Here is a 127,101-nt window from a genome sequence, read left to right as displayed (position 1 = left end):
AATGAGTAATGACATGTCTGTGCCTGAGGTGGCAGCAGTGAGTCCGTTTATTTCGTGGTTATTATTGAATTAGTATGCAAATGATTCAAGAGCATGAATTAAAAAAAAAAAAAAGAAGTACTTTGTACTTTAACTTCCAGCTATCCATACATCACACTAGACATTTTTGAGGTGGTTTGCTAAATAATTTGGGTATAAAACTGTATGTTAAATAGACTTCAAGGCTGTGTTGTCCTGTTGAGGTGAAGGAGCTCCGAGGGAAGCGGGCGGCGGCGGTTTCACGTCATGGTCGGCTTGTTTTGTGTTGACACGGAAAATACTTGCAGCTGATGGAGCTGCTGCAGTTCTGCTCTCACCCATCGTATTCACTTGGAGCTCTTTGCACGATATCTGCTGTGTACAACGCGAGCCGCGTTGCCATGACGCTGGCTGCTTTTACTCCACATGATCTGACCAATCACAGCAGCAGAAACCTGAAGTCTGAACGGCCCGAGACAAACGGAAACAACCAACCTGGGCTGGAGAAACTGCTGCCTGCTGCATCATGTGGTCACATACGCAACAGGAACCTGATTGGGAGTCTCATCTTGGACTCAATCATAAAATCTCTATTCTGTTTACATTTAAATAAATTAAGTTTATGGCCATCTGAAAGAAAATGTTTTGCTTTTGTAGGTTCTTATATCATTATGATTTTTTTTTCACCAGTATTTTCAGGGACTTTAATGGACTCTTGAATCTCTTCAGATTAAAAAAAAATAAGTATTTAATGTCCTGATTGCAGTTATTTGAACTGTAGAATTCAGACTTGCAACCAAGAGAAAACCCCAAAATCTAACAACCGTGTTTGATTCCCCGAGTTTTATACAGTTTCCTTCGATTTACTCGCTTTTATACTGAGTAAAGCTGCTGGAACCCGACAATAATACAATTGCATTTATCATGAAAGACCTTGTCCTGCTTGGAGAAAATGAATACTTGGAATTTTTACGCCAAATCTGGAGGAAGAACAAAACAGAAACATTTCTCAAGAGGGAAATCCAAACACACAAATGATCTGTTTTTTTTGCGAGTACTAAAATATTGGGACACAATTTCATTAAGATTCAGATTTTGAGGGGAAAATCATTCAAAAATTCACATCTTTATGAATAAATATAACATTGGTGCTTTATGTCCACCACAGTTTCAGAGATTTGACGAGGTTCAGCTTGAATTAATTACCATTTTTATCAAGTCAAAATGAGCAACTATTTCATCCTTTAAAGACATTGAGACATGAATAATCCCTCCAAAATAATAAAGTAATAAATTCAAGCAGCCGTCATGAAATATTCAAAACTATAAAAACACATATTCACAACACAGAAAGCTAGTGCGTTGGGGCTGCTCAATATATTGTTGGTTTACCATTCCGACGATAAACATGTGCAATACGCAAAAGACGATAAAATATATCTTCATGTATGTTGAAAACAAAATCTGCACATTTAAAATGAGACAATTTTACAATTCATATTGGAAGATTTTCTTCCACACCGCCCCCTTCAGGTTTCTTTGCAAATCGCAGCCTGTTTGTTCTTTTCTAACTAAAGTTACAAAACCCACCGTTTCTGGGCTCAAATATATAAAACAGAAGGTAAATCCATGTTTGGGAATGTTTTAAGGCAATCATTAAAAAGCAAAAAAAAAACATTTATCCATTATGCAATTTGTGTTTCTCTGGTTAGAAATTCATCATTTGATTGAGTCAAATGACGAATTTCTAAATTGTCAAATTTTAATATCAATGAAAACATTTATCTGCAAGAAAACAAGCTGGATAATTACCAACAGAGTAGATCATCAAATAAATGAGACAAACCGTCTCTGTTGTGCTTTTTCCTCGAGAGAAGCAAATTCATGTTGCTGTGGGACGAGATTATTCAGAACCAAGAAGTTCTCAGTTCAGTGCCGAGTGGGCCGGACGGGTAAAATATTGCCATAATAACCTTTAAATTTAAACTTTAAAGGTTTTCTTTGTTGTGGTTACCATGATGAAAATGTCTATATTTTCACAAAACCAAACATTTACTACGAAAAATAAACTTTTATTCCAAACTTCTGGTGCAAGATCCAGTGAAATGTCCAGGGAACTTCTCCTATTGGAGTTTCCATGTTTTAATAAACTCACCCTGACAGAATAGATTTGGTTTGTTGGTTTGACGGTAACGAGGTCTCCAGCTTTCCCTCTGAAATCTCAGCTCGGGTCTCACTGTTGTGTTTTGTCCGTTACTCTTAAGAAATGTATTAAAAATTTAAAAAAAATTAAAAATATGCAGCCTTCTTATGTCTTTGATGTCACGTTCAGAATATTTCTGTATATTTTTCACTGTATAAAAAAAAAAAAAAAAAGTCCTGTTCCATTTCTATTATTGACGCAGGCTGTGCCCTCCCTTATGGAAATCTGTGGATGCACCCCCGCTCATCACGGTAAGGTTCAGAAAGGAAAAAAACGTTTTCTTTTTTAACTGTGGAACCTCATTTCAAGACGATGCAAACATTTAATCAAAATTAATCTGACAATCCCAGCATGTTGTGCAATACCACACAGCCTGCAATCTTGTGCCATAGAGCAACAATAGCTTCTTTTACCTCTCCATAACAGGTCACATCGGCCTGTAATTATTGTTTACGGCACCTCGGCTCCATTTAAGGGCCAACCGAGCGGCGAGTCTGTAATTTCCAGGATTTGCAAGCTGCTCACAGAAATTACAGTCATGGATGAGAGGATTATTTAATTCCCGAGTCCTAGTAAGGTCAGGATTTCACACACCGCTGCGTGGCCTTGGATTTAAACAGGAGCTTGATGGTGAATGATACAGTCAGTGAAGAGGAGCAGTGCTGAGCCCAGACACTCGCTCCCTCCGAGGAACACCAAGAAGAAGATTGCCGCACATAAGGTATTGAATCTATTGCACATTAGGCCTTTATTTAAATCCTGTGTTTCTCACACAGTCACCTACACACTGACACACACTAATGGCTGCTGTACAAGGTTTCTCCACCTTCACTGGAGCAATTAGAGCTTCAGTGTTTTGTAGAAGGACACGTCTACATGTTGACATGGAGAAACCTCCAACCTTGGTTAGAAGATGGAGTAAATAAATATTGTCACGATCATAACTGTGATCGAGAGTTTTTATTAGAGCTGGGCGATGTGGCATTAAAACAAATATATGATTCTTTTAAAGAAAAATTCTAGTTTCGATTCAATTTTCTTTTTGTTTCCTCGGTGTACTTTAAAATGACTGCAGACATCAGATATGTTGTCAAAAGGGCAAATTTATTGCTGTGGTCGTCCTCAGAGGTAAAGTGCATATAAACAATCTAAAAATAGAAATTAAATGAGGCTCAGTCGTTTAGTAAATTCTAGCGTTAACTCAGGCTGAAGCAAAAGTGCAACAGCAGCTACAAGGAAGGAACGGTAGAACGGAACGACAAAAATACCCCAAAATCAAAATCTTTTTTAACTACAAATTCAATGAAATCGTTTTGTTTTTTTTGCCCGGCCCTAGTTTATACATCTGTAGAACGTTCAAACTACAGCCGAGAAATGGATTTACAAGTCACTTTAAGGAATTCCTCAGTCTGACCGTCCGACCACAGACAAGATCCAGCAGCATATTTGTAAAGTGAGTTTCAACAGGAAGTTTAGAAAAGTTGAAGTAATCCTGAAAAAAAGGACAGAGACTCATTGCACCACTCTAGAAGTTCACGTTAGTTCTTATTTGAAGTCGTCCCCTGATGGCGGCGCTGTAAACCTTCCTCTGCGGTGAACCACCCGGATCGGTGACGGGACGGAGATCAAGGCGTTTTCTGAACGGCAACAAGTCTCATGTTATCTTTAGCCTCGTCCACTAACTGCTGTGTTTGCCCTGTGGGACCAGGCGGAGATGGGAAGATGATTGCTTCATGGAGACACTCCCCTCTTGTTTCAGTCCCCCTCCTCTTCATCTCCCGTCGCCCTTCCTCCTCTGTCTCCTCCCCTCGCGGCTCCTCCTCCCCCCCCCCAGCGCTCGCAGGATAAAATAGCGGCTGCTTCTTGTTTGGATAAGTTAATGCTGAGATGTCAGCCTGGACTCTGATGTACACCACCTGCCTTGGCCTCGGGCTGACCTCGGACTCCAGCTCCCACTGCAGAGACATTCCAGTGCTTTTCTGGTGGTGTGTTTACACTGCTGCAGCCCCCCCCCCCCACCACCACCACCATAATCTGCCTCATCACAGAGGACAGTGGTGGGCCTCAGACTCATCCCAAAACAAGCTGGAACGACGAGGGATCTGAAATCCTTCAGAGGAAACGTTTTCTTCAAAGTGTTGAATTAAATAGAAAAGGGAAAAGTCAGCGGACAACTTTGGTTTTACGCCTGCGAGTCGTGAATTCAGCTCCTCACATAGAGATAGATAGATAGATAGATAGATAGATAGATAGATAGATAGATGGATAGATGGATAGATGGATAGATGGATAGATGGATAGATGGATAGATGGATAGATGGATAGATGGATAGATAGATAGATAGATAGATAGATAGATAGATAGATAGATAGATAGATGGATAGATGGATAGATGGATAGATAGATAGATAGATAGATAGATAGATAGAATTAAGATGTTAAGTACACTAAACATGTATTATACATAAGCAGATTCAAATTAAAAGGTAAAATCTTTCTTAAAATTTTTCTGAAACATTAAAAGTTAAACTTTTTAAATGAACATTCATTTCAGTGAAATTTCTTATTGATTTTATTTAATTTTCTTACCTTTAGTTTAATCAATTTGCTATAATTTAATTAAATGTAATTTGCTGACATTTAATATAAACTTTTTTTTTTTACATTCCTGTTTAAATTAATTTATATCTTGTTTTTTTATGATCAGTTTTACTTTTCTCTGGTCATCTATACATTTTATTTACTGATTCTTTATAACCTGCTCTTTACACTCAGTTTCACTCTTATGAAATGCTTTTCATTATTAAATGTTTATTTACGTCTTCATTTTTCTCCGTTGTTTCCCCTCGTCCATGCCGAGCCAGTCGTCTGTGACTCTGAACTCTACCAGCCTGAGTGGAAGGTTCCACGTGCATAAAGTGTGATTGTTCAGCCTGCAGCGCCTCCCCTCAGCTCCGTGAACACTTTATGAACACCGTCATCTCTCTACTGTCTGCCCTTAGAATGAGCTAAAGCTGCTGATTTAGATTAAATCAGACCTGAAGAGAAAAAGAGAAGACATTTATATTTCAGGAAGCTGACACACGTCCTAAATATCTTAACATTTTCGAGGCCAGCGTCACTTAAAAGGTGCAGTGTGTTTAAAATGAGTAATTGCATGCCTGTGCCTGAGGTGGCAGCAGTGAGTCGTGTAGGACGTGCTAATTCTTCTCAGAATTTTAGCCGTTTGTTTTATAGTTATTGATTCCCAAAAAACTCTAGCTTCGGCTTTGATTTACTACTTAATAATATTTTTCTTTTTTTAAACTGGACAGAGAGCAGAGTAGATGCTGGACTGACATTACAAGACACGTTGTGTTCAGCAAATCATTTACAAGACATTTTTTTTTCGTAAACGGGGGAAAGCACAACTTTTTTGAAACACTGCTACTGCACATGTGCACCACGGCTGAAGTAAATAGTTCTTCTGCACATGCTCAGGAGGTGGAAAATAACAAAAACAATTCCCTCCGCCGTGCCATGACTCCTAGTCTGTTTTCTCCTGAGACTTGGTTGTTTTATAAGTTGACAGTCACTGGAACAACAACCCAACTTGGTCGTCTGTTCGTAAGAATGTCCATGTCGTCCCATTGTTATTATTTATAGCAGATTGCTCGCTGCACACATTGGTTTCATTACAACGTCAACAAATAGCTCAATACATTTGTAAAAAACGTAAGAAACGTGTACAGATACATTCTGATTTAAAAGTCATTTAAACGAAAAAAAGAGAAGAAAAAAAAAAAAAAAAAAAAAAGTCATTTAAACAAAAATGGTATACTTTGTTTTATATAAAATGTGACCTACATTTAGCCTTTATTTCCTTGAAAACATACATACAAAAGAAAACACACACACACACACACACACACACACACACACACACACACACACACACACACACACACACACACACACACACACACACACACACACACACACACACACACACACACACACAGATAAAAGAGTCCATGTAGTTTTACCTTCAGTTAAATCTCTCCAGCTCCTCGGATGAGCAGAACGTGATGGAGACCTCACAGCAGGAGGTCCACGCTGCCTGGATGAATTTTCCCACGCGTCGTCAGGAAAGCCCGGTGTTTCGGATCGACTGGTTTCCCTGTTGACTGGTGACCGACCTTCTTTATCTTCCGTCGTTGCTGTTAGTAACAGTAGTTTTAAAACGGGACTCGCAAAAGGTACGGCACTTAATTGTACACTTTATTGTAAATGCGATTACACGGCGTCCGCTAGCGCAGCGACAGGTTTCTGTCGGGGATTTAAACATCTGACGTTACTCGAAGCAACAAGTGACGCTGCAGGAAGTTCGTCACCAGTTACCAAGGAAACCAGTTAATCCAAAACACCGGCAACAGCCAGCTGTTTGCTTCGCCACCGGCTCGTGAGTTCGCGAACTGACAGGTAACAGTTTCAAAGGTCGCTCGAAAGCAGTGTCAAAGCCAGGCGGAGTCCAGAACCGAGCAGTCAACACCCGAGCCAAGGTCCAAAATATAGAACCAGAGCAGATAATAATCCAAAATAGATGTTTAAAACACAGACGCGCAGGCAAACGTCAGTCCACCGGAACCGGAAGTTATTAAATATCAGATCAACGTGCAGCTGTGATGAACGGGAATAAGATATGATTTGTTTTAATATCGATATAAAAATCAATATATACTTATGTCAATATATTGATATCAGTCCAAGTGCATGTTGATATTATTCTGTTTCTGGGTGAAATAATAAAGAAAATTCAAGTTTCCATATTTTGACCAGTTTGTGTTTGATCAGGTCCAGAAAATGTGATCATGTTCAAGGTGACTGTGGATTTTCGGACTTTCTGAATAATGACATTAAAAAACATATTACTCAATTGCATTTGAACCTTTGTTTGCTTTGCTTTCATAAATCTATTCCGAAGTGATCTTTCTCACAGCTGATAATATCTACAATCAGTTAATTTAACAAAACTGTCTTTTATTCCTGTTTTTTTTATTTGTATTCTTTATTTATTCAATCCTCACTCAAATATCTTGGAGCTGTTTTTCTACCTTTCTGGTGAAGACCGTTTCCACAGCTCAGGAGCGTCCAAGATAACTTCCTGTTCACTTGTCTTCACAAATCTGCCTTGAAATGCTGCAAATCTCTTGATCTGACCTTCAAAGAGCCTGAAGCCGCTCTGATCCGGATCTCTTCACACCAGCTCAAACTCAAGACCAACAATTCAAGTCGACTTAGAGCAGCGATGTCAAACATAAGGCCTGTGGGCCAAAACCAATCCGTCCCGTAAAGCAGGAAGCAAATTGCAAAAAATTTCATAGAAAATAATGATTTTTATTCTTTTTTTTTTTTTTTTTAAATGTCTTGAGCGTAGCGGACATACGTCATTAAATATAACAAACTAGTGTTAGTCTCAGCCGTGCCGTCAGAGTGACTTTGTAAAAACATGTAAAATGCAACAGCTTTATGAGTTTTATAAACATTTTTCTGTATTTTGTACGAGAAAGTTACATTAAAACTTCATGTTGGGATTGTAGTCATGTTTGGCAGAAATTGTTAGGTTTTTTTATTGTGAAAATATAAACATTTTAATGTGTGTCACAACAAATAAAAGTTTAATTTAAAGGTCGTTATGGTTCTATTTGTCCAGTCCCGCCGTCTCTAAATGAACCTGGGCTGTGTGTCGGTCCTGAACTGAAATGAGTTTGACGCCTCTGTCTTAGACTTCCTCAGATATACTGGAACATTTTCTCATTTCTGGGCCTTTGAATCCTTCACATCAGAGTCTGGACCCCCAGAAAACTATACAACCGTTAAAAAAAGCTAGAATTTAAGTAAAGCAAATAATTTTATTAAAAGTAAAAACCACTGATAAGGGATGAAGTCTTCACAGTCTCCATCATGATCTATTGTTTGTTATGAGAAATGTTTTTGACAGGCTGCTGAACTTATGACAATTAAAATGAGGTTCAAAAATCATATTTTAATATTTTTGTGTCCTGGGTTCTTTAGTTGTACCATACAAATACAATCTATAGAGTTTTGTCTGAAGATTATACTGTCTGATTGTTCTATTTGTTCTTTCTTCCTGGCTACAGGCTTCGTTCTGTAATGGAGGAGTAAAATGCAATAAAAAGAAGATAGACAGTCAACTAAAAACACATACAATTACCCACAAAACTATATCATCTATATTAAGTACATTTAAAAAAGAAAAGAAAGAACAAATATTGCAGTGGGAGTTATGATTGGATAAGACGTTTTGCTGTTGTAAAAAAGTTAAATCCATAAAAAGAAAAGCCCAACATGAATCATACAATAATACTGTTGTTTGTTGTTGAATTTTTGAATCTGTCTGTGCTCTCTAAAATAAAACAAACTACTGAATCTGATGCTTGAAATGGCACAAACCCTGTGTAAATGGATTTGAGGACTAAAGAGGCCCATTTTAGTCCACTTCACCTTTTTCCCATGCAGCCATGTGCTCCAACAGCTGCTTCCAGTCCGGTCCTGACCACCTACATCGTGTCCCCGCCGCCCATTGCTGATAACACGTCGATTAAAGAGACGCTCAGTGTCTGTCACAGCCGCCACCTGCTCTCTGACCCAGACAAAGACCTTCAAATCACCACATCCTCAATGTTTAAACCTGCTACTTTTACATGGGAATCCAAATGTGGTAATCACTGTGTGTATTTTAATCATTTATAAGTACGCTCTGTGAATTAAACCATCACAGGTAATGATGGATATTATCAGGAGCGTGACAGTTTTTTGTACGTAACCAAACATTTCCAGTAACCAACAGGTCATGAGGAAGTTTGACCTCAATACAGCTAAAGAGTGAACATTGCCGCCATCTAGTGGTGAGAAAATAGAACAGCAGCAAACGTCCCTTTATAAAATCCAAGATTACAGAAATATGGTATATTTAGGCCACACAGTTTGAACTCGGGATGGTTGTTTGTTGCACGAGGGATAATTCTAAGTCAGGGCTATCAAACATAAAGGCCCGTGGACCAAAAGTAAATGATTATGTAGCCATAGTAACAATCATATGAATAAATTAAACCAAAAACTCCACCACACTCGACAAGAACGTCTCAGTATTACTCAGCTTGTTTTCTAGATTTGTAGCTGATGCTGATCTGTATGAGAAATTCAGTGAATGGACTCTTCCATCCTCGAAAGAAGTAATAATTACAGATTAATCTGAGTCACATCGAAATAGATTGCTCACATTGACACGTAAAACTCTTCAGAGATCCAGGATGAAGACTTGAATCACTTAAATCAGGGATGTCACACATATTCTAGTTCAGGGGCCACAAAAGGTGCAATGTCATCTGGAGTGGGCTGGACCGGTAACATAGTGCAGTAATAACCTTTAAATGTAAAGACTGGTGTGGTGCAGGGTACACGTGATGAAGATGTCGATATTCTCATGAAACCAAACAACTACAAGAGAAAATGACATGAAGCTGTGTGAGAAGCTCATAGTTCCTGATTGTACGTGTAAAATTGTGGAAATAAATAAATGAAATTAAGCCAATTTTAATGAAACTTTCAGGTGAAAAATACAGTGAAATGTGGAGAAATAAAAAAACTTCTATTACTGTTGGATTATCTGTGTTTTTATAAACTCACCTTGTCAGCGTGGCTTTGAGGCCAGTAGATAGTTTAGCTCTCACCTCCGGTCTGTGTTGTGTCTGACACCTTTTAAAAATTTAGTTTTCAAAGACAAACCTTTTTTCTTATAAATTTACACAATCTGCTTGGTTTGTCGTCGGCTCGGCGCCTGACGACGAGGAGCCGGTTTTGGCCCACGGGCCTGAAGCTCGACAACCACCGGCTTAAGATGGAAAAGTTCTGTCCTCACTGTGTCTGAATAAACACACCGACAAGCTCATCTTTGTTTCAGAAAGTTTTAATGTAAAAGGACACAACGATACAGGGTTTGGTGACAAAATGGAGGAAAACCAAAAAAAAAAAGAGAAGACAATCTTTGTTTACTTGTCTTTCTCCTTCTGCTCTTTCTCCTTCTTGTCCTTCTCGGCCTTGGCCTCCTCGGCCTCGTGTCGTTTGATGAGCTCCTCCACCTCCTTCTGTTTCAGCACTTTGATTTTGGTTTTGCCTTCTTCTCGTGTCAGGGTGGCGATTTCCACTGGAAGCAGGACGCAGCTGTGTGTTAGTTTGACGTACGAGACCTTCTGCACAGTCCCAGTCGTTACTCGACTGTGTGCGAATATTAACACGACAACTTTTTGTTTTGTTGCGACTGAATAAAGTTAAAATAATCCTCCCGAGCCTCACCTTTCTCCGCGGACAGCTTGCTGACGTCCATCGTCTTGTTGAGGACTTTGACGGCCAGAGCCAGAGCAGAGGACAGACTCATCTCTCCCTCTTTGAAGTCCTGCTTCAGCATGGAAACTGCAGCCTGAGGAAAAGACCAATAGAAATGCATTAAATTTGACATTTCATTTTTAAATGTTTCCCACTCTGCCTGATGTGTCTATCGGCAGCATTTCACCGCCGCTCCCGGGAGACTCACCGCGCTGTTGTTTCCGATGCAGGTTGCCTTCCAGCCTCCGTAGTTGCCGCTGGGGTCGCTCTGGTACAGCTGGAAGCCGTAGTGTTTGTCCCAGCCCATGTAGAGCAGAGACACTCCAAACGGCCTCTTTCCTGAAGAGACAAAGCACACGGCTGTCAGGCCCGGCCTGAAAACCACACTGGAGGCGTCTGCTCATATTACACGGCCGCTGCGGGGGAATATTTTAATTTCACCTCCAAACTGTGTGTAGGCCTGCTTGATGTCACACAGAGCGGTGACCAGCTGCTCGCAGGGGATCGGCTCCTGGTACTGCAATAAATACCTGGAGAGGAAATTCAACCGATCCGTCAGCAGAGTGAGTGTGAAACGTCTCCTGAAACTCAAGACTCCAATGTAGAAGTTACTCTCTATACCGGGGACGGCAAACAAATGAAATGTACCAGCTGTGAGAAAATTGACATTAATTGCTGCATTTATTTATTTGACCACCAGGGGCGCACTTTACTCTGTCTTATGAGGGGAGTCAATTCTACTGATTGGGATTACTACACAGGTGTAGAAACGTTTCCACATTAAAGATCAAGTCTAGAACATGACAAGTTATTCTGACCGTAATATGAACCAGCAGACTATATTTTTGAGTTCCAGGTACATGTTTTAATGCGTTTGAAGATGTAAATACGACAATAAAAATCCACTAATCTGTAAACCGTAAAGGACATGGTGAACGGAGGCAGAATATTGTTGAAATTGCACTTCTTTTATTCAGGATTGTCATGTGTTGTAAAGGTATAGTTCATTAAATGTGAACTTCTTCATTACACATTAAGACTTTGTTGCACTAAAACAAAGAAAGAGATTTAGAGTTCCAGTTATTTATAGATGATAATGATGTTATTTACAGGTTCTCCCCATCTGAGATCAAATTGCGCTGTAAGTAAAATACTGTCATGAGTTTAACACCGCTTCTCTATAATCTAATCTACAAGTTCAAAATCACAACCCGATAAATGTTTGATCCAAGCTGCTTTTACGCGTCTAAATTACGCAATCATCCAAATAGAAAGACAGAAAGAGAAAAGTCAGATAGTGGACAAAGCAGGGATGATGATGAATGAAAAGATAAAGAAACAGCATGGATAGAAATAGAAAGGTAGACAGAGACAGAATAAAGGAATAGAGATGAGAAAGGAATCTGGACAGAGAGACAGAACAAAGTTTAAAGACAGACAGGCTTCAGTAGTTTCGACACATTTAACATGTTAAACTCATAATCAAACACATTAATGCAGGTTCCTGTGTAAAACTGACCTCTGTGCGATTAGCCGCAGCTCGTTAGTCAGGACATTAGCATCTGATGTGATCCCAGCAACGCTGCAGGCCATGTCTCTGGAAACATCACAGCAGGCAGGTTAAGGAAACTCTCAGACCGTCTTCATGGAAAACTCGGGTGCTGTGATTTAAAATCCCTCACTCGTTGAGTTTGTAGATCTTCTCGGAGAAGAAAACCTCGTCCAGCAGCTTGTGGATGTTGCGTCTCTCTGCGGCTAACAGCACTCCATTGTTGGCTAAAATCCCCAGGCAGGTTCCAGCGTGGCCGATGGCCTCCATGGCGTACTCCACCTGATACAGCCGTCCTGTTAGAGATCGACAAGCATTATTCAGAGCGTTCACTCCTAAAGCTCAATTCAAATACATGTAAAGACTAAAGTAACTTTTACTTCTATTACTGTGACCACTACGTCGAATTTACACGTAGGAGTGAATCTTATGTGGCCCCTAAAGAACTTCAAACTCATGATGGTCCTTTACTTTGAAAGTCCAGAAGTAACCGTAAACGCCATTTATTGAAATACGTGACTCATCACAGTGACACTATCCTGCTTTGACATCGCAGTGTTTCCATATTGATGTTTAACTTCAGTTTTGGTTCATGCAGAGGGAAGAAAGTTAAACGGGAGACAATATTAAAACTGAAAACACATCTGAGTGAGGAGTGCTTGAAAAACATCACGTTCTCCCACAATATCAGGCGTCACATCTTCTGCCGTTTCTCTCATAGATATGTGGTTCTGAATCAAGACATTTAAGATTTTCATATTTTAATACCAGAGAAATGTATTTTACCCAAACAATTAGTTATTCTATGTCACTTAACCTCAAATTTACTATTATAGCCCTTGATAAAAATGACACCATGTGGTGTTTCTAAAAATGCCAAATTACATTAACATTGGTAACTTATATATATATATAACCTATATATTTCAACATAATGCTAGAATATGACCATGTTAACAGGCACGTTGCATCGTACAGCTGCTGTTTGATATTTAATTGTTAAAGAGGAATAAGACTTGCCTTCAGGTGAAAATATGGTTGTTCTGGAGTCATATCTTCGAGACTAAAAGAGAAAGAAAGGCGCAGTAAGAGTTAGTTAATCAGCTTTATGAATCAGAAAAAAAAAATATTGCACATTTAATCAACAGTATTATACCAACCATGATGTCAAGTCACTGAAAATATCCTGAAAAACAAACAGAAGTTTGTCATCCAACAGAAACTAGAACCCAAGCAACTTAATATATGCACAAGGAACACTACCTTCCAACTATGTCTAACGGTGGGATAGCCACTGACCAAAAACACAGTTAAAGGTGTAATCTGTAACTTCTGAAGCACATTAACTATGAAGTTATAATCCTCTGACAGCTCGCAGGCTAACTGATGCTATACAATGAATCTGCAATATCTCCACATGCTAGGTGGCTAACTGTTAGCGACACGCTTCATATCAAGCTACATCTTCCAGCTGGCCTACAACAAACACTCATAGTACCATCGAAACGTGTCAATAAACCAAACTTAGTTTAGTTCTGGAGTGTGGTTTGATCGTTACCTGAGGAGAATGATTCAGAGTTGGAGCACTTTAGCTCACAGCTTCACTACTTTCGGTTTAAGGTTTCCTCGCTGGACCCGGCGTCCGGCAAGAGTGAAGCCTCCAAGGACCACCGCCACCTGGCGGCCGGAGGACGAATGTAAATTTTAAAAGCTGAAATACAATTCAATCAAAATAAAGATATGAATGTATGATCATGTTCATTTTGTCATGATTTTTAAAAGCCACTCAATTAAAAACAAACGGCTTATAATATATGATTGAGTTAAAAATCCCAGTTTTCAGGTATTTTAATGACTACACTGTACTTGGGCTTAGGAGGTCGGTAGCGAGTCAGCTCAACTTTTGCGAGCCTGAAATAAAAGACGACAAAGAAGAAACTCTGCGCTCTGATTGGTTGTTGAGGCAGCATGGCGTTTGAATGGAAGCCGGAAGAGCTTTAGCATTTAGCGGACTAGCTGGAGAGATGCTAACGTCATGTTTATTAACCTTATAGACACTAACATACTTTAATTTTATTCTAAATGAGCTGTTCACGCTCGGTTTAATACTCGAATTCCGCACAGAAGACATGACACTGTAATAAACAGTGTATAAAGGTGAGATGTTTATTTATTTGATACTAAACCGTTTATTACCTCTTCGCCAGATGAGCTAACAGACGCTAACGACACGTCCAATAACTTTAGAAAACATTTAGTTGTGTGATCGTTTCTCTTCGTCTCTCAGGTTTAGTTCGTGTTTATGGTTAAAACACGGCCTCTATCGCAGGTTTCAGCTGGGGACACGGTGTCCTTTGACTCCGGGGTCAGACTCGGATGTGTGTTTTACAACATGTGTAACAGCATGCTAACAACAGCTTCACCAAAGCTACTTGTTTATCTGAGGCATCGTGGTTATTTTACAGATCGAGTTTACAGGATAACAAGTGAACTGTCATCTTTATAGACAAGTGAGGACGAGTGAAATAATATTACTGAGGGAGGGGCGAGAGTTCACCGGTTTGTTTTCATTCTTAAGGTCAAACATGAAAGAGGTTAAAAATTAATTTTGTTAACTTAAGTACATCACTTCATAAGTTCTTCAGGTGTTTCAAGTAAACACAGCATCAATGCTTCTGTTTACAAGATGATCAGAAGTCATATGAGTGAGAGATCATTACCTTTAGTTTACTCTATTTGCAACCTTCACGCAATGTCCCTAACTCATTGAAATCTTTAAAATGATATAGGAGTGCCTACCCGTTTTGTTAGAAGCATAGAATTGGAAAAGCCGAGCTTCACTGATCTGTCTTAAGATCTTTGTGTTAAATAACACGGGTCTTGTGGAGTCCATACCTCGCCAGGTCATATCAGGCAGGCGGTCATAATGTAGTGGCCACTTTGCTGACTGTTGTGTTTGTGCTTGGTAGGCAGGAGTCAGTCTGATGAAGGGGGCCCTACAGCTGACAGGATGCAGCAGAAAAGGAACATCCAGATCATCGAGTGGGAGGACCTCGACAAGAGGAAGTTCTATTCCTTCGGGGTGTTCATGACAATGACTATCCGGGCCACCGTCTACCCGGCCACGCTGATCCGTACCCGGCTGCAGGTGCAGAGGGGGAAATCCCTCTACAGCGGCACCTTCGATGCCTTCTTCAAGATCCTGCGGGCGGAGGGCGTCCGGGGCCTGTACCGTGGCTTCATGGTCAACACCTTCACCCTCATCTCAGGCCAGGCGTACATCACCACCTACGAGCTGGTGAGGAAGTATGTCTCCCAGTATTCTGAGGACAATACTGTCAAGTCACTGGTGGCCGGCGGTTCAGCCTCCCTGGTGGCTCAGAGCATCACCGTCCCCATAGACGTGGTGTCTCAGCAGCTGATGATGCAGGGCCAGGGGCAGCACCTCACCCGCTTTCGCCTCAACACCAGCACAGAGACCGGAAAACCAAAGAAGGTGTTCGGCCAAACCAGGAACATTATGGCTCAGATTTTTGCTGCTGACGGCTTCCGCGGCTTCTACAGGGGATATGTGGCTTCCTTACTCACATACATCCCAAACAGTGCCGTCTGGTGGCCTTTTTATCACTTTTATGCAGGTAAGAAGCTCAAACTTACAGCTTGGATCACAAAAGACACTTGGTGTAATAACTTCCAGGGCATGAAGATTGTTTTTTTTGCTCTCAGTGCTGAGAAATATTATTGTTAAGATGAATTACTCTTCTGCAGGTTTTCTACAACCTCAAACATACTTCACCCTTCAATGAGAAGAACAGCATATAAACTATCATTCCATCTGTCTTATTAGGGAAGTACCTGGAAACGTAAACATTTGAATAAACAATGGTCATCTCATAAGAGAAAGAATACTCAGCAAACAGTCTGAATGTATTCAGGCTCAATATGTTCCATTCATTTCCTTCAGACCTTCAACAAAGTTAAAAATTAACTCTCAGGCCAGCTGAGGTGCAGGGACATCCGGTCGTTCAGCCGAGTAATCGCGCCGATCCCCATCACCTCAAAAGCAAAGTTAATGAGAAAATGATCAATGTGAAGAACTAAAGTTAAACCTCAATAACTGGTTTAACTTGTGCAGCAAAGGAAAATGTTCTACTTTCATATTAATTAGCCATGTTAGTGTACAGGCCCGTTTGAGTCCACAGATATACGCGTCAATATAATTAAAGGTATCAATAGAGAAGCAGGCAAAGATGAGCAACGCTCTTAGAATATAATGTGCAGCCGTGAAATATAAAATTAAATGATCATTAACTGACTGGAGGCTGGTATCATTAATCAGATGCAGTGGAAGGAGCCTGGAAGCTTTGTAATTTAGTCACCTTATCACTATTGAAACAAAAACTTTTTATCCACATTAACATTAAAGCAGTTTATTTACATGTAAATCCATTAGAATTACATACAATCATTTTGTTGCACAGCAGAACATCTTATAGTTGAAGGAACAATATTTTGTGTAACCTGCCCAGAGAGCTCATCACAGATAACTTGAAACAACAAGAATTAAAATAACGTATTTAGTTCAATGTGGAAGGACTCACACGGTTAGAATTGTTGTAATTTGTGGACAGAAGTGATGAAGCTGTCACAGCCCTGGGCTGGTCGTCACCCCGTGGTTAATGAGTGATCCATTGGTGTCATGTTCCACAGAACAACTCTCCAAACTGGCTCCCAGTGACTGTCCTCATCTGCTCCTACAAGCCATGGCTGGACCTCTGGCTGCTGCCACTGCCTCCACCGTCACCAACCCAATGGATGTGGTCCGAGCAAGAGTGCAGGTAAATGATATAGTCGCCCTTTTTCCACGGGTACAACAAGTAGTGAGGAATCCATACACGTACCTCGTTGGCCCCGAGCCAATTTACAGCAATTAATGAATAATTATTCAGTTTATTTGACGGTACCAAGCTGTTGATTAAATTAAGAGACACAGAATAAGTTCTTTTCATTGAATTAGTGAACATAATCCCTTAAGTTTTTGTTTATGTTCTCAACCGTAGTTTATTTATGCTGATTTTAAAACCTTGTTCACATTATGTGTGAATGTGTTCCACATGGCTGAAGGCAATTGTAATCTTTATAATTCTAAGGATAATAGTACTAACGTCGTTTATATATCACTTTTCAAAAAGGTTGGAAACCACTTTCAAATAAATTCCCGAGACAATAAAATCTAATTCTTCCCACTATGGTTAGAGGCTATTTATTTACAATTGGTAGGTCAATACATAGTCTGCAACTGTTGATGTTGATGTACAAACGATGGAAAACCTAAGCTGGTGTGTGTGTGTGTGTGTGTGTGTGTGTGTGTGTGTGTGTGTGTGTGTGTGTGTGTGTGTGTGTGTGTGTGTGTGTGTGTGTGTGTGTGTTGCAGGTTGAAGGGAGGAGCTCCGTCATTGAGACCTTCAGACAGCTCATCAAGGAGGAAAGCTTCTGGGGTTTGACCAAAGGACTCTCTGCTCGCATCATTTCCTCCACGCCCACCGCCATCGTCATGGTGGTCGGCTACGAGACTCTGAAGAAGCTCAGCCTGCGCCCGGAGCTGGTGGACTCCAGACACTGGTAGAGGATCTGTGGACCACGTGCCATTTTGAACCCCCCCCACACACACACACACACACACACACACACACACACACACACACACACACACACACACACACACACACACACACACACACACACACACACACACACACACACACACACACACACACACACACACACACACACACACACACACACACACACACACACACACACACAGAGGCACTCTCAGAAACAAAATAACTCCATGGTTGATTTTTATCACAGTGGATGAACAGAAGAGAAATCAGTGTGCGGTGGGGTTACCCTCTGACCATAAGTCAAACTCCGGCCTCGTTTCACACGACAACGTTTCAAGTGAAAACGCGTCGTTCCACAAAAAGTTCTGAGCAGAAAAGCTGCAAACGATGTAGTTTCCATGTCGGGCCACCAGTTGTGGCTGTTAGTTGTTTTTGTAATGAAACCACACACACACACACACACACACACACACACACACACACACACACACACACACACACACACACACACACACACACACACACACACACACACACACACACACACACACACACACACAGGCAGAGAACAAAACGCTGGAGAGATTAACGATGGCAAGAACACGGACACTCTTAGTGGACAGACGACCACGTTGGGTTGTTATCACAGTGACTGTCAAAATAAAAGTACCAAGCCGAGGAGAATATTGACTGGGAGTCATGAGGCGACGGAGGAAAACGTTATTGTCTCGCACATAATTAACTATTTATTCACTACAGCCGTGTAAACGTGGCCTTCCAGGTTTTGCGGGACCTGCTGCAGGGACCGTCAAAACAAAACATGGCGACTTTAAATCTTCAGCCGTCGTGAGATGAAGCAGGTAGAAGACGGAGCTTTTATCTGAAGCAGTTCAGGTAGAGCCTGAAATGTTGGCACAGTCCTGTTTAAGTTTAATTAAACTCTTTTAGTTCGACGTCAATAACCTGCTTTCTTCTTAGTTTATAGCTCAACGTTGAAAGATGCCGATTGGCTCGTCACACCTTCGTCTCTTCTTCTTCACTGCCAGCGTCCTGTGCTGTGGACGCCGACCGTTATTTTGTGTGCTCGTCCAGCCTCGTGGTTACCGTAGCGACCGGCGTCGGTGTTTGACTCGAGGTTCACGGGGAAGCCGTAAACCTCCCGGTGACGCGTCACAAGTAAACAAACGTTTCCAGAATCAACAAACCAGCTTTCACCTCCTCTGCAGTTCTTCTATTCTGCCTTTCTCTCCTTTCGTTTCTCTTCTTCGAAGCGCCGCCGTCGTCGTGTCAAAATAAAGTCCGTCTGCTTTTAATCGCTAAATGTGCTCGAGAAGAACCGTAGACGTTAGAAGACTTTTGGGTTTTGAATTGTTCTGAACTTTACAAATTCCATTGCAGGATTTTATTCCATTTCATTTGAGTGCAGTTTTAGAAGAGTATTACAGTCACGAGTAACTGGGAAGTGGGAAAACTTCTGAGTAGGAGTGGAGTACATTCTACACGTTTTCAAACATGGTATTTTAGTACATATTACAAATATCAGGCAGGTAATTAATGGTGGGTTGATGAATAACTGGGAAGTGGGAAAACGTCTAGGAACAATCAGTTAAACTGCTTTCGAACTCGGAATTTCCTACTTGTAAAATGGGAACTTTTTCTACCTGTATGCAGTGTCTGATGTTATAGAACATATTGAAATATATGTTTATTAATTCAGAAGTCAAAATGTCCTACTTTCAAAGTGATCAATTTAAGAAGGATTTGTGCATTTACATCTTCTTCTTAACGATGTGCCCAGTTACTTTATCTCTAGCCCCCCCTGGTGGCGTGTCGGGTTAAGTTGATATGAGCTTCGGGGGGGTGGACCCGGGTTCGAATCCCTGTGTTTGCACAAAGTGTTTGTAGTGTTAAATATATTCAGGTTTATGCAACGTGTTGCCGTGGTGACGAGATGAGGCGCTTTCTGCCATAAATAAAGTATGAAATGAAAATAATGGAACTTCACGAGCGCGTTTGGAACTCCAGCAGCGCTGCCGCGTGTCTGAAAGATAACACTGACTTTATATGCAGGATTTAATGTGGGTGGAGATGAACTGCACCGCAGATCTGATTGAAACTGACTTGTAATCTCGTTGTGACCGCTCCTCACTGGGAATATAGGACATTCCCAATTGGTAACTTTCCCAGTTCCCGGCTGCATGACGCCACCAGAGTGGAGAGATTTAGTCTGTTCTGGGTGTTTTGAAGGAAAGCAGAGGTGACGGGTGTTTTCATTCTGTTAGAAGCAGCGAAGTCACACGGACTGAGTGCAATAATGCAACCGATTCCTTCTTTTCTGCACAAAATGTGACTGTACAGTTTTCTGTAAATTCTGTGAATAACATGTCTTAAAGAAAGAAAACCTCATGATATCTAATATATTTGTTTTCATTTTGAGGGTTTTATTTCAAGGTTCTTTTGGGGGATTATGAAGACAAAAATGAACACAAGTAGTTTTTAAATGTTCAGAAAATGATTTTTCTTGTGACATTTGTTTTATGGAATGATGAGAATTATTTGAGTTAAGTCACAGAGACACTCCGTAAAGAAGCTGAACTCGTGTAGGTGTGATTAGATCTGGTGGATTGAACTTGAGCAAAACGTGATTCATTTGTAGTTTGTTTGACTTCTGATCAATGAGTTCCCCTCCACTGCTTCTAGTGACGCTGGACGGGGGATTATTTTGTCTGTGTGCTCTCTTCTGTTGTAAATCACATCTGGACTCAAATCGTCGTCTGTCTCCGGGTTTTTGCTCAATAAAGAAAATAACTGCCGAATAGAATCTGGAGTTCTTATTGAAAACTGAATGTTTATAGTGATTCCCAATAAAACAACAGGGTCAAACGTGAAGGTGAAAAGTGAAAAGAGGCTCCAATCAGTCCAAACCAGCGAGGAAAATGTAAAAATATCAAAGAAAACAAAGATTTAAAAAACAAGAACCTTCTTAAGAATAGCAGACCCAACAGACCCGAGCTGAGATGTTGGTGACGCTGCCATGAAAGGTAGAAAAGTGACGTTGAGCCTCAAAGCCACGCTGGGAGGGGGAGTTTGTAAAAACACCCAGAATGCAACAGTTTTTATTTTGACTGTAGAACCTCATCCTTCATCACTTTAAGAACCTCAACAAGGACTCGTGGGAATTATGTTCACGAATTCAATGAAAATAAGTTTAATTTAATCAACAGATACCTTCAAATAAACTGAACACAGTTTCAATATTTCTGGTAATTTGACTCCTGGCCTACGAGGTACGAGTATGGATTCCTCATATCGGCTGCAGGTGATCATATCTGCACGACAGAATGATAAAAAAGTGCTCAGGCGATGGTGCAATTGTGACACAGATGCAAATAAAAGGTATGTAAATGCCAATAAGAAGCAGAAGAACGGACACAATCAACCTGTGATGATTTGTGCTTCTCTGCTTGGGATTTCTGTGCCGTCGATCCTTCGTTTAACCACGTCAGAACTTCTTGTACCGGTAGAACTGAACGGGGTGAACACATCCTTTACCTGCACCCGTTGGTGACGGTGGAGGACGTTGCAGCAGCCAGAGGTGTAGCCAGGGCTTGTAGGTGAGCAGGTGCTGCAGAAGACGAACGGATGGAGCTTTTAGGACAACACGTCTCCTTGTGGAGCGACATAATCCACCAATTCAACATCGGGACGTAAACGGACGTTATTCACTTCAGCTCTGGGTGGTCATAATGTTGTGGCTCATTCCACTCATCAGCAATCTCTTTAGGTACATTTGAACAATATCAGTAAGAACCAATGTCAATATTTAGGATGAGAATACTTAAATCACATGCATGTTGACTTTATGGAGGCTAAATTATGATATGATAGGAATCTTTACATTTATTTACTAAACGTATCACTAAGATGTAAGGTTTCTATTTGTTATCGTTCCTCTGAGGAATGTGCTCTGAAGGTTAAGAGTCATTATTTGTCGTGTTCTAATGAAAAATCTGCACTGAAATGTTGTTAAAAATACCTTAAGAAGATTTACTGCCATCGGGAATACCTTTACAGTAATTTTTACTCCTTCACAGAACGTTGCAATAATTCAAGCTTTCAGTTCTCGATCCACCTCTGGTTCTATCTTTGTTTTTGTGTCTCAGTTTGTATTGCATGTGAGCTTTACTTGTAATTAAGTACAATTTAAAGGCACATTTTGTCAGCGTGGTGCAACTCCCTGTCATACCGACAGAGGGCAGTATACTACTAGAGCGCTGTATAAGGTCTTTTTAATGGTGTGACTTTACACACACAGCTGTGTAAGTTGCAGAATAAAGTCATCAACCCACTTTGCAGTTATAATCTTGGATGTGAAGCGTGTGATCCTCCTGCTGATGAAGAAATAGTGCAACTTTTAACAAGAAGGATTGACCAGAGTCCTTTTGCCAATAACTAATGTGGGAAAAATAGAAAAAAATGTCAGGAAATTAGGGGAAAAAAATGCTAAAATGACTCGAGTTTCTAAAAGAAAATAAAAGCTTGAAAATGAAAAAAATGAGCAAAACTGCGTAGAAAAGAGATAAAATAAGTTAAAATGGCTAAAATGTCCTTCCATCCTTCCTGAGGCCATAAATCTCTATAACTCCTTCCTGTGTTTGATGTGTTTTCGTTAATTTTATTATTTCTGTGCTTATATTAGTCACTATTAAGCCTTGTACATATTCATATTTACCTATATATTTCTTTATCCCACCTTATTTCATATTCAACTTTCTATTTATTCTGTGTGGAGCGATGCTTAAAGGAACTCCCCTCTGGATTAGTGAAGTATGTTGGTACTATTCTATTCTAAAATGTCAAAATTGTTGGAAAAATGCTGGAAAAGAAGAATCAAGCTGCTAAAAATATTAACAAACAAAAAGCTGAAAATGTAATAAAATGTTGTAATTATATTTGAACCTTCAGAAATGCGACGTGAGACAGTTTTTGAATGTACTTTAACACGAGGGTTTACAGTACATGGAGCTTTAGAAGCCGTCTTAGCTTCATTTTAAAAGGTTAAACGTGGTAAATTTTCTTTGGTGGAAAATCACAAAAATGTCTCCTTTGGTCTTAAAAGTTTAGATTCACTCCTTTGCTTTCGATCTGCCTCTAGTGTCCAGAAGTGGTATTACAAGCCCTCTGTTCTACTCATCCTATCAATAACCTTATAACAGCAGTACAGATCATATTTATTCATATTTCATTTATTATTGAAGGTCGTTTGACAATTATTAATTATAAATATTTTGCATATTTTACCTTGAGGCAATGTAACAATGAATGTTTTTTTTTTATTTTAACAAAACTAGTCACAATTCAGTGATTTACATGCGCTTCGACTGTTTGTTTTGGAAATTTGCTCTGAAAGTGAATGTTTGGTACTGAATTAGCAATGGAATTAAACTTTATTAAGATAAAGCAAAGAATGCTTTTCGAAACAGGAGTATTTACAGTTGAAGCAATGTAACGGTGAGACTTTTAGTAAACAGTAATCTCAAACCTTTCAGCAATGTGGATGTTTGTTTTTTATTTTTTTTTATTTGAATTGTCTTCTGGGAGCGCGCCGGGCTTTTAAGAAGGCCTTCCAGGGTAAACTGTGGTTCTGCCGCCGGAGGCGTTAATGTGTTTCCTTGATGTTCTCACAACCGTGGGGCGTCCATACATCTCATCACAAGGTGACACCGTGACACCAAAGGTCATATCTCATTATGTTAGTTACATAATGAGATGAAAACATCCACTGGGAAGAGGTGCACTGGGTTTGAATTCACCCCCATTCATTTTACTGATAGTTTGCCCATAATGTCTTTTATATTGAGCTTTTTCACAGCCCGAAGTATGTTGGTTTGGTTACAGAACTCTAAATGTTTTTGAGGGAATCACAGAACAGCAATTATTGTCATGGCGATGAAATTAAATAATGAAATAATAATGAGCTCCTTCAGTGTGTAAAGAGACTCCACAGTGTCTCTGCGCCACTTTTTCAGGTGCAAAACCAAAATGATTACGGCCTTTACGCAACGTTTTAAGAGAAAATCTTATCGTTTTTGCATTTCAGTTTCAGAAAAGTTTCACGTTTACACTGCAACTTTTTAAAAAACGATGTCCGTTTCCATGGAAACGCTATAAAACATGTACTGCAGTCAGTGTGCCAGGCCATGGGTCGGCACCACACACACATGCCTGCAGGAGAACAATACACTATTGGAGGTTTTGCACCCACGTGACTAAGTGACGTCATAAATCACAAGATAAACCGAAAAATTAATAAAATATTAACAATCGTGAGAACATAGACATTCATATGGAGAAGAGACGAGTTGGATTGTTATTACGGGTGAAAGTTTACTCTGAAATCGACCGTACAATGTCGTTCTGATTTATGCATCTTTCCTATAAAAGGTTTTACTTGTTTAATATTTATTTTTTTCCACATACTGTGTCTATCATGTGCAGAAGAACTATTTACTAGAGTAGCAGTGTTTCAGAAAAGTCGCGTTTTCCCCAATTTCCACAGGGACGGGGTGTTTTCAAAAGTTCTACCTTTTCACTTAAAAAAAAAAAAAAAGTCTCATATTGCACTTTAGAACTGCACTGAACATTAAATATTAAAAAAAAAACTATATAGTAGAGGAGAAACCAGGTTATTTCATTTTTGTAAACTGAATTTTCTTGGAGAACTCCTGGGAGAAAAAAGATTGTTTTTGCAAGTGTGGACATGGCCGAAGAGTGAAATTGTATTACTTCTGTTATGTTTTTTTTTTTCTTGTATCACTGGTGTCCTGGGTAACTTCATGGGCTTTAAGGGATCGGCAGAAATAAGCCTGGGCTTCAGCAGAGACCCATTCCAGCTACAGATACTATAAACAAACAAACAACCCATGTGTGCGTGAGCCTTTAAACACTATAAACTGAGTGATGCACAAAATTCAACTTTTGCACTGTAACTGTAACCGAAATAAACCTTTTATTCATTAATTCATTTAAAATGGAAACGAATGGCGTCCGGCCGCTTCAACACACACTCCGGGAAACACACATGTATCCGAGATATAAAGTAATGTGATCAGATATGGATCGAAACCCTCATTACTCCTCATTAGACACTATAAACTAATGAACTCATGTGTTCACTTGACTGATCTGTTTTTTCCCCAATCCAAGACCTGAACCCCCCCCCCCCCCCCCCGCCTGCAGAACCCCCTCCTAAAGCCCACAGTTCTTCCTCTTTGAGCTCGTCACACGTCGTCACGCTGAACAGCAACGCTCCGCTCTCCCTTTCAGATAACAAAAAGCCCCCGCGGAGCAGCAGAGCAACGCCGAGGGCTGAAACAAACGGGGAGGCCCTCTGGGGAGCAGAGGAGGTCTTCTTTGAGCCGACGCTTCCCGGTGGGATGACAGAGTGCTCCCTGTTCTGCCTCCACACATTCATTATCGGGCCGTGGCTGGAAGGCACTTTGTCAGAAGGATTGATGGGGACCCGTCAGTCGCGGGAACAAATCGGACTTGGCCGGGGTTGGAGGCAAGGGCCCCCCATTCTCAGGGGAGGCGGACGAACGGAGGGAGCGGCGCAAGAGTGTCAAAGGAGGGAAGGGATCAACACGAGGACCGACGCCGTTAGGAAATCTTCAGGGATGAGAAAAAGCCGCAGAGGAGGCAGGAGTTTCTTTATTTATGTGCTTGGTGACAATCCTGAACATGTACTAAGGCTGGTGGAACTCTCTTAGGATGTCTGGGTCTGTTCACGCTTTATGGCTGGAGAAGTGTTCAAACTAAATTTACTGAAAGTAACTGCAGTAATCCTAATGGAATGTGTACTTATCCTCCAGATTTCTCCTCACAGAAAACAAACTAAATGATTAAACATTACATTTAATGTATTAGTTCTTCCCAGTGTTGTGCGCCGTTGCAGTCACTAGTTACCCTTCAAACCATTTTATAACCAGGATCCTGGATTTATCCTGACGTGTTGGAGTGACGCTTATGAGGAGTGAAAGGGTGAAGGCAACTCTCACCAAAAGAGGATGAAATTGAAAAAATGAAGGGTACTAATTATTTTATTTAAACAGACATTTGTTGACCTCAATAGAATTTTTAAGTGTGACAGGATGAATTAGACAATAAAATAAGCCTGAGTGTAAAATCATAAATGTGACAGTGGTGGGCTCCTATATATATATATATATATATATATATATATATATATATATAGACACCAAATACAATTTACCTTTAGGTTTAACGATAATATGTTAAAATGTGAAAAACGTTCATTCAGACTACTTGTTAGCTTTTCTTTGTTTTCTCAGTACTTTCTGTTCTCTTTGCTTGTTTTTGTGGCAGAGTTTATGTTTCCTGATGTAAAGGAATTATCGTGTCGCTGAAAAGGACTTGGACCTCCAGAGTTGCTCCTCATCGTCACACCGAGGAGGCTGCGTCTCAAAGTGCTTCACGTAAATTGGGAGTGATTTTTATGTGATATTTGATCTTTAACAAGGACAATAGGACAAGGTGAGGAATTGAACCACCAACACTGGGATGACGAGGGTTTAGTGACTGAGCCCACGGGCCGTCGCCTAAACTAAATAATCCCACAGTTTGGGGAAGAAATATCTGTATCACCTGTAAAACTGAGTCTGTAAAAACACCCATAATGCAACAGTTCTTTTGGGACATTTCACTGTATTTTTACACCAGAAGGTTTAATTAAAATTGGATTTATGTTGAGATTGTTTTGGTTTTTGTGTTCTGACTCTATGTGGCTGTTGAACTGAAATCTGTTTGAAAGAAACTTAGTTTTGTTTGAAAGAAAAGTTTTATTCCTCTTCTCCCTCCGAGTGAGATGATGGAGATTTTGATTTACGAGAGGTCCATCGTTCAGTCATGACTCAGTCTGGCAACTTTCTTTCCCCATTAATGCTACTGACAGTTGTTTTTAATTTGGATTGGCGACAGAATGTGGCTTCACGCAGGCTCAGTTTCTGGAAACGTTCACAGACGAAGCTTCTCCGACCTCTGACGAACTGCGACCAGGTCAAGACTGTGTGTGCACGACTACATGCAGCCCAAGATTAAGACAAGCAAAACTAAAGCAAAGAAAAAGAGTTGGTTTATTTTTTTTTTGTCTTCTAACTTTCAGGTCACCCAAATCAAACACTTGCTAAGGTCAATACGTTCCACGATCCGTGTCTGGTTTTCCGGTAGTGTCCTCAGCTGTGAGACATTTAGTGGAAAACGTCATGTTGGATTTATTTCTATGACGGATGAGACGAGACAGAAGGACTTTCCTACTGAGCCGTCATTAAAAGAATTCAGAATACAGTAATCAGAAGAGCTCATCAAAGACGTGTGTGTGTGTGTGTGTGTGTGTGTGTGTGTGTGTGTGTGTGTGTGTGTGTGATATAGACGTGTGACTGTGTGTGTCTTTGTCTTTTCTGTCAGTTTGTGTCCAACAGTCCGTAAATGTGTGTATTTGTCTGTCTTCGGAGATCTGTGTGTGTGTGTGTGTGTGTGTGTGTGTGTGTGTGTGTGTGTGTGTTGGGAGGGGAGAGGAGGCAGAGGTCGAGGGGGTTCGCTCTGCTTCGTGGGATCATTACACACAGGGAGGAGAGAAGGAGGAGCGGAGGAGGACAGACAGACAGACGGAGGGAGAGAGGGAGAGAGAGAGAGAGAGAGAGACCCTGCAGGAAGGCGGCGGAGGAGAAAGACGACGGAAGGCTGACACACAATCAAAACCCATCAACAACAACAACAACAACAAGAAGCAAAATGCCAAACTTCGCAGGCACCTGGAAAATGAAAAGCAGCGAGAACTTTGACGAGTTGCTCAAAGCTCTAGGTGAGAATCTTCTTCTCCTTTATTGAAGCTGGACGGCAGGTTGTCTCATATATACAAGCTTATTGATTTCATGCAGTTAAATGGTTTTTCCATCAAGCATTTTGTGTCTTTTTAAATTTAGATTTGATGAAAAATGTCTGTAAAAACACGTAAATGTGAAGTTTGGACCCAAATACAATTTGCCTCGATCATATTTTCTAAAATAGTTCAGCGAGTAAACAAAATATGAGAACAAACAGATTTAAATTGTCTATTTTATGCACATATGTTATATATTTAATCAAGGTTTATTTATGCACGATGTGTTGAGTGGTTTTATGCAAAAGTCAACAAAATGCAAAGTCGAAGAAAATGTCATTAAATGTTTAATCTTAATCATTTTAATGTTTGTATTAACGTTTTAGAGTTGTGGCTGCAGATTTATAGAGTTTATTCGATGTGGTTGTGATTTAAATATGAGAAATAAAAACGCGCTGTCACATATATAAAGGTCCGGTGAAGCAGAACTGGGTTCAGCTCCGATAAGAGAAACTTCTTCGTTAAAGACTTTAAAAAGCAGGAGGCAGTAAAAAGACACGTCAAGCTGTTTTCCTAAAGTCCTCCATGTGTTTCCAATCTTCTATTCTGTGTTTCAGTTGAATATCTAATTCATTACGCTGAAGCGCTTCGAGCTGCTCTTTGTAAACTAATCCAAATAAAGATGGTGGGTATTCTAATTATCTAGAAACCGACGGCGGCGCTCTCTCACCAGGGTCGGGGTCTGACTGAGTGCCGGAGAAGGCTCTTGGTTTTCCACTGATCTGGACGTCTGATTCCGTCAGGATTTTTTATTCAACAAAAGCCACCAGCGTCCACATTCCTCCCTCTCATCACCCTGTCACCACCGACTCCGTACTCACAACATCTGCCGAGAACCATCTCAGCTGCAGCTGCTGCTGCTTTTCTTTACGCAGTGACTTCGTCTCCCTGATGATCAGGGGGAAGCGTCTCCACTCCTGAGATACTTCAGACGTAATCCAGCCAAGCCGTTAATTCTCCTCTGCGCCCCTGGTGGTGCCAAAAGCAGAGAGGGAAGCATGTCAGGAGACACGAGTCGAGGTCGGAGAATAACGGGTGGAGAACAGGAGGGAGGGAGGTGGGGAAGAAAACTGGGAGATTCCCACTGGGAAAGTGGGAGATTTCAGGAGATGAGTCCTATAGAATCAGTGAGTTCTAGAAACACACATCTATAGACTTGTTTGTTTTAGTGTTTTATTCAAATTTAGGCCCCTTTAATTTAAAATGTTCTCTCTTTTTATCTGCCTTGGTCTTCGGTGTGTCGTCATCTCTGATTAGTTTAGTCGATCAAGTTGTCTCCTCGTGTCTGGTCTGACTTTTCTTTAACTAAAGTTATTATCGTCGTTACTATTATGAACGAATCTTCATTTCGAAGATACAATAGAAAAAAACAACAACATTTAAATCAAAAAAACAAAAACAAAAACAAAAAAACCTCATTCTTCTTCTTCTCATCATCATCATCATCATCATCATTAAAGAAGGCACCAAGGTGGAACTTTTCAAAAACGCTCAGTCTCCCTGGAAAATTGCAACTTTTCAAAGTTGGGAGAAGTTTTCAAAAAGTTGTGTTTTCGGTGCCTCAGGACCCATCGAGCGTTTTCACAGTCAATCTAAACCCTGCGGGCTCACGGGGAGGGAGCACATCGGTTGATTTTAAGCGACAGACTAGTAGGAAAAGAAGGTTTTCACCTTGCAGACCACGTCTGCAGTCCAATCCGTCACTTAAAAGAAACAAAATTCAAGTAACAAACAACAAAATGAACACATGGAAGGTGCCTCTGTGTCGCTGGCAGGTGTCAACGCCATGCTGAGGAAGGTCGCCGTGGCGGCGGCGTCCAAGCCAAACGTGGAAATCCGACAGAACGGCGAGCACTTCTACATCAAGACCTCGACCACGGTCCGCACCACGGAGGTCAAGTTCTGCGTGGGCGAGGAGTTCAACGAGGAGACGGTGGATGGCAGAAAGTGTAAGGTAACTGAATTATGGCGAGAAGCAGGTTTGACGTATCGATTCCAGATCCAAGAACCAGAACAGGTTGGGAATATACGTCTGTCCTGGAACGCTCCACTCAGAATTACAGTTCTGTGACGTTTCATCGGCGTCTCAGAGGCCAGAAGACACATTTTCAATATTTGGTCTTGTGTATTGATCCATACTGGTAACTTGCTGAGAGAAGTCGATCGTTTTCAGCCGCAACTCAATAATATCAGAAATACATCAAAAAAGAAAAATGGGTAAACTCACCAAGCGCACCTAAATCTTCGGTTTGTAGTGAACGATAATTAGAAAGTCGCAGACGTCCATTAAGAAGGAGTGAAAGGAGACGGAGAGATAAACAAACGGCTCTCCGTCACAGTGCTTTACTGCCGGCCGCCAGGAGAACCTGAGAGGGCCAACGTTCAAAACCTCATTAAAGTTCTGCCTTTCCACAGAGTTTGGCCACTTGGGAGACGGAAAACAAGATTTACTGCAAACAGACTCTAGTGAGCGGGAACGGCCCGAAGACCTTCTGGAGCCGGGAACTCAGAGGGGACGAACTCGTACTGGTGAGACAATTAATTCTTATCTTAAAACCGCAATTAACAGAGAAGAAAAGTTAACAAAAGCACGTCGAGCTTTAGTTACTTATTTAAGAACTTGTTTGCTTGAGTTTGAAAGTACAGGTTTTTCTAATATACTCAAGTAGAATTATTCTATAATAAAACTAATATTATAGTTTTTTGTCTCCAAGTATAGATAAAGTGATAATAACTGGACTTCATACTAAACACTGTTACTCCCCTTTCGAGCATTAACATCAATTCATTTTGGAGTTGTATTATATTGTGCTTGAAGTAAAAATAAATGAGGACAAGTTGAAAGTTGTAAAATAGACGACTACGTGAAGCTAGAATGCAGAATAATAATAATTCTACGCTCACCCACCAGACGTGGCTCATGTGAAACAGGTCCTCGACTTTATTGGGAAGGTTGAGACTTCCTGTATTAGTTTCAAAGTTAAACCTTCCAAAATAAACATTTTAACTTGTATTCATATTGTTGTATATAAAGTCCATACTCAACACTGTTAGTGGAAAAAGTTATTATAATATATAATTATTTCTACTTTTGTACTTGAACACGTGTCAGAACCTGAACTGTGTTTTATTGCCAAAGTACCTCAAAAAACTGTGAGGCAGTACAAAGTACAAAGGAAGTTTATTCATGTGGCTGCTGGTGTTTTTCCTCCGTTTCACAAACTCTACAAACTTTTGTACTTATCTCCTCCTGTCTGTTGTTGATTTTCCTGTTGTTGAGTTAAAAGTTAAAACAACATACTTTGTGTGCAAATCTTTGTGCTCAAGTTGACGGAATAACTGCAAAACACTGTCAGAAAAAGAAATAGTTGGGTAAGAAGTTGATTGATTAATTTTTTCCCATCTATCTAAAGTGCAGTAATGGAATATCTGTAATTTGTCGATTTAAAGTAACACGAGCCAGAGTTAGACAAAGCGTATAAAGGCAGATTTGTGAGGAATGTCTCTTCGGGATCGTCTGTTTTGTTAAAAGTTCTCCATGTTTTCTTTAAACAAACGCTGGAGCTCCCAAATGGTCTCATCCCATCAGCCTGGGACTGTGAACACAATGACTTCAATATCTCTCTGCAGATGTTTGGATGTGCTGAAGATGAGGTGTCACATTTGGAGTTCATTGTCTTAAAAATTTTTGGAAATATTTTATTTATTAAATTTCTTTAAATTATTATTGCTTTTCCGTCAGTGAGAAAACAATGAATTGGCAAAAGAGACCATCCTCACTTGGAGCCAAGAACCTGGTGGTGCTGTGAGGCTGTGAGGCTGTGAGGCTTTGATGCTGTGATGCTGTGAGGCTTTGATGTCGTGGAAAATGCAGTTCAGACTTTCTTGGATAAAATATAAAGAATTCATATTTTTTCATGCATCTGTTGATGAATATGAAACTAAAGACTGAACTTCAGTAAGAAAGTATCAATGGATCATGATGTTGGACGTCACTAAAATCAAAGTGTTTCTTTTCATGAGCTGACTGACCCTGCACTGTGGTGTAGTGGGTTGCACTCTTGTACTCACAGCAGATTGGTCCTTGGTCCGATTCTGGGCTTGGGATGCCCTCATGTGTGGAGGTTTGCAGATTCTTGTGGGACGCTCTCCAGGAGCTTGGCGTCCTGGAGCCTCCCATGTGACCCGTCTTGAAGTTGTTCGAGGTGGGTGTCGGATCCCACCAAGGTCGTCTTCTTGTCCGTTTGTGGTTTTCATAGACAGGATGGCATAACGCCGCCGTGGTTCAGAAAGGCCTCGTAGAGGAAGGCCAGAAGGTGGCGTCTCTGCTTTTCGCAGATGATTTTGTCATTTTGGAATCATCACCTCCAATCCTGAGTCCGTTGGTCTCTCATAGGAAATGAAGGTACGCCCTCTTCCGGTGAGGGAGGAGGAACCCTGATCGGAGGAGGCGGCGTCACTCTTCACGATAAACCGAAGGCTACATTTTACAGGAGACGTCGAGAGGAGAGCTCCTCCTCCTCCACATAGAGACCAGTCAGTTGAGGCTGTCCAGGCATCCTGATTAGGATGTCCTGCGGTTGCCTCTCATCAGAGGTCTAGGAAACACGTCCAACTAGGAGGAGACGGAGGTAGGGCCAGGGTCTACGGGACTCTCTTTTGGTTGGTGGGAATGTGGCCGAGGGTCGCTCAAGAAGAACTAGAGGAAGTTGTGGGGGAAGAAGAAAGTCTGGGGTTCTTTGCTCTCCATACTGCCAGAAAGAAGATGGATAGAAGCTGGTCTCCAACACATTCCTAATCCAGGAACTTTAAATTAAAGGGGTAGTCTAAGTGTGTGTGGTTTCTTTTGCTCTGTGATGGACGAGTGACCAGTCCAGGGTCATACCTGCCTTTTCATCCAATCAGCTGTGATTGGATGAATTATCCAAGCAACCTTCATATGAACCCAGGCGCAACAATAGCATCAACCTTAAACTCCCAGCAAATCTATTTCACCACTATTATCAAGAGAGTTCATGACGGTGATGACATCAGAGGTTAATTTGCTGGAATATCTGGTCATTATCTTCATTATGAACTCCCGTCGCTACTTGAAAGCAACATTCAGTTTGGTCTCTCAATTGCCAAAGGAGGGCGCGAGCCGGCATGTCTGCATTTGCAATACTTTGCATTCTGATCCAAGGTTAGTTCGCAAAAATCAAAAAAAAAATAAAAAAGCCCACCTGGAAACAAGTCTCAACAAAAGCGATTTGCAGAGACGTTTAACTTCTCTTGATTATTTGATGATTTCCCTCCTGGCTGCATGATGCACATAAATCTAAAGGGAACAAAGATATAAAAGGAGAAAAAGCAAAGTGAATTATTTGTTGCAGTTCAAAGGGGGAAAAAAAAAAGCCCCATTTGGAAGCTCCAAAGGGAAACTGATGCTATCTTACAAAAGAATAAATCATCATTTCACCGCCACGTCTTTTTGCCCTCAAGTTCTTCCAGTCATCAGAAACACTTCGGCTTGTACGTTCTGACCACTTCAGAATCCCTGAAACCAAGCCCAGTCTCCCGTAAACATCTGGCTCTGCTTACGTCAGCCAGATGGACAACAAAGGAGCGTCCAGTCCAGCTTTGATGGAGATCTCGTCTTCGCCGGCTGTGACTCGCCTCCGCCGAGACGCAATCGAGGGGAAAAGTGGAGAGGGGCTGTAATTTGGAGTGAACGCAGGGTTTCAAGGCCTTGGACGGGACAGATCTGTTTCTATTCAGGACGAGGGTGTGCACGTCCGTCCATGCTGGAGTGATGAAGTGTAATCTGAGAGGCATGTGGGAATGAATCACTAGACAAAAACGTGACTTTTCAAAGAAACGATGGCGGGTTTTATTGTGACACCAGTGAGCAGGGCGAGGCCCTGCTGTCCTGTGATTTCAACATACCTCCCACATATTACACCTCACACTGATGGATTGTTTAGACTTTAAGAATTGCTACGGGATTGGAAGAGAGATTATTTGATCAGACTGGAAGATAATATTTGAGATATAATCCACAGATGAAGCTCAGTAGCTGCACGCGGGGAGCTGGAAGTGATCGGACCCGACTATAGGAGGACTTCCACTCACAATCACACTTGTAGGCGATTTGGGGCTGCAGATTAAGCTCCAGTGCAGGTTTTATTGGACTGTGGGAGGAAACCAGAGTACCCAGAGGAAACCCACACACATAGTGCAGAACACGCAAACTCCACACAGAAAGGCTGGACAAGTCACACGATCCGAACAGAGACGAAGCTCGACAAGTGTTCATCCACCTTCTCCACCGTTTATGACTACGAGTGAATGCAGGGTGGCGTTTCTACACACTCACATTTACACTTTATTTTAGATCGAGACCGTCAAGCTCATTTTTAGTTCTGGGGCCACATGCAGCACGAGTTCATCTTCAGTGGGCCGGGATCAAAATAATAACCGTAAATTTAGTTTTTTCCACTTGAGCTTTTTATTCAAGTTTTTTTCAAGACAAACAGAACAGAACTGATTATCCTGAGCAAATGTACCTGAAGTTAACATAAGACATAAGTTATAGGCCTTTTGTTTGCAGCTATTAGTAATATTTTAACCAGATATCAATCCCCTTCATGTACTGTATGTCGTTTTCCGTTAGGTTACCCAAATAAAGTACAATACAGCCCTTAGTAATGTCATATCTTAGTATATGTTTCAGTGTAGTATCTTCTGGCAATTCCAAAATATGTGTATATGGTCTGTATGGACTATTCCACATTCTCTCCAACATGGCTGATTTAAGTATTTACTTAAATTTGAACTTTTTCTTTATTGTGACAAAGTTTACAAGATGAAATTCTTTATATTTTAACAAAACTAAACGATTACCATCAGAAATTATTACAATCTCAACATAAAACCAAGAATAATGAAACCATCTGGTGCAAAATGCAGTGAAATGTCCCAGAAATTTGTACTACAGCTGTTGCATTATGGGTGTTTTGTCAAACTCACTTCGACAGCATGGCCTTTAGGCTAATGCAAGTATATTTTGAGTCACCTATGAACCTGAAGTGAATGGGGGTTTTATTGGCTGTGGGAGGAAAAGAGATTACCTTAAAAAAAGAAGAACATCCAGTCCAGGTCGAGACTCAAACCAGGGGTCTTCTCGCAGTGAAGCCAGACTTCTATCCACTATACCGCTGCGTGGCCTAGGAGGAATTCTAAAGCTATATATGAAGGCGCAGAAGCTTTTGCTGCAGACTCTCCAGAAAGACTTTCCAGATATTTCAAATTACTTGAGAGTAGAGATTTTTATTGCCTTGTAGATCCCAACAGTCGTTACCATTAAGATCTTATAATGTGAAACAAGAGGAAGTCAGACGAGGTTAATCCTTTCACACATTGAAAACCCTGCACTAACTCTAAGGACGAGGGATTTTGCTTGTAGGGAATCTTCCAAAACGAGAAGATAATTATCACATAAACTAGTCCTAAAAACGGGCCCATCCACGAACCCCTGGTATTAAATGTGTAATTGTGAAGCGAGCCGTCTAATCAGATAGAACATTAGAAGGAGAAGTGCCAGCTGCTTGGCGTCTCTTCACTCACTCCATAAAGTGCGGCGCACTAAAAGCAAACCACCGTCCACCAACACGCTGTGTTCACAGCGCAGCCATCCATCCTTCACTGTAAACAGAGAAAAACGCACATAAACTTGAAGGGAAGCCGGCAGATGAGGAAATTAGCCTCTCGGGGAGAGATGGATGGAAGTGGATCTTAATGAAGACAACATGTGGAGCCCGACTGCGCTCGCTGGCGGGACTGTAATGGAGCCTGCAGAGTGAACACTGGAGCAATAAAAGACGCACTCGTTCTGATTCATGCAAAGGAAATCCTCTTCCGTCACATTTCAAGCCAGTGGATATCGATTCGTGGAGGATTAATGCTGCACTGAATTAGCAACGTTATGATGGGGCGGGAGTCAGCTGGAGGGGGGGGGGGAGTCGTGCGACTGCGACGGTGTCGTGGGTCCGGCGCGGTGCCTGTCCTCCACTGCGCTCCTAATTGGCCTCATCGATCACGCCGTTGAGAAATGCCAGTGGACCCTGACGTCACCTCCATTTAATGCGTCCCTCGACATCGCCCCACGTGCCAGATGGACTCGTCTCGGCTCAATTCCTCACGGCTACGCCACATTGCATCGCCGGAGATAATGATAATGTGTGGAGCTGCGGTCGGCCGAAATGCGGCGCCCCTGGGACTCCCATAAATCTTTGAGCTTGGTCACTCCCACTTCTAACCCGGGGCATCCAGCGATGTAAACTATTGTTTACATTGTCCATCTACTCGCACATGTGCAGAAGAATTATTTACAACGCCCGCGGTGCGCATGTGCAGTAGCAGGATTTCAGAGTTTTGTTTTCAGTGGTTCTAAGCACCGTTGTCGTGCAAACAGACTCCAAAAACACAAGATTTTTCCATTTTCACTTGAAAAGGCGGTCATGTAGGTCCTGAGCCTTGGTTTATTAGCTGCTACAACACAATTCGACTTGACATCTACACTTCAATGTGCAAAAAAAACCCCAACATCCTCAATTATATAATCTCTGCGGATCCCTACGGTTAAATGAAGTTAGCCAAGAATATAGAGGGTCAAGATGCATTTTTCTACAAGGAAAATAACAATGAAGATAGAGAATCCTTAGGAATCTAAACTATTTTTCTATTGCTGCAGTGTTGTTAGTTTAATCATCACTGATTGTGTGGTGAACATGACAATTCTAAAATCACTTGAAAATAATCTCGGTGGTCACACACAGTGTGTGACTCAAGACCAGAAACTTTGAAATACAATTGAAGATATTGCCACTGTTGCTTGTCCTTAATCCGAGACTTCAAATCGCTGGGTTAAAATCTCAGTTTATAAACAAACTTCACCCTCATGGTGCAGCTTTGGTGCTCATTTTCTCCCAATAAGATAAAGATTTTCCTGCTGTGTGACTGATCTCTGGTTTTGATCTATTCTGCCATCTAGTGTTCAGTTCTGGTTGTCATCTTCATTTTCTATACTTTTACTGACAGTGCGACCCCCGATGGACAAACTAGGAACAGCAGTTGTGGCACAATTTTAGATTGAGGATTGTATGGTTGATTCCTCTGAATTAAACCCCGCACCCCCCAAAAAAATGAGACATTAATAATATTTTTTTTTTTTTTTTAAATCTCATTTCAGATCTTTGGGGCTGACGAGGTGGTCTGCACACGGATCTACGTACGAGGATAGCAAAGATCCGCGGCTATCCACATTCAAACATCCTTCAATAAATATTCTGTCAGTTTAAAATAATAATCATGTAACATCTTTAATAATCTGATTAAGTTCCTGCCTCTTTATGTGTAATTCACAACTTCTGCTGCATTTGAATGCTTCCTTCCACTTTTTGTATAAATGTTTTTTCTCTGCTAAGTTAAGTCGTTACTGATTGACTTTTATCTTTACAGCATCTTTACTAAATGAGAAGTTCATTTGTGTTTTACATGACTTGTCTTTACTTGTCACACTGAGTCATTCACTCACATTAGAACAACATTGGCATCATATTTTTATTTTGGCGGCACATGAGCACCTCGGCATGAGCAAATAGTTTTTCTGCACGTGCACGCTTTACCTTCTCATCTTATAGAGATGCAGGTTTGATATTTTCCAGCAGAAATTGGCCTCTAACCGCTCTGTCGAAAGTTTTAAATACCCGGATTAAGGACTGACTGGATCTAAACCCGATATAGAATCTAGTGGGTGTTGTGAAGAGGAAGATTCGACCCAACAGACCAGAACAACACAGGGAAGCTGAAAGCCTGAAATCAAATCAAGGTACAAAGCTTCAGTAATTCAAAAGTTCAAATACTTTCTTATTCAGAACAAATTCATTTTTTTCAGATGATGAATTTGTGGGATTTGTTGGCTAAAAGTTAAAATAACCAAAATTAAAATAAATAAATCAGTCTGTGTGTCATGAATCAGTGTAAAAGTGTGAAACACATTTTAGTTCAGGGGCCACACACACATCCTGATTTCATCCTGAATGAGCCGGCCCGGGAAAAATGATGCTTCAGTAACCTTCAAATTTAAACGTTAAAGTTTCTCTTTGTTGTGGCCGGAGTATACGTGATAAAAATGTCTATATTGTCACAAAACCTGGTTTGGCCCGACTGGAGCTTCCTGCCACCAGTTGTAGATTTGACACCCTTGGTGTAAAAGGTTTTACACTTTTTTAATAGAAATAAATCAAGCGAACAAGAAAGGTACTCACCAAAAGGTCTTGCTCAAGGACACATCAACAGGGTGAGAGGAGGGATTGAACCACTGACCTTCAGATCTCAGGATGACCCGGTGCACCCGCTGACCCACAGCTTCTCACAAAGCAGGAACCACTTGTTGAAACAATTATCTAATACATTTTATTCCTTGTATGAACTAGTGAGCACTTAAAAAACAGTCAAAAACCAACCAGACAAAGGAAGCGACGACGGGCGAGTTTTCTGTCTACTCAAAGGATTTAATGCCAAACGTCATACTAACACGCATGTACAACATCATAAAAGTCAATTGCAGAGAAACAATAAACGAGGTACAAACTTCGTCTTTATGTACAATCCGTCCGGACGTCCTGCTGTCTCCCATATTAAACACAGTAAATATAAAAATAAAAACCCACGTAATAAACTGCTCCAGGATTGTCTGCAGCCGGTTACGTTACTGACCACTGCTTTGAATATTGAAGGATGGCGTTTAGTCAGGCGGCCATGTTTCTGTCTGAGGAGTGTCGTCAATCTGTGTGTGTGTGTGTGTGTGTGTGTGTGTGTGTGTGTGTGTGTGTGTGTGTGAGCTTCGGTCCTGCTCCTTTATTCCTGAAAATCGTCAATAATTCCCACACTGAATGTTTTGTGTTGCTCAGCGTGTTGATATCTCACTCCAAACACTTTCCAGCATTTATATTTTCCACCTCAGGTTTCCTACAATATCTACACGGCCGATTCCAATTTAATTAAACTGAAAAAAGGAAAAAAAATCCTTAGTTTCAATCCCTCGTTTGAGGGGATACAACATTCACGTTTGTATTTTAGCAGGAAATATCATATAAACTGTAAGACAGAGAATTATTGCTCGTTTTGTTTACGTTTGAATTGTACACGGGTTTCACGGCCGACATTCACGTGGTCCGTCAGGGTTTCGTCGTGGTGAAAACTCACAACACTCGTGTGGAGATCGCTCTCGATCAATGGTTTCTATTCTCTCTCTTTGAACAGTCGAGAGCGCCCAAGACTTCAGTCTGGAGTAAAAACGGACATGCGGCGCACTGTACTTTCAAAAAGGAGAAACTCCTGCTCGGCTACATTCAATCACCTTGAAACCATGAGCGACGCCGACGTCTGAAGAGTTGAAGGTAGAAATGTGCAGAAAAGGGACCCAATCAGTGAGATGAAACAAAAACAAAAAGGTTCAGTGACGACACGATCAACAGACCACAGACAAAACCAAAAGTCTCCGAATGACATCCTTTGGTAAAAAACTGTTAAAAGTTTTCATGTACTGAATAAAAATTCTCTGCAACTTCTAACCAAAGACTGAAACTACGTTTTAACGAACGCTACACATCAACGACATCTGAATTACAAAAAAAAAAAAAAAGATCTAGATATCAACACAATATTTACATCAAGTGTTTGGGCAAACATAAATTATTGTCGCTGGATACAAACTCATTGCTCCAGCAGCCTCGGGAGATGTTGAATATATATACTGCGCACTATCGCACTCGCGAGAAACGCAAACATTCACAAGTTGTACAAGTTTACAGCCGGAAGCCGCGGCGCTCCGAGTCCGATCACGCTCGTCTGGACAGAGGGAGCCGGGACGCTTCACCGAACCACGGGAGCCGAGGCCGCTCTGTGTTTCCATCATCGCCACGAAAAAGAACCAAGCGCTTCTCAGGGAATTTCAGTTTTGAACGTTTTCCACTGTGGATCGTATCGGCTTAATCTAGTAACACAAAGACTTCTGCCTGTGTGTGTGTGCGGTGGTTGTTAAGATAGTTGTGATCAAATCTGTCGAGTGTGCAAATAGAGTTGCATGTTTAACACAACATTGGTGCTGTAATTTGGTTGTCGTCTGCAGACAATGATGTGTAAATCTGTCTTAACCTTCCCATCATGCAGCTCTCTCTGAACAAGTGGATTCTTCTCTTCTGCCTCAGCAGATATTTGCCCCCCTGTATACATTTGGCAGACTTACCATACCAGGCTTCTTCTGAGGTGAACTGTAGTGGAGCTCAGTCGTTACAAACATCACATTACAGGATCTGGATGGAAACTGGCTTCACAAATATGAGCTTGCCAGACCAGACTGAGGGCAAAGAAAACTCAGGAAAAAAAAAATCCACTTTTCCACAAAGAGCCGCCAGGTTCGCAGAAGGTGGAGGTTACTAAGACATTTACAGGTCCTTGAATAGTAAACACGCTTTATCTAATTACACTCCGTGTCTTGATTTGTGTGAGCATCAACAGATTTGTCAGACGACTATTCACATGCACTCATTTTGCTAACATGTCAGCACCATAGAATGCGCCCAATAGAATTTGCATTCACGGATAATACAAACGCTTCCATTAATTTAAAAATCTGTGTTTATATTACTAGATTACTCAGGCAGGAGTGTTTTTGTTCCGAATATAGCGACGGCAAGATCTAAACATTTGCAGCTTGAGCGAGAAAATTCCTGAATCGTGTGGAAATCCTTAACACAATAACACCCCCCCCCCCCCCTGAAAATATTGGCAACTGAGTCGGGTGATGGCAGGTTGGCAGTTTGATTCTCCAGCGCTGTGTACTACAGTGTTCGGTACTTCACCCGGTACTTGTTCACGTTGAGATAGTGGAGGACCTCGGGGCAGCGGGTGGTGGTGCAGGGCAACAGGCCTTCCTGTTCGCCTCCCATCAGCCACCTCTGGCTGTCGGCGGCCATGTCGCTGGTCACGTGCTCTTTGGCCCACGTGTCCAACCAGGCGTGGAAGCGTCTGTGCAGGCGCCTGTTCACCTGCTGGTGAGACTGAAAGACGAGGAAACGACAGGGAACCCGTCAGAGCTTTTGTCACGCCGAAGGTGGATTAACGATTCAAATTAGTGACGGAAAATAAAGACGAACAAATAATTTGTGGTTGCAAATATGACTGAAGGGGAACTAGTTAAGACCACTTTTCTTCTCAAGACTTCTGAATATAAGGGCAAAGCGTTGCAGCTGGAGTTATATGAAATGTACTAATGTAAAAAAATAAAATTAAATCTAAACAAAATCCATTAATGGAAAATGTTATATTCTTCAAAATCATTATATATTATAAGAAATAGTTCCAACTTGTTAAATACATTAATTGGCAGGTTTCACTTCACTGCTTTTTACAGAACTTTTGCTTAAAAAAAAAGAGATAAAAACATTTATCTACAAATCCCCCAGCACTAATTAAGGACCAAATGACCCATCGGTAGCAGCCACACAGAGTAGCGCTCAGGGACCAACATGGTTTTGGGAGGAAACCAGACAATACACACAGTTTATTCCATAAGGTCCCGGCTGGATTTGAACCAGGGCATTCTCACTGTGAGGCAAGAGCACTAACCACTGCACCACCATGTAGCTTTGAAGATGATTGGGCTCCGGCTCTGTGAAGATGGTGGAAATTCTCCTATTTCGCATGCACACCATAACCATAGTGACCAGTTCTTGTGCACATGCTCAGTAGACAATGTTGGCCTCCAGAGAGTCATGACTCCCAGTTTCTCAGTTTTCTCCTGGGACTTGTAGTTTTATAGACGAGTCTCCTACAATAGCAATCCAACTTGGCCGTCTGTCCAAACAAATGTTTGCGTCGCGTATTGTTCTCTGCGCGCACGTGTGGTTTAAGTATAGATACAATCAACAGCACCCACTAGCGGTCCAACATGGAAACTACACTGTTTTGATGCAACTAGAATTCAAACGGTGGTTCCTTAAACTCAAAGCATCGACTTTGACGCGTTGGATCCGACCCGCCGACATGTGTTAACGGCTTCTGCACTCACCTGATGAGCCCGCGTGAGAGCGGTGTGCCTGTACATGTAGTCCTCGGACTTGCAGACATAGACCATCTTGTAGGAGTTCAGCTTGAACCTGCACTCCATCTTCAGCTCGCCGCTGCCGTCCTGCGACTTGTCCGAGGAGCCCTTGGCCAGCCTCTCCTGCTGCAGCTGCTCCCAACTCCGCTGGCATTTCCTGATCTGTCTCAAATTCCTGAAAGCCAGAAGAAAGTGACAGCCATGAATAACAGTGACTGACAGAGGGGAGAAAAAAATAATAATTTATTATTCCACACACCAAAAAAGTCAAACACATTTATGGGAATTTTATTTTATTTTTTTTAAATAATTTCACTTAAGCAATCTGTATGCCACAATTATGCGTTTTGACAGTGTACACACTGAAACGTTCAAAGCTTAGAGGATGCGGTCAGTCACAATACACATGACAGTAAGCAAATCTGAGAACATTATAGTGAAATTTGAGAGGACTGTCCCTTTAAGAGTTTTTTTTTTTTTTTTAAACCCATGCATTGCAACTCACCGAGAAACAGGGTTAATTAGGGAGGAGTCAAATCATTCGTGGGAAATGTGGATCTATAAGAGCAGCAGAGGCAGCAGTCGTAATATTTCTGTACAGTGCATTTCCGTTGCACAGCCACATCGATGAAATCTTATGATGCTCGGCCTATAATCGGAGATTGATCCCAATTTTGTGCAGGTAAATTTAAAAAAAAAAAAATGCAATGATTCACCCCACCTGAAGAAAAGGTTTAAATGTGTACTTACCACTGTGGGTACAGGTGAGCGAGGACTGAAACCATGAAGCATTTTTTTTTTTTTTTTTTTTTTTTTTTGCATTCAGGGCTCCACTTAAAAGACATGACAGTGAGGCCAATTTCAAGTAGAAACTGTTAGAAACAGACACTAGAAAGGTGCTCCCTGACCAGATGCTAATGAGTCCGATGTGCACATACTTCCACCAACGATGTACAAAAAAAAACTCATGACCATGAGATGAAGACCCAACACAAGTGGAAACTGCAGAAATTTCACTGCCATTGAGGACGGGCCAATTGTTTTTGGCCTCTCGTTGCTGCTGATCTCTCATAGATTGAATGAAAAGCAAAACAAGGACACGATGTGGGTGATCCCACTGATAAATCAGAGACAGGCACCAGATTTATGCAATGGGTTAAAGAGGAGGAAAAATAAAGTTCTTTTGGTGTGTTTTCAAAGGTCTTTTTTTTGTTGTTGAAATGTTTATGGTAATGGACAGCCATCTCAAAAGGAACAAAAACTTCAACGGAAAAAAAAAAAAAAAGAAGAAGAAGAAGCACCGTAAATAACAACAACACTCATTCAGCGTCTTTAAGACTCAGGAATGTCTCGACAAGCAGCTGTGAGCAGAAAGAAATACACCAACATGTGGACGTACAAGTTAGACAATCCTTTTATTTACAAACCCTACTCGTCTGTACAAGAGTTGCGGACAATGTGCTTGACCAGTGTAATTTAAAACAAAAAAAAAAAAAAAAAAAACTATTAGCACTAATCTGTTAAACCAGTGGAAAAAAAAATCTCACCAGAAACAAAAAGCTGCAACGGGAGTGCACCGTTTCCACTGAAAATCATTACAAACATAACACTAAGTAGAACACACTTCAACAAATGAACATTGACACATTTACATTTGCAGACAGTGATCAAACCACATACAGGACCTTTCTTTTTTTTTTTTTTTTTTTTTAAATTTCAATACAATCACAAACAAAGGGCATGATAAGGTAAAAAGGAAATCACGACTTCTGTCGTCTCCTTACAAAGTCTCTCGCAGAGGAGCTTCAAGTCTCTTCAACTAATATCCAAGACATAGAAAAATAAAAACAAACCGACAGAAAAGCTAGAACCCATTTGTTTTGACTTTTTTTTCTTTTCTTTTTTTTTTTTTTTACATTACACAATGAAAACCCTTTCTTTTAAGTCAATACAATATAAATATTGAAACTGCTGATTCTTTTTAGTCTCCTGCTATGCTAAATAGGCAAAATCAAGCCAAAAACCTTCCTAGCAATAAATAAAACTCCCATTAAAAAAAAAAAGAAAAAAGAAAAAAAAGAACTAAATCGATGAATAAATAAACTCCACTTTTAAAAAGATGACTATATAAAGTGCAATCTTCCATGTGAGGCAGAAGTCAAAAACTGAGGGAGTTGCATTGATGGCCAATCAGATTCAGGCTCTGTCAGTTTAACTCTTGAACCTCTCTAAACTGTCGACGCTTTTCTAAACAAAGACACAGTTCGTATGCCCACACTGATGTGATTAAGAGAAAGCTTCCTAAAGTCGGGGTTGTTGTGCACTACCTTGGAAATGAGTTGTATTTGGCAGCTGGTTTGGCTCGGCTTGTGACTAGAAGATCATCGGGATAGAAGCCTACACTGTGAGGACAAGAGGAGGAGGAGGAGGAGGAGGAGGAGGAGGGATGTGGCTGGAGCCTCACCTGGGGAGGAACACGGGCTTCTGAGCCAGGTGCTCACGCAGCTCGGGGGATGCAGAGTCTGAGTTCAGGTACCTGCCCACGTAGTCTGACCATCTCTGTAGAAAGGGGGTTAAAAAAAAAAGAAGAAAGAAGACGTTTATGTTGAGGCAGTTTCCGTGTTTGTTTAATCCAGAGAGAAAACATTGACTCATTGACAAGTTGCTGTTCAGTTCTATTAATCTGCTCTAAAGGACATGGTTATTGTTAGTAATCATCACCAGTTCCAAATATGAAACTTTAGTTTGATTCCAATGACGTCATATACCTTTTGGGACTTTTTAATGTTTTTCACATGATGAGATATTATTGTAAACAGCTGTTGGGATCCACACGCAGTAGAAAGCAAGGAGAAGAGTTCATTTCTAAACAGCTTATATGTTCATGTATCGTCTTTAACTGTTTACTCCAGATCTTCTGCAATTTACATTCTGTTTTTCACATAATTAATCACTACACTCTTCATTTATTACAAGAAATTATGATTTCTTCAGAAATGCTTAAAAAATCTCGATATAAATTTAACTTTAGAATTACTCAAGGGGTTAGACAACAGATTGTGTTCTTGCCTCACTGCAAGCTCAGAAGCTAAAAAGCTCCAAATAAAAGAGTTTGAAAGAAAGCAGAAAGAATCTGCTTCTGCTCAAAGTGTTAATTCTAGTCATGCAAATCATACTCAACATACTACAGCAGATTAGATAATCACAGATCTGCCTAATAAATGGAAATATTGACGTGTCTTTTGAATCAGCCTTACTTCTGCCTCCGCTGGCTCATCAGAGTTCTCCTCTTCTGTGTCCAACAGCTCCATCGCCAGGCTGACGGTTCCTCGACTCTTCACAAACATCAACTGCAAAATACAAGTCGCGACACGAAAACGTCAACAAACACAGTTTGCACTGCTGTGAAGTATAATAGATTCCTTGGTTGTTGGTACCTTGAAGCAGTTCTCATCTGACATGAGCTGCTCTGCTTTGCGCTGATAGGCTCCCTCCGCTGCAGCCCGGGACGTCTGCGTGGACAGGGCGCCTCCTGTGGCTTTATTGGCACTTTCACTGAGGTACACGTCCGTCACACGCACGCACACGTCATCGGTGACGAGGTGCTGGAGCTGTGGATGCAGCAGGTTCAGTGTGAAACAGAGGAATCAGCATGAGCACGCCCAACAGGAGGCTTACAGATTCAATGGGCACTAGCACCCCTGGTGGCAACATGGAGAACTGCAACTTATCTTTCAAAACATAAATATGTTTTTCCCAAAAAGAAATAAGAGTATCTGACTGGTAGAGTGCATTTTAGATTTAATATTTCAGTTTTGAAAGCATGACACGTAAATGAAATGAAAGAAACCTCAGTGAAACATGTCTCAAGTGACAATGGCCTCCAAGAACCAGTGCATGAGATAAAAACAGATTTATTAATTTCATATGGCATCATTTACAGGCTGTGGTGAATTTGAAATTTTGGACCTTTTTCATAAATGACATTACTGTAGTATAATCCGGACGGTCTCGTGTTTGGATCAATAATGGACTCACCTGCCGGACAATACTTTGGATGAGTTTGTCCATCGTGAAGGCAACGTAGGCATGGATCGTAAACATCTCCCTGAGGGAGTCCTCATACTGAGCCGGCTCCATGTTCCCATCCAAAAGATTACGCACCATTTCCAGAAAGACCGAGTAGTAGTCGTCGACGTCGACATCCACTGGGGAGAGACAACAGCCACCATGTCAGATTATAGAAAGGGCAGAAAGATAACTGTGAAATAGACCACAAAAAAATGTATAAATAAAAAATCTAGTTTTATCTTACTTGGTTCTTTCATCTTCAACTGAATTGCAGGATTTTCGTTTTTCTCCCTTTTGAGCCCCAACACCTCTCTCTCCCACTCTCGCTCACGAGCGTCCTCCTCGATCTGCTTCTCAGCCTGCCCGTAAATACGCAGCAGACGAGAGCAGAGGATGTGGTGGAGACGGAGGAAGATGTACCAGTAGTTGTTGACGAAGAACATGTTGTACGCCTCGTCGGTGCCTCGCAGCTTCTGGGCCGCCGTGTTGCTGAACATCAGCTTGGACTTAGTCGGGCTGCCGCCTGGCAGACCATTGTGCTTCTTGGGGCCGTCTTGATCCGTCTCCATGTCTTCCTCCTCCTCGTCATCCTCCTCCTCCAGGTCCGAGAGCTCACCTCGCCGCGAGAACAGCAGGTCCGGGATGAAGTGGTGGATGATCTGTTTGATTTTGCTCTTGTCCTCCTTCTGGATGCCCACCTGCCTCTTTACATGGTGGATGATGAGGGCGGCGGCGTCTTCCAGGATCTGGCTGTCTTCGTAGGTCAGCGTCATGTGGGGGCCGCTCGCCGGTGGTGTGGCGGTTTCTTCTGATGCCCGCTCCTGGCGCTACGGGGAAAAGACAGACGAGGTACTGCCGTTACTGGACAACTAGGATTAATGTGAGCAAAGTTAAACAGTAAGGCGAGCATGTGGGCGGATTCTGAAGGCTTCGTCTGCAAGTGGGAATAAAGTGGTTGTTAATCAGTCTACAAAATAGTACATCTTGATCTGATATAAAAAGTTTGATACTTATGTGTATTGCTGTTTACATCGGGGTGTCAAACATAAGGCCCGTGGCTCCAATCTGACAATCAAACCACCAAGCACTCATAGTGTTTAAATATCTCTATTTAATCACGACGAGTTCACATAACTACAGTATCATACAGCAATAAAATCAAAATCGTGTTTCCTTACGTCATCGTACAACATCTCGATTTCATTGAGCAGGGTCTTCGAACGCAGAACTTTGGTGTCGTTCTGCTTGAAGTTGATGCCTTGATGGTCGAGTGACTTCAGGTAATACTTTTCATTCTGCTCCCTCCAGATTTTGTTGAAGCCTCTCTGCGCCTCTCTCCACTCCTCCTCTTTCATTTTTAATCTGAAATGGTGACAAACACGACGGCATCCAACTGAATCAAGCTCCAAAACAGTAAATTTTTTTTACTGGGATCCGATAAAGATGCTGAATTCAGGGGTTTACCTTTTCAGCACGATGGGGACAGACACGGCAGGGTTCCTCTTCAGCCCGTCGATGATGTCCGCGGCTTTGTCGCCGTATATCCTCTGGATTGCTTTGCGGTGGATGACTTCTGAGGAGCCTCCCATTGTGTTGTCCAGCTTGAAGCGAAGCTGCTCCTCGGCTGACATGCGAGAGATCCTCCGCTGCACCGCCTCCAGGGCTCGTATCGTGGCCAGGTTGGTTTCTAACACAACATCCAGCTGGGCGAAAAAAATGAAACAGCAGCCAACGATGAAAAGCTAAAACTACCCGAAATATAGTTTGTCAAGTTTTCCTTAAATGGTACAAGATATGAGATTTAGACACCGTTTACACAGCAACGTTTTGAAAACAAAGTCAGTTTACACTGACACAGCAGAAATGTTGAAAGCGATGTAATTAGCATGTCAGGCCACGAGTTGGCGCTGTTGGTTGTTTTTGTAATGACGCCACACACACGGGCACAGAGAACAAAACAAACATTACCAATGCCGAGTACACAGACATTCGAATGTCCACATGATCGAGGTGGATCGTTATTACGGGAACTATTTACTGCGGCCGTGGTGCGCCTGTGCAGTAGCAGCGTTTCAGAAACAGTGCGTTTTCCTCTGTTCCCACGGAGGCAAAACCTTTCCAAAAAGTTGTGTTTTCAGTGGCTCCATGTAAAGGGACACCCAAAATGCCACGGACGTTTTCCATTCTCACTTGAAAACGTTGTTGTATAAACAGAGACTTAAGTAAATCTACATTGCTGGTTAACTTGCGGCTACTTTCTCCATTATTCTCTGTAATATTTAGATGATTGTGGGTTATTTTACATACAGTACCTTTAAGTAACTCAGCTCAGTTTAAAAAAAAAAAAAAGTGTTTTATATATATATATAGATATATTTCTTACCTCAAAGCGTTCATCCTCACATCGGTAAATATGCTCCTCATACTGAGTCTTCTTGGAGCTGACAAATGTGGAATCTTCGGACCACGATGGAAACGACACCCAGGTGTCATTTAAAACCTGCAAGAAGACATGAAGCACAGCTCAAGGTCACATTGAAACATTTGGTTGAAGACGTTCCATAAGATTTCCATATCTTACGGAAATAAGAAAAACTAGACTAATAACCAGTTAAGAACAATTAATCACTGTGATCTCAGTGTACCCTGATTTAGTTAGACAGCTGCTTTGTTTCTGTGTTCAAACATTTGGGGTTGGATAGAACTGAAACGTTTTCACATTGATGTTATAAATTATAGTTGCTGTTAACTAACAGGTTTACTCCAGATACTCCAGTTTCCCCTGTCAGTCCATGCATTTGTGCGTTTGCTCTGTTATGAATTAGAGACTGGTCTGAGGCGTAACCTGCCTTCAGCCAGTCAGTGAGGACTGGCTCGAGCCTCTTGAGTTGGATAAAGCAAACAAAATACAGACTCATTTCTGATGATAAAGTAAACATTAAATTACTTTTGTACAATGCAATCTTCCGTGATAGTATAGGCATCAAGTATTATATATGACAAAATCAAATCTTTATAGGATAGTAATAAAAACCCACAGCTCTTATCCAAGCATGAACTTGGTGACTGCATTTCCCCTATTTCACAGTCTAATGAAATAGGAAGACTTCTCAATCTTTTCATATTACTATATGAATAGCTCAACAACTTTAATGACAAATGATTAGAGCACTGGTGTCAAGCACAAGACCTGTGAGCCAAAACCAGTCCGCAAGAGGCTTCACTCCAGTCCATCAAACCACCGAGCAAATCGTACAAATTTCAAAGAAAATATAGATTTTTTTTTCCTTGTGGTGCAAAGATTTTTACGACACTGTTTTACCAGTCCAGCTCACTCAAGATGAAGTTAGGTTGTATGTGGCCCCTGAACTAAAATATATTTGTTACCCCTGAATTGGACGAATTATATAAAAATAAATCACTGAAACATCAATAAACTCATCTTTTTTTAATGTCAGGAAATTTGACAACAATAAATTATAATACAAAGTTAAATCGGTGGATCCCTACTTTTGTTTAGACGCCAAACAGACAACATTGACTCGTACTGCTGCTGTACATTGAGGCTCCATACCGTCTGTCCCGGTGAGTGGGATTAAACACATGATATAAATACCTTTAATAAGCAGACTTCCGTCAGTGACTCACCTCTCTGCACAGCGGCGTCCTTCCAGTGCACTTGGGCTGCTGGTAGCTCTTGGGCAGCGCTCTGTAGCTGGACCCCAACCTCTTACAGGAAGCGTAGTCGATCTCCATGGCGATGCCCTCGGTTGCGCGCTCTTTGGGCAAACTCTCTGCGTGGCTCGACTCACCGTGACTCGACTCTCGGTAGCCCAGGAAGTTTTTAAACCAGGTAAAAAGCTCCGGGAATTTCCTGTCAAGTCAGCCACAAAATACCAGAAATATATTATTAGAGAGGTAATGGGTTTAGCATGAAAAATCCTCTGTGTCTGATCATTAACTGATGAATGTCAAATTATATTTTTGCATTAAAACAGTTCTCTTTATAGTAGAAAAGAAAAATGGTCTATTAGAAAAACTGCCATTTTTGAAATTGTGTTCAAATGATCATTTGGTATAAAAAAAAATCATTGAAAATAATTCCCACAATGATGCATTTCCTTGACTACATCTTGATGTAGATGCCAGAGAGAAACATGCAGGTTTGAGATCGTTGAGATTTGCATCAGATGTCAGTTAGCAGAGTATCGTCTGTTTATAGTAAGCTACTTAAAAGGATGTGAAAATAGAGCGCATGTGATTACCCCCTCATTGCGTCAATAAACATGATCGATTACAACACTTGTGCTTCCTGGAAGAGAGAATTAATTAACCAACACATTACACAGGCAGACGCCTCACGCAGTAGTTTGAGAGTACCTTGCGCTGCAGCTGTCACCGTTGCTGTGTTTAACTAATTGAGTAACAACAGCATCATGGTGGCTTGCAGGTTTTTTTGTTCAGATCAAACTGTTACTATATAATGACGCTTAGAAATGATTGACCTTGACAAGAGGTTCTTAAATTGTGAGAGATGGAGACTAAGGGATGACTAAGTGTCGTGTTAGAGGCATTTAATTCAGGCCCCTTTTACACAGCATTTCAAATTAAAACGTTTTTGCATTTATGATTATGAAAAATTTTGCTTTTACACGGTAACGTTTTGACAACCATGTCGGTTTTCGGCAGAAATGCTGAAAACGATGTCGTTAGCATATCAGGCCACAAGTCGACGCTTGTTGTTTTTGTAATGAAACCACACACATGCGTGCAGAGAACAATATACTCAAACATTAACAATGTGAGAACACAGACATTCTAGTGGACAGACGACCAAGTTGGATTGTTATTACAGGGACTGTCAACAATAAAACTACCACGTCCCAGGAGAATGTGGACTGGGAGCCGTGACACTCTGGAGGAAAACACTGTTGTTATTCTTCTACTTTAAACTTTCAACAAGTTGGAACGTACAAAATGTGGGTTGAGATAAAATAATTCACCCTGTTAGCTCGAAGGATGATACTACTAAATTGGAAGCAGAAAAACCCACCAGCACATCCAGCATTGCTTAGGGAAGTGATGAGTCTGTTACAACTAGAAAAGATCAAATTCTCACTCAGAGGTAACATGCACAAATTTCAGGAGATATGGCAACCCTTTATCGACTATTTTGAAAAGTCCTAATTGTAATTGACAGTGACTCAGATTTTTCCTCTTTCTTCAGGTGGCACTCCACAGGGTTTTTTTTATTTTTATTTTGTTTTCTCGTTGGTTTTTCCGTTGGGGGGAGGGGGGGATATACTTTGTACTTTTATTTTATTTTATTATTCTACCAATGTAAAAAGGGACAAAAAAAACCCCCAAAAAAACACATGCAGATTTGTGTAAGAGATGTTGATGTGATGTAAATTTCAATAAACAGATGTTTAAAAAATAATAATAAATAAAATTCCAATTTTTTTTTCTTCTTCTTCATTAATATATCCTCCCCTCTTCAATCTGAAACGCCATGAGAGTGGCGGGCAGAAAGCGCAGGGACATTTATTATTGCATCTTTTGAGAAAAACCTGGGATATCTCACATCAGAGGGCCCAGGCTGTCAAAGATGCTGAAAATTCAAAACTTTTAACACCTTTTCTTTTTGTCCTTTTTTCTAAAAATCAACAAATTAATAATAATAATAATAAAACTGATCACCACAGTGTTTAGATGAACTCTCAGGAGCTAAATGTGTTTTAAAACAAACTCTGGACTGCATATGCAACGAGTAACCTCAGTCCTCTGGTCGAACTCACCCGAGAAATGGTATAACTAACTGGACCAGCTCAGTGCGTGAAATAACTTCCTGGTTGAAGATGTGCAAACACCTCAAGAAGTTGTCGTAGGCCTCTGAGCTTCGGAGGGCCTTCTTCACCTGTCGGATAGTTTGCAAAGACAAAAAAAAAAAAGAAGATTAGAATTAAAACGTTTGCGTTACATATGTGAGATGTCTGTGATGTTCATGTTGTTATTGTAGAACTCCGTTAGGCACTGACCTTCTCGAAGAACATGGTCTCGGTGCTGGTGCTGTGTTTGCCGGCCTCAGCCATGCCGTGGTCCTTCCCCATTATTTTGGGCTTCTTCTGAAAGATTAACAAGACAAAAACATAATAACATTTAGAAAATCACCTATTCTGCTGAAGCCAGAACTGTAAGAATAAAACACAATAAAGCTTTGAGAGATTTTGATAGACCCATCCTATAAATATACATTCTATTTTTACAATTTTTTGGGGATAGAGATACGGTACACTTGTCTTCCATAGTTACACTGCAGGTAGTGTGGCTTACATGCTGCTAAACTGTACTTTATACATTTTCATCACGTATACTCTATAATGTGAACTACAATAGAAAATTTCTACCTTGCCTGAGGTAAAACATAAACAGTGAGAGGAGAGCCGAGTGGCCGGATGTGGCTCCAGTTTCTGCGACGGTGGGGCCTCAAGCCTCACTTTGAAAACCTCTGCTGGAGACAGATGCGCGTACCTTGACAGGTGGTGTTGCTCCCACTCCAGGTCTCCTGATAGGAAGGCCGTTCTGGCTCAGCCTCTGCTTGTTGTTCAATAAAGGCCTCTTCACCGTGCCGCCGTGATCGTTACGCACTGAATCTGCCCGGTCTGGCGTCGCCTTGCACAGCAGCTGAAAGAAAGAAGGCAGCACGCGCAATACTATCAATTCCATTCAGATATATTTGCATAATAGCCAATTCACAAGACGAAGGCACCGTACATAGTTTGTGCTCCCTGTCTAAAAGAGGAAGCTAAATTTAAAATAAATGTTAATATCAAATTCACTTTAAGCCCAGTATAAGAAATGTAGCCTGTTCTGGAAAAACAGAGTGAAGTTACTTGATATAGGAGACAAGCAGTTTGCCGTCACCTCAAATATGTGTATCACAGTGGCGGCTGGTTATACATTTCTTCATTACTATTCCCCCGCAATGAAACATTATAAATCTTTTAAACATCTAGTGACTGGAGAGCACTGATTAAGACTCTTTTATTAAGATACTTCTAAACAAATACAAGCAAATGCTTCATTAATCCCTTTGAGAAAATAAAGGTGCTTTGGGGCTGGTTTACTTGAAATGACAGTCTCAGTATAGTGAAATCAGGTATATTCTCAAACAACACATCAATTCATCTTTCAAAGCATTTTAGAATGTTTTGAAAGAAACCTCAAAAAATAACTATACTGGAGAAAGTTGAACCTGACCTGCAGCTTTTCAGCCAAATTCCTTCCTCCAAACTGGTAAATTAGAAGAGAAGTGACAGTTAATAATTTCCACCAGTGTCACATTGCTTTTTGAAGAGGAGTTGCCTGTTATCTAATCTTCCTTAAGATTGCTATTATATGCAGTGACAGGTGCACAATGCTCTTATTTTTTTCCGACTTTGCTTTATAAAAATATGTTTTTCAAGTCCTTAATTTATCACATAACAATTATACATAGTATACTGAGCAGTGAAATGTTTTAAGTACATGTTCCGCACTGAAACAACAGTTTTTACGGGATGGAAGAATAAAATAAAAATAAAAACACACAATAATAAAAATAGCACACTATATGATATTAATAATATTTGAGAAAATTAAGGCACACGAAAGATAAATAAATAGATAGAAATAGATTTGTTTACAAAACTACCTAAACAGTTACTGTGATTCTACAGTGAAGAACAATAACAGCATTAGTTTAATGAGCTAAATGACAGAGACTCACCATCGAGCTGTTTGCGTCAGGAAGGAACTGTCCGAACTCCGACAGCAGGTCCTCCTGGTTCTTGAAAAGCCGCGCCACTTGAGTGTAGACCTCCTGCTCCGTCAGGGCGGGGGTGTAGTTACCTCCGGCCTCTTTAGCGTTCCTTTGTTCCTTCTGAAAAATTCAAAATAAAAGAAAAATAATACACAAAAAGATCAACAAGTTTTGTCACTCACGTACGAAATGTGAAAATATACTTTACATGTCTTAGGCCCCGTTTTCAAGTGAGAACAGAAGACCTATATTGCTATTTGAGGATCAATTTACATAAAAATAAGCTTGGACAATGAAAGCAGCTCCCAAGATGGAACTTTTTGAAACGCTCCGACTGTTTCAGTGGAAAAGGGGAAAACGGGGCCTTAGAATTACTTCAGGTTCTTTTCTCACCTGGTACGTGTGAAGGATTTCCAGAAAGGCTTTGTAGATGTCCGGTTGACCCTGGAAGCGGTTCTTGATCTTGTTGACATAATTAATGGCGTGATTGAACTCCACTGGTTGATTGTTCTGAAGGGGAGGCCCGCTGGATGGCGTGCTGCTGACGGGAGTGTGGGACTGGACCGACGGGGAGCGTGGCGAGGCATACGACGGGATGGATGGATTGGGCTGGCTGGTGGGCGTGTGGGCCGGAGACTGGACTGGCTGTTGGTAACAAGGGAACAGATATTTTACTGCAACTACCACAATCATTTACAATCAGTAGAAAATGCAGAAGCAGTACTTTACCTTGCTGGTTTTACTCGGAGCGGGAGGGGTGGGGATGGTCGGGGTGGTAGTGGCGGTCGTGGTGGTGCTGTTGGTGGAGCTGTGCGAGGCCGGCTGTGGCTGACTCTGGTGCTGGTGATGGCTTGCAGGTTGGCTGGGCGGACCAGTGGCAGGAATATTCTGAACTGAAATACCGTGTGGGGTGATGTAGTGGATCTGACCCGGCGTGGTCACATTGACCAGGTCGTTGGTCTGAACCTCAATCTTGTATCCGGGTGGCAGGAAAGTGTTGAAACCCATGATGAGGTCTGGGTGGCCCTTGAACAGCTGAGACACGCGGTTGATGACTCCGGGAGTGTCTATGCTGTAGTAACAGAACGAGCGACTACACTTGAGTGTCTGGTTTTTTAACCCACGGGGTCCACAGATAGTTTCTATAGGTTATAAGATTATATATATAAATTACAACTTACCTCTGGGATTTGAACTCCTTCATAATATCAAGGAAATCATTATAAACTTGTGGCTGATTCCCAAACTGCAGTTTCACCTGATCCAGATAGGACAAAGCATCTTCAACCTATAAAAGAAAGAAAGATTATTAACATTAGAGATCTAATACAGTGGGGATGTCCCGCCCATTACTGAATGGGAGAAAGCAGCAATTAACTTGCCATGGTGAAGTAATACCAAACTACCTCGTGTATATGCCTTAAGCTGGGATGCACTCATACCATCTCTTGAAAAGGTGAGTGCAAATACTAACCTTGAGCTATATGCCGATATTGCATACCGATATGAGTACTTTTAGTAAATGCCATGAGGCCTAACTCATACTCTCAATGCAACTGATGTGCAATGGCTAAGTACTATCAGGCTAACTCTGCTGGTCCAAATGTTTCTTGTGATTAAGTTGCTGGTGTACAAATCAGCGTTCGTCTCCACTTGATAATTTGATAGAACAGAATTTACACTCTGTTGCCAACATCGCTCGTCCTCTCTTGTCTACCTGCTGCTGACGGATGCCGTCACACAATACTCGCTAGTTTGTATCAGGAATCTTTAACAAGTACGCTGTGCAGTATTGAAGCCATTACCACATACTGGTATCGAAATCGGCAAATTTCTAATATGCACCTTGCTGAAATAAATGCTCGTTGATAAAATATGTAAGATCTTGCTGTATTCTGAAGAATATCCTTTGTCTACAATTCAATCTTGGAGGAAACCTACACCAATAAATGTGTTACTGCACAGATACCTTCAGTCGCTGAAACTGCTGCTGCCCCTGGGTGGAAGTCATGGGTGTCGGTGGATGAACGTGTCCTTGGACCACCGCAGGGCTCTGGGACTGAACTGTGAGGTTGTGTGGGTGAGGACCAACATGAGGGGCAGTACTGTTGTGTCCGTGCCCACTTGTGCTCTGAGGCATGGTCGACACCTAAAAGGCAGAATTAAATAATAAATTCTCAAGACTAAGAAAGAAAGATGGAGATAAACATGTTTTTGACTGGTTATACATGGTACCTGGTAACCCTGGGGTAAAGAATACTGGATGCCGGTTGAGGGCTGCATGTTGTCTGCAGCTGTCTCCACCACAGTTGGAGCCGGGGCGAGGGCCCGGTGCTGGAAGCTTTCTGCAATACCTTGAACTGGGGGACGACGTGGCTGCTGCTGCTGAGGCGTGACTATCGGTTCTTGGTCCTCCGCACGCCTCTTCATTGTATACACATAATCAAAGAAGCTGGAGGAAACACACAAATGGACAATTAACAGTCAGTCGGCAATAAAGGATTTTTGAGAGGAAAAACCAAGGCAGCATTTATATATGTTTTTTTTTTTTTTTTTTTTTAAACAAATAATCTTACCATTCTAACAATCTTTATTTAAAAAGGAACTCATTTTAACCTTCATAAGATTGCATGTCACCCAACTTACATGCTTGAAATAACACAAAAACATCAGCATAAAATGATGATTCTTTCTTTCCAATATGCATAATAGATTACATCAATCTTTATTGTCACTACAGTGAAATGTTGATTTGCAGGTGCAAAGAAGGAGTAAACTACAGCTGTTATGGAGTATTAATAATTCACCATTCAAATGATACCTCAACACACACTACTGAGCGAAAAACTGAAACCATCAATAAGAACCAGTACGGAGACAAGATGACAAATGTATTTTAAACGGATTATCAAGCATGCATAAAATCAGATGATCTGATCTGGATGGGGAAGCTCTTCCTGTTTTGGGGCTGCAATTAAACTTTTTACTGAATTTAACCAACATCAAAAAAGAAATCTTAGAATACAAGGAAAAAATTAATTAACATGCTGGATACAAAAGAAGATTCGAAGCAAAGTGTTTGACTAAATGATTTTTCATGAAGTCCTTAAATAGATTTTCACCCAGCAGAGTGGCTGTGGCAGCTGGTTAGGGACCGTCTCCAAATAGTAGCAATACGACAACCGTTAGTTCTTTCCAGCAGGCGTTTTGGGTGATCCGATCACAAGTGGCGAGCCCTAAAGACAAGTGTGAACAGCCACCAGAACCATACAATCTGCCCAACTTTCCAAAGAAACTAGGGGAAAGGACATGGAGAGACACGGTGCCTTATAGCAGCCAGAGCAGAGGATCCGTCCAGCGTACGCTGATGACTTATAACTGCGCGCCGGGCAATTTAGCGAAAGTGATCTAGAAGTAGTAACACGATACGATCTCACGTGGTTTGTCCAAAAGGCACATTGTGTGTCTGAGCTCGCATCACCCGATACGCATGTTAACGGCAGGTCTGAATGGACCCACCGTACAACAGAAACAATATCAGCGTCATATACATGTGAGCTGTGTTGAAGCCGTGCTTCCTTTAATGTTTGTGCAAATGCTTTTGGCATGTTTGTATTTACAATCAGAAATACTCTCTACTGTATTGAGGAGTTTAACAGGATTTTGATGACTTCATACACACTGCCATCTATAGGTGCTCAAAGAAGCTGGCAACAGGCTTTTATGCAGTTTATATAAATGATTTTTAGGAGAAACATCAGGTTATTTTTGAAAACGTCGGGGTGGGGGAATTAGCCGGGTATTTACAAAAACTGACATGTGCAAACGTGGCCTGAAGCTTGTCATTTCAAAAACCCCGCGGTCCCCTGCACAGTGCACGTGCGTGTGGAGAGCAGTAATTTGCAGACGCTCCCTGGACGCACGCGGACGTCATTGCCTTCGGTCAGCGGACGGCAGACATTGTTCCTCACTGTCCTGCACCACCAAGCTGGGAACACACGGCGGCCGGGCGCTCGGTCTTCGGTCGCCCGCATCGTGTCTGTCCGCACATCCAGCGTCAAAAACCCGCGGCCAACAGTGAAAAGGCGCCGATGTCTGTCGAGTAGCGCAGAAAGCTGGCTGACATTTAGCAGCCAGACGGCGTTTTTACAGGCATGTAGGCGCTGCCTCTCTCTCTGTCGCTCGCTGTAGCCCTGCCTCATCCCCTCCCCCCTCTCTCTCTCTCTGCCAAACACCGAGCTTACCGCGACCCGTCGTCTGTGGAGCTGACCGCTTTCACTCGTCTGACGGCTGACTCGCTTCACTCTCGGCGGGTTTGAGATCGGCTCCACGCCGGCTGAATGTCAGCAGTGGGGCGGATTCTGGAGGGGGGGTGACGGGGTCTCGGCAGAGAGCAATCGGGACTCTTGCTGGCTGAAACATCAGCTGAGCCCAACGTGCCTGACGTTACCCTCGAAGGAAAGAGAGCGGCCATGCTTAATCGCAGCTGACAACACAGTCGGGTATCGGAGCTTCTCGTAGGATACCCGGCACGATTGTGTCGTTGGGAGTCAGTTTGTTTGGCCGCCGATGAAATTTAGAACATGCGATGCAGTTAGCCGCTAGCCTGCTAGCAGGTCACACGGCTAGCAGCAACGACGTCAAGTTCAGCGAGAAGTTCGACAATAAAGAATTCACATTTCGTCACACAAATCGCTTGTCTGCCAGTAACGCAGGTCTCCCAATCACACCCGACTCATGCGGTGAATTCTGATGCATTAAAAGCAAACCTGTCCGCAGAAAAATACACAACGTTAGCCTCAAAGCTAATTCGTGGTCGCCACTTCCGAAGCCGAAGTTGGCTTCCGATTCGACGTTAAGGGAACGTTTTGCATTACTGCGACCAACGACAGATTTAATGTTTCTAAACGCTCCAGAAGCAGCCCAGCGTTGGTGATGAACAAGGTTATTAAAGCTATCTGCACATTTCCAACAATCGCTCCATTTATGGAACTACAACTTCAAGATGTACAGTTCACGAGTAAGAGCAAATGTTATCAACTCCACGAGTCGATTCTTGGCAGGATAACGCGTGAAATTTCAGCAAAACCTAATTCAAAACACAAAATCACGAAAACATCGTACTTTATATTAGTTAAATATGAGCTACAAGTGACACATAAGCACAGAATACCTACTCCATCAGGAGAATTGGGTCTAACGGATGTGAAAATGTGCTCTGGAAAGTTTAAAGCGCTTATTCAAGTGGCTTAACGCAAGTTTACAAAAGTTACTTGGAGAAATAGTGTGTCGCTTGATACTGTAAAGTACTTTACGTCCACAGTCTGGAGCGGAAGCTACGAAGCGGAGGCTAACTTCAGCGTGGTTCGCCCCTCTGAGGTTGCTAGCCTCGCCGACGACCTCACTTGCCGAGCTAGCATAGCCGCCGCTGACTTGTCGTGTTATTCTGTTCGGAGGGCGAAAACCCGCCGACGCGCTGCATTCAGCCCGAAATCAGCAGACGGTGCTCGTTCGCCGGGCGTTCTGTCAGGAGGGGTTAAGCGGCGGCTAGAATGCTAAGGTTAGCACAACAAGCAATCTCCTACAGCGGCTAGCTGGCTAGCACTAGTTTTAACTTACCTCCGGCGACCGCCACCAGCAACAACGGGACGCACCGGCGCAATGGGTCCTGGCCGCGGGCTTGCTACTCGTTCATTCAACCGGCGGCGAGGGAAAGTGAAGTTGAGGGAAAAAAAGTGGTCGCGGGCGCAAATATAAAAAGAAAAAGAAGCTGACCGTAGAGGCTACGTCGCTAACAACAGTGTATGTATGAAGCGGTGTTCCTTGAACACGGAGGCGTGGCTTCGCCGGGGGAGGGGCGGGGCCGTCTCCTCCCAGCTCGCTCCGGATTGGTCAAACGCGCAGAATGAAAACAAATACAGTGCAGGAAGCGAGTGTGAGTGTGGCGAAAGGAGTGTGTTTGGTGTGTGTGTTCATGACAAGCCCGGGGTGATCTGCTGGTTCTGCACGGTTACTGTAACACGTCACAATATATACAGTCGCTAATATCCTTTATGAAGGATATTTAAGTGTAATTTACATGATGCTTCAGCTAAAACTTTCTCACATGGGAAATACAGTCAACACAGTAGCATGTTGCATCATCATCAATTTTCTTTATTGCATTTCACAATTTTGGACCCTGAAGCTTTTTTTTTTTTTTTTTGTAATATGGTCGTCTTTCAATCAGAAGGTTGCAGGTTCGATTCTCCAGCTCCTATCGCAACAACACAGCAGTAGGGTCAAAGTAACGTCTCTCACGAGGGTCTAAAACCAACTCGAGGGTGAACAATCCAACACTTGGTGAAAACTGCTTCACAATGACAGGAAGTGGTCTGCACATCCTATCGTCATTTTCAATTGCTCTCGGTCTGATCCCACGTGTATTTTGTCTCCTGATGGCTTAATCACACATTTAATGAAAGTATTTCGTAAAAGTTTTTTGTAAAGCTTTAATGTGTTTCCTTGTGTTTAATGTATTCATTTAGAAATTGCCCTGTGTCTGAATGGTGCTCTACAAATACATTTGCCTTGCCTTGCATTGCCTACAATTATTGTAGCGTCGCCATCGCTCAATCAGAAGGTTGCAGGTTCGATTCCCCACCTTCCATACTATGAAAGCTCCAGGGAGCCATTACACTGGAGCTGAAGAGCCTCATGTGGCTCCAGAGCCGCAGGTTGCAGACCTCAGAGTGACTCAACACTGCAACATAATGTACAACAGTGAAATTATAATTGAGATTTAAAATTTCCTTTTAAAACCGTGCAAAAACCGACTGAATCCGCACAGTTTCTGGAATATGTCAAACTCGTGGACGTAAAGTGTATTTACTGTGTACTTACAAACCTTTCATCTTTATCAGTCTGGTTATTTCATCAATCAGTTTTCCAAACTTCCCCCTCACAATGAACACAGAGAACCTGTTCTGTGGAAAGTGTTTATTAGTAGAGATAAATACATCTATCTCTAGATGTTAAGGCACAAGTACATTTCAGCAAAATTAACATTTACATGTGTAAAATAACAGCGCGCAGTGAGGAAATGAGGGAAAAGATAAAAAAAAAAATAACATGCAACAGTTTTTAGGCTGTTAGATTTAATGAGCAAATAAAAATCAATGCTTTATTTTAGGGAGAATATTTCATTTCATAGCTGCTTCTCAGAGCCACGTCTTTTCACATTCTACCTCTGCGGGTCAACATGAATGCTGTAGTCAAAGGTATTGCATTTAAAGCAGCCAATATCTCAGTATTTTCTCTTCTTTTTCAGGTACGGAGATGCATCAAATCTTCATTTTCATATCTTAATATCTTAAAAAAAAAATGAGTGGAATTGTGTCACATCCAATGACTGCATTTCACAAACATATAAATGCTATCCTTCATGTTCTGGATCATCGTTTTCCAGTTGAACGTTCAGTAAATCCGATGGAGAAATACGCCGATAACCGTCACAATGAACCCCGTCGTCATGGATGACGTCTGTTTAGTAGCTGCAGGAGAAGAGTCGATTACAGGTTTTTAAAAAAAAAACATTTATAGTTCACTCAAGGCAAATATCATCAAGAGAGGGTAATCTGCATAGCCACAGAGCAGTATTTTAAAATAATTTTCATGGGGATAATAAAAGATGACAATAAAATTCACAGTAAATTGGCTCATTTTAGAGGCTCGGTGCAGCTGCAGGGCCCAAAGCAGTTCAGTGTTTCAGTGCCAGTAGACTTTAATGCAGTTGGTGATTAATATCAAACAGACTATTATGAGCTCAGCGGTTTCCTCCAAAAACAGGAAAATCTAAAGGCCCCAGAAAGTTTAATTTGCCTGGTAGTGAACGGTTTAATTATCCAAACAGCTGCTGTTTTGTGTGCTGGCACTGAAACATTCATCACATGTATTCTGCCTATTGTCTTCTCCACGAAATACCAGTTTTAAAAAGACAAGCATAATGTGTAAAATAAAGTGATAATGGGCAGCACGTTGTTTTAGTGGGGTGGTGCTCTTTTGTCTTTTCCAAACATGCATTATTTCTTGCCATTTTTAGTGGCGTTTGTGGAGTTTTGAAGCCATCTTTGTTTTCTAAAATACCTTCGAATAAATTGTAAATGCAGTGAAGACAAATCCCATTCTGTTATGCCACTTTATCTAATTCTGGACTCGCATTCACACATTTTTGTCTCAGAAAAGTTTTGCATTTATGCGGCAATATTATAAAAATTACATGACAGAATTTCAGTCTACTTGCAGTTTAGTTGATGGTTTAATAGATGGAAGCAAATGATGAACATACCAGGGTTTTCGTCTTGGTTGTCCATCTGCTAAATTGTCTGCCAATCTGGTGACAGTGGTGAGAACTGTCCCCTCCTCCTCCCTGTGCCCTCTACAGATCCAACCAGATACCAAGTGTCCATATAACCCAACTAAAGAACCTTCCAACGATCATCATAAATGCATCACATAGTCTCCATTTGGGGAGTGACTCAGCCTTTCGTATATTTTTTCTGTATGGCTTCCAGTATGTTGAATAGGTTTTTATAGTTTGTAAGAATTGCTGTCTTTTTAGTAGCTTTTCCTAACCTGCATCTATCTGTTGTGATGACGTGGAAAACAAACTATTGCAACCACTCCTACCCAATGATCGGCGATTCTGGGGAGCTTTGGCCGACACACAAGCATGGAACCATATTTAATCTTTTGTTGTCAACAACTGCATTGGATAGATTCAGTATGTCTGCGGAAAGGTTTACAATGTAAGGTCTTACCATGAGAGCCTTGGGTCCCGGGTCTGGCCGTGGTCGTCGTTGTGGTTGTAGTAGGTGGAGCTGTACTGGTGCGCACGAGGCTAACGGGCCCCGACCTGACGGTGTAGCTGGCTGTGAACACACTGTTAACCACGGGGGTCTGAGCCGTGGCGCCTTGACACAGATCTGGGCACTCGTCTGAAGGCATGGTGGGGATGCACAGGTTGACGACACACTGCACGTACATCTGTGGACATGAAATCCCATAGGGGAGTTGGAGCGTTTCACCGCGGTGACATTTAAAAACTTTAATCACTAAAGGACACATACAAAAGTGATTATCAAAATCTTACAAGGTTAACAAGTTAAACAGTTAGCTGCATGCTGATTTGTTTTGTAATACCACTTTGTACCACCAGATGGTGCATTGCCTACATTCAGGCCCTGTTTACGCAACAACATTTTCTTTTCTTTTCTTTTTATTTAATTTTAGTTATTGAAATTTCACATGGGAAATTGTACAGTTGTGATGGTCTCTGGTCATTTCTTCATCTTTTTTTTAAGATAAGAGAACAAAAACAACAACAACAAACAAACGAAAATAAAGAAAACAAGCATGACCAGACATGATTAGTTACAAAAAGAAGTGAAAAGACTGAGTAATTAAGTAAGAAATAGAAAAACGACAACATTTTCAAGTGAAAATGCTAAACTTTCATTGCATTGTGGGTGCTTGGAATCACTGAAAACGCAGCTTTTGGAAACCGTCTTCAAGGTGGAACTTTAAAAAAATGCCAAAATGAAAGTTTTTCATTTTAACCTGAGAACGTTGTCGTGCGAACGGAGCCTTCAGAATAGAGAAGCACGAAACGTATGTTGCAGGGCTTTCAAAAATACACGTGTGAAACAAACCGTTGTTCCGTTGACTGATATCTTGTTCAAATCAAGCCGGTAGATTTTGATTTTGCCTTGTGGAACACTAATTTCCAAGAAGTCTTTGGACACCAGACACCTGAGCGAGAAGGAGAGAAAAAAACTGAATTCACGTGTCACAAGAATATCTCATACATAATGTCAGTCAACCAAAATGATCACATTCACACCTTCAGAAGGTGAAATGCAACTCACCCTTTGTTGAGAAAGCGCTGGCTTGTCTGAAAATCTGCCGTCTCAGACTCAAGACAACTGCTCACTAACAGTTCGACTCGCTCCGCCTTGCAGTCGGACATCACGTGGAGGTCCAGGACGTCGAACCGGACCCTGTTGACCCGGACCATGCTGTTTGAGTCGGAGTTGTTGGGCGTGTGGAGGACGATAGCGAGCTCCCTTTCTGACTCCGCCTCTCGTCGGGATCGACGTTCAACGAAGGGGTTTGCACGGAAGTTGGGTGTCCTGGTGAACTGTGCCACGGGCCCCTCGCCTGGGAGGTGAAATTCCATCCAAAACCTGAAATCGCCGAAGGTTTCCCTCTCAGTGGGCAAGTCGACGGCATAGTGGGGTCCCTGGGCCTGGACTGCTGGGATCCGGCAGGCCAGGGGGAAGACGAGGGACGGCACGCGGTTGACCACGGTGTAAGGACGCACACTTTGTAATGTGTTGGTGTATACCACATCTGTCCCAGCATGCTGGGGAAAAAAGAAGAAACACATAAAGATAGGTTTATGCATGAACTCTTAAAATCTACATCAGTTTGGAGAAAAACGTCTGAAATCAAGCAAATGCTGTCAAAAGTTACTACATACAGCTAATTTTAGTCCCACAAAATGCAGTGAAATGTCAAATAAACTTCTCCTGTAGCTGTTGCATCGTGCATGTTTTTACAAACTCACCCTGACAGCGTGGATTTGAGGCTAATGCTAGTTTGCTATCTTTCATGGCAGCCACAGTGAAATCTCAGCTCGGGTCTCAGTGTCGTGTTGTCTGCTGAGCGCGAGGAATTTCTTTCTCTTTCTTTCAAAAAAATAAAAAATCAATGTTTTCTTTGAATGTTTTACAATTTGCTTGTTGGTTTGGCGAGCTGGATTGGAGTCTCTTGCGCCCGGGGTTTTGGCCCACGGGCCTTATGTTTGACACCCCTGTGTGAGAGGAACCAGTCACGGCAGAGGACCAGGCCCGACGCCGCCTCAACATGGATCTACTCTAACCTATTAGAAGACAACGTAGTTTATTCTTTTGTAAATCTGCATGTTGTAGGTTTAAGCAGTAAAACAATGAAGTTACAGACAATAATTTATCTGAACTTTAATCATTTGTCTGAACTTTATGTGTGATGAAACCAGAAAGATAGAAAAGCAGCAAAAACAGCCTTAACATCACATGAATAAATATTTTCGAAACAAAACATTTCCAACTTCATCTTAGGGAGAATTTATGGTGCCGTGTGAGTTTCAAGTCAATTGGATGAGTTTCACTCTCAATATGTGGGCGGTGACAGCTCAGCTTGATTCAATGTCTGATTATTATGATTTGATGTGTTGTCTAGTTTTTTATAGTCTGCGGGTACAGCAGCTCCAATCAGATTAATTTGATCCCACCCGGTGGTAATAATTTGGCTGAAAGAGGGAGACAAATATCACTCAGTGGCTGGAAGAACATGATTGTTAATCAGTGATACGTCACATTAAGGCCTTGTCAGCAGAAACACGCACAACTCCAGCCTGATAAACCTCCTGGCGTCCATGTTTCACCTTAATTGCACTCATAATTTTGGGGATTTCATTTTTTCTGTAGACGAAGCCACACACTGCACTCAGCCTCCTTAAAAGTATCGCTGCAAGACGAAGCTCGACCACCTGAGGTCAGTAGAGACGAGACATTAAACTGCTTCTAAGCGTAATCCTTCTCTTTCTCATAAGTGCAGCAGCGAATACTCGGCAAAGGAATGAGTGGAGCAGTAAAAGTCACAGTCATTCGACAGCGACGTTAGTGGAGGCTAATATTACTGTAATATTGGAGGTGATGGATGGTAAACAGAGGGGGCGCACTGGGCCCCGGAGAAGATTCTCATTTACTGCTCCGAAAATGTGACAATTAGCTGTTCAATTAGGACACTTGTGGCCTCAGAGGAATTCTTGCTCAGGATTTTAAGTGTTTGTGAACTAAAGTTGAGCTGCAGAGTGGAGTAGCGGTTTGCACTGATAGGAAGCAGGTCCTCAGTTTAAGACCGGGTCAGAACCAAACAGGTAAACGCAAACTCTTTCGTTGCATTTGGGGCATCCGTTTTCAGGGCAACAGTGCTCAGAGCCTCTGAGAACGCAACCTTTTGAAAACGGCTCCCAAGGTGGGTAATAATAATCTAACTTGGTCGTCTGTCCACCAGGATGTCCGTGTTCTCTCATTGTTAATGTTTAAATATCTTATTACACTATTGGCACCTAACAATGTTGTGTTTATTGCACTGACAAAGGCCCAAATTCTTACATTATTGGTTGTTATATGCACATATTGGGGGCGGCTGTGGCTCAGCTGGTACAGTGAGGGTGCAGGTTGGATTCCCAATTTCATGTCTGTGTCCTTGAGCAAGACACCCCAACCCCAAATTCTTACCATAGACCGAGCATCTTGCGTAGCAGCTAACTCCATTGGCGTGTGAATGTGTGTGTGAATGTAAGGCGCTTTAGGGGGGTTAAATCAGCTGAAAAGTGCAATACAAGTGAAATCTATTTACAACATGAACTCAAAGTTCTTCAACATTATGCTGAACAGTCAGTATATCACAAAATAAGTTTATGGGTCTTGTGCTACTTCCGAGAACAAATGGAAAAGTCTGAAGCAATAATCTAAAAGCAGTAATAACAGCGTGTGGGCCAGACAGCGGCGGGCTGTACTTTACCACAGTCTTTGTGCCGCAGCCGTTCAGAGAGATGCGTGCCATCAGGTGAGTGTTGTTGTAGACGACGGGGCAGGAGGGGCTGTTGAGCTGCAGCTCCGTCAGGTTAACGTTGCTGAGCGAGGCCAGCGGGAGCAGCACACTCATTTCTGTGTTGTTGCACTTCAGCTCTGCAGACAGCAGCAGGTGATTCATGCTCACAGATGTTCTGATGCGATTGGATCACAGAAACATCTGTCACAAAACGTTTGAATATTATAAAGAGTGACTTCCTGACCTGTTCCTGCAGGCAGTCCACTCAATTCCCCTGGAAAAGAAGCAGAACTTTAAAGAACGGACTCTTTACCTTGATGCTTTACAGGTATTGTTGTGTTGTTTCCAGGAAGCAGAATGACTCACTTTGATATAACCACACACATCGGGGCTCTGACTGCAAACTGGGAAAACAAGAAGTGCAGCTCAGTCGGCTTTGTGTGTTATTAAAGGGCGCTCGGCTCATTAGAGGCAAATCTGACTGACATAAAGTCAATATTTATATCAACTGAGTAAATCTTTTCACCTTGATCAGTTTCCAGAAATGCAATCTTTTACTCCATATATAAGGTAAACTGATAAAAGTCAAGGTTGTAGTTTTTTAGTTTTCTAGTTGGAAATGATCCCAATCTTTGTCACATTCTACTAATTTAAAACGCACTATGCAGTTTTTCAGTTTACATATCAGAAATATGTTTGTTTAACATGAGCACATTGAGTTTCTTGTCGTTAAATGGTTCATTCTAATACATGTTGTTCAGATAATATGAATAAATGGGAGTCAATCGACTTAATATGACTACATGGAAATGTGTGACATGATTAAATTACATTAACTCAACAAATAATCTTTGTGTTTGTGGAAATGACTGAGAATACTTTTTTTCAGTGTAGGACTGAAGGGCAACATCGAGTAGGGGTTGCCCTACTCGATGGGGTATCACTCGATACCTGATGCACCGAGACCAGCATCAGGTATCGAGTCGAGACTTGTACTCGTGAAAACTCCCCGGGGGGTGAAAAAAGCTGGTAAATAAACTATTCTCATTCCAGTTACATGTTAATTTGAAATTATCTGTGTTTATAAATCTTATAATCTGCTTCTTATAAACCTTCTAATCTGCTTCTTCTAATCTGTTTATGCCGAAAGATTTTTGAAGCATATTTTATGATTTGGATTCATCTCCAGTATATATGCAGAAAAAAACTAAATATTAAAAATATATGTTGAACTGATATTATTCACAGTTTATCATTTCAGTTATTCAACTTTATCTGGATTTTTCTTTCTTCTTCTCAGGAATTAAGGGAATAAAATCCAGCTGGGAAAATGTGTGTCATTGAGATTACAGGTTTAAAACGGGGTGGAAATAAAGAACGTAAACAGATAGTATTACAATAGGCTACTGAGTTTATCTACTTCGAGGTACTGCAGTACTTTGAGGTGTGATGCGGGCCAGACTGACCTCGGGGTGTTTGCCACGAAGCAGATGGGCAGCAGCTGGGTCAGCGTGGCGTTTTCAGAGCGGACCCAGGCGACGGTCAGCTTGGTGAAGGGGCCGACTGATGTGAAGCCGAACCTGTAGAGCTCAGGAGGGCCGATCACTGCCACCTCGGAAACACTGAATATGTGGAGGGGAAAACTTTATTTCACAATGAAGTTTGAAACAGATCTTTCTTGGCTCTATTTGGATTTCTGTGATCTGTTTTATCGGATAACGACACCCGATTATGAGAATTGAGATAAACACAGTGAGATTTTTCTTCAGTTTGAGCTTATCTGGTGTATTTAAGGGTTTGCACACCTCTCCAGCTGAGACGTATAGATGACGGAGAATCTGACCTCCTGGTACGGCAGGACGAACAGCACAGACTTGTCTTTGAGGGTCTCCTCTGATGCCAGCGGCTCTTCACTGCAGCTGGTGTCTGATTCTTCCACTGGACGGGACAACAGAGACATTTCAGTCATTTCAAACTGAATTTGTTATGTATTTTATTTAGGTGAAAAATGCCTCTCCTCTGACAGAAAAGACTCGCCGGTGAGAGAGAGGTGCAGCGGGACAGAGCTCAGCGGGGGGTTGTCCACCACATATCTTGTCTTGGGGTAGGGAATAAAGTCCTCCACCATCAGGTAGATGAAATACTGTCCTGCAGGCGCTTCTCCAGTGAACCTGAACATGCAGTTTTCCTGAAACAAGAGGGAAATGAAACATCATGTATGTTGAAATGTCTGTTATTGTCATAGCAGGTAGCAGAGAAACACTTGTGGAACAAACTTCCTGAAGGCCTGACGACTGCTGACTTCTTCTAAATCAGGCTTGGAAACATTATTCATTTCTCAGGGTTTCCCATAAACTTGTTTTATAACCTTTAGGCCTTGTTAGAGCCTGATATAGAACAAGAACCCAAACTGTAACAACGACTGGAAATGTGGTCAAATATAATGTAATAAAACCCGAAATGTAATAACTGGTCAATAATGTGAAAAGATTTAAGAAATATTTAAATGTGATCTTAATAAGTTTAATGCTTATACATTTTTTTTGTACTCATGAATGGAGAAATAGATTACAGATTATAGAGAACAGAAGACTATTAATGACTTGAGCAACAGCAATTATACATAAATATCATTGTTCAAGTTCAAACCATAAATCAGTGACTCACTTTATGATAAAATAAAATAAAAATAAAAATAAAATAAAATAAAATAAAATAAAATAAAATAAAATAAAATAAAATAAAATAAAATACAATTAAATCAAATTAAATAAAAAATAGAACTTATTATTACGATAAGGAGAAACATATTTTGCCTGCCCCCTACTGTAATATTAAAAAAGTTTTTACTTCTTAAATCTTGTTAAATCATTGACCAGTTATTTCATTTTAGATTTTATTAAATTTTTTTAATTACATTTCGAACTCAGCAATTTTGTTACATTATCAACCAGTTATTAAATTTCGGGGGTTTATTACATCATATTTTACAACAATTCGGGTTGTTGTTACATATCCGGCTCTAACACGCCTCGTTTACACAACAACGTTTTCAAGTGAAAACACAAAACTTTTGTTGCGTTTTAGAGAATCCGTTTCCACGACAACATTGCTCGGAACTTTTTGAAAATGGCTGCCGAGGTGGAACTGACTCAGTCTCTGTGGAATTGCAGCCTTTTTGAAATACTGTGAATGTAACTAGATCTTCTGCACATGCTCATTAGATGGACAATAACAACAATGTCTGCCCCCAGAGTGTCGTGTCTCCCGGTCCATGCTCTCGCTAGTGGCCTCACATGAAAACTAAATTGTTCTTGTGTAAATGCGACACTTTTCTGAAACGAACCCCCCCCCCCCCTAAAAATGATGCGTTTTCACTCGTGTAAACGGCGCCTTAGTTCCCGAGTCCCTGAGGTTGGACTCACCTCGTCTACGTCTATAAAGGAGTGTTGTCTGCAGTCGCGACACTCCCCCCGGTCGGGACGGGCGAAGCGACATCGAACCTTGTCCCCATCCGGGTCTTTTACCGTCAGCTCAAAGTGGTGAGGGCAGTTCACCCGGGCCCTGATCCCAAAACACAGCAAGAATCAGAGCACAGAGGAAACACAGCAGGTAACGAGGATCGAATGAGAAGTTCAGTCAACGCAAACACAGTGGTAAATCCAAGTTCGATGAAAAAGTCTGACATGTGACTTTTAATGTTAAAAACTAGACATCTGTGGCATGTTTGTTAGATTCAGCTGACATCTGTTGTACTATACTGTTTTTTATTAATGTTTAAAAAAAAAAAAAGATTGATCACGTGTTTATTTTAAGGATAAAAAAGTCAAACAATCAAAATAAATCTGACTTGGACGTGGATGTTAAGTAATGTAAAATCCATTTCTTTTAATACGCCAAACTTCCCACTTCGCCAGTGGGAACTTTCCAGTTTTACCGCTCTCAGATTTATTTGTTTGTTTGTGTGTGTGTGTGTGTGTGTGTGTGTGTGTGTGTGTGTGTGTGTGTGTGTGTGTGTGTGTGTGTGTGTGTGTGTGTGTGTGTGTGTGTTTAGGTGTATAAATACCTTAAGGGAGGAGGAAGAGCGACGAAAGCCGGGCGGTTGAGTTTGCCGTTGTATCCTCGGATGTTGGGTTCTGCATTCATCGACACATAAAGTTCTGTGTTGATCCTGAAAGAGTGAGGAAAAGGTTGTATGTTAGAGGACATTTAATAAGTTGTGGTGACTTCTATTGCTCTCATCCCTCATACATCAGCGACCTCTCACTTTCCAACATGTGCTGTCAATCTGATGTACTCGTACGTCCTCACCATGAGGCTCAGATATTTGAATCTCCATCCAGCCCGCCCTCCTGTTCGCTCTTCTTCACTTCCTGTCTTTCACACCTTCCACTTCGGACGGTTTGCCTCAAGTGTCTCGGGCCCCGTTTACACGACAGTGTGTTCTAGTGACTGTGTCTGTTTACACGACGACGGCACCGAGTCACTGATAACACAACTTTTTTTAAAACTGTGTCTCTGTGTAAAACAAAGAAAGATCAGCTGTTCTGCTGCTACTGCACATGTTTACCACGGCCACAGGAAATCGTTGTTCTGCTCGTGCTCAGTAGATGAACAACAACAACGTTTTCTAACAGAGTGTCATGACTCCCAGTCCAGATTCCACTGGACGTGGTACTTTTATTTTGACAGTCACCATAATAACAATCCAACTTGGTCGTCTGTCCAAATGAATGTTTGTTCTCCCAGTGTTAATGTTTATAGTGTTTTATTCTCTGTTCACACGTGTGGTTTAATTACAGAAATAACCATCAGCACCCACTAGTAACCCAACTACATTGTGCTGCTGTTTCTGTGGAAATTGACAAAATGATGCCGCATAAATGCAAAAACATTTCTGAAACAAATATGCAAAAACGATGCATTTTCACTTGAAACGGGACTCAAGTCCTCGTTTACGGGACAACGAGTGAAAACTGTCATATTCCAATGCGTTTGGTCGTTTACATGTAAACAAAGACGCAAGCCACTGAAAACAGTTTAATCTGAAAACCCCGGCTCAAGGGGAGATTTGAAAAGACAGTTTAACGTCACAGTATGCGACAGAAGTGTCATCAGCATCATATGTATGACTTCATATGTTCACCGTCACTCTTCTTTTTTTTTTTTTCTTTCACCGTCACTCTTCTAAAAACTGTCCAATGTGTCCCTACACTGCGACTGACATGATTCCCAGTCAACATTTTCATGTATTTGACTTGTTTTGTATTCTAACGCCACATTTAGGAGGAGCAGAAGGAACAGGAAGTGATTTGTGTCATTCGTTTTCTATCCAGCTCTGTGTAAAACGTGGCCTTGAGACTCGTCTCATTAATATCGTCCTCCTTCCTCCTCATCTACGAACCTCCAGGTTCTCCTCCACCTGGTTCCTACGCTCACTACAAACCACTGTGTCATCTGCAAACATCATAATCCATCAGCACAAGTTAAGAAAACAACCTTCAACACTTGAAGTTACAGCAGCGTACCTGTGGCGTGAGTAAAAAAGCAGCAGTGACCTGAACAAGAAGATTAGTTTACCCGAGAGAGAAGAGCTCCACTGAAATAGAAACAGCTCCATTAAATGCTACTCACATGTATTTACTGAACCCAAGGATTTCAGAGAGTTATTCTCAAAGGTGTCCTACCCTAACATCAGCAGGTGCTTGTAATCACTGGGTACAGTTTTCTGCCACTGGCGGACGCACCAGCCCGGGGAGGGCAGCGAGCCGGTGAAAGGCACCGAGTAACTTTGAGCCAGGCAGTCCTCTCCCGCTGAACACACTCCGGAAACATCCAGACACGGACCGGGAAAGACGGCGGTGAAGTGAGCTCGGACCTGCAGGAGGAGAGAGGAGGTCGAACCTGGCAGCTTCATACTGGAGCTCAGTAGAGACACCGACACTCAGGTAGTTCTACAGTTATTACATTTCAATCTCAGGGTTTCGCCCACGTTCCAACTTCAACTTGTGATGATTATGACTTTTTGTTAATGAATTAAGAAGGAAACATCAGATACCCTGTATTATTCACCACTTATAGTTAATAAGTTAATCCATGTTGGACATAGTGAACTGGAACATGAACAACAACAAAACATTTATTCTAATTTAACCGTTTCATCAGGATTGATTGATTACTTATAGGTAATTAATTATTATAGATTTTAAATATGTTTTTCCTTTTGCATTGCAATGAAGTATGAAGTAATTTTACGCTGCACTGTGTCTTTAAATTATGTGTTGCAAGTAATTTGTAGTTATTTTTCTGTATGTTGGTTTTTGGTTGTTTCCACTTTAATCTGCCTCATTACTGAAATGTGCCATGAATACCGAGGCAAGAATTTCAACCGCTTCTTTCAATAGAAACTAGAGATACGGTCTTAGATAATTGTTTTCGAGCAAGTGCAGAGTTTGGAGAAAGGTTTGTGAATGAAAACATCAAGAGGGAAATCTCTGCCCACCGTTTTCCCTCCGGTACTTTCCAGAGGCTCCGTGTGAACCGTCATCCCCAGGGAGGAGGCTTCACATCCTGGGTCCAGCAGGACCAGAGAGAGTCCCTGGAACAGGACGATCAGACCGGATCGGTTCAACATCTCAGCTCCACGGTCCCAATGAAGAGTCAGAACCAAATGTCTGCAAGAATAGAGTTTATATTCAGACGGGACTTTATATTTGTGGCAGTCAAACTGTATTCACGGAGCAGTTTTCAAAGATTTCAAAGAGCTTAATAGGAAGTTATACATTCAGTTTCTCTACATACTGCATTTAGTTTCAACTCATTTATATGGGATTAGATTAAGCTCTTTGTGTTTGTTAATATTTGTGTCGATCAGATTACAATTTACCGGTATGCCCAATTGATTCAGAAAACTAGGGAATATTAAAGGTTTAACGTCCTTTTCTTTGCCTTTCCATCATCAGATATCATCTGTGTAATCGCTCATGTAACCTACTCATCATTACTGTTATTGTGACTCATCAATAAAAACCATAATTACATATAATAACAGCTTGTTAAGATAAAATATAGTGACCCGAATGACTCATTTTGAAGGACATTTGAACTAAAATCATCTGCAAAGGAAATAAAATCTAATAAAAACTCAGTTTGTTCGTTCCTTGCTGATTATAATTCATTCATTCATTAGATGTTGATATCAATTCTATGTGATGTAAATACACTGTTTATATATGGAGTAATATGCACATATATGTAAGTTATATGTGTGTATAACATACATATGATACAAAATTGCAACCTATTACATATATGCAATATAGTTTTTATTATATATATATATGTAGATATATTGCACTGTTTATATGTAATATTTGTTTAGTAATTAGCTGAGCATTTGTTTTTTTAATGTTCATAAAGATTGTGAATTTCTAGGAATTCCCCAATTTCGTTGGTGTAATTTGTCAACAATAAATACATAAAAAAAAAAAAAAAATCAAATATGCAAATAAATGAATATGAAAAAGAAAGATATATTGATAAATAATTAAGCAAATAAATAAATGAATAAATATGAAAATAAATAATCAATTAAACACGTTTGTAAATAAATATTATAACTATGAAGAAACTCTCTTTACCCAAATAAAGATTTGCACGCACGCACACACACAGCAGTCAAAAGAAAAAACCCAACAGGTTGAAATGTATTAACATAGTTAAATCTGATCTATCAAACATATTTCAATACTTTATATTTCACACTTTGACCCCCGAGTTTGTCGAACAGGACGTGTTTTTATCTCATCAGGGAATGCGTAATAACTTTACAAAGATTAATGTCTGACGTCATGTTATTCTCACAGTCGCAGACCGACGGATAGATCAGGATGTTCAAAGTGAAACAATTTAAAACTAAAACAATATGAACTCTGGCGTTTTCACCCACTTCATTGTAAATATTAACAAAAGCAAAGTATTCAATACAGGTTTAACTTCTAAAGCAAGACAGGATGTTTGAACTGACCAAACTCCAAGTCTTTGCTTATATTCCGATTTCTTTCTGTAATTTTGTTGAAGTTACAAACTCAACACGTGAGTGTTCAAATCGTTGCCTTTACCCTATACTCATTCACAATATAAAGAGAAATATAACTGAGTTAAACTCTTTTTACCTGCGTCTTCTCTTTACCCAAAGCTGCTAGTTCAAATTGAAGTCCTCGGATCTGGAGTACCAACAGAATGAAGTGAAACTGGCTCGACCAGAGGAATTACCACAGAGGCATGACAGGAGGAAGGCCTTGATACATTCTTCTGTGCCAGGACTGATTTTAATCTATTAGTGATGTGCCACACAGTACGCTATATTTCTACTAATACCTCAGAAAAACTCTTATGTCATGTTCAGTAACTTTCATTTGCGTCACACCAAGAAACTGAAGGTCGTTACAGAATAAATGCCTCCATAGGAATAAATAGATAAATGAATAAATACACAAAGACGTAAATAAATAACTCGGTAAATAAAATATGGAGCAATAGTTTTGATTTCCACAACTTGTAAAATTATGACAATGGAAACTGTTTTTTTTGCTCTTTTCTTTAAAAAAAAAAGTCTTTGAGACATTCAGTCAGTATAATGAAGACATTTCTAACCTTTCAATTTCTCCTGAAAGTGATTAATCACCTGCAATCTAATAAAACAAAAACAATTATAGGAAGAAATTTCCAACAAATCTGCAGTTTTCTCCATAAAGGATAAACTCCTCTGCATTTCGCTCCAGGTTTCATTAACTTAGCTTCATGTTGGGATTGGAGTTATTTCTGGTAATAATCATTTGGTTTTATGAAAACAAACATTTTCATCACTATGCACCACAAAAACCCCAAACTTTAAATTCAAAAGGTTATTAGGGTTAGGGTTAGTCCGGTCCGGCCCACTCAAGATGAAATCGTGCTGGATGTGGCGCCCGAACTAAAATGTGCTCGACTCCCTTGATTTAGGTCGACCTGGTTGAGTTTTAGTGCCGGTGTGAGAGAAGAACTAAACTCTGGGTCGTACTAAAGCAGAACTGAAGCGGTGGTTCTGAGCGACTGCAGTGACGTGTACTGTAGGTGCCTGTCGGGATCTGTAAATGTGTTTTCAGTGAGAGTTGTGTGTCCCTCAGTCTGGACTTGCAGGCTGTTTTCGTCAACCCCGGTTCTGTAATGTCATGACTGAGCTCGGCACAAATCATGAATACAAGACAAGACACACACGTGTGAGGTAAACAAACCCCACACGCAAACTACCTTTTTAATAATAAAAGTACTGTTTAATAGATATATTTTATGTTGCAGTGAGAAACCCCCCCAATAAAAAAAAAAACCAAACAAACTCTTAAGACTGATGAACTCATTTATTGAAGGAGCAAGATGAAATTTTCAAAGAAATGACAAAAGGGGAAAAGAATAAAATCTGTGGTCCCGTTTTTGGTCCTTTATAGTATCAAACTATTCTCTTCACAAGTTGTTTTTTCAGCCCTGATCAAATTTCTTTTAAATATTACACTCTTATAAAACAACCCACACCCGCTGAAGCACAAATCATTAAGTTTGGTCAGATGAAGCGCCGGTCCTGAGACGGGAGGTGAAGCTCCTCGTTTGGTCAGATGAGGAGGGAAAAAGGCCTCCAGTCGTTTGACCGCCGCTCCTCTTTGAGCCAAAGTGGAAATCAAGCCCAGCGTCTGAACGCTTCTCCCTCAGACAGGCTGGAGACGCCTCCCGGTCGAGCTACTGGCCGTTTTTCGCATTGAGCATCTTTTCCTGCAACAAAGAAAAACGGTGACAACTTGGATTAGTTTCTCATCATGAAGACAAATGGCTCAAAGTGACTTTTAGAGAAGCTACAAACCAACGGACGCCCCTAGTGGCCAGAGAGGGGAAAATAAATAAAAAACCAAACTCTTTTGGTCCAAGATGAGTTTTACATGTATATAATTCATGCGTTTGTTATAAAAACACCAACATCTAATGTGGTCCGTATTATTTGATCTGACAGTGTCCATCACAGTAAATAAGACGGGATGGAGGCGACATTGGTGAAAAGAATACAACACGAGGGAACAATATATCAAGTCATTACTTCAAGTTAATTACTTGAGGGAACGAGTTACCGTCTCGTGGCCACAAATTAAATGAGCTCGTTCCCACGCATTAGTTAGTTATTTTCCTCTACGGCCACTCAGGGGCTCTGTACAAACCTCCTTATTTTATTTTAAGCATTTAAAACATACCAAGTACGTCATTTTCAAAACGTAAACTCAAAACTTTTCTGAAAGGAAAACACAAAAATGATGTGAAGCGTTTTTACGCTGACGAGCAAACGGAGCCTAACAAAAGTCTTCAGCATCACTTTAAACTAACATCTTTATATTGGTAGACCGACGGCTGCCACGTCACCAGGACTGGCGCCTCTTCTGCAGTTACTTTAATTCTCTGGTGCAGATTGCGACTATAAACGAGTGGTAAGGCGGAGGTCTGCTGGCTTTACTTTGATCATGGTCTCCAGCTTGATGGCGTCGGCGGCGAACTTGCGGATGCCGTCCGACAGTTTCTCCACGGCCATGCGGTCCTCGTTGTGCTCCCAGCGGAAAGACTTCTCGTTCAGGTGGACCTTCTCCAGATCACAGGACTTTGCTGGACGAGCAGACGATGGAGTGAGTGTGGAAACAGAGTGAGAGTTTCAAAGACACAGAAATAATGTTTTAATGTCATATTGATCTATTTTTTTATGCTCATGTTGAATATCTGGCTCCAGCCTGAACAAACTAAAGATTTGAAGGTTTACTTTAATAAAAGCCTGGGGCAGCTTACCCCGGCTGTGTGTGTGTGTGTGTGTATATATATATATATATATTCACTCGTACATGTGACCAGGAGGCAAACATTCTCCTTTCAATGTCGCCGTCCATCATCTGAAGCTCTTGATGTTTGAAAGCCGACGTGAATAATTGTAGTTTAGGAAATACTTTCTACCTCTAGACTTAGTTTACTTTGTGTTTTTTCCATTTGTATTAAGTTATGGAGAATATTAAGTTATAACAAATTGAAGGGCTGCTAGAGAGACACGGTAAAACGCCCGTGAATTTGAAACTTTATGCCGTATAGGAAGATATTTAGCTCCACAATGGACCCGAGATACTGTATGGAAACACACCAACAGTTTTAGGGTTAAAACATTTACACATTATAACAAAGTTTCCCGTAGAAGAGTTGCACGTTTCCCGTAGAAGAGTTGCACGTTGTTAATGACTTCGTCTACGAAGTGTAGAAACATACCGGCTTGAATTTCAATCCGTTTCATCTCATAATTCTTCACATTTTAAAAATTCCACCTTCTTGTGTGCCGTCGTTTCATTAGATGAACTTATTCAGGGCGCCGACAGCGCGTCAAAAATTAAACCCAGACAAACAGTGACGATACCATCAACAGCTCCTTTCCTACCCGAACCAGCTGTGACCCGTCTCACATTTACTGCATTGACACACCGTCTCTCTGCACGAGGCGGCAGTACCTTTCTCCACACTGAGCATCTGGGGGATGGAGCTGTGGTCCTTGCTGAGCTCGGCCAGCAGACCGGGGGAGATGGTGAGCAGGTCACAGCCGGCCAGAGCTTTCACTTCCCCCGTGTTCCTGAAGGAGGCGCCCATCACCACGGTGGCATAGCCGTACTTCTTGTAGTAGTTGTAAATCTTGGTCACACTCACGACACCTACAGGAGGACGATTAAAAGATTGAGGCCATATTTACATGACTTTTACATTTTTGCATTTTCATTACAGAAAAATGTCAAGCGACTGGCACTGCTCGGTAGAGAAAGTCTGAATTCTCCAACCAGAGGAAATGTCTTATCTCCACAAGCTGGGGCCAAACGGTCCTTCAAGATCTCCACCTCGTTTGTTTTATTTAGCGGAACAGCAACACTGAACGAACACAACCACGTCGGCTCGTTTGTGATAAACGTCAGCAGAAGGATCGGATTCATTAAGAGCATGTTGGTGACCACCATGAGGAGAAAGGGAACGGCCGCTGTGGCTGTTTGGCTCTTCCACGTTACCGATTCTGCATTTAAAAAGAAGAAATCTGTACAGTGCCAAGATGCCTGATTTCTTCAGTCAACAGCAGAAGAAAATCTAGAAAATCCTTGATTTGTGCAATGCAAATGCATGTTCATGACAAATGTGGCCACATTTGAAAAGGTTAAAAACACTTTGAGAACTAAGATTTATTTATAAGAAGATTCAGCAGAGAAAATCTTCCAAACACACATTTGTTCACTTTGACTAGTTTGTTAAATTCTAATCTCACTTTGCTGTGGGATTATTGCTATTCAGCGTTTTCAAGCGGTTACCTGGGTCTTCGTGCGGCTCGTAGCTTTTGCGGCCTGTATTCTCTTTGTGCCAGTCGAGGATGCGTCCCACGAAGGGCGATATGAGCGTGACTTTAGCTTCGGCGCAGGCCACAGCCTGGGCGAAGGAGAAGAGCAGGGTCATGTTGCAGTGGACGCCGTGTTTCTCCTCCAGCTCCCTGTAGACCAGCGAAAAAACATTTACTTTGCTGTAAAGGAGGGAAACACCGAGGGTTCATATCTCTTCTTTAAAAATGTCTTTGTTCACATATTTACTATTCAAGAAGAGACACTAAATCACTTGGAAATATAAACCATTTCTGAATTTACTTTCCCCTTTCCTGCATCGTCACAGTTCAAAAAATGCAGTTATTGGCTGTAGGGATCAATGGAAAGTGTGATCAAATAGAAGTCAGACAATATTTGGCTTAATTGACAGTGTTCTGTCTTCACCCCAAATTAATACCAACTCTTCTTTCATTCTGAAATGATTCCAGCAATAGTTTCACGGACACTTTGTTTCTGACCATCTTGACATCAACCTCTGAGCAGAGCAGCCTCAACGTCTGCCGCGTGGACATCGTGGAAGAGAAACAATGGCAATAAAAGAAAAGACGACTTTTGGCTCGAAAAGAACAAAAACCAGACAAAATGTGACGTGATGCTGAAACGCAAATAAGTTATAAATCAGCAAATAACCCCTAAACGACAACAGGCGGGGCCGACGGCTCGACTCCAACATTATACATCAAACTCATGTTTGAATTTCAACTCTGCTGACGATACTTACAAGGCTTCCAAAATAAAGTTCCTACATGAAAAACATGGTAAATCCAATAAATCCTAATATAATCGTTAAATATTACATTATCTTGGTTAATCAGTACAGTTATGATGTAGTGAAGACTTGTTTGAGGAAAATAGTGAATATTTAAGTGTTATATTGCAAATATAGAGTAAAAAAAAATAAAAAAAAGTCAGCATGAGCGTGGTAGTTTGCTTGATGGTTGCACGAAAACACAGCCATGTTCATAACCGTCATCCTGATGGCTGAAGCATACACCATCACTGTCACACATACAGGACTGTCTCAGAAAATTAGAATATTGTGATAAAGGTCTTTATTTTCTGTAATGCAATTGAAAAAACAAAAATGTCATACATTCTGGATTCATTACACATCAACTGAAATATTGCAAGCCTTTTATTATTTTAAAATTGCTGATTATGGCATACAGCTTAAGAAAACTCAAATATCCTATCTCAAAAAATTAGAATATTTCCTCAGACCAAGTAAAAAAAAAAAAAGATTTATAACAGCAAAACAAAAAACATTTGAAAATGTCAATTAATGCACTCAGTACTTGGTTGGGAACCCTTTTGCACGGATTACTGCATCAATGCGGCGTGGCATGGAAGCAATCAGCCTGTGGCATTGCTGAGGTGTTATGGAGGCCCAGGATGCTTCCATAGCGGCCTTTAGCTCATTTGCATTATTGGGTCTGGTGTCTTTCAGCTTCTTCTTCACAATACCCCACAAATTCTCTATGGGGTTCAGGTGAGGGGAGTTGGCAGGCCAATCGAGGACAGTAATGCCATGGTCAGTACACCAGTTACTGGTGGTTTTGGCACTGTGGGCAGGTGCCAGATCATGCTGGAAAATGAAATCATCTCCATAGAGCTTTTCAACAGATGGAAGCATGTAGTGCTCTAAAATCTCTTGGTACACAGCTGCATTGACTCTGGACTTGATGAAACAAAGTGGACCAACACCAGCAGCTGACATGGCTCCCCAAACCATTGCTGACTGTGGGAACTTCACACTGGATTTCAAGCAACTTGGATTGTGCTCCTCTCCAGCCTTCCTCCAGACTCTAGCGCCTTGACTTCCAAATGAAATACAAAACTTGCTTTCGTCTGAAAACAGGACTCTGGACCACTCTGCAACTGTCCAGTGCTTCTTTTCCATAGCCCAAGTCAGACGTTTCTTCCGTTGTCTTGAGTTCAGGAGTGGCTTGACCATGGGAATACGGCTATTGTCGCCCATTTCCCGGACACGTCTGTGAACGGTGGCTTTTGATACCTGGACTCCAGCTTCAGTCCACAGTCTTTGAAGCTCCCCCAAATTCTGGAAGCGGCTCTTCTTCACAATGCTGTTAAGGCTGCGGTCCTCTCTCTTGGTTGTGCAGCGTTTCCTGCCACATTTCCTCCTTCCAACAGACTTTTTGTGAATGTGCTTTGAAACTGCACTCTGTGAACAGCCTGCTCTTTTAGAAATTTCTTTTTGTGTCTTACCCTCCTGATGGAGGGTGTCAATGATGGTCCTCTGGACAGCAGTCAGGTCAGCAGTCTTCCCCATACTTGTGATTTAGTTTACTGAACCAAGCTGAGTGTTTTTAAAGGCTCAGGGAAACCCTTGCAGGTATTTCGAGTTAATTAGACGATTCAAGTAATTAGTTAAATAGCCTGCTAGTATACTTTTTCATGATATTCTAATATTTTGAGATGGGATATTTGAGTTTTCTTAAGCTGTATGCCATAATCAGCAATATTAAAACGACAAAAGGCTTGCAATATTTCAGTTGATGTGTAATGAATCCAGAATGTATGACATTTTCATGTTTTTAGTTGCATTACAGAAAATAAAGGACTTTAACACAATATTCTAATTTTCTGAGACAGTCCTGTAGATGAGAAAGTCTGGTTTAGATTCAAAAAAGAGAGAGAGAGAAAAAAAAAAGATTCTCCAAAACGACCCGGAAGAGAACGTAGAGCACATCCTGTAGACTGCTGACGTACATGAACACCTACCAAAGCCACACAAAGAGCAGAATGTACATTCATGCCTCCTCACAAGAGACTCCCGTCTTTATCAGGCAACAGCCACGACTGTATGGGAACTGTGATTTATTCATTTTTTATAAATAACTGTGGTATTCAACATCAAAATATTGCTGCACCCCGGTGGCACTAAACCAATAGAGAAGTGTGACGTGACCGAAGGTGAGACAAACTCACTTTCCAGCCTGAATTCCTTCCCAAGTTGACGACAGCTTGATGAGGACGCGCTCCTTGCCGATGCCGGCCTCCTCGTACAGAGCAATGAGCTTCAGGGCTTTAGAAACCATTTCATCTCGATGAAAAGACAGTCTGTGGAGAGATGAGAGCAACACACACCAGTTAAACTATCAAACACTAACCTCATCTTGATTTTGTTTCAGTGGCGCGAGCAGGAACTCTCCTCATAGTGGACCAACATTTACACTTCATGACTTCTGTAGTAACCATAAGTGACGGTTACTACATGAAAACTTCATTCCAACAACTATGAATTAAAGTGCAACTCAGCAGGATTATTTTTTCCATCTTTGTTTTTTTGAGACGGGTGGAGGTTAAAATTATGAATTAATTTACTATACATTACGTAGTTCTAAGAGCGACGAGACTAATCACAGTCTGACTGCAACAAGTTGCCCTTTTAATTTACCTCCACCAGGAGGTTTGCCTATTGTCTCATCAACGAATATAAAAAGGATAAAGTGATTTAATTGTGAGCGAGATCCAGATCATATTGTGGAACCAGGATCTCGAGGAAAACTTGGGGCCTGGTTTAAGTGAGGAGGCCCATCTTGCGACACTTGTAAAACTTCAGCTGGTCCTCCGATGCAGCGTTTCTCAATCTACTGTGTCATTTAAAAAAGAAGATTCTGAGCAGGAGTAATGACATGTCGTTTACGTCTACCTGGCGTCCACCTCAGTGGAGACTCTGCCTGGGACCTTCTTCAGGATCTCCAGCCCGAAACTCACAAACAGCTTGTCCATGGTGTTGGCCACCTGCTCGTCTTCCGTCCTGGACAGACACAGAGAAATTCAAAAAGAAAACTGAAACGAAATGTTTATAGTTGCACTGAAATGGAAGGATGATAAAACCTACAAATTCACACTGATTGAACTCAAAAACAAAAGTTCAAGCTGAAATCCTGCCTGCCACTGCTTTTCTCAGCCCGTCGCTTCTCAGGATTTCTGCAGGCATGTTTTCACAAACTCACCATCTTGGCATGACTTTGGTGCTAAAGCTCTTTTGTTAGGGTTACAAAAATATATATATATATTTTTAAAGCTGCCTCTCTCCTCCGTGCTGTAAATCCAAAAACTTGTACAGGACTTGGGAAATAAGAAAACATTACTTTGGTTAACAAACTTGCTCCTTAATGTTTTTTTATATTTTGGCGTGTCCTCCAGCAGACGTAAAGCTAAAGATTGATTTAATCACAAGGTGTTGGGTCCATTTGTGCACAACCTCTTACCCGCCTTTAGCGATCCCGTATTTAATGGCCTGATCCACCAGATGCTGGTAAGCCGGCATCTTGGCAGCGGCCAGGATGAGAGACGGGTTTGTGGTCGCATCTTGAGGCTTGTACTCGTCGATGGCTGCAGGAGGAGAAGACAGGATGCACTTTAGTTACAGGTACAAACACTGTTTATTTTGGGACAAATATAGAAGACGTAATGGATTTTTGATTTTCACCCGTCTCAAAAGAAGAAAAACTACACGACACCAAAGTAGTACGAGGCCGTCAGTGAGCGTTTCTCGTAGCAAATTAAAATCTCTTGTTCATATTTGTTTTTTCGTCTTCGCAGTGTCACGACAGCATTGTGTAAAAGACATAAAGCGGTAAAGCTCTCCACGTCGTCGTTGATCCCGGCCAACATTTTTTCTATTCGAAACCATTTGCAGCAGCATCTCTCCATGTTGCGACGTCTGGAGAAAAAAATAAATAAAATAATATCTCCATAATCTGGCAGCTATTAACACCTTTATTAAAAATCACATCATTATAGATTCTTAACTTTTATTCTCCATTGTCCCGTTCTAATTGCCTTTTGAATGCACTTTTATTTTCTTAAAGTCTCGTTTTATTTCTATGATTTTAATGTAATTGTATTTAATTGCCTTGAGTATGAAAAGTGCTAAACCAATAAACTTGATATACAAGGCAACTCTGTATGATTCCTTAGTAGACATCGTCTTGGTGAGAAACGCATTTTCTAAATGTGTATCTGCCCCCTTACCAAGGTTTGTCCCCAGAAAGGTTTAATAAACCATTCATGAATGTTCCTGTTTTGGTCTGACATTTCCAGCATTGGTCACAATTCTGAGAAGTTTAGGAGTGAACTATTCCTTATGTATTATTTTGTACGGAATACATTTTAATTGTGTTTCATAACTAGATCCTGTTTCCAGATGGTCCTCAGATTTCTAGACATCTTTGATCAACCTGCTGAAGGATTTATAAAATCTTGAAGCCTCATGTTTTGTGTAATTGTCCCCCAAAGGATAATTTTTTTTTTTATACATCTTCCAAGTTACATTCCATTATCAGTTAAAGAAGATTCTAAAGTAATCCTACAGGAGGATTACCTCAAATTTAACTCCACACAGGAACAAAGAGGGAAAGATTGCAGAGAGGCAGAAAATGCTGCCACCTACTGTCTAAACGTATCAATGCACAATGAAAAGAAGAAGCTGTTGAATGATTCACCCTCTGTTGATGTACAGACAATGCCTGGAGAAAGATAAACATTGAAGTTGGCCAATTAATGAGTTGGCCTGAGCTTCATTACTACAGGTCGGCTTTCCTCCTGAAAACTGTTAAACTGCTGATCCTGATCTGTTAAAGCTGCAGCTTAAGCATCTATAAGTTTAATGAGAAAAGACAACACAATCAGATTATCCACCAACGAGTGCAAATCTCCCTCCTGAAGAAGAGGCGACTTGTAATGAGATAAAAAAACTTTTCCAAAAAGTCACAAGGTCTGCAAAACCTGTCGGCATCGACAGTACGTGTAGGAAAAACATGGCGCCGCAGGTTACAGGGCAGAGCGGCGGATTTAATTCGATATGCACGAGCAGCGCAGCCTTCCCAGGGAGCCACAGAGGTTTGTGGGTCAGTCCTCCATTGTAGCAGCAGAGTGCTGCTGCCAATTCTGCAGCAAAAGGAACAAAGCTTCAGTCTGTTTTCTAGCCTGCCGTCTCTCCTGCTCCTCCAAGAGAGCAAAAGCAGATCTGCTGCTCTGGACTCCACACTCGTGATCGAGAAGACACAACGTGCCAAGCACGAGAACGTTCCCAGAAGTTTCAACCGACCACCTGCACTTGAGAAAAATAAATAAATAAAAAAGTTTAGTGAGCTTGAAGCAAATGTTCATAGTTGTGGCGTGGCTCTCTGGTCCGGTTCACTTCACACTGGAATTTTAACAAAAAAACAACCAAAACATGGAAAATAAACATGCTGGACCATCTGCGGTGAGAGAACCGTCACATCAATGGTGTGCGTCGACCAAAATGTTTAATTATGCGCCTTGGGGACTATTGTTGGTGGATTTTTACCGGCCAAGAACTCAGTGGATGCAGAAACATCTCAAGTTGATATAATTGAGCAAAGTTCAACAAATTTATTGTCACGATGAGTGCCAGGATCATCTCAGAACAGTCTCTGGGTAAAGGATGTCAAATAGAGTAACTATAGCAGTTCAGTGCAGGGTCACGTCTAAATGGATAGATGGTTCTATATTTTCTAGATGAGGCCTGAGGGCAAAACCCGGCTCACAGAAGCTCCCATCCGGCCCGCCAAACCACCAAGCAAACGGTAAACATTTCAAACACTGAAATTTCTAGAGAAATTTCACAAGAGTCTGTAAAACATGCATAATGCAACAGGGATAGGGGAAGGATATTTCACACCATAAGGTTTCATTAAAATGGCTTTATGTTGAGATTATAGTCATTTTCAGCAGTGACTTTTATTTAAATATAGACATTTTCATCATGCACCTTCTGCACCACAACAAAGAAAATCTTTAAATCTAAAAAGGTTGTCAAGGCACTATTTTACCAGTCCGGCCAACTCGAGATGAAACTGGGCTGCACGTGGCCTCTGAAATCAAATCAGTTTGACACGCCTGGTTTAAGCCCTAAATCTGTAGTGGATACCTGTGACAAATCAACATATTCAGACCTCAGTTAAAAAGCCGTTCCGTCCTCTGCGGGGTAATTAGCTACCGAGAAGAAACATTTTCACAAGTGCCCACTCGGCCCCTCCAATTACTTTCAGACCATTTCTGAGAACTCCTTTCATCACTTGCTTATTTGAAGCAAGAATGTGGTGTTGCCACGTCTTTCATCAGGTCCTCCTGTGAAACACACACACACACACACCACTGAGACTTCAACAAGCCCAAACAGGCAAAAAAAAAAAAAAAAAAACTAGAAATCCTACACCGCTGATGTAACTCAGACACCAGTTGTGTACCTGCATTTCTAAATGAGGAGTGACCAACGGCTGAGTCAACCTTGAATAACCACTTTTCTTATCGCCATTAAACAATACAATGAATCTGCTTGTTAGTGGACGTGAGAGCGGAGGTGTTCACCCCCGATGAGAGAACACTGTGTAATAATGCTGATGTACAGGATGTGAAATGATAAACACAGTTCCCTTAACATTTGCAATGCTTTTAGGCATCTTACACATGACCCGGATTTAATGGTTTGAAGACGATCTTCAAGTTGTGGTTCGTGTACCATTGCAAGATCAAATACTTAAAATAGCAATTATCACCAAAACTTGGAAAAAGATGCATAAAAACTCAAATTTCTGTTTAAAATGAGATTTCTTTCCATAATTCTTCTCTGAACGGCCCGCTCCGTCTGTTTCCTGTACGGAGTGTGTGCACACTTGAGATAAAGACGTGTTGCACACGGTTGCCATCACTTTAATGCGTTTTGTTGCTGCTGCTGCTTTGTACAATGTGTCTGGCAAAAATGACCAATAAATGAACCTCATTTGTAAACGTGTAACCTCAGCTTATTGAGGTCACAGGACTTGGGTTTCTCACTGTGATTGTAGTTTAAAAGCAATTCCTCATTGCAATGTTTAAGAACCACTATTTTTTTTTTTAATCCATATAATTGCACATGATTGTGGATAGTTGTCCAGGAGCCTGAAAGATTGCAGATTTAAAACCTCTAACAGCTATTTTGAAATGGTCAGATTCAGTGGTTTTCTGTGCATCATTTAGGAGAGCCAAACAAGCTGAGAGAATCAGTTAAAAGTGATCGAACCTTTGACAAAACATTTCTTAACATAATAAACCCAACATGCTTTTCTACACCTTAGACGTAATGTGTTGGATTTCCCTGAACTACAAGGTCATGAATACAGTGAAGAGCCAGCAAAGTGATGCAAGATCACAGGTGCTGCACATCTTTACACGTCTGCATTTCAGTGAAAATATCCTTATATACACTACAAATAATCAGACAACTATATTAGTTGTCCGATTCAAGATGCGAAGACAAACACTGATTGAGAAATAGAACTGTCAGACTTGTGCAAAAAGTTCAGCAGTCAAACTCGTATAAACCTAGAGGGCACATACATATATATAGGTAAGTGACATCACTCAAAGTGGGATGTATGTATGTATGAAAGTCCACTTTTCTATCTTAACTGCGGAACAAAGTACATGTACATTCTAAAAACAGTTACTGGCATGATATGCCTTTTATTTAAACTGCAATCTGAAATCAATCACCTACAGTAAATCTCTATGTCTTGCTCATCAGGCGTTGAGATATCTGCAACTTCTCGGGTGCAATGAGGACAATATACCCACATTCTCACTACTACAATCGGCTCACCGCCCAAGCTTCCTTTATTGTGTCATGTCTGGTAATCTCAGACCAGCAACATAAGCCATAGTGGACAAATCAGAAATAAGTAACATAAACTAGAACAAATTGCAAAAGTTGTCACGTCTAATTTGTAATTTTTACCTAGATGTTGCAATGTCAGCAAATAGGTTTGATATTCGTGGTCAAACTTTGAGAAACAAAATCTGACACAACTTCTGGAATATCAAGACAACAAATTTGTAGCAGCTGGAAAAACAACTAACTAATAAAATGCTGATTAAAAAACACACGATAAAGAAATGTAGAAAGTCATCCTGTCCTGAAACATTTTTTTGTAATTGCACCATTTTTCATTAGTGTTTACATCCTCTTGTAAGCCAAAGTTACTGGAAAACAAGAACCATTTACATGACAATGTTTAAGTGACAACACAAAACCTTCCTTGTGTTTTCAGTGCCAGTTTACACGACAACGGTGCTCAGATCCACAGGAAAATGCTTAGACTGTCTTGTAGATGGGGGGGGGGGGGAAATGCATATTTTCTCTGCGTGGTTTCATTACAAAAAAACAACAGCACCCACTAAAGTCCCGACATGAACGAACAAGGTTTTCTTACATTTTCATGTAAACAGAGAAGATATCCCAACAAAGCTCAATTTGTAGCAGCCGAAAAGCAATGAGTTGATAGTCTGACAAGTTTGGGTTTATCTTGATACAAAATACTGAAAAAAAACCCTGATAAAAGACATTGAAATAGAAGTGTAGAGTCATTCTGTCCAAAATAAGTGTGCAGTTCAGCAAGAGACAAGCCAGAGCTTCTAAAGCGTGTGTAGATAAAGAGGCAGTGGAATCCTGCTGACAGTAACACAAGCCTCCCCAGCAGGAGGCAGGACCAGTTCTGTCATGTCATCCTGAGTCTGCAGCCTGTGCAGGAGGAACTACACGCTTTGCACCACACTGGAATTACATTACTGCACATCTCTTCCTCATTCTGTCCAGTTGACAAACCACGACCTTTTCCTCTTGGTTTGACGGCTGAAGGAGGAAGAGGAAAAGAGAAACGCTCTTCTTGTCTTTCTTCCACCTGTTAAAAGCTGAATACACACGCGGGGGGGAACTTTGTGATACCTATATGTGCTTTATGTGACTCACGAGCGGATAAAAATAATGCTTGTGTTGAGTTCATGACGCTAAAGTCAACAAATGTCACATTTTTTACACAGAAACGTAGGAAACGTTATGGATGTTAGCATAGTTAGCTCACGGTAGCTAACGTAAAGTAGCAGAAGTGGCGTTAAGAACTACTAATGGGATTATCGGGGTGTCAAGTTCCACCTGAAACTACTGTAAAACCCCCAGGACGGATATTTTGGAGGTTAAACTGTCATGTTTTACCCATGTAGCGTAGCATTTTTTGCTACCAGATGATCTCGCGGTCATTCACATTAAACTGGATCCTTCCTGGTCACTTCGTTAGCATGCCAACATTAGCACGGGATTAGAGGCGGGAGGGAAAAACAAAGTGCTCACCGTTAAAGTCCCCGGTGTCGGCCACCACCACGGTGTGCTTCTTCAGCTGGTTCAGCGCTGACTCCATCTTTCGTCGCTTGTCCGGTGACTCTGCAGACATGATGAGCGGAGACTGGGACCCTTTTATACACAGAAAGCACGTGAGAACACACGGAGCGAGTCGAAGGCGGGCGCGCGCGGCGGGGACGGGAGAGGGGGCGTTGTCGGGAGCGCGCAGAGGGCAGGTCAAGGAAGGGACAGCGACGGTAGAATAAAGTAGAATATATTTCAGTGTTTCTAATGTATGCGCTGCTTTTCACTGACAGATGTGTTACTAAGTGCTTCACACTGACATAACACCCATATGATTTTAAAATATTGGCAAATAGCCGCAGATGTTGTGGATTTAAAACACAATGGAGGAAGATGGATGATTTAATTATTGAGCCCTCGTGGGAAATGATGTGGTTACAGCAGGAGCACACTAACACAAACAGACCTGCGACACACAGGAAGAATCAGGAGTGGTAAACATCAGGCCTCCGAGCCCCTGCAACCTGGCACATGACATGAAAGCTTAAAAACGGAAAACATTGACTGTTTAGCAGTTTAAAAAAATGAATATTGAACACAACACAACACTTAGGCACAAAGTCAACATGCTGCTAAACCCTGCAAAGTGGATTAATGATAGGAGAGGATTTTTGGACATTGCACCGTATTTTAAACCAGAAGGGGCTTTATGTTGAGATCATATTAATTTTCAGTACTAATTATTTTGTTTTGTAGAAAAAAAAGGTCATTATATTTGATCGGTTCTGTCCACTCCTGCTTCACAAAGATATAACATCCATATCATTTTGAAATCAAAACGCCACAGATGTGGTAGAGAAAGATAGATGATTACATTATTGATCCCTCATGGGGAATCATGTGGTTACAGCAGCAGCACACAAAAACAAACACAGGAAGTAAAACAAAGTACGTATCTAACACATGAAGAATACCAAAAACGTGCTAAAATATATAAAAAAATCAACATGCAAAAAAAATTAAGTGAATAAAAATAAATATCCTGAAATCTTTGGCTCCTTTTTAGTCTAAATTATATAATTATCTCCTGTCCAAATAGTATTCCACTGATTCTGAGTTGATATGTTGTGAAGTTTCAGTGACTGTTCCTGATGACTCCTTTGTTGGTTGTTTCTGCTTGTTGTTCCTTGATATTATTATTTTCATTATGGTAATGTTTATCAACGAGGAGGGTTTCATATAAGCCCCTCGGGCCTCTTTCTTCTCCTGCACTTCCCAGGTTTTATTTCTTGTAATTCTGTATTATATTCTTATTTTGTGCAAATAAAAAGGAGAAAAAAATTCAAAGACACCGATGAAATATTAGCAAAATTCAGTCAGCAGCCAGGAAGGACTTGGACCTTGGAGTGTTTTGCTCATAACGCTGTGATGAATTGCTCTCAGTGCATGAAGAGGACGTGATGGGTTCTTAATAATTGAGTTCAGTTTACAGACAGCTGCTCATGCATGTCCGTCCTCATTTTTATTATTGAGCTTACCTTTTTTTTTTTTTTTTTTAATCAGCAGTGGAAAATGGTAAAAGCACTTCTTTTAGTCATAAAGACTGCAGACCTCCGAGATCTGGTAAATAAGTCTCAATTATAAGATGCATTTTTACTGCTTCATCAGTCGAAAAGGTTATACAGTGTTTGTCACATCCTTGAGTGTCTTGGAAAGAGCTATACAAAATAAATGTATTATTATTATGATGATGATTATTATTATTATTATTATTATCATCCCATGCACAGAGTGAGATTAGACATTGAGCCACCAACATTTGGATTAGTGAACAAGATCTCCCACAGTACGACTGAAGATGACAACTTCCCACAAAATTAATGAAAAACATCCCGTATGTCCACAAGCAAAGCTTGTTATCTTTGTTAAACCTGGATGTTTACTGCGTCCACAGAAGGAGAGGTGAGACTGCCGCCTGGTCACACTTATGCTACTTGGCACACTTTACTTTAATTGCCCCCATTTGGCATTTCAAGCAGCATTTAAACATTCAGTTAAATGGTTATAGTGTCGTTTGAGTTCCCCCGTGGTTTTACTTCGGAGCAAACACTGTACATTAATCAGCATTTAAAATAGTAGAGTGTCTTTTTGGTCTCCAACCAGGGTCTTACGTTGCAGACTGTACTGTTAATAAATCAAGTCTGGACTATATATATTCAGTTTCAGGAGTCGTGACGATCGAGGTCTCTCCTTGGAAAAGCATTGTTACAATAAAGAAAGATTTAACCTGTGGACCTGAACTTTTCCTTTCTTTTAACCAGCAATTGCAGCTAAATTACCAACAGAATATTACATGAAAAGGGTAATATGTTGAATATTTAATTATGCAAAGAGTACAGCGTGTGCTCTGCATTTTAACAACGTGCCATCGCCCTATTTGATTTTCACTGCATGATTAGGTCTATTACTGAACTGAGGCACCTGTTCCTGTCAAATCATTCAGCCCTGCAGTAAAAGCTACTTCAGCATCGGATTCATTTGCAATAAAATGGGAACAATTTAATTTAAGGAACCATTCTATTAGCCGTGATTGTCTTTTCTTGCCTTTCAGCAAAAGCACCTGTATTCAAACGCAGTACGTCAACTTCCCGGCCTTTGCGGCATAATGGTGCTGTTCTGTGCATTTACAGCTTTGTAGGTCTGCTTTACTCACGTCCATCCTTCAGTCTGTTTCTGGGCAATCACACAAACTCACATTCACACAATTATCCTCCTGACTGTGGAATGTGTCTGCATATTATGTGGTTTTTTTTACTACACCTACCACCTTGAAATGTGTAAATACTGTAAAGATGAACTTTTAACACATTTAGTATCTCAATAAATGTATATATTAGAAGTGTTTCGTGTACTAACTCTTAGTGTTAATGTCAATCTGCCTGTTTTCTTGTCCATTTGGTTCTTTTATAAAATCATCTTCGCTTATTTGTCTGTTTGTTCGTCCTTCTGTTAACAAAATATCTCAAAAACTAATGAGCGGATTTCATGAAAATTGAAAACCCATTAAACTTTGGTGGTGATCGGATCAAAAGTAATTGTGACAAAAGAACATTTTCATTTTGCAATATATTCTTATCTTGTATTCTTTCAAATTATGAAATCAAATCACGTGATCACCAAACTAAATAAAGGAATCCCCTTGGGATCAATAAAGTCACTAGAACAGGCATTCGCCAACGCCACATTAGTTTGCAGAACTAAACTAGGTCGGTCAGGTAGTTACATCACGCTGTTTGGTTCAGTAGTTTTTGTGAAATGTTGGTAAAATACATACAAACAAACCAATAAATAAAAACACACAGACTTATTATTTATTCAGAAACTGTTGGAGGTTATCGTCCCAAAAATCGAATCAATTGGTACTTGGATGATGACAAATCATCCCTGAAAATTATATGTAATTTTGTTGCGTAGTTCTATCTGTCTGTCTGTCTGTCTGTCTGTCTGTCTGTCTGTCTGTCTGCCTGCCTGCCTGCCTGCCTGCCTGCCTGTCTGTCTGTCTGTCTGTCTGTCTGTCTGTCTGTCTGTCTGTCTGTCTGTCTATCTATCTATCTATCTATCTATCTATCTATCTATCTACCTACCTACCTACCTACCTACCTACCTACCTACCTACCTACCTACCTATCTATCTACCTACCTACCTATCTATCTATCTATCTATCTATCTATCTATCTATCTATCTATCTATCTTAAATACTTCTTTTGCATTTTGAGAGTTCGTTTACGCCACAACGGCGCTCAGAGACACTGAAAATGCACCTTTCTGAAAACGGCTCCAAAGGTGGAACTTTTCGAAAATGCTCCGACTCCGCCGTCGTGTAAACAGGCAAAAACAAAACTATTCAAAATGCTTGAGCTCCGTGTGGACGGTGGCGCTCCAAGCGCATGGGCACCGATAGTTCTTCTGCACATGCTCAGTAGATGGACAATAACAAGGTTTTCCTCCAGAGTGTCACGACTAACAGTCCAGAATCTCCAGGACTTGGTGGTTTTATAGTTGACAGTCACCGTGATAACAAATCGATATGAATGTCCACCGACTCGACGTTGTAAATACTTTTAGATCACATTGCTCTCTCTGTGTGGTCTCATTACCAAAGCAAACAACAGCGCCCACTAGTGGCTCTAAATGAAAACTACACAGTTTTCAGTGTTTCTCCCGTTTCCGTGTCAACGGACATTGTTTTCAAAACGTGTCAGTGTAAACACTACAACCTTTCTGCAATGAAAACGCAGAAACGACACATTGCATACATGGAACCTGCCGTCCTCCACAGTCAAGCCCTCAAGTCGGATGGATGGTTTATGTGACGGTTGGTCGAGTGGTGGAGGAAGCACACAGCGAGGCAGGAATGTTGTTTCTCAGGTGTTTTTATTGACAGTGTTCCCCAGAGATTACAAAAGAGATTACAATAGATTACAATAGGTCATTATTTTCCTTCCTGTCCCCTTCCCATGAGCTCTGGATTCATCGCCTCAGAAGTGCTTGTTGATCCTCTTTATTTCAACAAGCTGGTGATGCTTGTGGCTGGTTGGGTTTCTGCGGCGTGACGCTTTGGGTGTTCCCATGTTGCGTGACGTCTAGACCAGGGTTAGGACGAAGTTACCCGACTTGTCGACTAATGAAAATCACTAGTGGACTAGTCGAGTACCATTAATCGCCAACTAGATGTTGACTATAATTCTGATAGTAAGTAAAATTGAAATCTAAGTAGCGAAGCTCGAAAATTGATTATTTTCAAAGAACAAAACTGCAAAAATGCATATGCAATAGGAGGACATGGTATTAAGACAGTGGACTATAATGGAAATGTTTGTGGCACTACTAGACATCATGCAAGACATTTATTCAAAGTAAGTCTGCCAGCCTCTTTCCTGAACGCTGAGACTCGATATTTTAGTCTCTCAAATCAATAGAAATCAATTTTGTTACAGTCACAACGCGTAAATCAGCTCCAAGATGGAAATACATACATGAACTTGCATCCATCCATCTTCTCCCACTTATCTGTTTCTGGGGGTGCCAGTCTGAGCACCCATTAAGAACCTTTCCTGCAGGTGGAGAGCCCACGGGAAGGTGGCGCCCGGCGGCGGACATGAACCCTCTACCTGAGATTGAGAGTCTGATGGTCTACCAGCTGAGCTAGCCGGGGATACATCAACTGCTTTCTGTAAAACAAACATTTAAGCCGTAAGCATTATCCTAACGGTTATTAGACAAGTTTTTTTACTCCGTTAATTATTTGACCTTAAAGCGTTGAAAAATCCTGATAAGTGAATTACTTGACTAGTATTCAATTAGTCAACTGGTCGAGTCTCGACGTGTAAACTCTAAACCACACAGATTTGAACCATGTCTCTCTGGTGAATGCTCACATCCTGACCAACCTTGAAGTTACCAAACGATCACACCCAGAGCAGCAGCGTCACTCTTCTCACTTTGCACACTGAGTTTCTCCTGCTGGTTCACATCAGTTTGCCCCCCCCCGTCCCTGCTGGCTCCTGACTGACACTAATCTACACTCATGTATAATAATCCTCCTCTGTTTTGTTTCTCTGCTGGTCAGGCTAATGACAAGCTGCAACTGAACCAATAAATATAATCAACTTTCAAATTCATTGAATTAAAGCTAAGTTCGATAATAAAGAGCAAAATCACCAGCATGTGGGGATATAGACACCTACCAGGCTTTTGATTATAGAATCTTCACTTTAGCATCTTTTAACTTTTTTTTTATGTATAAAATTATCATATAGCTGATTTCTACTCAGATGTATTTTTAAAATTTAGGCCCAAATGACACTTGAAGTCTGTAAAATTCATATCTAATATTTGTGTTGTTGCTGTTTTTTGTCATGCTGGAGTAAATAAACTATCTCCTACAGTGGTTGTCAACTCACATTACACTGCGTCATACTGTAAAGGAGTATGACGCTGCACTGGTTTCTATCTTAACATTTTCCCCCCATTCAAAGGCCAACGACTCACTAAGAATAGACCCACTTTGGGGGGTGTGGCCCTCTCTTTGAATATCACTGGTATCGTATAACGTCTGTGTGGTTCATGCATCATAAACTGTTTTGTCTTCAGGCTTTCTGTCCTTTCACACATTGTCGTCACTTTTTAATTAAAAAAAAACCAAACAAACACCAATGAAGATCAATTTTAGAGATGAAGTTTAAATTAGATGTGAAAATTATCAAAAAAGAAATCAGTGGCAGACTGTTATCAGACGTCTATTTCTGAGAGCGAGATCTTCACATGGTGTTAAGCAGGACCCGGGAAAGATGGAGGCTTTCGAGTCTAAGAAAATGTGCAATCATCCATCCATCCATCTTCTAAACCACCTCATCCAGTGGAGGGGACTGACTGGACATGAAGGCAGGACAGTCATTACACACTCACATTAACTCCTACCAGAAACCTGAAGCATGAACTGAACGATGGGAGGAAACTGGACAAGACAAAACTAATAAACCTGTGCTACCCACTCATTCTAACCTACCCTTCATTGTTATAATTAAGACGTTTGATTTTCATTTGGTACATTAGAGTTACATTTTTATTCAGTAGATTGTTGTGAAGACGTATTATTGAACGTGAACAGACGTTTTCCTCATGTCTGCTGAAGTGAATAGAGGATTTCCAAGCCCAGACTCAAACTGGGGATTTGCCCACTGAGAGGAACGAGGACCAACCACTTCACCACACCACTGTTTAGACCACTATGGAAAACCTGTGATGCAAAAAAATGCATTTATCCACAGTCTCATTAGATTTTCTCAGATTTGCACTTTGATTAGATTTTTATTGACGGAGTCTCAGTTCTAATCCTTTAACACAGCGAGCACCGAAAATAAGCTCCAGTTGCTTTATAATGAAAATATAACTTTACCAGCAAATACTCACGTCGGTAAACACCCAAAGTATTTATGGAATTTCTAAACTATTTGCATTTATTACAGGAAGCTATTTGTATTCAGAGATTGCGCTTTTTAAATCACCTTCTGAATCAAAGCAAATTAGCCTATAAATTACTTGCAGATCTTGTCAGGAGGCTTGCGGCGTCACACAGCTTCTCTGTAGTGTCTCTGATGGTCACTAGATGTCGCCATTTTGCTGCTGGGCAGGTTGTTGAGGGTCACATGTGCATCCTTGTAAAGTGAGAGAAAGTGGGAGAGGGAGGAAAAAGGGAGGGAGTCTGAGGAATAGGACCAACTTGTGAAGTTTTGTCATACACCAAGTGAGGAAGAAGGGACAGTCGGGGAGAGTGCAGAGTGTAATCCCAGTGAGTGGTAAGTCCTTCTTTTTTTACATTTCCTTACTATTCAGCTTGTGTTATAAGGTCCAGCATCTCATCTGTGATTTCTCCTTCTTCTTTTGAATTGTAGCCCCAAAACTGATCTGAGTGACCTTGTTTCAGAGATTTAGATTTGCTAAATCGGGAGCTTTCGGGGGCTGACTTTGTTTAATTAGAAAGGATAAACAACATCCTAACACCATTTATCTTGTGCAAATTGGTTTCATGAGTGCTACAATTGGTTTACTTAAGAGCGGGATTACTTTAATCATGCTTGAGCTCTTCTCCCTCTTCAATGCCGGGCAGTGTGTGTTCTTGTCTCCCAACACTCACTTGTTGTGATTGTGGAAATGTGGTGATGTGTAAGAAAGGGAGCTCTCTGATTGGCTGAGGGAAGGTTCCCTGGAGCTCGACGGAGCTGACAGAAATAAACTGGTGGAGAAGAACAACATTTCAGAATACCAACCATTCCTCAACTTATTCCCTCCCATCAGTTTCTCTCTCTCTCTCTCTCTTTTTTTCCTTCTTCTCTCGAGGGGTTACAGGAACTTAAGGCCTCACTGACTTCTCAAAGCCTGGCTGGCAAAGTGCAGAGGAATTCACTGCCATACAATGTGCCCTTATGTTAGGTTCGCAGAAGTCTTAAAATCTTCCAGATGACGCTGCTCTCTTTAATATATGCCCACCATGAATGCTGAATTAATGAGAAATGTGTTTGCAAATCCTGAAAACGTGAAAGTTTGGGTCAGATTTATTATTTCATAGTGTATTCTTGTTATCACTGCAACCCTGAACATGCCTGGTTTCATTTTATACTGATTCCCAGCTGTCAAACGGGAGAGATGCACCATTGCAGGTTGAGAAAGGGTATTTCATACGCACTGACAGGAACCACAATGGACCAGAGTGCAGTGCAGCTCCAACAAACCTGAATAAGTAACACTATTTTGACATTTTTCCACAGCTTAAAAAAATAACTCCTACAGTGCAAGGAGCCACTATGCTAAACACATATCAATACTTAAAAGCTTGCACTCTTCCTTCAGGAGTTGCTGGTTAATGTCAGCCCTGATTCAGACCTTTTAACTGCTGGCCACATCTCCCCCCCTTTTATTTAGCCAGTTGTTATAATAAACACCCAGTGGCGGGTTTATTACAGTAAATACACAAAGATAAGAGTCCTGCAACTTTTATGAAGGTTATAATACTGAAACTGCTCTGAAGAAGCGTTGGTGGAAAGCTGCTGTGTGTGAGGTGTTGTTAAACTGACCGATGTTTATGTTATTTCTCCAGCTGATGCAAGTATGAATGGACAGGAAAAACACTGATCACAAGACAAAACTACTCCACACAGTCACAAGCTGAAAGTTTAACTCTGCGTCCTGAAAATACAGTTTAATGGATGACTGCACCAAAGTGCATAATAAACAGGCAAATATAGTGTGTAGTTAGACAACATCAATTAGGCCAAATAAGCCGAAACACATCCAATATATGATCTCATCTAAATTCTAGAGTAGGTGATTAAAATTAGAATTATTCATTAATAGATGTAATGAGTGAATGTTTTGTCCGATTCAATAAACAGAGCATAAAGTATTTGTTGCTGGGATTCATTTAGAAAAGCTTTTCCAACTTGTTTTTCCTCTTAATAGAACAAACAGGATTTTTGACGAGGATTTAGTCAAACATAGTACCACAGATTGAAAGCATTAGCTTGGATAATTTGCAATTAGTTTGTGTGATGGCTCAGGCATCTGATCGGGCTAAGCAAGCGTATTTACAGAGCAATATTGAGACATCATGGAATTTAAGGTGATTTACAAGAACCTCAAAAAACAATAAAGGGATATTAGAGTTGCATGAGATAAATGAAAAAAAAAAAAAAAAACTGATAGAAAGCAAATGGACGGTTAAAACAATACTGAAATTGCAGTTAAAAACCAAGAAACTAGATTGGAAGATTAAAAAAAAAAAAGCAATGGGGAAACACTGATAATGATGTAGTCTTCTTGTAGGGCCACTAGTGGGTGCTGTTGTTTGCAATGAACAATTTGCTACAAACATTACCAATGGCGAGTACACAGACATTTGTATGGACAGAAGACGACGTTGGATTGTTATTACGGCGAACTTCAACTAGAAATATGTCCGTCAACTATTAACCATGACAACTGTGCGCATATGTGGCAGCAGCGTTTTCAAAAAGTTGCAATTTCCCCCGATTCCACGGCAATGGAGTCAAAGCAATTTCTAAATGTTAAAATGTCTAAATGTGGCTGGGAGCACAGTTGTCGTGTGAACCGCCACCAGAATCAGGATCTAAAAGCTGCTTCAACTGGCCTGGTTTTCATTGTGAAAACATGAAATGAGCCTGCTTAAGATGATCCATGGGGCCTTTTTTTACATAATAAGTAAATCAGAGATTAAAATATTCCAGACAACATTTAATGCTTTACCAACAAGTAACAAGGCTTTAAAGATATGATCATGAAGTCAGCGCAGTGACAGTGATGGAATCCTCTCTCTTGGTCACGGCAGCAGTTTCATTATGTTGAAGATGAACAATAGTTGGAATTCAGTTTGATCCAAGAATAGAGAGATTACATCTTTCCAGAGAATGTCTCCGGGGTCCGTCAGGATGAGCTTAGGTGACTCAAAGTGACTCCAGAAGATGGACGGACGGACGGGTGGATGGATGGGTGATTGGATGAACGGTGGATAGATGGATGATGCATAAATGAATGGAAGATTGGACAGATGTGTGGGTGATGAATATATTATCAGATGGATGGAGCAATGCATGGCGGGATAGATGGATGACAACAAAATTATTGGATGAGTGGAGGAGATCCATCCATCCATCCATCCATTTTCTTCCGCTTATCCGGGGCCGGGTCGCGGGGGCAGCAGTCTAAGCAAGGAAGCCCAGACTTCCCTCGCCCCAGACACGTCCTCCAGCTCTTCCGGTGGGACCCCGAGGCGTTCCCAGGCCAGCCGAAAGACATAGTCTCTCCAGCGTGTCCTAGGTCTGCCCCGAGGCCTCCTACCGGAGGGACATGCCCGGAACACCTCCCGAGGGAGGCGTCCATGGGTGGAGGAGATGATGGATAAATAGAAGGATGGATGAATGTTTAGATCTGTGGATGGACGGACTCTAAACGTGCAGTTAGAGATGCTGTAAGCTTTTATTTGGCTTCAAATACGATTATGAGAACAAAACTCAGTCCTCATTATCTCTACTCAGAGGTTCTCTGATACCTTTGTATTTATTTTTTTTTAAAAGTTAAAACAGTTCCCTGATGTAATTGACTGAGATAAGTAGGTTATTATACAGCAGTTACTAACTGACTTAAAGCGAAATCAGTGAATATTCTATTTTGACATTTATTAAAATACGGAGTATAATTTGGTTTGTTGCCTCTGGCTGGCAGCCGGTGCGCATATGATAATAATCGTGGCTCATTCTGATTCAGAGAACTGCATTGCAGCATATCTGCCCTTAACAGGCTTCCCTAATTATTTCTGATGGTCCTCACACAGATAATCGGTATCAATCAACAGATGAATCAGTCATGAAGTAGCGGGGATGGTAAACAGCAGGGTAACTCCAGGATAAGTGCATGAAAGACGTAAACTACCCTTGAACCGCAGCGTCTGAGCGTCACAGACTGATGCATCAAACACTGACAGCATTTAATGACACATAATCCCTTTAGAATGGAACTTGTGCACTATATTTAACCTGCACATGAAATCTCTCTCCTGCGCCCTCCAGCTCGCCGTGACAGTCAGCCACATTTCAGGACGTGCACATAGTAAAGAGAAGGAGGCAGCTTCCTTCCTCTCCACGTCCTCCCACATCTCATCACCTCCAGCAGGGCTGAGCAGATGAGCTGATGGCTCCGGACAGCCGGCTGCTGCCTCACGTTTTCGCTGGTCGTGACCGAAGCGGCTGTTGATTTCTGATGGTTCTGTCCGTCTCTGATGGAAGCGGTGAAAAACCCGGAGAAGGTGTTCGGTTTTTTTTTTTAAATTGTTGAAGCTGGTGTTGTTTGTCCAACTTCAGCTCTGTGGTTAACTTGTTGGCCTTGCGAAGGTGTGGCAACTCCCTGGAAAGTTCCCTCTGAAACACTGGCCCCCCCTGAGGGTGGATCTAACAAGGCGGCATTGTGCTGCCGCCTGCAGGTGTGTGTGTGCACGCCTATGTGTGTGCACGCCTGTGTGTGTGTGCACGCCTGTGTGTGTGTGCACGCCTGTGTGTGTGTGTGTGTCAGTGTGCACAGCGCCGCTTCGGATTCAGTTTTTTTCTTCTTCTCTTATTTCAGCTGGTCCTCTTCCCTTTACTTCCCCCTGCATATTTTACACCTGCAGTTTTAAACCTTGTCTTCCTGCAGCCCACTTCTCCTCAGAAAGGCTGAGAGCCGTAGGACTGGAAGTGTGCAAGTATCTCCCAACATATACTGTTTTTTTTTTTTTTTTTTTTTTTCAAGAGTTCATTTTTTCAGATCTCGTACCCCTGCAAAGGAATAATGAATGAAAAATTTATCAGGTACTGGGGAAATTAAGCTGGAGGTAAAAGATGTGAGAGGAGAGATCAAAAACACAATGTACAAAAACAAAGGAGAGAAGACATCCTTGGGTTACTCTCTGAAACAATAAACCTTAACGGGCGGCAAAATGTGACGAGGACAGTATGAAATAGTTATTAAGCCAAACAGGCATAGGGAGATTAATGTTTAATGGTTGTGATGGGTTAAATAAGCAGCAGAATGTATTGAAAAGTACCTAAAGGGTGTTATATTAGATCTTTTTCCTGAAATAGAAATGCATTCATTTTACATTTTTATTAATATTTACATCATATATAGGTGTTGCAGAAAGGCAAGGCAAGGAAAATTTATTTCTACATCAGCACCAGGCAATTTATAGTGGAAATGCATTAAAACAAAGCGATTAAGAATGACATTAAAACAAAGGGATTAAAAACAGCATGAAAATGAGAATAAATAAAGTAAAAGCTTTATTAGGATAAAGGTAATAAAATGAGTCAGATCTATTGCTTACGTCCTGTACAAAACAACCTCCTCGGCACCTTGACCCCCTTGTTTTGTAGAATGAGAGTGAGCAGTATCCCGCTCACACGTTTTGAAACTGCTTTCCTACAAAGTCGAAAGTGGAGCGACCGTCACACGAGAAACTCTGCCCCGCCACACGAAGCTGTGACTCGCGTGAATTGGTCCACTCAAACTCAAACCCAGACCAAGAACTCAGAATACAAAGTAAAGCTACGTTCACACCGCAGGGAAATGAGACCGAATTCCAATTTTCCGCTCACAAGTGACCCAGAAGCAGATCTGCTCTGTGGCTGTGTGAACGTTGCAATTCAGATTTCTTTGCACACCAGACCCAGGCCTCGATCATACGTGGTACCGACTGAGAAATGCATCTGATGTCTGAACGGCGGAGTCGCATGTGTGTGACTTCACCGTCATTGATGCAAGGCTGACGTCACAAATCTGCGGTTCAGGAAGCGGCAAAGCAAAACTGTGAGGAGAAACTGGAAGAAGTGGCCGTGGAAGACGCAGGTGACGGGATGCGAGGTTTTGTGCCAGTGAGTCTCCACCCACGGTCACTTCGGTAAACAGCGTATTTGGATCTCAGTAAGAAATCGGGATGGAGCATCAACACCTGCAGCGTGAACGGAACCTAAGAACTTCCCAAGCTAAGTGTTTGAAGCACCAGACCAGAACTGGAGGATAAGTTGTTCCAAAGAACTTGGCCACACTGTGATGCGTCTTCCTCGAATCCGATCCAAGAGAAAACCGGGTCTTCACGGACTCGACGCTTCAGCTTCTGGACTCCAAGTCCAGTCGACTCAATCGCGTCTCTCAATCGCTGTTCCAAATGTGAATTTTCCCAATATGAAATGTGAATTACTACTGTTTATAAATGAACATGGATCATAGTTGAAAACTTGTGCAAATAATCATGTTTTTAAGTCCTGACTTGAAAGAATCGAGTGTGTCAGCAGTTCTCAGGTGTTCAGGAGGTTTGTTCCACAGGTGAGGTGTAGGAAGTGTAGGAACTAAAAACGGCTTCATCTTGTTTGCTTGTGACTCTGGGAACACCGTAAGTAACCTGTAGGCCAAACACGTTTTGAGTGTAATTCCAAATCAGTTTCGCACTTCATGTACAAAGCATGTTTATTTAATTCCATATTTAATTCTAAATTCCTGTTTCACTTTATGTAAATGCAGTGACTTTGGTTTCAGTCTCAGGATCATTTGTTTGTATTGCTGTGTTGTTTCAATCATTTTACTGCAAATATTTGATCTTGTATGTATATATTTCTATATATTTAGACTTTATTAGACTTGTCTTGCTTTCTGCGTCTGAGAATACCTACACAATTGACAATAAAACCCAATATATATTGTGTCTTACACATGAAGAAAACGGTTGCAATATGAGCTGAATCAGCAAAAACCAGTCTAAGGTCAAAGAAGCATGACACCGACAGACTCTGATACTTGCTGATATGATGTTCAAATGTGTTCATTTCATTTCTCTTTATTTCCTCACGGTTTAAGGTTTGAGCATCACCGTGCAGCGCACTGTTTGTGCATAGCTTAAGACTAGAGGCCTGCTTTTAACTTTTATTTGCCGAAGGAGGAAAGTAAATCTGCGCTCACAAACACATAGAGTTGGCCTAGACGGTGTTGATCCTGGTACACAAGCATGACGTATAAACCTCCCGCACACTGAGAATAAACCTTCTCTCTTTAATAGAAGACGTTAAACTTCACGGGTGAAATGTATTTTGCATATCGACCGACTGTGTGGCTTCTAAAGAGGGAGCTGGAGTCATTTTTAGGATTTTTACACGGTAACTTCATGTTTCTCCCACTTCAGACACGTTTTCATTCAAAGCAGAGATTTCTGGAGAGGATGGATCTTAAAGCATGTAAAACGTGTTTCTGGTGTGGGGGAGGGAGTTTAGGTTTAATGTTACAGTTTGGCATTGAAGTAAAGCCAACCATGCAGAAGGACATAAAATAAAGTAAATTAAATCTCATTTGGAATGCAAGGACATTAGATAAAGAAGTAATAATGATGGGAATATTCTGAAAACGGCTTCATATTTCGGTAAAAATACCAATGAAATAGATTATTATGTTGCTGTAATGAGCTCAAAATGAAACACAAGACTAATAAAAAATCATAAATATATAATATATATATATATATAATATAATATAAATATATAATAATAAAAATACAAAAAAAACTACTTCAGTCACAGAGACTTTGGCCTTGTTTATGTAACAACGCGTCGTTTTTCTGTCATTGATTCCGAACAGTTTTGTGTTTACAACGTTTTGTTTTGAAAACAAACGTTCCTGAAAAAACTAAAAAGGCAAAAACAACGAGTTTTCACTTAAAACGTCACGTGAACGTCACTTAACTCCGATAACAAAGTTGACAAATAAGAGCGACGGGGAGCCGGTGGAGGAAACGACTCTCACGACAATAACTGCAGCTTCTCTGCTAAAGGCTGAGCAGGTTTACAACAAATCTTTAAAATGCATTAGATGCAGTCACAAACAACAGAAGCATTTTCAGACTTATTAAATCACATTGTGCATTAATCAGTAAGGATAAACTCCTCAGAGTATTTTGCCTGACCTGGAAAACCCGCCTGATGTTCCATAATCACGAAGGTAAACGTGCTTAAATGTTTGATATTTTACATTTCTATCTCTGATATCTGTCGGCTCGCCGTCTCTCACATCATAAATATGTCATTCAAACTTAATTTACAGCTACGTCTCATACAAAAGGTGTGTGAGTGTCGAGTTTATTAAGATTTTAAGGACTTTTATTAGGTTTTTCTTTGTCCAGCATGTTTTTAGGAGAACTTTATCACTATGCAAGGGAGGGAAATTATACCCTTCCCTTAGGTGGGGATAAAAGTTAGAGGGTGTATCGAGAGGTGTGTTTATTTCCCTGCTCCGAAGGTAACAATATCATCACTTGTAAAGCACTCCTACTTCCATAATGGATTGTTTGTTTAGTCGGCATAAAACCAGGAGTGTAATAATACCCTTAATGTTCTTCCCGAGGGGACGTGTGCGACGAGTCCCGTACCTATGGGTTGTTTAGGTTGTGCTGAACACTAAGAAGAGGAAATTGAAGTTGAGCATGCTTGACAAGCGTAGTCACAGTGACAATAATTTGCACTTAACAGCATGCACTCTATGTCACACTCAGCACTGGTCCTACTTTTTTTTTTTTTCTTTCTTCTGGCGTCTGTGCTCAGGCTGTGAGGCACCAGCGTGGCCTCTCACATTTTGAAGGGTCTATTTTGTCTGTTCCTGCTTGTTGAGAAGTCTGCTGCGACGTTAGCGCCGAGTGAAAAACCACAAGCCATAACCACACTCTCTCAGCGCTGCTGACTCCCGGTCTCACGCCCAGTTTAACACAGAAAAATATACAAGCCAGCCACCCCCCCCGCCACCCCCCCGCCTCCCTGAATACATTTCTTGATGTCGCCTCCCCTTTATCTCACTCCCTCCACCATAATTTCCTCCACTCAGACATGCCCAGACCTATACTCTCTTCCTTCTGTTTAGGCTCTTCAGCTTCTTTGAAAGTGATAAAAATAGCAGAAAGCATTTACATTTTGTGCCCGACTGTATTTTTTTATGTTTGTTTTAGCCTTCTTGGTGGTGAAAGTCCAAACTAATCTTTACATGTCATTTCGCATTGCAGGGAGCAGTTTCTGTACATCTTCTATATTTTCTCACCAAACTTTTTCTTCACAAGCTTTTCATCCTGATCTTTTTTTTTAAATATATGTATAAGTTAGGACTTTCTACTTTTATTGAAATTCAGTGGCCACATACAGGCCCGCGAGGTCTTAAATAGCCTAAAAACTATCACATGACAACGATTTCAAGTGACAATGGAAAAACTTTCGAAGCGTTTTGGGAGTCCATTTACTCGACAACAGTGCTCCTGAATACACAACTTTTTGAAAACGCTCTGACTCCCTCTCTATCTATACTCTATCTATACTTTTCTGAAACGCTGCTGTTGCAGCTGCTACTGCACTGCAACCACAGTAAATAGCAATGTTTTCTTTCAGAGTGCCATGACTCCCAATCCAAACTCTTCTGGGACTTTGAGTCACATATTTTCCAGGTATCCTGCATGTTTCAAAGCTGTGGCTGGCAAAGGACAACAGACCTGAGATAGTGATCGTTTACACAATTAACAAAAACATCATATTCACCATGCGATTCATACAGGCTCCGGCCAGTGCTCCCCCTCCACTTTAGGTGGAGGAAAGAGACGGTTTCAACATGAGGGGAGTATTATAGCCGCAGTCTGGATACTTCCTGTGACCCGTGACCCACTTACGGTGCTCTGCGGGCCAAAAGTGGAGGATTCTTGACCCGCAATTATCCTCCTCTCCTCAAGGGGGACTCCAGGGCTTTTTCTCAAAGTTCTGAGGTTGTTCCATATTTACATTACAAAAACTATTGTCTCTGTGAGTCACTGAGGCCAAGATGGCAGAGCAGCAAACCAGAAGAACGTTCAAGTGAGAATAGTTCAACAGTAACACATAGTTTTCAAGACATTGCCGTGTTAATATGAAACTTTTCAGAAAAACCCCAAAACAATATGTTTTGACCGGTTCTGTCAAATATAACACGTTTTAAAACGTTTAACTTGTTAAAAAAAAAAAGTAACGTAATTAAAGCTGTTTTGTTTCCTTCTTTCTTCCATTGCGGTGCAGCTGTCTATGAGTGTAGCACCTCGGCTCCAGAGCAGCAGAAACACCAAGCAGAATATTATTATTAATATTAAGGCAGAAAGTTTCACTGTAAAAAAGTGCCTGACAGCTCGTTGTAGAACTCGAAAGTTAAAGTCATTAGCTTTACTTTGTAAAGCCGAATTTAACGACCACAGAAGTAGTTCTGCCTCAAAACAGCAGGTTGCCATGTTGGCTGATCAGTAGCCACCAAACTGCTAAAGCTGGAGAAACTACTTACAGGTAAATGATTAATTTCTCCTCTTTATCTCTTTCCCTCGCTCTCTTGTATGTGTGTGTTGGTGTATTTTACCGCATATTATTGCAATGTTGTTCATGTAAGACGTTTGCATATTCATTTATTTATTTATTTCTAAACTTGGAGAGAGAAACAGCGTTCACTCAAAGCTAAAAGGAAGTTATAAAAATAGTCTTTGAATTTAAATGTAGCTTCTGTGTATTGAGTCGACGTTAATTCCACGGTTTTCCATGAATAAAAATGCATTATAAGCTTCGGTGTTAAGTAGAAAAAAAAATGTGATTAATCGCAATTAATTACAGAAAATTGTGCAATTAATTTGTTAATTTTCTTTAATCTATTGACTAGTTTTCACATAAATAGGTCTTAAAACAGTCTAACAAGGATGAGCAGGAGCTACTTTTATTGAAGAAAATTACAGGTTTTGTTTCTTTTGTATTTTTTGACTTTGCAATGTGGTGGAGCCGATCCGATCAAAGCCCTCTAGTGGGCCGATTCTGGATCACAGGCTTGATGTTCGACACCCGGCAGGAATGAAAGCAAGACCTCGGGAAGAGCTTGACTCTCATTTACAGGAGTTTCTAGCAGCGACTGGCAGCCTGATGTTAATGGATTTAATGTAAGTTGGTGGAGTCTGGCTCCCCAGACACAGATCACGCTGTGGCCTCACAGAAAAAAAAAAAAATAAATAAATCAATTTTCATGACTTTAAAATGGGGAGCATCTTTCACCACAATAGCGTCAGAAAGTTTTCAAGCTTTCATGACGTCCTGAAATGTGCCACCATGAATTCAAAGTAAACTCATGGAATCAGCGCCAGGCAGATGACAGAGAGTTTCCTCTCATGAAAAATTGAACACACACTTTAATTGTCTGTTCTTACAAGTTCAGGAAAACTTCATCCGTTTAAACAGAGACATCTTTGGCTCGACTCGGAGCTTCAATCCCCCTCAGATGTGTCTTTGTTTACTCGTCGCATCTCCAAGTTCAAAATCTGTAGTTTTCCTCCTGCTCAACGGGAAGCCTGAGTGAACCGTTCACTTCAAGCAAGTGCACAGACTGTGAATGAAAAACTCATTCATGTGTGTGTGTGTGTGTGTGTGTGTGTGTGTGTGTGTGTGTGTGTGTGTGTGTGTGTGTGTGTGAGTGTGTGTGTGTGTGTTATGGGCATCTTTTGGGCATCAGCCACTGGAGCACTTTGGCTCTGTAGCACTGTATTTTGTTATCTGCCAGGTTGTCGAGCACTTTTCAAACTGAGCATCGTAAAACACAATCAGCTTCCTCATCGAAGAGAAAGGTTCCAGTTCCATTTTGATTTAATGACGGAACACCACAATCAATACACAGGATTGATTTCTGTTTGCTGTGGTTGGTCATTATTTTGATCGCTCACACACGCACACGCACGCACACGCACACACACACACCTTGAAAAAGTGATACGATTACTTGCTAGTAGTCACTCGTTTAAAAAGTAACTGTTACTTTCCTGATGACTTGTTTTTAAAAGTAACTAAGTTAGATTACAAGTAACTTTTTAAGTTACCAACAACACCCCCCACCATTTCAACATAAAAATCACAACCGGTTTTGCCAAAAGCTCAGTTCTGATCACTGCCTGACCTCCTCTTGACACATATTTAACCTTTGACCTTCATTCTTTGTTGTACTTGCCGTTGAACTTTACCATTACTGGTATTTATTTACCCCTCGATGTAGTTGTTGTCTGTTGTTGCATTATTTATCTATTCATTTATTTGCACTGACTGCTCTGTGCTACCATTTAATTGCCCCCCACCCCGGGGACAAATAGCCATCGATTGATTGATTGATTGATGGATGGATTGAAAAAAGGGGCGGGGCTTCCTGCCAATATATATTTTTTTCTCAGGAAAATTACAAAAATAGTGTAACATCTCTGCAGTTGTGTTCTTGTTGCAATGTTAAGGTTTAGTGATGATGTTTGTTGGTTCCTGTTCTTTTGTGTCACCTGAACGCACCATTAGAGCCAGTTGCTCTGTGATTGGCTGAGAGTGGAGGGGGGGCGGGTCAGGTGAGACCGAATGTGTGTGTCCATTTGGAGGAGAATGAAGAGGCTTCTCGGTTCTGTTCAGTACTAAAGCGGCTTTACGGACCAGAAACTCGTCTTCCTTTCCAACGTCCTGCTGAACAATACAAGAGTAAAGCACAGCGACCTGGATAAGGAACTGTAATCTGTTAATTACTGGTTTTGTTATGGTAACGCATTAGATTAGTCGTTACTGAAGAAAGTGGTCATATGAAAGTAATGCGTTATCAGCATCGCTGCACACACACACACACACACACACACACACACACACACAGTCCTGTACAGGCATAGAACTGAGGACTATGAATGGTCACAGTGGAAGTGAGGACCACCCTTTCTGCAATGTTTAGAGAACAAAGAGTACCACACATCACCTTTAGATGGCTCCCTAAGTCCATTTACCACCTCAGATTCCTATAAAAACACTGAGAAAAAAAAAATCACCTCTAAAAGTTTTACTCCACCAATCTGAGGACTTGCCCAGGGGGCGCTGTTCAGTCCGATTCAACTTTGATTAAATTAAACTATCTCATGTCTTTTCTTTCAGTGACTAATGGTGTTTTTATGCTTTTATGTAAAGAAATACGATAATAAAGAAGAAATGAAAAATATGCAATAATCAGTCTGGCTTTGTTTGAAGACATTAGTAAATGATGTTAAAAAGATAAATGTGCCCCTTCATCTGACAAGCATGCACTGTACATCAGCACCATTACTGTGTGATTACTGCCCTTTATATTCAAAATACTTAAACAGTTAAATAAATTCCAAGAAATGCCAGTGAACAGAACAATATTTATTGTTTTTTAACATTAATCATGACTGAAATTCTTCAATACTCCAGAGAGACAGAGGTGGGGCATCTTCTTCATCCCGCTTACCATACTACAACAGCAAATAAAGTAGTGTAATTACAAAAAATAAAGATTAGGCCAGTTGGAACCCATTTTTCCTCTTACGAAAAACTGCAAAAATGCTCTTTACATTATTTTTTCACTTCTTTCCCTCTGAGAAGTAGGATATAAATAAAGAAAAAACCCACCTGAAAAAAAAAAAGGTTTGCATAAAGACTCACTATCATCTCTGTGAGTGTTAGATCATTTTAAATTTATATTAAACATAGGTCTCAATTTGTAAACAAGGAAAAATTAAAAGAAACACCTAGGATATAGTTGAGGTTGAGTTGTTGACAAAATTAAATAAGATATATAAAATATAAAAATTTCCCTCAAATAATTGGGTGTTAAATGTCAACGACATCCCCCAAAACTCTCTCGACTGTGTCAGAATAAAACTAAAGTATTCCTGTAAATAAACAGGAAGGAAACCTGAACATTAAATTGTAACATTTACCGTTTAAAATTAGGTGCCTTTTGTTCTTATGATTCAGTTTCCGTCAAAATTGGCTGATTAGTTCCAAAAAAGTGGGACATTAAAGTCAAAAATATAATTCTAAGCAAGATTCACTATCTTGTAAGCAAATTTGGATTGCATTTTTTTAGTCTTTAAGTCCAAAACATAAACTTTCTTTGGGAACCTAGAACACAAACTCTGACTGTTTTTTTTAACAGAAAATGGGACCAAAGAGTACATTGAATTTAAATTTGGAGCAGAATTTACCTCCTTTTTTGCAAAAATTAAGCATTTTGAACTGAAAAAACATTTTTTACAAAGAAATCTTTACTTTCTAAATTCAAACTCTCATGAATGAGAGAACATATATGTGTTCTATTTGCATGTATGCGTACTTGCCTTGATCTGGATACGTGTGTGTGTACCTCAATACTTCAGTTTACGTGAAGCAGATTTACGGTTTAGAGTTACAATTCTGTTATGTACAAAGTTTTTCACATCTTTCCAGGAACGCTGATGCAGGACCTTCTCCTTGCTCACGCAGTCTGCGCAGTCCTCTTTGCCAGGAACTCTGCGCTCCTCAATGTAATGTCCAAGACATTTCTGGACAGCCTCTTTTTCGCCTTCACTCCATGGTCTCCTTACTTTCTCTTCTGGTAACTCTAAAAATGACAAAGACAAAGCAGATTCTGTATGATTTAAACACAGATGAGCAGGTAGACTTCCTCCTGGCTTGGTTCATGCACAGCAGAGATAGTCCGAGAACCAGCTGCTTCTCAGTAAGACTGCTCCAGGGGTACCCAAATTCGGTCCTGGAGGGCCAGAGTCCTGCATGTTTTAGCTCCTCCCAGTTGCAGCAGCACACCTGATTGCAATGAGGGGCTTGTTATTGAGCTTTTTCACAACCTTGGTGATGACATCATCATTAGATTCAGGTATACTGCAGCAGGAAGAGAACTAAAACTTGCAGGACACCAGCCCTCCAGGACCAAACTTGGGCACCCCTGGCTCAGCAAATCTGAAAGAACTCACCTTTTCTTCTCTTCTTTTGGGAAATGTTCTCCACCAAGGTGGTGTCTGGACTTTGATCTACAACAGTAACAGATCAACATTAGTGCTTTTTAGTTCATGAAACTTCAAGTAATAAATCACTCTTTAGAGATCACTTAGCAATACTTCCAAAATGAGAACCTAAACCCCAGAGTGTTGTTGAATAATATTTCAAGGTTATTTTTAAATGTTTCAAGAAATAAAATGTCATTAACATTAAATTATGTTTTACAGGGTAAAACGGATGAAGGCCAACTTTGACCAATTATAGATTTAAAAATCACATCAGTGGAATAATCAGTGGGTTTGGTTTGGTTTTACCATTCAGATTTAACATCCTGTATAATGTTGAGCGCTACTCAAGTACCTTACACTGTATTAGGTTGGGCTTAATGTAAGTACTGGCCATCTGACTTACTTTGTATTACTTTGTATTATGTAGAAGCATCGACAAACAGTCAGTTGCACTGGTTTTATGAGTGCAGTTCATAGGAATGAACTGGAACTTAGCTGCCTACAAAAATTACAATACATTTTTACTTTTACCAGTGTATGAGTCATTTTAAAACCAATTGTTCTTACTCTTACAATTGTCTTAATTCTTGGCTGTTCACTACCATCTGAAGATCTCTGCCTTTGTTCTCACTGTGTTCTCTGAGTGAACTTTACATCCCATCTGATCCTGGATCTGCTTGCTTAGCTACACAATAGAAGCCTTCTCTGTTTTCAATCAAACTGCTCCTCTGCTTGTAGCTTCTCATCTACACATTTCATAAAAACGAAATGAGAGACTAGGTAAGGAGGGAACAGTGAGGACTGTAGTGAATATTTGTCTTCTACATGATGTGATATGATATAATTTGGTTGCTCCTTTCACAGATGCAGGAGGTTTTGTTAATTTGCTAAATTTCAAAATTCACGTTCCTTAACTAAAATTAATAAAAATAGAATTTTATCTCATCAAAACTCAATCATCTAATAATTTTCATAATGTTTAACTGACCTTCCTGTTTGGATGTCCCATCCTCACTGGTGGAACCAGGCACTTCTTTGCAGGACGATTGGTTGGAACATCCGTCTGGTAAACAAGGAAGAACTGACAGTGAGTGTTTACATACCCAAATGATCTTCAGATAAACTTCATAGAGGAGGGTTTTTTGGTGGACATTAGTGTATTCACAGCATTTTCTCATTTTCTGTCCCATATGTAAACAGGACAGTTAATATATACATACTTACGTACATCACCTTCAGCTACATAGTGAGATTCCCTTTAAAACTTAAGTTTGAGTCTCGGGCTCACTTGTCAGACTTGTTTAAATATATAAAGACAGTGGCATAATAAAAGATTAGCTGACTGATTGTTTTGAATGTTGATATTTTCCAATTCCTTTTAAATTTGACCCTTTTGGATGAATATAATACATTCTTCCCATCTATTAATTAATCTATAATAGAAGCTCCAATATAGACATGTTAAAATGGAACAAAACCTAATTCTTAGACACATACCCTCAACCATTCTTCTTTTACGTTCATTTTTTGCTTCAGCCTCGGAGGATGTGGGATTTTCACCTGTGGAAGATAAAGAAAGGTCAAAGAGTAATGTTCAGTTGTTAAAAAGAATCCTGATATACAAAAACTCATTTGATCAATTGATATAGCAAACTAAACAAGGTTGTAAAAAATCTACTCAAGATTACCATAGAAAAGCCTGACTAAACAGTATCAGTTACAGTGAATACATACCACAGACAACCACATCTATTGTGTTGAGGTTCTTCCCTTTCAAGGTCCCAGTGCCTTGCTCCATGGCAAACAAAAGTTTGCTTATTTTGGCGATTTGGAATGTTTTGTCCGTCTGTCTGTAAAAGTCACGGTGAACTCGGATGTCATGTCCCATGAACGTGGCGACCTGCTCCAGCTCTTGTTCACTAAGATCCAGGAGTTGGCACAGTGTGGCAACCTGTTTTCGTAGTTTGGTGGATCTCAGGAGTTCAGGGTTTTCTGCTTTGCTTTCCTTTGCATATTTTCGCAGACAGTCACATCCACGTATGTTTGTCAGTGCGCCAGGTCTTGCAAAGAGATGAGGGTTTTCTGCAGGTATGCCAACTTCAGCCCTACTTTTAATCAACAAGTCAATGGATTCCTTCATTCGCTCTGTGAAGAAGACAGGGACCTTCTTTCCTCTTTTCCCCCGGATTTCAATCCGAGTTAATAGCTTGCTAAGCTCCTTTTCCAAGGGAGAAAGGGTTTCAAATATGTCCTCATTAATGGGACTTTTACTTGCAGTCTTGTAGAAGTCAAGGCTCATGCGTGATGCTTCACCTTCCCTTCGCTTGTTAAAGATAATGACTTGGGCCAGAACACTCTCATTTAACAATTTGTATGCTGTTAAACTTGCCCGTTCGGTCAGTTCCTTCCTTGCTTCATCTTCTACCATTCTCAGGTGGTCCCTGAGAACAACCACGTTTTTGGTGAGGGGGATGTCATCCTCTTTATTCCATCTTTTTTCCTGGATGGTTTGGTGAGCGCTGACGGAAACTTCATTTTTCCAGTTTCTTTCAAAAAGTTCCAGAAATTTTTTGGCCCGACTCTCTCCCAGGTCATCATCGTTCATGATTTTCTGTCCAATCAGGACCTCCACAGCCCCTTTTAGGCAGAATCCGATTTTGACAGCTGAGGATGGTTTTCCATACTCATTTTTACCTGGACTAAATTCTGTGCATTTCTTTGTCACGTTGACAACCAACTGAAATTTGGATGGTGTGCATAAATCTTCCAGATTTTTTACTGTCTTGTCCATTTTTTTAGCAACCAGCATGAATCGGCCGAGCTCCCTCAATCGTTGTGCAATGTACTGGTGTCTGGACTTCATACGCCCATGTTTTGCAAATAACGATTCACCGTAGTTGCAAATTAATGGGTCACTCCTGATGTGAAAGGACACATCATCCTGTCGCATGTTATTGATGACTGTCTGACATCCACTGGAGGAAGTCGCTATTGGTAGCAGGCGTGCAGCGCTGCTCTGTACTTTTCTTCTTGTGTTTGTGTTGTCTTCTGTCACAGGGAACTCTCTGCGTCCGCATTTGGAGTTGTGTTTCCATAGGTCTTTTTTTTTGAACATTGCAAGACAAGAAGTACATGGAAGATAATCCTCCACCGAGGCCTCTTCAGAGGGCTGCTTCCACGTGATCAGTTGTCCTTTGCCTTTTTTTATGACTTCACTATTGTGCTTGAAATCCCCTTTGTTTCTTATTTTTTCAAGTAGTGCCTTTCTATCATGTGATTTCGAAGGAAAGCTGAAGGCATAAGCTACATCTTTGAATTCCATGTGCTTTGACTGCAAATGTCTTGCCATCTTGGCCTTTGGCTGAGAGCAGTAAAGACAGTAATGTTTTTTGTCCCATACTCGTTTTTTGTCTTTCCTTTGGGTACACGTTTTTACAGTCATAGTTGTCTCTTCAACCGTTTGTTGTTTGTTTTTTCTGTGAATATACGTTTTGGTGTTTTTCTTTTTCTTGATCATGCACTTGCCTCTTTGTTCTTTTTTATTTGAGTCTGAACCGAAGTCATTCTCACTGGAAGTGTTTCTCAGCAGTGAAGCACTTTCTTCATTGCTGGATTCACTTGAAGAGGGACAGTAGTTGGGGTCTTCGTCATTGCTGGCTGTTTCAGATACAATGGACTCCACCTCTTCATTGCTTGTGTCCAACTGCAGGCAAAAGCATAATTTATATCAGAACAAGTCGTGACATTCACTGTCAAATCCAATTTGAATTATTTTAATATAACAATTTATCAGAACTTTTTGAATCCGTTTAATATAATCTGGAAGAAGCAAGATACTCAACGTTAACAAAGTCTGCCTTTATAAAAACAAACAAAAAAACATACATGTCACACATCTAAAAAGACATGGAATCTGAAAAATACTGTAAAGTGACTTTGAATACCCCAAAATGCCTTTTATCATTAAAATGCATGATTATTATTTTTTTGGTTACTTCTGTCCATATTAGTGTCTTCCCCCAAAGTATTTCCCCCCCACTATAATTAAAATAAATGTCTAACAGACAACATAACAGACATTATTCCAACAGATATATTCTTCGACTAGAAGACCTTAAATAATCAATGAGTCGCTCTGAGTTGTTACAAAAAGTGAACTGTTACACTTGTTGAATCATCTATTTTGGAAAAATCTTTTGAATATCAATCATGACTTTAAAATTAAAAAAATCTTGCCGACACGTTATCTTGGTAAATTCATATTCACACTTTTTCTGCCATCTTCCTACAAAAGCTAAACTCTGAGATTTCAGTGTGCCTGACCCAAACCTTGGGAAAGAGCCACTAATCACAATAACCTGTTGGTCCAGAGACCTACTGACCCCCTACAGGACTCGAGCTCCTGACCTGTGCTCTCCCTGCTTTAAGCTACTTCAGCGGAGGACAAAGTCAGTGGACAGTGGCGATCAGAAAGACATCAGACAGAAATCAGAGACATCAGAGAGACATCAGAGAGAGAGAGAGACAGAGATCAGAGAGAAATCAGAGACATCAGAGAGAGATCATAGAAACATCAGCGAGAAAGAGAGATCAGAGAGACATTAGAGAGAAATCAGAGAGAGAGAGAGATCAGAGTGTAATCAGAGTATTTTTGACTCTGATGTGTGGAGGGACATACCTGTGATGGCCTCATCGCTGCTGCTTCCTCCACCTAAAGACAAGCATGAAAAGGTACAATTTATCTTTTCAGCCAGTGCAACAGGCCGAAATATACCCCCAGCCAGAATATATCCGGGGTACATTCTGGCTTAGGCCACTTTATACCCGGGGGTATATTCTGGCCCAGGCCAGTTTATTCCTCCAGGTATATTTTGGGCTATTTCATCCCCATCCAGGCCAGAATCAACCTTCCCAGCTGACATACCACAATGTTTGAAAAAATGCATCTACACTTATAGAACACTTTTGATTTATTAATTTATTTATTTTGTTTTTTAGGTTGATCTTCCAGTAATAAGATGATGGGTGTTAAATGGTTCTGGGTACATTCTTCAAATTTATCTTAATTTGATAATATATTTTCATATTTGACATATTTTGAAAATCTCATACTTCCTATGCCTTTTGTATAAACATCTGCTTTTAATGAAGCAAGACAAATAACATTTTACTCTTATCCAGTCATGAAATATAAACTTATTTCCTTTCATTCATGACAAACTAACAGTTGTTTGTACCATTTATTTAATATATTATTCAGCCAGTACAGTATATATAAAAATTAACAACATTTTATTTGAAACAGTTTCATTACGAACAGAAAATAGGCTATATTTATGGGTTTACTGTTACAATGGAACAGTTATTAAAAAGTAGGCCTTATGAAATTGACCTGTGCAAAATGCACATTGAAATGTAGATGTAATACATGTTAGAAGAAATCATTCTATAAGGACAGTGATTCATCTTTAGGACGTATGGGTTTACTTATGATCTCCACCATTACACATACATGTATTACACTAATTAGGATGAAATTAAGTTTTCTTCTCTTTTTTAAAAGGTCAATGTGTGGTATCTGGATTCTGGATTAAGCCATTAATGATGCACATAATCTGATGTTGTTTTTGGTACAGACATAATGAGGAGGATGGGTGAGTTGTAAAACAAACTGTAATAGCTTATTTCCTACTGTTTAAAACAATGCAGTTATAAATCTTTGATATAATGTAATATCATTTATATTAAATTACAAGTCAAGTTGGATGGATTACATGCCAGTGGTGCATTGGTTACATGTCCAGCTACATCAAATGTAGAATCCTGAGAACTATTTCTATTAAAAAATAAATAAATAAAATATATATATATATATATAATTTATACTAAAAAAGCTTCTTTGTTAATGCAGTTTTTTTCTATACATATATTATTATTATTATTATTATTATTATTATTATTATAAGGATAAGAACTTATTTAATCACAATGATGACAATAGTAATAGTGATAATACAAAAGAATATTACACAATAACAGATTTGTACTAGTAATTTCAACACGGGGAACACGGGTATAGTTTGTCCTGAAAGGTCAGAGTCTGGCCTTGGCCATAGCAACCCCTAGATATACTCTGACCTCGGTTGATTCTTACCCTGGGGTATAATCTGGGCCAAATTATAGTATATATTGGCTGAATAATCTCTCAATTAAACAGTGAAAGCAACTGTTAGTTTGTAATGAACAAAAGAAAATTAGCTCATATTTCATAATTCAATAAAAGTACAATGGTGTCTTGTTTCATGGAAAACAAATATTTATACAATGGCTTTGAAGCAAACAGTTTTCAAAATATATAATATCTGACAATATATTACAAAATTTTATATACTACCATATTACCAAGAACATTTAACACCCATTTTATTCTTGGAAGAAAAAAAATATATAAAAAAAATGTATATTGTGTTATTCACAATACAAGAAATGAATAACAATATTCAATACATGTAGATGCTTCTTTCGGTAACATTGTGGTATATGAGCTGGGTAAGTTGATTCTGGCCTGGATGTGGGATGAAATAACCCAAAATATACATAGAGGCATAAAGTGTGTATCAAGTGAATAAATACTAGTTTAACCCCGATGTCACGGTCTAGCTATTCCCCCAGTCTAGGTCTTCCCCTTGATCACTACGCATGCGTGGAATTTGATATGAACTACAGCCAGTCTAGGAAGTCCCCACGAACAACTTCTCATAAAGAAATTGGATTTTACTATGAAGTACCACAATTGGAAATTAATTTAAGGTATTTATGAAAGCTGTCACTGTCAAGGTTGATGTATATTGCATATGAAATAATTAAAATCATTGCACGAGCTTATATTTGGCCCCAGCAAAGCAATAAAATATTTGGGAGTCAACAAATTTTTGGTAAGAATACCAAAACATTGCACAACCTGCAAGTTTTACAGGCGAACAATAAAATAATCCACAGTAAACAAAATAGATTAAATAAATATAGAATGCAATCTGAATAACATATTTCAAAATAAATACATTTGAATTAATCATATCTTAATCACCTGAGTGGCACATAATATTTGTATTGTTATTTATCTCCAACTAAAAATAAATAAGAGGATAAAACAACGTGTCCACTGCAACCTTTCAATTAATAAATTTGTAAAAAAAAAACTGTGGCTGATAACAGATTGCTGCAGTGAAATTCTTTAAAAATATATCTTGAAAACATCACATAATAATTATTTACTACATTTTACAATGAGCTGTAAAGCATATTTAACATTTTAATGACTGACCTAAACCATTGTTACATGTATCTTATACATTGTTGTCTTATATGAAAAAAAAAAAAAAAAAAAAAGCATGAGATTCAAATGTAATCCTCTCTAAATAAGGGCAAAAGCAGTGTTTTTCAGTGCAGATAACATCTAAACAATTACAAGCTTTTCTCTTCAAAACTTAAAAATTGTCTACATAAATTGTAGTTTGTAGTTGAAAAGTCTCTTTTAAATTAATATAAATTGTTGTGAGCAAATAATGTTAATGTAAGAGTTTTAAAATGAGTTGTGGTGAAGATATGAGAGTAAAACTGGGTCTTACCTGCACTGCCGCACCTCCAGAAAATCTCTCTTCACACTGTCTGTGGTGGAGTCGAAGTCTTTCCATCCTTCTCTTGAATCTCTGCAGGTGTCGGTTCTCCATTTCTTCCTCTCTGCTCTCTTTCTCCATGTCCATTCTCAGTTTGCTCTGGTCTGCTATGATAGTGGCAGTGAGCCACTGCAGGTGCAGGTCACTGAAGGTGCACATTTGCATGTCTGATTGGTGCTGGCCTCTGATTGGTGGAGCCGGTGCAGAAAGATACAATGTTTCAGTCTGCAGGCTCATGCAGCAGAGGCCTGCAGAAACTCTCCTCTAGTGAGAGGCAGAAAGCTTTCAGTTTAAACTGTCCTCTATCCATACTGTGGATGAATACATGTATGTTCTTTCTTTCTTTCTTTATAATAAGTTTGATCATGTAAAGCACTTTGAGCTGCTTTATGAAAGTGCTCTAAAAATAAAGTTTGATTGTTTGAGGTAGTGAAATTACAGTATTTACACACTTTGATAAACGAGATAATCCTACATAAAATGTTTAAATTAAAGGAAAAAACGTAGTAACATGGTACAAGCAGTTAAGAAGAGGATATAAGTTCCTCATGCATTCTTCAGCAGGCAGGCCTCACCCATCCCCCCCCCCAACCACTTCACATGGGTCACACCTGGCACTCTTTCACTGTGTGCATCTCAATGAAATAGAAAACATTAACAGCCAGACAGGTCATTTTTGTTTCTGTAGCACATGCAGAGACATGTAGCTACTGTAAAGATAACTAGTACATCATGAAATATTTCATAATGATATTTAGAATTATACATTTTATTTGGCGGCACCTTCTATATACCTCAAGACACTAAAGGTGTAGAGAAAGGCAATCGTTAGAAAGCAAAACAGGTTGGGAGTATGAAAGAAGTCAGTCAGATAAGGAGTGATGTTCTGGAAAGCCTTGAATGTGTCCAAAAGGAAGATGAAGTGCATGTAGAAATTAACTCTGAGCCAGTGGAGCTGCTCTAAGGTGAGCTGATATGGAAGAGAAGCCAGTTCTAGTGATACAGTCAAACAGCTTCCAGCTCTGAGTCTGAGGCCTTCACAGGCAGGAGAGCTGAGGATGAAGCTAGACTCACTCTGGCCTGTAGAAGGTAGATGTACTGTGAGAGAGGGAGGCTGAGGATGAAGAGAAGGATGGAGAGAAGGAAGGTAGATGTAGTGAGAAAGAGAGGATGAAGAGAAGGGAGGTAGATGAAGTGAGAGAGACAGGAGGACAGGCAGGTTATTGGTGTGAGGAAGAGGAGACAGAAGGAGGAGGTAGATGGAGATTAGAGACAGAAGGAGGAGATAGATGGAGATCAGAGATAGAAGGAAGAGACAAAGAGAAGGAGGAGATAGATGTAGGAGATCAGAGACAGAAGGAGACCGACAAAGAGGAGACAGAGGGAGGAGATAGATGGAGATCACAAACAGGAGGAGACAGGAGGAGACACAAAGAGACCGACAGAAGGAGGAGATAGATGGAGATCAGAAACAGGAGGAGACACAAAGAGACCGACAGAAAGAGGAGACAGAAGGAGGAGATAGATGGAGATCAGAGATAGAAGGAAGAGACAGACAGAAGGAGGAGATAGATGTAGGAGATCAGAGACAGAAGGAGACCGACAAAAAGAGGAGACAGAAGGAGGAGATAGATGGAGATCAGAAACAGGAGGAGACACAAAGAGACCGACAGAAAGAGGAGACAGAAGGAGGAGATAGATGGAGATCAGTGACAGAAGGAGGAGACTGACAGAAGGAGACAGAGGGAAGAGACAGAGACAAGTTCAGTTGCCTCAAGCCTCAGTTGAACAGACTGAAAGGCAGTATTATTTTTGCTGCTGAAACCAGTTTAAGTCGCAGCAGCTCCGTTTCACTGGACAGTGTAAGGCAGCCAGATGTCATTTGGATGGTCAATCTTTTAAAAAAGACAGGTGGAAAAACAGCGCACACCTTACTGAAAGCTGTCTAACTTATGTGTACAGTAGAACCTCTTACGAGGAACCCTGTAAGAACAGATAGTTGAGCACAGAGAGATTTTAACTGTTAACGTACCTTAATGAGGGACAGCCTCTCACAGCACGGAGCTGCTGTGACGTTTACTACGGTCAAACATGAGGCCCGTGCACCAAAACGGGCCGCAAAAAGCTCTAATCCAGAACCCGGGAAACCACCAAGAAAAGGTGGTTATATAGCATTTATAGCATTTATTAAATTTCTTTACATTTCACCATGTTTTGTGCAGAATGTTTCATCAGTTAACACTGCTTGGACTGTGATTTAAAAAGAAACAAAAAACTAAGCCCTTACGTAGCAGATTTGCCTTTTGTTTAAAAAAATATGTCTCGGTGAATAGTTTAATAAAGTGACATGTTTTTGTTGTTTATCTTCACGCACAAGGTTGTCACATTTTCAACACTATTCACAGTGAGGATTGATCCCATCTAAGGAGGCTTTTCCACCAGAAAGAACCAGGTGCTAGTTCTGAGCCAGGGCCAGACTTAGCACCAGTTCTTTGTCTTTCCACTGCCAAAGCCCCGGTCAAACAGGGGCTAAACTGGTGCTAAGCCGGCCCCACATCGTTGCTGGGCCAGAGCGGAGGCAGACACATCATCAGGTGGGGGCGGCGTTATCGCTACCTACGAGCCTGAAGAAACGCTGAACTGACTTTCAGTGAACATGGAGCCACAGAGTGGTTATAGAGAAAAAAATGTAAACAACGCGTGGGAACGATATAATAAGTCAGTCCCTGAAGTTAATAATACGAGGGAACGAGATAATTTAATCTGCAATCGCGGAGCCGCGGCTCTCGAGAGCATTGCCATGCTCCTCCGCTGTCAGTCAGCTACGTCAGATATGATTTAGAAGCAGTTTTTCATTATAGGTTTTTTCAGGCTTTTCATGGTAACATTATTGTAACTAACTTCACTTCCAAGTCTTGTACTGAGTTATGACCGCAGGCTGAGGTCTGCATGAGGCTGCATTGCGCTCCGCTACGAGACACTCCATTATTATTTTCTAACCCACAGAACTTTATAATGAAGCCGGTTCATCAGCAACTAAAAAACAAACTACATACTACTGTAAATGGCTTCATGTGAAAGAGAACTTTAATCAGAGTGTTTACATAGGTTGCCATTGGAAACGGCTGTAGAGGAGCATCCTATCATTCTACACCTCCATTCCTCCATGTTGAATCATTTGATTCAGACATGTCCAGAAATAAAGTGAAAGGAGCAGAAATTCACTATGGAATGTTGGAATGGTGAAAAATAAGACCCAAGCTCATACACGCGTTATTTAAATAATTTTTTTTTTTTTTCAATGTCCACTCCGTGACTCCAGATTAAAACAAGACGGACGTGAAAAAACAGCAATAGAGACACGAAAGACGGAATGTTTTCTGGCTCTTTGGTGCATCAGAGGTTCAGGTCAGACTAGATGGAGCGACCCGGACAAAACCGATGAATCCAGTCCGTCTCCTGGTTCCTGGATGAGCGCCGTCAGTGCAAAATTGGTGAAATCAGTGACGTATCACGTTTTGGAGTGACGCAATGACGCGGCTCTCACTTGGCTCCGTTAACGGTGGAAAGAGAACCGGTTCTTTGGCGGTGCTCATTTAAAAACTGGCTCTGGCACCGGCCCTGAACTAGAACCTGGTTCTTTTTGGTGGAAAAGCCCTATAAGAATAGGTCAGTATAATGAAATTTCTCTAATTATGTGGTCGTGAAAATATTGTTTTTTTCTCTCATAAGGTTTACTCTTGATCTCATCTGGACTTGGACTTGGTACTCAGACCTTGTGAACTTCGACTTCACTTGGACTTGGACCTTTGTGACTCGGACTTGACAAGCCCCGAATTAGACTTGTCTTGGACTCGGTAAAGGTGGAATTGACTACAGCCCTGCTGTTCACTGGTCCAGTGATGGACAGAAACCCAAGACATGACCCAGTCTTCTGCCTGGAGACCACCAGGCTGCTAGATGATCATTCACTCCACTGTCCAGTCAGAGGGAGATATGACCTGACTGCCAGTTACTCCTCTGATTACCAGAGCTCCCAGGATGTTACTACTCTGTATAGATACACTGGATTACTGCCCTGTAGCTACTCTAATCAGGAGAGCCACATTTTCTTTCATCTTTTTTTAAACAATAGAATTATTATTGAATTGCAATTAAAAAAAGAAAACCAGATTAATTATCTGCCAAACACTGTCCTCCACATGTCATATCTAAGTGATGTAATTGTATTGTTTGAGAAACAAAGAAAATTTGTTCCATTCACTTAATGTTAAAACTAGGGATGTCCTGATCCGATATCTACCGATCGGATCGGGGCCGATATTGGTGATTTGTGACTGATTGGGAATCGGCAAATCCAGCCGATTACCACGCCGATCTAAAAAAACAAACAAAAAAACTTTTTCATGTCAGCTGGCATAAAGCAGGCCCCCTTTGCGAACTTCCGTAAACTGCCGTTAGCCGCCTAAAACCATTGAGTAGATAAAATGTCAGCAGTCTGGAGGTATTTTAAGGTTGACAATGAAACTAGTCCAGCGGCCAGTTGTACTATTTGCTTCACCACAGTCCCGAGAGGTGGAGCACCAGAGCTTCGTTTAACAACTAATTTGATAAGAAAATCTAAATAGTAAACATGTTGTGGAGTACGCTCAGCAAAGACCATCATCCGTGGAAAAAAGATGACGGAATGGCCCCCCCTCCTCCCCCCACCGTGGTCCACTACGTCCCCTTGTAACCACAACAATCAGGGACTAGAAGCTCTGGTGGAGCTGCAGAAGCTAGAAGCAGGCAGAGCGGGGCCATAGACCTATAACACTAGAGTTATAAATAGTGGTTTATGTACTTCTAAATTTCTATGTGGTCTGTCTTCTTCTGTGTTCTTGTTGTGTTTGGTGAGTCACAGCACCCCTAAAGGCAATTGGGAATTGGGTTCTTCCGATTGGTTTTACTGAATATTGTTTATGTTGTAGTTTTTTATATTGACTGGGTTTCATTTTTTATTTTTTTTTATTTGCCACAAAATCCAGGTGAAGTTGTTTAAGTTAACATAATTAAGAGATACAAGACTGCAGAGTGTAACTGGGTTTTTGTTGTTATGACTGAATAAAGTTTAAATAAGTTCTTAAGTTAGTCTGAGAAGAATTTTGATTCAATAAGTGAGTTTTACAATACGTTCTAGCTAAACAAAGCTTCTGCCAATAGTGCTTTTAGCTTCAGACATCTTAGTCGCTCCAAAAAATAGAGTATCTTTGGAATAGCAATGTAAGTATCGGATCGGGAAAGTATCGGTATCGGCCGATACTCAATTCTGAAAAATCAGATCGGTATCGGGGGCAAAAAAGTGTGATCGGGACATCCCTAGTTAAAACATGTGGAACAGGGCCTGTCCCAGCACACCTCAATCCATCCTATCTTTCAACCGGATGAGGAGGAAAATACCCCTGTTCTCAGGAGGAAATCAGCAGTTCTAAAATAGTTTAGATTTTGGACATGTAGTGAGGATGGGCTGAATTAACCTGATGCATGTCCAGAATTATTGCTTTGTTTTAGTACTATATAATCATGAATAATATTATTAATGAACCGCTTTGCTTTAGTTTCCTTCACTATCTCTCAATCAACCTTTATGTTTCCTGTCAGCCTGCGAGTGGTCAGAGTTTGAAATGGAGACTTTCAATTGGCCAGAGAAATGAAGTCCCGCCCTTCCCAGTGAAGTCAAGTTGAGACCTGGCACTGGGGGAAGATGAACAGATGAGAGAAGTAATTATTTTCAGAGAGTTAAGAGAGCACATTGATCAGAAACACACAGTGAACCTCCTGAAGGTTCCAGGGAGGCTAAGGGCTCGACTGAGGACTGAAGATGGGACTTTATTATTTTAATCCAAGCCACGGTACCATGGTAAGTTAGCAGCTCATGCTAACACATGCTAATGCTGCTGGCAGGCTCGTGGCAGCTCTCAGTTAGTGTGTCCTGCTGAATGTGGAGGAGTAATAGATATTTAATGTACTTCCACATACATAAGCAGGTTAAAATGATTGTTTTTGCTGCCATTTTATAGTTATTTATTTATTTGCATACTTTTCCCTGTGATATACCTTTGCACTGTTACTGTCTTCATTTGATTAACATTTAATGCGTTTAAAATGACCTCTTGGTGATTCTGAAAGTGTGAAGGTTTTTTTCAATATAACTACAGTGTGATATTTATAAGGGAAACGACACATGTGATAAATGGTTTGAAATGCAAAGTTATGATTTAATTACTTGTAATTTACAATGGATTAAATTCTCTGACAAAATTAAAGATTGAAAAAGCCACTATTTCACAAGGTGAAATGTTAAGAGTTTTGATTTACAGTTCAGATTACTTAATTAATTAATTTGCTTCCTGTGTATAATAGTGTATTATTGTGATTATCATTAGAACCATATGAAATTAAAATTGTATATTAATAACACTGTCTTTATACAGGCAAGGGTTTTGAGATACTCTGGAATAGATTTGGATTCTCAATGATGAGGGACAGGATGACCCACCCATGAGTCAGAGCCCAGAGGAACCCCTTCATCCTTCCACTACCTCAGTACTACAGAGTGGTAGGACTGCACAACACCACCTCCACCTGACTGTTGACACTTCAGTGACCTTTGACCTGACCATGACAACCTTTCTGACTGAACTGAACCCAACAAAACTAAACTGAACTTTTATAAGCACAGAAAAGAAACATTGAGTTTGTACACTCCTGGAACAATAGCATGTATTCTGTTTAGATTTTGTATTTTGTTAAATATCAGCTGGGATAGGCTCCAGTTTAGACCTGACTCTGAATTAAATAAGCAGCAGATGGATTTTGTGAGACATTGAAGTAACTGGCTCTTTAATTTGCATATACATTTTTTGGTACTTTCTTGGTGTGTTTCTTTCAAAGAAAAGAAATTAAATTGTCAAAATAATCAATTTGATATGTAATTGTGATGTAACGTCCAATACATAACTCATATCCATTAAAATATGTGTAAACATGCTTTGCTGGAAAAGTCCAAACCACTCATTACACATTACAACTCTAAAACATTTGTACAGTAGCAACTGGGCTGAGTTTTGTGAATGATGCATTATTTTTACAATTAATAGGTTTTATAAAGTCCTAGTTTGACTCCCAGTAAGTCAAATATCAGGAGACAGTTTGAACTATTTAGTGAGCATTACGTCTTGAAGTTGTGTGTATTTATCTATTATTTATATAACTGTGTACATTTTTGTCCTTCTGAAAAAAATGCTTCGTCATTATATATTTTTACTGTATATGGAGGCATTCAGTACTCATAGTAGGCAGCAAGTTTGAGTATAATAATTGACTTCTATTTTTTATTTTTTATATTTTTCAAGTAAACAGTGGCTTTTGCATATGCAAAATGTATTACTGTGATCTAGTAATATAATTCCATCTCACATCAGCAATAACAATGAAAAAAAATTAAGATATACAAATCCTGAAAATTACCTAACGATTTATATTTTATAGTATCTCATAACACTTTGAAATTGTCCATCTTCAATCCATCTGATGATATATATCCATGCTGCAATAAATCGGGAATTTTCAGTAGGGGGCGATAGGGAGTAGAAGTGTGTGTACCGAAAATACACACACTACAAACACTTGATGAAAAATTTTCTCAGTTTTCCACTTTTTTGGGGACTTCGCTCAAACTTTGAGGGAAGCCTAAAAACAGCCTCTGGAGGCCTTTGCAGTGAAAATAAAGTGAGGACCCACCAAAATGTCCTCACTTCCCCAAATGTCCTCACTCAGAAGGTTGTTTGAACTCGAAAGTCCTCACAAGTATAGCGGTACAGACACACACACACACACACACACACACACACACACACACACACACACACACACACACACACACACACACCATACTCAACAGTGTTTCTACTGTGTGTGACCATGTGGTGGAGTTTCCCCACATCCCCCATCTAACCTGAACCTGCTGCTTGTTTGCCATATAAGCACACTGTTACAGGTATTATTTTGGACTGTGGGAGTTAACTGAAGCACCGCAGAAAACCCACACATACCCCACTTAGCAACGGTCCAAATCACGTCTTCAAGACACCATTTCCATACCTCCAGGAGACGTCTTCAGGGAATATAAATAAGTGACATACTTACAAAATTATTGTCAGAATTGATCTGATCAAGTGTGTGATGTTGGTCTTGCCTGTGATAAAAGAGGTTTGGCTTTGTGGCAGTTGTGCACACCATCGTCGGGTTCGCCCACAGAGTCAGAGTCAGAAGTCCCCAAAACCATATTTCTTTTATTTAAAAAAAAACAAAAACCACAAACTCAAACTCTCACATGCAGACCCTGCAGTCCCGCCTGTCACACCAGTGTCCGGGCGGCTCCTCCTGTATGGGCTCCACCACATACCACCTCTTCCCGAGCCAGC

The 127,101-nt window shown here is 40.7% G+C and overlaps 7 protein-coding genes across 10 annotated transcripts in view; 3 read left to right on the top strand and 4 right to left on the bottom strand.

Moving 5' to 3' along the window:
- Positions 1-10,181: 10,181 nt before the first annotated feature.
- Positions 10,182-13,803, bottom strand: LOC308126718 (proteasome subunit alpha type-4). Its single transcript, XM_080491293.1, has 9 exons — positions 13,715-13,803; positions 13,317-13,342; positions 13,177-13,219; positions 12,290-12,452; positions 12,127-12,204; positions 11,049-11,137; positions 10,816-10,946; positions 10,578-10,701; positions 10,182-10,428 (listed from the first exon to the last, which is right to left on the bottom strand). The coding sequence occupies exons 2-9, from the start codon at positions 13,317-13,319 to the stop codon at positions 10,274-10,276; spliced, it is 786 nt and encodes a 261-aa protein (XP_080347419.1). The 5' UTR covers positions 13,320-13,342; positions 13,715-13,803; the 3' UTR covers positions 10,182-10,273.
- Positions 13,804-14,172: 369 nt separating this feature from the next.
- Positions 14,173-17,782, top strand: slc25a44b (solute carrier family 25 member 44b; the record flags this gene model as incomplete). Its single annotated transcript, XM_080458677.1, has 4 exons — positions 14,173-14,313; positions 15,126-15,794; positions 16,867-16,994; positions 17,591-17,782. Exons 2-4 carry the CDS (start codon positions 15,167-15,169, stop codon positions 17,780-17,782), a joined length of 948 nt encoding a protein of 315 aa, XP_080314803.1. The 5' UTR covers positions 14,173-14,313; positions 15,126-15,166.
- Positions 17,783-27,422: 9,640 nt separating this feature from the next.
- LOC308106748 (cellular retinoic acid-binding protein 1) lies at positions 27,423-37,274 on the top strand. Its single transcript, XM_080458659.1, has 4 exons — positions 27,423-27,663; positions 29,517-29,695; positions 30,157-30,270; positions 36,971-37,274. Exons 1-4 carry the CDS (start codon positions 27,594-27,596, stop codon positions 37,019-37,021), a joined length of 414 nt encoding a protein of 137 aa, XP_080314785.1. The 5' UTR covers positions 27,423-27,593; the 3' UTR covers positions 37,022-37,274.
- A 996-nt stretch (positions 37,275-38,270) lies between these two features.
- Positions 38,271-59,588, bottom strand: LOC308106747 (paired amphipathic helix protein Sin3a-like). Of its 2 annotated transcripts, none has more exons than XM_080458657.1 (21): positions 59,379-59,588; positions 55,995-56,211; positions 55,729-55,908; positions 54,941-55,047; positions 54,489-54,831; positions 54,153-54,404; positions 53,727-53,879; positions 52,490-52,642; positions 51,997-52,083; positions 51,757-51,875; positions 49,607-49,832; positions 48,342-48,458; positions 47,423-47,661; positions 47,137-47,320; positions 46,203-46,785; positions 45,926-46,095; positions 45,325-45,498; positions 45,145-45,237; positions 44,352-44,446; positions 41,855-42,062; positions 38,271-40,844 (listed from the first exon to the last, which is right to left on the bottom strand). In XM_080458657.1, exons 2-21 carry the CDS (start codon positions 56,187-56,189, stop codon positions 40,626-40,628), a joined length of 3,897 nt encoding a protein of 1,298 aa, XP_080314783.1. In that variant the 5' UTR covers positions 56,190-56,211; positions 59,379-59,588; the 3' UTR covers positions 38,271-40,625. The 2 variants fall into 2 exon arrangements, with proteins under 2 accessions (XP_080314783.1, XP_080314784.1); XM_080458658.1 differs by having other exon boundaries at positions 51,997-52,080.
- A 1,136-nt stretch (positions 59,589-60,724) lies between these two features.
- Positions 60,725-74,643, bottom strand: LOC308126740 (uncharacterized protein). Of its 2 annotated transcripts, XM_080491329.1 has the most exons (16): positions 74,573-74,643; positions 72,901-73,072; positions 72,086-72,276; positions 70,465-70,569; positions 69,824-69,962; positions 68,436-68,586; positions 68,204-68,336; positions 67,865-68,020; positions 66,765-66,802; positions 66,643-66,672; positions 66,369-66,535; positions 63,665-64,161; positions 63,449-63,548; positions 62,558-62,783; positions 62,086-62,175; positions 60,725-61,291 (listed from the first exon to the last, which is right to left on the bottom strand). In XM_080491329.1, the coding sequence occupies exons 2-15, from the start codon at positions 73,030-73,032 to the stop codon at positions 62,114-62,116; spliced, it is 2,127 nt and encodes a 708-aa protein (XP_080347455.1). In that variant the 5' UTR covers positions 73,033-73,072; positions 74,573-74,643; the 3' UTR covers positions 60,725-61,291; positions 62,086-62,113. The 2 variants fall into 2 exon arrangements, with proteins under 2 accessions (XP_080347455.1, XP_080347454.1); XM_080491328.1 differs by lacking the exon at positions 62,086-62,175 and having other exon boundaries at positions 74,573-74,641.
- Positions 74,644-75,772: 1,129 nt separating this feature from the next.
- On the bottom strand, positions 75,773-89,336 carry taldo1 (transaldolase 1). Its single transcript, XM_080458428.1, has 8 exons — positions 89,016-89,336; positions 83,095-83,218; positions 82,530-82,637; positions 81,806-81,937; positions 78,791-78,966; positions 77,954-78,151; positions 76,930-77,075; positions 75,773-76,202 (listed from the first exon to the last, which is right to left on the bottom strand). The coding sequence occupies exons 1-8, from the start codon at positions 89,113-89,115 to the stop codon at positions 76,170-76,172; spliced, it is 1,017 nt and encodes a 338-aa protein (XP_080314554.1). The 5' UTR covers positions 89,116-89,336; the 3' UTR covers positions 75,773-76,169.
- Positions 89,337-96,332: 6,996 nt separating this feature from the next.
- tspan4a (tetraspanin 4a) overlaps positions 96,333-127,101 on the top strand; it is a gene marked incomplete at its 5' end in the record, with an annotated part of 270,648 nt that continues 239,879 nt past the window's right edge. The window contains one exon of one of the 2 annotated variants that reach the window (XM_080458286.1): positions 96,333-96,380. Of the gene's footprint in view, positions 96,388-127,101 lie in introns of both variants that reach the window. The other variant, XM_080458285.1, reaches the window with a different exon arrangement.

This window comes from Lipophrys pholis (assembly GCF_963383615.2).
Source record: "Lipophrys pholis genome assembly, chromosome: 2".
Lineage (NCBI taxonomy): Eukaryota > Metazoa > Chordata > Actinopteri > Blenniiformes > Blenniidae > Lipophrys > Lipophrys pholis.
Note: the sequence above shows the minus strand (reverse complement) of the source record. Positions and strands in the feature narration are given on the sequence as shown.

What these genes read in the sequence shown, in the direction of transcription:
- LOC308106748 (XM_080458659.1), top strand. Translation starts at nt 27,594, where the DNA reads ATGCCAAACTTCGCAGGCACCTGGAAAATGAAAAGCAGCGAGAACTTT. An exon ending in TGGATGGCAGAAAGTGTAAG is followed by an intron (nt 29,696 to 30,156) that starts GTAACTGAATTA and finishes GCCTTTCCACAG; the next exon opens with AGTTTGGCCACTTGGGAGAC. An exon ending in GAGGGGACGAACTCGTACTG is followed by an intron (nt 30,271 to 36,970) that starts GTGAGACAATTA and finishes ATCTCATTTCAG; the next exon opens with ATCTTTGGGGCTGACGAGGT.
- LOC308106747 (XM_080458657.1), bottom strand. Translation starts at nt 56,189, where the DNA reads ATGAAGAGGCGTGCGGAGGACCAAGAACCGATAGTCACGCCTCAGCAG. An exon ending in AGCAGTTTCAGCGACTGAAG is followed by an intron (nt 55,048 to 55,728) that starts GTATCTGTGCAG and finishes TTTCTTTTATAG; the next exon opens with GTTGAAGATGCTTTGTCCTA. An exon ending in CTGACGCAAACAGCTCGATG is followed by an intron (nt 52,643 to 53,726) that starts GTGAGTCTCTGT and finishes TCTTTCTTTCAG; the next exon opens with CTGCTGTGCAAGGCGACGCC.
- LOC308126740 (XM_080491328.1), bottom strand. Translation starts at nt 73,032, where the DNA reads ATGTTGAACCGATCCGGTCTGATCGTCCTGTTCCAGGGACTCTCTCTG. An exon ending in AAAGTACCGGAGGGAAAACG is followed by an intron (nt 72,277 to 72,900) that starts GTGGGCAGAGAT and finishes CTCCTCCTGCAG; the next exon opens with GTCCGAGCTCACTTCACCGC. An exon ending in AAGCACCTGCTGATGTTAGG is followed by an intron (nt 70,570 to 72,085) that starts GTAGGACACCTT and finishes TCACTCTTTCAG; the next exon opens with GATCAACACAGAACTTTATG.
- LOC308126718 (XM_080491293.1), bottom strand. An exon ending in GGCCTACACACAGTTTGGAG is followed by an intron (nt 10,947 to 11,048) that starts GTGAAATTAAAA and finishes TTGTCTCTTCAG; the next exon opens with GAAAGAGGCCGTTTGGAGTG. An exon ending in CAAGCTGTCCGCGGAGAAAG is followed by an intron (nt 10,429 to 10,577) that starts GTGAGGCTCGGG and finishes TCCTGCTTCCAG; the next exon opens with TGGAAATCGCCACCCTGACA.
- taldo1 (XM_080458428.1), bottom strand. Translation starts at nt 89,115, where the DNA reads ATGTCTGCAGAGTCACCGGACAAGCGACGAAAGATGGAGTCAGCGCTG. An exon ending in TCCACTGAGGTGGACGCCAG is followed by an intron (nt 81,938 to 82,529) that starts GTAGACGTAAAC and finishes ATCTCTCCACAG; the next exon opens with ACTGTCTTTTCATCGAGATG. An exon ending in GAAGGAATTCAGGCTGGAAA is followed by an intron (nt 78,967 to 81,805) that starts GTGAGTTTGTCT and finishes GCTGGTCTACAG; the next exon opens with GGAGCTGGAGGAGAAACACG.